The following is a 144,179-nucleotide window of genomic DNA, read 5'->3' on the forward strand; positions in this document are numbered from 1 at the left end:
CAGGAAAGAATTACACAGTTTTAGTAGATGAGGAGCTAATATTTTGCGAAATTTCTTATAATAGAGATTGGAAAAGCCATCTGGGCCTGGGGCCTTGGCTGCTTTTAATGACTTCATTACCTCTAGGAGTTCCTCGATAGTAAAGTCTGCCCTCTCCTCTCTGGTCACTTTAGGCAATTGAGCCTCTGTTAAGAACGTCTTTAGTCGTGCTTTTGTGGTTGGCGTGTGTGCCACCTTCGCCCCATCATATAGGGTTTCATAATAAGTTTTAAATTCATAAACTATTTTTTTGGGGTCAGAGGTCAGATCCCCCTGTTCTGTTCGAATTATCTGAATTTGGGAGACGTGGTTTTTGTCTCGTAATTTGTTGGCAAGTAGGGTATCTGGCCTGTTTGCTTTCTCAAAAAATTTCCGCTTAGACCATGTCAGCTCCTTTTCAGCACGGGAGGTTAATCTGGGCTCAGCCTGCCTTCCTTTTTCAAGTATCGCCTTATGGTGAGTTATGTCCTGCACTAAGCAGAGAGCACCGACCACAATGTCGTATTTGCAAAGTCTCGGCCACACTCTCACATATTAATAATATTATGGAGAGTATTGTGAGATTATTATAAAGAAAGGTCACTTAGAGTTTGTATAAGATAAGGTTTATCATTTACAGTATTGTATCACAAAAATATTCAGAAATATCACAACAAGCTTCTTATAAGCTGATGGCTAGCAGTTACAGTATGTTACCAATCCATTCCTAACTATGCAGAGATTATAACTATATATGCATTGTCAATACTCACAAACCAAAAGATATTACGATAGGTCAGCCAGTCCCAGCTCAAGTCTCATCTGTGTGACTTCACACCTAAGTTCGGTTCTGGTTTAACATTGAGTCGTGCAAACCTATTATAGTGTTCATTGTTTGCTGCGTACGTGTGACACGTGTCATGTGTCCATGCTCTGTGGTTTGTGACGTATGATGTTTACCATCAGAATTTACAGTTAGTGACGTATGATATATGTCGTAAGTTACCGTTAAACCACGGCCTGTTTACCGGTGTTAGTTCCCCTTTTATGTCTATGTAACCTGTCCCAATATCCTGCCACTTCTGAGCAAAACAAGCTATTATTTCTAAGACAAGAAAAAACAGGATTTTAATAGTATACTCTAAGCTATACTAGGCCTTATAATGATACTATGTATATATGTACCTGTGTCCTGTATTCATTATGCGTTATATGCCAGAAAATACCTGTAATCCATAACACCCTCTCCTACACATAATTATCATATGTTTGCAAATGCAGAAAAACTATCAAAGCAGAAAATATTCATTATGTGTACTTTTGGAAGACAGTGTCACCGCTCTCTGATGTTGATGAGCTTGAACTCACAGGAGTATGTGATTGATCGCCAAAACACCCACAACTGCGCATATGTGCACAAGTTATTCCACGATGGGAAGGTATCAATTTGTAAAAATCACCCAATTGTAAAGCGGGTTGATGTTGACGTTCGTACATACTTAAAAGTGTAGTATCCCAACGGGCCCCAAAACAATGTTGATGTTTATTACCTGAACATGCAAACAAAGTGGTACAATTATATGACCCGTGGCTAACAATGCTGATATGACCTTCTTCAATTGTATAAAAAGACATTTGAAATATTTGACGGTGAATGTCTCTACACTTGAAGTTGGGTTGATCACCAAGAGATAGCAAAGATTTCACTTGCCAAAAATTACATAACATTAGCAAGCTACGCGGTAGCAATGTCCCATTAGGTGTTAAAACTGAAAACGGTCCTGAGGAAGCAAGAGAGTTCTGATACATAAAGTCTATCATCGTGTTGTGAACTGCATGCACTTTGCGTGGTTTCCGATGTGGTAAAACCAGTTCATCTAAGTACATCCTCATGGAAATTTGATAGGACCGTGGTAGACGCAAGATTTGTGAAGTTTCTTTCTTTTCGTCTGTGTCCTTGCAACAAAGCATACTGCAGCAGGTTAGATTTGACCTGTGTGCTTAAAACAGTATATTAGTATCTAGGTAAAAATATAAGAATATATGCTAGAAAGCAAAATGTGATTAAGCTGAACGCCTCTTCATCTTCGGAAGAAAAGAGAAAATACGAAGCAAAATAACAAGGATTATTATCCTTAAAATAAAAAACAATAGTGGTTTCAAATAACCTAGGATTCCAAACGCATTTCCTAGTCCACTAAAAATACTTTTACCAGTAGTTTGTAGGCTAGTGCCTATTTTTGTCAAAAAATTACCTGTCATTGGCCAAAAAGTTTTCAATGATTCACCTAGTGTAGTCAACCACTGGGGAAAATCACCCGGGTGTAAATCAACACGTAGTAATTCACTGTGAACTCTCTGTAAAAGGGTATGTACTATATCATGTGTGAACCCTATAGTAACCTTCATTTTCTTTAAATGTGCCAAATAGGCTGTCATGTGAGGAAGGATCAGTGTGATAGCTGGTACCTGGAAATGTACTCCAGATGTGAGTGTCTGATGTAACAGAGGTGGAATAAGTGTAGTACCATAACACTGTATACTCCCATTAACCGTGACAAGTGATGCCTGAAAAGGAGGAATATCGCAATCCTCTTCTGTAGATAATACTATGTAACTCCCATTATCTAAGCTGTGAATTAATGTGTTGCATTATCGGACAGTTGCTACCTTGCATTTGATCATTGCAAGGCATGTGCTGTATAATGTCATCACAAATTAAATAACCTCTATCAACACATCTTCTAGTGCTGATGAAAAATTCACGATCACATTTCAGACATGTACTGAAATGGTTGAGCAACCTGTACCCTTGCGAAATAAGAACTTGTGTGTTAAGTGTCCAAAATTAAGCAGTTCCCAATCTGTTGTATAAACCTCTCCTGGAATAAATAATTCATAGTACAAAAATACTTCCCATAATGAGTCATCAGGGTTATGAACCCGTCTGTGGTTTCTTTCTCGTATGTCATAAACTATAGACCATGTCAGCTCCTTTTCAGCACGGGAGGTCAGCAAGATATTAAGTTTGGTTTTGGTGTCTAGCAACTCCTTAAGGGTCATTCCATCTTTGTTATTTTTATGTCGAGCTGAGAGGACTGCCAATTCCTTCTGTAACTAGATTGATTTTTTGTCCTTCTCCCTCTTTCGCCTGCTTGCAATCCTTATGAGCTCTCCTCTCAGAGTCGCCTTATGGGCTTCCCATAGGGTAGCCTGCGAAGTCACACTTCCCATATTCTCCTGAAAATATTCCCTGATTCTATCCCCCACATTTTGTGCAATTTCGGGGATTTTTAGTAAAACTTCATTAAGTTTCCAGTTCGCTCCTGGTCTGTCCAGAATAAAATCGGAGAACCGCAGCTCTATCGGTGCATGATCGGACCACGAAATATCGTGGATGCCTGAGTGGGAGATCTGTGAAACCATTCTACTGGATACAAAGAGGTAGTCTATCCTACTATATCTGTCATGCGGGTGGGAGTAAAATGTAAATCCTTTGTCCTGGCGGTGCTGTTCCCGCCATATATCTAAAAGATTATTAGTTCTCAGCCCTCTATTCCAGGTTTGTCTAACCTTTGAGTTAGCTTTACCGCTCGGGGTGCATCTATCCATTACTGGATCTAGTGTCTGATTAAAGTCGCCCCCTAGTATTACGCATCCCTGTGCCATCCTCTGGAGGATGGAGAAGAACCTTTCCAGGAAAGCCTCTGTGCCTTCACTTGGAGCATAAACGTTTGCCAATGTGATCGGCTGACCTCTTATTTCGCCGCTTATAATCAGAAATCGGCCGTTGTTGTCTTTTTTAATGGTCTTAATCACAAAGGGCAAACGGTTATGTAGTAGAATGGCTACTCCTCTTTTTTTTTTGTTGGATGAAGCTGAGAACCAATTCCTAAACCTATAGTCAATATATTTCGGGGAACTGGATTTCGAAAAGTGTGTTTCTTGTAATAGAATTATGTCAGGGTCTGTTTTCTTATAGTCCGCCATAGCTAGCCTGCGCTTCCCTGGACTGTTAAAGCCTTTCACATTGTGTGAAATAATAGTGATCTCTTTACTCATGAGTGTATTTCCAAACCTTTACTCGTTTGTAATCAACCGTCCGAGCCCATGGTGTCAGCGTCGAGAATCTTCTATTTCTTTCCGAGGATTCGGACAGCAGCCGGGAAGAACAAGGGAAAGTACACTGGGGGAACAGATAAACACATGTAACGAAACATAAAAACACAAAATTAGCACATCCGGCAATAGGGCGAGACCAGTCCTCCCTAAGTGCCTTCTCTGCCTCTCCTAAACGTACAGCACGAGCGTAGTCCGGGATGGACCTCCAGCCCCCTTTACCGCTCCTCGTTGCTGGTTCAAGTGAGGACTTTCATGGGCCGCCGGACGGAGTTACCCCCCGCGCCCATGTGGAGGCTCATGCCCTCGTTGAGACTGGAGGGCACTCCACCCTCCCCCCGACAACATTAGGTGATTCATCTTCATTATAGATAATATAGATAAATGAACAAACAGTTAAACTGCCAAAAGAAGGGTTCTGTTTTTCTGAGATACTGCAACTTTTTCTCCCCCCCCCCCCCCCTTCTCGGTCCCGAGTCTTTTCTTTATATATTTGTTTTTATTCCCCCCTTTTTTTTTCTCCCCCCTTTTTTTTTTGTTTTTCAAGGGGGACTGCCACTTTAATAAGCTAGTGTGGCTTTATGACCCTCCCAACACCCCCAATTTGGTATCGTGTCTTTGGGTGGGGGGATTAGCCCCTAGGGGAATGAATGGGCACACAGCTACATTTGCCTGGGGACAGTGTTTATTATCTCCGCTACTCCGCTGCTTGCATGATGGGCCTTGCTTGCTTGCAACGTGGTGGTGTGGTGGTTCGTGGGCCCTCCTTCCGGATCGCTGTAGGATGTTGTCCACGCCTTCTCTTCTTCCTCCGCCATCAGGTAGAGAGTTGTCCCTCTGCTGCATTCCTGGTACTTTATCCTCTTCCTTACCCGGTTTATGAGTCAGAGTCTCTTCTCGCGAGACTAGATGGTGTTCGGCGCTCCGAGATGACGTCAGCGGTAATCTCTCTTTAGCCTCCTACAAGATGGCGCCCAGCACACTTCCGGTGACGCTGTTCCGGGGAACGCCATTTTCTCACCTGAAGCCCGCGAGGAAGGTCGCCACTCCGCTAGCTCTCCCGCCGAAACTTGCAGCACTTCCGTGAAGCCGCCTCGTGGACTCCATCGAGCTCTTCTGCCATGATGGGCAGCTTGCGTTCCACCGCCCGCCGCCATGATGTATGCAGGTACGATTTTCCACTTTTTAGTTGGTGTTTCTTGCAGGAATGCCTTGGAGGGTTGCAGGGTCCCATAACGTGTAGCGTTGAGTCCGGCTATAGCCACGTAAGCAGCCAGCTCCTTGTTCGTCACACTCGGGGTTAATCAAGGGGGGAGACAGTTCAGGAGCAACATATAACTTTATTAACTAGCCTCTAACCATGAGGTAACTTCAAGATACGAGACTTTAAGCGAGCTCATGTGAGAGCTTCCCGGCTTTCGCCCACAGCCCCCACCACTTGCCAATCCGTTTCTCTGGGCTTTTCTCCTCTAGGGTTCGTGGGTGAGTTCTCCTTGATCCCTAGTTTTTGTAGGAACTCAGATCCCTCTTCTATCTCCTTCATGGAGATGGCCCTTCCGTTGCGGATGACCAGCAGGCCAAACGGAAAGGTCCACCTATATCTGATGGCTCTGTCCCTCAGTGTGCGGGTGATGGGCTGGAGTTTCCTTCTCCTGGCCAGGGTAAGCGGTGAGAGATCTTAGAAGAGTTGCATTGTGATCTCCTCGAATCTGCAGGCTTCTGCCACTCTGGCCTTCTGTAGGATAGCATCTCTGGTGCGATAATGGTGCAGCCGGGCTATTACATCTCTCGGCTGCTCTGTTGCTGCTGGTTTGCTTCTTAGGGCACGATGACAGCGATCCATTATTCTTTCATTGGGTGGGCAGTCAGGGAGTAACTCCGCCATCCATCTTGAGATGAAATCCTCCACATTGGTGACGGTTTCAGGGATCCCCCGTACCCTAATGTTATTCCTGCGGTCCCTGTTCTCCGCATCTTCCTGTCTGTCAGCCAATTCCGAAAGTTGTGCTTGTAAGTATGTGGATCGTTTGTCAGCTTTTTTAATCAGTTTTGTATTGGTGCTGACTTTCTCTTCCAGGGCTCCGGTGCACTCACGAGCCCCTGCACTTCCTTTTTGAAGTCCTGCATTTCCAGGTGTATAAGGGCTTTCATGTCGCTATACAACCTCTCAAAATCACAGCGGCGGACAGGTAATTGCTCCGGTCCCTCCGCTGTGTCTTCATCGCGTTCTGACTCTGATCCTGCATTTGAATCCGGCGCCATTGTTGCTGCCACGCTCAGTGAGCTCGATCGGCCCAGATATTTGCGGAGGTCTCCTTCTTTTTTGCCTGCATCGGTGCCATCTCTAATGTTTTAATGGTATTGTGAAAGTAGTTAGGGGTGATAAAGGTTCGTTTTGCTTGCTTTATGAGTGTAATGTCGGGGATGAGGGATGGAGCTCAAGGCTTAAGCTGCCATCCGTCTCACTCTGGGGGCGGGGTCTCCGTCTAAGGGCAAATTTAATCTTGTGTCTCCCGTTTCGCAACTCACTCCGCTTTTTAATAATCCCAATTTCCCCCCAGGCTGTGATTATAAACAATTCGACCAAATTAAAGCTAAACATATTAGAGTAGTTGCCGACCTAGTGCATAAAGGAAAACTTTCTAGTTTCCAAGAATTCCTAACTAGGTATGAGGCACCAGACCTTAGTATGTTTAAATATCTACAGATCAGAAATATTTTCCAAAAATGTCCCCAAAATAAGAATTTACTCACTTCACAAGTTTTGAAGCACTATGTAGGAGAGGTAGTTATCAAAAAGGTTTGATAACTAGAATAAAAGCCAGTTTTGAGGCCTTGGTCAATTCACATGATCATGACTGCATGCTCAAATGGGCAGCGGATTTGAAAATAGAAATTGACAGGGATGATTGGGAGGATATATGGGAGTTTGCTGCAAAAACTTCCATATGCACAGCAACTAAAGAAAATATATATAAAATTGTATTCATTGGTATCTCACGCCATGGCGGCTGAAGCAAATCTACCCTGTGGTGTCTGATCTGTGCTGGAGGGGTTGTGGGCAGAGAAGCGATATGGTCCACATTTGGTAGACGTGTCCGGCAATAGAAATATTGGATCGTTATCCAATCTATTAAAAAAAGAAATAACGGATGTGTCCATTTCTATGGACCCACTGACTATTTTGTTGGCTAAACCAGTTGAAGATATTGGCTGCCCGCCTTCTTGCGCCCTACCTGATCCCTCCTGAGCCTGCCTGCACCCCCACTGTGAAGAGAGGGTCTGATCAGAGCTGTGGTCTGAATAAGAGATTTCTGAGTAGGAGCTATCTTCATGTGTTTCAGCCTGCGTTCCATCTGGATCCAAGATGGCACCTCCCGTTTCAGTTAAAGACACAGCTTCCCTAAAAAAAAAAAAACCACAGCCAGATCCTAAGTTGTCTATGACAATACTGAATATTGATGATCCATTAAAAATGTGCTAAAGGGATGGGTTTCCGATGATGTCATCAGGAGTGGGGGTGTAGGAGGGGAGCTCCGCGGACCCACCGGCTAAAACTTTATAAATAACGCTCCCAAACCAGAAATTCACGGCTCAAAAACATACCCCCATTACTTGGAGAGATCGGAGCATGTCCAAACACACAAAGAAGCCTGCAGCACCGGCGGTGTCACGGTTCTTCTCCCCGACACAGAAGAGTCCAGCAAACCAAGAGGGTGGCGGACCACGAGGCTTACAAGAGCCGCAAGCAGCTCTAAATATGGGTACGAAAGCCCATGCAACTCTTGAAATGGAGATAGAGGAACCGATCACCCAATCCTACCTGGAGAGCCTATTCTCCACCATGCATGTCAAGCTCCAAACATCCCTGCAGGCAGAAATCAAAGCAGCAGTAGCGGAGATTAAACAGGAGATGTCTGGCCTAACAGAGAGGACAACGACTCTGGAAGGTGGACTGGAGGAGTCCCTGGCAAGACAAACGGCAGCCGAGGAAGAAATCATCCGGCTAGGAGAGGAGATCTCCCGTCTCAAAGACAGGCAGGAAGACCAAGAAAATAGGGACAGGCGCCAGAATCTGCGCATAAGAAATGTACCGGAGACGGTCTTACCTGGTCAGCTTCGTCCCTATCTTGCGGAACTGTTCACATCGCTCTGCGGCCCGCTAGAGGACATGGACCTAGAGATGGATAGGGCCCACCGGGCGGTAGCTCCCAGATCAGAAGATCCCAACCGGCGACGCGATGTAATCATAAGATTACACAGCTATACAGTAAAGGAGAAGATCATCACCGCCTGCAGAGGGAAAGAGTCACTACCTTTCCAAAATGAAACTCTCCAAATTTTCAACGACCTGTCACGGATATCAGTCGACCGAAGGAGAGAAATGAAGCCCTTGACCTCATTCCTCCGGGAGGAGGTGAAGTACCGCTGGGGCTTTCCGTTCAAGCTTACGGTAAGCTATGACGGCAAATTCCTAACCATCCGCCGCCCTGAGGACATGGCCCCATTCGTGAAAGCCCTGGGTCTGACCCCGCCGCTTTCCTGGACAACGGAGCAACTACAAGACCCACCGCACCGGGAGGACGCGGAACCACGCAGCACCCATCCCGCGAGGAGAACGGCGGCGCCAAGGCAGTCTAAGAACAGATGAGAAGCCCTGTAGTCCACAGCGAAGACGGGAGCACATGACGGCTCAAGAACCACACCAGACCCAGCCAGACGCATAGCTTCAGAATCCGACCCCTGACGATCGGAGGCAACCCACAGCTGAAGCTACTATAACTTTTGCCGCTGACCGAATGGCAGTTGAAGAGTGCTGAGGTCCGGCTGGGCTTTAGGGGTTGGCGGGGGGATTTGTGGGTGGGATAGGAGGGGAGCGCGATGCTCCGACAACAGCACTGCGATCTACTAACTGTAAGTAGCAAAATTTAATCTGTCTAAGGCCCGGGTACAGGTCTATGGACCCCAGGCTCGGTTCGCACGACTGTTGCTACCCTCCCCACCCCCCCCGGACTAGGAAATACTAGTTAACTGGGAAGCTGCCTAATGAGCCCTGCACAAGACAGGAAGCCCAAATGACTTCGATAATGGAAGCAGCGGCAGTGACACTATTACAGAAACTGGCAGTCTAGATTAGCTGGCCACATGGATCTAGTGCTAAGCCGTCCCTATGCCACAGTTGAGTTATGTAAAAAAAAAAAAAACCTGTTCCTCAGTTGATGAATGTTGAAGTTGAGAAAAGTTGTATGTGTTATAATATAATGTACTCCATTTTCTCTCCCCCCCTTCCCCCCCCCCCCTCACACACCAAAGCCCATACGCCTGCCCTTCCGCCGCAGAAGATATGGCCGCACGGCCCCATACTAATGATGCTGCCTGCAGTAATAAAATACGTTGTCAAACCCTCTGAGGAAGGCACACGGCGGGCCACATAGATCAAATAGAAATGTCATAAGGATCCTCGGATATTAACTTCACTAAATGTAAGAGCCCCATCCCCCCCCCCTCTTCCCCGACCAGCAAGCGTAGGAAGTATTCCGTTTATGTTCAGCATGATACCTAAAAACATTAATGCAATGTGCTGTTGTGTTACCTGTCAACCCAGGTCTCCCCCTCCCCCCTCCCTCTTATCTCCCCACCCCCCCCATATCCCCCCCTTTCCCAGGTCCAAAACCTATAAGCTTGACCGACTGACAAAAAGAGAGGTTATAATGCTTTTCATGTACTGAGCTTGTTAAGAGTTGTTCTCACGTTTATTACACTGGTTTTAAGGATTGTCAGAAAGATCTCCATGTTATGGCTATGCTAGGAGTTTTCCCTCCTCTCCCCACGTCCAAAACCTATAAGCTTGACCGTAGTCGGTGAGGGATATTATCCCAATATTCAGGGCTCTGCTGTCCTAGGAACATACATGCATATTCAGAGTACTAAAATATGTAACCAAGGCATTAGAGCATGTATAAGAGCTAAGGAGACTCATTAGGATGATATAAACATAGGAGTGTACTAGTTACGCTGGACGGCTAACACAGATCTCTATATATACCATAAAGGTCCTGTATAGACCCCCAGCAAAACAAAAGTACATACCAATCAAACGATCAATGTGAGGAACTCCCTTGAAGCACAGCTCAGTCCTTGATTAGTGGGTGCGTCACGCCAGACGTAATTGCAGAGAGTAGTCCCATAGGGTACAGTGGCGGAGCACAACCGTGCAAACAATGGGGGCTGCAAACCAGTATCGGATATAAAAAGGTTTATTAAGTGGTCAAAAGGAGTACATAGTAACTCTGACGCGTTTCGGGACCTGCGTCCCTTTGACCCCTTTCCCCCCCTCCCCCCCGCCTTCCCACTCCCCTTCCCCCCCCTCTTAAACTAAGGTAGAGCTTACACTAAGCAAGTACAAGGTACCGCACCTTCCCTGCACGCCCATGCCTGAACCATCGGATTCCCCCCCCCCATTGGGCCTTAAGCCCAAATGCCGGTAGCCAATCCCGGCCGTACTTATTGGAGGTCCTTAGCTGACCTCGTCCCACTTTGCCTCTTGCTGCTGACCCTGTCCCAGCAGCCTATTCCCCCCCCCCTCTCGACCTTCCCTGCCTCCTCCCACCCAACCCCTCATCGGGCGGGCCTGACACCCATACTCAAACAGCACCATCAAGAAGCGTTAAAAAGGTTCTCTGAACCAACGAACCAGGATCTCCCCGGTGGGAAGGGCGAGACCCCGATGGACACTAAACTCTCTCACCCAAATGGCTAGTCAGTCCGCAATTAAACTTGTATCACTAAACGTAAAGGGCCTGAATAATAATAGAAAAAGGCGACTGGCGCTCCAAGAGATGAAAAAGTCCAAGGGAGATATCATCTTCCTCCAAGAGACGCACTTTACATCCCAAGAGCTGCCCAAATTGATTAGCAATGTATTCCCTACGGGTTTCTTCTCGTCATTTAACAGTAAAAAGCGGGGAGTAGCGATCCTGCTCCGACAAGGAACCCCATTCAATATCACCAAAACCAGAGGGTAGATTTCTAATGGTATATGGCTCACTGGCTGGCTCGCCGGTCGCTCTGATCAACATCTACGCACCAAATGATAATCAAACGGAATTCCTGAAAGCAGTGTTAGAAAAGGTTGACCCTACCTACCTATCTTCGTTGATTGTGGGCGGAGACTTTAATATGGCCATAAACTCTGCGGAGGACAGAACCTTAGGCCAACAAGGCCAACACAGAGCTCCACCTCAGAGGATGGAGAAACAATTTAAAACGATCACCAAGGAATATTCCTTAATGGACATCTGGAGAATCCAACACCAGGGCCAAAAAGATTACACATTCTATTCCGCACCCCACCAGTCATACTCTTGTATAGACTATTTTTTTGCTACCAAATATATCCTGGAAGCCTGCACAAATTCGGACTTAGGCCCCATTACATGGTCAGATCACGCCCCCATCACATTAACCCTATCCACCCCATTTCATAAATTAACCGCCTACACTTGGAAGCTGAACGACTACCTACTGAACCACCCGGAGGTAGAAAAAGAAAGTAAAAAGGCTCTTAGGGAGTACTTCGCTCTCAACTGGGGCATAGTAGACTCTCCGGCGGTTCTGTGGGAAGCCCATAGGGCAGCAATTACGGGAACTTTTATTTCAATTGCATCCCACAGAAAGGCCAAGGTGAAATTAATAACAGATCTGACAACTAAAATAATTATACATATATAAGGAGACAAAAGATGCTCCTAAAAAGATCCCACTTTAATGCACAGCAAAGCCGAAAATAGTCCACATGTATAGTAACCCACTAGAGTAATGGTAAGGCTATAAGGGTACAATTAAGTAACCGCTCCCAACACTGTGGGAGGACAATTACCAATAAAATGCCCTAGGGCAAAAATAATAAATGATTTATTGATATTCAGAAGTCGACGCAGTAACACACACTCAAAATAACCATAAAAACAATTAAAACATAAATCACGGGTGAGGCAGGGTAAGGGGATATTCTTATAAGGTGAATTCCCAAATATTAGTGTATGTCCCCTTACCAGTACCAGGTGGTAGTGTGAGACACAATGGTAAATACAAATGATAGGCAATAGAGAATGCTAGAGCCTCTGGTCTCAGGGTATGGTGGAGGTTGCACTAATCATTGCATGCTGTGATTGATCTGCTCAGTATCAATAGTTGGATACCTGAACCTTGAGAAAGCGCCAGCCCCTTATGCGCGAAACGATCGTCGGCATGACGTCACCACGTTGACGTCGTGTAGGAGGAGTCACGGGTGAGACTGTTCCTGGTAGTTTGTGTGGGGTTGTTCGAGTTGTTAATTGCCTAGCAGAGTTAGTTTATGCATAAATCAGGTCCGGTTTTTGATGCACATGCCGCGGTTCATTTATATAATGTGGTATAATGTGCACTAATGATTTACTGAATCATTGATCGTGTGACCTAGTACCTATATAGGTTTTGTGGTATATGACAGTGGCACATTTATTTGCATTCACTACTCTGTATGCATCACTACCTACTGTCAGTGTGATATCCAACTATTGATACTGAGCAGATCAATCACAGCATGCAATGATTAGTGCAACCTCCACCATACCCTGAGACCAGAGGCTCTAGCATTCTCTATTGCCTATCATTTGTATTTACCATTGTGTCTCACACTACCACCTGGTATTGGTAAGGGGACATACACTAATATTTGGGAATTTACCTTATAAGAATATCCCCTTACCCTGCCTCACCCGTGATTTATGTTTTAATGGTTTTTATGGTTATTTTGAGTGTGTGTTACTGCGTCGACTTCTGAATATCAATAAATCATTTATTATTTTTGCCCTAGGGCATTTTAGTGGTAATTGTCCTCCCACAGTGTTGGGAGCGGTTACTTAATTGTACCCTTATAGCCTTACCATTACTCTAGTGGGTTACTATACCTGTGGACTATTTTCGGCTTTGCTGTGCATTAAAGTGGGATCTTTTTAGGAGCATCCTTTGTCTCCTTATATATGTATGTCTGTCATCCCTATCCCCTTTGCACCAGCTGATATCATAGAGTTGGTATTCAATATTGAGGTGAGCGGTATGTCACTAGTTGTTACAACTAAAATAATTAAGCTGGAACAACAGCACAAACCCAACCCCTCGAAAAAGATTTATAAAACCTTGACCGCAGCCAGGAATGAGCTAAAACAAGCCCAAGTGGAAGAAGTAGAAAAAACTCTTACATGGACTAGTCAGAAATACTATGACAAGGGCAATAAGGCTGACAGACTTTTGGCGAGCAAACTAAGAGGTATACAGAAGCGTTCCCAGATCACAGCGATAAAAAATGAATCGTGAGAAATAATCTATAACAAACAGAAAATAGCGGAGGAATTTACCGTATTTTATATTAAACTTTATAACCTCAAGGCTCAGGGTGGGAACACGGGGACACCAGCCACTGAACCTATTAGTAATTACCTGTCCGATTGCCTCCTACCAACACTGACAGAGGAGGAGAATCAAAGGCTTAAAGCAAAAATTACCCAAAAAGAGCTGGCGGACGCAATAAAAACATTAAAAATCTCAAAAGCCCCTGGCCCCGACGGCTTCTCCAATGTTTATTACAAAAGATTCTCCCCGATCCTAACTAAACACCTACTCAGCTTATTCAATTCATTCATGGAGGGCAGCCCAATCCCCCCATCAATGACCCAGGCCAATCTCGCCATCATCCACAAAGAGGGTAGGGACCCACTGCTATGTGGGAGCTACCGACTAATCTACCTACTAAATAACGATCTTCAGCTATACAGCAAAATCCTGGCAAATAAACTGAATCCCATCCTACCGAGATTAATTCACAACGACCAGGTGGGGTTTGTATCTGGCAGACAAGCCTCAGACAACACCCGCAAAATTATAAATATAGTTGATCATGCCCACCTCACAGCTACCAAAGCGGTTCTGTTAAGCCTGGACGCAGAGAAGACGTTCGATAGAATTGATTGGCTATTTCTTGACAAAACAATGCAGAAATTCGGCTTAAAAGATGCGTATCTAGCGGGAGTCCGAGCGCTGTACTGCTGCCCGTCTGCAGTAGTGAAACTCCCGGGGGGTACAGCAAAAAAAATTGAAATGAAAAATGGAACGAGACAGGGGTGCCCTTTGTCCCCTCTCCTCTTCGCCCTAACAATCGAACCACTAGCGTCTAAAATACGAGACAATATAAATATACAGGGGGTACCAATTGGCGGAATAAACTATAAAGTCTCATTGTTCGCAGACGATATCATATTAACATTAACGCAGCCCCAGATCTCCCTTCCCAACTTACACAAAGAATTAAAGGAATTTGGCAAAATATCAGGATACAAAATTAACAGTGAAAAGTCAGAAGCCCTCAACTTAAATCTATCAGAACCAGAGATGCGGACATTGAAATCAAACTTTAATTATAAGTCATGCCGACGATCGTTTCGCGCATAAGGGGCTGGCGCTTTCTCAAGGTTCAGGTATCCAACTATTGATACTGAGCAGATCAATCACAGCATGCAATGATTAGTGCAACCTCCACCATACCCTGAGACCAGAGGCTCTAGCATTCTCTATTGCCTATCATTTGTATTTACCATTGTGTCTCACACTACCACCTGGTACTGGTAAGGGGACATACACTAATATTTGGGAATTCACCTTATAAGAATATCCCCTTACCCTGCCTCACCCGTGATTTATGTTTTAATTGTTTTTATGGTTATTTTGAGTGTGTGTTACTGCGTCGACTTCTGAATATCAATAAATCATTTATTATTTTTGCCCTAGGGCATTTTAGTGGTAATTGTCCTCCCACGGTGTTGGGAGCGGTTACTTAATTGTACCCTTATAGCCTTACCATTACTCTAGTGGGTTACTATACCTGTGGACTATTTTCGGCTTTGCTGTGCATTAAAGTGGGATCTTTTTAGGAGCATCCTTTGTCTCCTTATATATGTATGTCTGTCATCCCTATCCCCTTTGCACCAGCTGATATCATAGAGTTGGTATTCAATATTGAGGTGAGCGGTATGTCACTAGTTGTTACAACTAAAATAATTAAGCTGGAACAACAGCACAAACCCAACCCCTCGAAAAAGATTTATAAAACCTTGACCGCAGCCAGGAATGAGCTAAAACAAGCCCAAGTGGAAGAAGTAGAAAAAGCTCTTACATGGACTAGTCAGAAATACTATGACAAGGGCAATAAGGCTGACAGACTTTTGGCGAGCAAACTAAGAGGTATACAGAAGCGTTCCCAGATCACAGCGATAAAAAATGAATCGTGAGAAATAATCTATAACAAACAGAAAATAGCGGAGGAATTTACCGCATTTTATATTAAACTTTATAACCTCAAGGCTCAGGGTGGGAACACGGGGACACCAGCCACTGAACCTATTAGTAATTACCTGTCCGATTGCCTCCTACCAACACTGACAGAGGAGGAGAATCAAATGCTTAGCGCAAAGATTACCCAAAAAGAGCTGGCGGACGCAATAAAAACATTAAAAATCTCAAAAGCCCCTGGCCCCGACGGCTTCTCCAATGTTTATTACAAAAGATTCTCCCCGATCCTAACTAAACACCTACTCAGCTTATTCAATTCATTCATGGAGGGCAGCCCAATCCCCCCATCAATGACCCAGGCCAATCTCGCCATCATCCACAAAGAGGGTAGGGACCCACTGCTATGTGGGAGCTACCGACTAATCTACCTACTAAATAACGATCTTAAGCTATACAGCAAAATCCTGGCAAATAGACTGAATCCCATCCTACCGAGATTAATTCACAACGACCAGGTGGGGTTTGTATCTGGCAGACAAGCCTCAGACAACACCCGCAAAATTATAAATATAGTTGATCATGCCCACCTCACAGCTACCAAAGCGGTTCTGTTAAGCCTGGACGCAGAGAAGACGTTCGATAGAATTGATTGGCTATTTCTTGACAAAACAATGCAGAAATTCGGCTTAAAAGATGCGTATCTAGCGGGAGTCCGAGCGCTGTACTGCTGCCCGTCTGCAGTGGTGAAACTCCCGGGGGGTACAGCAAAAAAAATTGAAATGAAAAATGGAACGAGACAGGGGTGCCCTTTGTCCCCTCTCCTCTTCGCCCTAACAATCGAACCACTAGCGTCTAAAATACGAGACAATATAAATATACAGGGGGTACCAATTGGCGGAATAAACTATAAAGTCTCATTGTTCGCAGACGATATCATATTAACATTAACGCAGCCCCAGATCTCCCTTCCCAACTTACACAAAGAATTAAAGGAATTTGGCAAAATATCAGGATACAAAATTAACAGTGAAAAGTCAGAAGCCCTCAACTTAAATCTATCAGAACCAGAGATGCGGACATTGAAATCAAACTTTAATTATAAGTCATGCCGACGATCGTTTCGCGCATAAGGGGCTGGCGCTTTCTCAAGGTTCAGGTATCCAACTATTGATACTGAGCAGATCAATCACAGCATGCAATGATTAGTGCAACCTCCACCATACCCTGAGACCAGAGGCTCTAGCATTCTCTATTGCCTATCATTTGTATTTACCATTGTGTCTCACACTACCACCTGGTACTGGTAAGGGGACATACACTAATATTTGGGAATTCCCCTTATAAGAATATCCCCTTACCCTGCCTCACCCGTGATTTATGTTTTAATTGTTTTTATGGTTATTTTGAGTGTGTGTTACTGCGTCGACTTCTGAATATCAATAAATCATTTATTATTTTTGCCCTAGGGCATTTTAGTGGTAATTGTCCTCCCACAGTGTTGGGAGCGGTTACTTAATTGTACCCTTATAGCCTTACCATTACTCTAGTGGGTTACTATACCTGTGGACTATTTTCGGCTTTGCTGTGCATTAAAGTGGGATCTTTTTAGGAGCATCCTTTGTCTCCTTATATATGTATGTCTGTCATCCCTATCCCCTTTGCACCAGCTGATATCATAGAGTTGGTATTCAATATTGAGGTGAGCGGTATGTCACTAGTTGTTACAACTAAAATAATTAAGCTGGAACAACAGCACAAACCCAACCCCTCGAAAAAGATTTATAAAACCTTGACCGCAGCCAGGAATGAGCTAAAACAAGCCCAAGTAGAAGAAGTAGAAAAAGCTCTTACATGGACTAGTCAGAAATACTATGACAAGGGCAATAAGGCTGACAGACTTTTGGCGAGCAAACTAAGAGGTATACAGAAGCGTTCCCAGATCACAGCGATAAAAAATGAATCGTGAGAAATAATCTATAACAAACAGAAAATAGCGGAGGAATTTACCGCATTTTATATTAAACTTTATAACCTCAAGGCTCAGGGTGGGAACACGGGGACACCAGCCACTGAACCTATTAGTAATTACCTGTCCGATTGCCTCCTACCAACACTGACAGAGGAGGAGAATCAAAGGCTTAACGCAAAAATTACCCAAAAAGAGCTGGCGGACGCAATAAAAACATTAAAAATCTCAAAAGCCCCTGGCCCCGACGGCTTCTCCAATGTTTATTACAAAAGATTCTCCCCGATCCTAACTAAACACCTACTCAGCTTATTCAATTCATTCATGGAGGGCAGCCCAATCCCCCCATCAATGACCCAGGCCAATCTCGCCATCATCCACAAAGAGGGTAGAGACCCACTGCTATGTGGGAGCTACCGACTAATCTACCTACTAAATAACGATCTTAAGCTATACAGCAAAATCCTGTCAAATAGACTGAATCCCATCCTACCGAGATTAATTCACAACGACCAGGTGGGGTTTGTATCTGGCAGACAAGCCTCAGACAACACCCGCAAAATTATAAATATAGTTGATCATGCCCACCTCACAGCTACCAAAGCGGTTCTGTTAAGCCTGGACGCAGAGAAGACGTTCGATAGAATTGATTGGCTATTTCTTGACAAAACAATGCAGAAATTCGGCTTAAAAGATGCGTATCTAGCGGGAGTCCGAGCACTGTACTGCTGCCCGTCTGCAGTGGTGAAACTCCCGGGGGGTACAGCAAAAAAAATTGAAATGAAAAATGGAACGAGACAGGGATGCCCTTTGTCCCCTCTCCTCTTCGCCCTAACAATCGAACCACTAGCGTCTAAAATACGAGACAATATAAATATACAGGGGGTACCAATTGGCGGAATAAACTATAAAGTCTCATTGTTCGCAGACGATATCATATTAACATTAACGCAGCCCCAGATCTCCCTTCCCAACTTACACAAAGAATTAAAGGAATTTGGCAAAATATCAGGATACAAAATTAACAGTGAAAAGTCAGAAGCCCTCAACTTAAATCTATCAGAACCAGAGATGCGGACATTGAAATCAAACTTTAATTATAAGTCATGCCGACGATCGTTTCGCGCATAAGGGGCTGGCGCTTTCTCAAGGTTCAGGTATCCAACTATTGATACTGAGCAGATCAATCACAGCATGCAATGATTAGTGCAACCTCCACCATACCCTGAGACCAGAGGCTCTAGCATTCTCTATTGCCTATCATTTGTATTTACCATTGTGTCTCACACTACCACCTGGTACTGGTAAGGGGACATACACTAATATTTGGGAATTCACCTTATAAGAATATCCCCTTACCCTGCCTCACCCGTGATTTATGTTTTAATTGTTTTTATGGTTATTTTGAGTGTGTGTTACTGCGTCGACTTCTGAATATCAATAAATCATTTATTATTTTTGCCCTAGGGCATTTTAGTGGTAATTGTCCTCCCACAGTGTTGGGAGCGGTTACTTAATTGTACCCTTATAGCCTTACCATTACTCTAGTGGGTTACTATACCTGTGGACTATTTTCGGCTTTGCTGTGCATTAAAGTGGGATCTTTTTAGGAGCATCCTTTGTCTCCTTATATATGTATGTCTGTCATCCCTATCCCCTTTGCACCAGCTGATATCATAGAGTTGGTATTCAATATTGAGGTGAGCGGTATGTCACTAGTTGTTACAACTAAAATAATTAAGCTGGAACAACAGCACAAACCCAACCCCTCGAAAAAGATTTATAAAACCTTGACCGCAGCCAGGAATGAGCTAAAACAAGCCCAAGTGGAAGAAGTAGAAAAAGCTCTTACATGGACTAGTCAGAAATACTATGACAAGGGCAATAAGGCTGACAGACTTTTGGCGAGCAAACTAAGAGGTATACAGAAGCGTTCCCAGATCACAGCGATAAAAAATGAATCGTGAGAAATAATCTATAACAAACAGAAAATAGCGGAGGAATTTACCGCATTTTATATTAAACTTTATAACCTCAAGGCTCAGGGTGGGAACACGGGGACACCAGCCACTGAACCTATTAGTAATTACCTGTCCGATTGCCTCCTACCAACACTGACAGAGGAGGAGAATCAAATGCTTAACGCAAAGATTACCCAAAAAGAGCTGGCGGACGCAATAAAAACATTAAAAATCTCAAAAGCCCCTGGCCCCGACGGCTTCTCCAATGTTTATTACAAAAGATTCTCCCCGATCCTAACTAAACACCTACTCAGCTTATTCAATTCATTCATGGAGGGCAGCCCAATCCCCCCATCAATGACCCAGGCCAATCTCGCCATCATCCACAAAGAGGGTAGGGACCCACTGCTATGTGGGAGCTACCGACTAATCTACCTACTAAATAACGATCTTAAGCTATACAGCAAAATCCTGGCAAATAGACTGAATCCCATCCTACCGAGATTAATTCACAACGACCAGGTGGGGTTTGTATCTGGCAGACAAGCCTCAGACAACACCCGCAAAATTATAAATAGAGTTGATCATGCCCACCTCACAGCTACCAAAGCGGTTCTGTTAAGCCTGGACGCAGAGAAGACGTTCGATAGAATTGATTGGCTATTTCTTGACAAAACAATGCAGAAATTCGGCTTAAAAGATGCGTATCTAGCGGGAGTCCGAGCGCTGTACTGCTGCCCGTCTGCAGTGGTGAAACTCCCGGGGGGTACAGCAAAAAAAATTGAAATGAAAAATGGAACGAGACAGGGGTGCCCTTTGTCCCCTCTCCTCTTCGCCCTAACAATCGAACCACTAGCGTCTAAAATACGAGACAATATAAATATACAGGGGGTACCAATTGGCGGAATAAACTATAAAGTCTCATTGTTCGCAGACGATATCATATTAACATTAACGCAGCCCCAGATCTCCCTTCCCAACTTACACAAAGAATTAAAGGAATTTGGCAAAATATCAGGATACAAAATTAACAGTGAAAAGTCAGAAGCCCTCAACTTAAATCTATCAGAACCAGAGATGCGGACATTGAAATCAAACTTTAATTATAAGTCATGCCGACGATCGTTTCGCGCATAAGGGGCTGGCGCTTTCTCAAGGTTCAGGTATCCAACTATTGATACTGAGCAGATCAATCACAGCATGCAATGATTAGTGCAACCTCCACCATACCCTGAGACCAGAGGCTCTAGCATTCTCTATTGCCTATCATTTGTATTTACCATTGTGTCTCACACTACCACCTGGTACTGGTAAGGGGACATACACTAATATTTGGGAATTCACCTTATAAGAATATCCCCTTACCCTGCCTCACCCGTGATTTATGTTTTAATTGTTTTTATGGTTATTTTGAGTGTGTGTTACTGCGTCGACTTCTGAATATCAATAAATCATTTATTATTTTTGCCCTAGGGCATTTTAGTGGTAATTGTCCTCCCACAGTGTTGGGAGCGGTTACTTAATTGTACCCTTATAGCCTTACCATTACTCTAGTGGGTTACTATACCTGTGGACTATTTTCGGCTTTGCTGTGCATTAAAGTGGGATCTTTTTAGGAGCATCCTTTGTCTCCTTATATATGTATGTCTGTCATCCCTATCCCCTTTGCACCAGCTGATATCATAGAGTTGGTATTCAATATTGAGGTGAGCGGTATGTCACTAGTTGTTACAACTAAAATAATTAAGCTGGAACAACAGCACAAACCCAACCCCTCGAAAAAGATTTATAAAACCTTGACCGCAGCCAGGAATGAGCTAAAACAAGCCCAAGTGGAAGAAGTAGAAAAAGCTCTTACATGGACTAGTCAGAAATACTATGACAAGGGCAATAAGGCTGACAGACTTTTGGCGAGCAAACTAAGAGGTATACAGAAGCGTTCCCAGATCACAGCGATAAAAAATGAATCGTGAGAAATAATCTATAACAAACAGAAAATAGCGGAGGAATTTACCGCATTTTATATTAAACTTTATAACCTCAAGGCTCAGGGTGGGAACACGGGGACACCAGCCACTGAACCTATTAGTAATTACCTGTCCGATTGCCTCCTACCAACACTGACAGAGGAGGAGAATCAAAGGCTTAACGCAAAAATTACCCAAAAAGAGCTGGCGGACGCAATAAAAACATTAAAAATCTCAAAAGCCCCTGGCCCCGACGGCTTCTCCAATGTTTATTACAAAAGATTCTCCCCGATCCTAACTAAACACCTACTCAGCTTATTCAATTCATTCATGGAGGGCAGCCCAATCCCCCCATCAATGACCCAGGCCAATCTCGCCATCATCCACAAAGAGGGTAGAGACCCACTGCTATGTGGGAGCTACCGACTAATCTACCTACTAAATAACGATCTTAAGCTATACAGCAAAATCCTGTCAAATAGACTGAATCCCATCCTACCGAGATTAATTCACAACGACCAGGTGGGGTTTGTATCTGGCAGACAAGCCTCAGACAACACCCGCAAAATTATAAATATAGTTGATCATGCCCACCTCACAGCTACCAAAGCGGTTCTGTTAAGCCTGGACGCAGAGAAGACGTTCGATAGAATTGATTGGCTATTTCTTGACAAAACAATGCAGAAATTCGGCTTAAAAGATGCGTATCTAGCGGGAGTCCGAGCGCTGTACTGCTGCCCGTCTGCAGTGGTGAAACTCCCGGGGGGTACAGCAAAAAAAATTGAAATGAAAAATGGAATGAGACAGGGATGCCCTTTGTCCCCTCTCCTCTTCGCCCTAACAATCGAACCACTAGCGTCTAAAATATGAGACAATATAAATATACAGGGGGTACCAATTGGCGGAATAAACTATAAAGTCTCATTGTTCGCAGACGATATCATATTAACATTAACGCAGCCCCAGATCTCCCTTCCCAACTTACACAAAGAATTAAAGGAATTTGGCAAAATATCAGGATACAAAATTAACAGTGAAAAGTCAGAAGCCCTCAACTTAAATCTATCAGAACCAGAGATGCGGACATTGAAATCAAACTTTAATTATAAGTCATGCCGACGATCGTTTCGCGCATAAGGGGCTGGCGCTTTCTCAAGGTTCAGGTATCCAACTATTGATACTGAGCAGATCAATCACAGCATGCAATGATTAGTGCAACCTCCACCATACCCTGAGACCAGAGGCTCTAGCATTCTCTATTGCCTATCATTTGTATTTACCATTGTGTCTCACACTACCACCTGGTACTGGTAAGGGGACATACACTAATATTTGGGAATTCACCTTATAAGAATATCCCCTTACCCTGCCTCACCCGTGATTTATGTTTTAATTGTTTTTATGGTTATTTTGAGTGTGTGTTACTGCGTCGACTTCTGAATATCAATAAATCATTTATTATTTTTGCCCTAGGGCATTTTAGTGGTAATTGTCCTCCCACAGTGTTGGGAGCGGTTACTTAATTGTACCCTTATAGCCTTACCATTACTCTAGTGGGTTACTATACCTGTGGACTATTTTCGGCTTTGCTGTGCATTAAAGTGGGATCTTTTTAGGAGCATCCTTTGTCTCCTTATATATGTATGTCTGTCATCCCTATCCCCTTTGCACCAGCTGATATCATAGAGTTGGTATTCAATATTGAGGTGAGCGGTATGTCACTAGTTGTTACAACTAAAATAATTAAGCTGGAACAACAGCACAAACCCAACCCCTCGAAAAAGATTTATAAAACCTTGACCGCAGCCAGGAATGAGCTAAAACAAGCCCAAGTGGAAGAAGTAGAAAAAGCTCTTACATGGACTAGTCAGAAATACTATGACAAGGGCAATAAGGCTGACAGACTTTTGGCGAGCAAACTAAGAGGTATACAGAAGCGTTCCCAGATCACAGCGATAAAAAATGAATCGTGAGAAATAATCTATAACAAACAGAAAATAGCGGAGGAATTTACCGCATTTTATATTAAACTTTATAACCTCAAGGCTCAGGGTGGGAACACGGGGACACCAGCCACTGAACCTATTAGTAATTACCTGTCCGATTGCCTCCTACCAACACTGACAGAGGAGGAGAATCAAAGGCTTAAAGCAAAAATTACCCAAAAAGAGCTGGCGGACGCAATAAAAACATTAAAAATCTCAAAAGCCCCTGGCCCCGACGGCTTCTCCAATGTTTATTACAAAAGATTCTCCCCGATCCTAACTAAACACCTACTCAGCTTATTCAATTCATTCATGGAGGGCAGCCCAATCCCCCCATCAATGACCCAGGCCAATCTCGCCATCATCCACAAAGAGGGTAGGGACCCACTGCTATGTGGGAGCTACCGACTAATCTACCTACTAAATAACGATCTTCAGCTATACAGCAAAATCCTGGCAAATAGACTGAATCCCATCCTACCGAGATTAATTCACAACGACCAGGTGGGGTTTGTATCTGGCAGACAAGCCTCAGACAACACCCGCAAAATTATAAATAGAGTTGATCATGCCCACCTCACAGCTACCAAAGCGGTTCTGTTAAGCCTGGACGCAGAGAAGACGTTCGATAGAATTGATTGGCTATTTCTTGACAAAACAATGCAGAAATTCGGCTTAAAAGATGCGTATCTAGCGGGAGTCCGAGCGCTGTACTGCTGCCCGTCTGCAGTGGTGAAACTCCCGGGGGGTACAGCAAAAAAAATTGAAATGAAAAATGGAACGAGACAGGGGTGCCCTTTGTCCCCTCTCCTCTTCGCCCTAACAATCGAACCACTAGCGTCTAAAATACGAGACAATATAAATATACAGGGGGTACCAATTGGCGGAATAAACTATAAAGTCTCATTGTTCGCAGACGATATCATATTAACATTAACGCAGCCCCAGATCTCCCTTCCCAACTTACACAAAGAATTAAAGGAATTTGGCAAAATATCAGGATACAAAATTAACAGTGAAAAGTCAGAAGCCCTCAACTTAAATCTATCAGAACCAGAGATGCGGACATTGAAATCAAACTTTAATTATAAGTCATGCCGACGATCGTTTCGCGCATAAGGGGCTGGCGCTTTCTCAAGGTTCAGGTATCCAACTATTGATACTGAGCAGATCAATCACAGCATGCAATGATTAGTGCAACCTCCACCATACCCTGAGACCAGAGGCTCTAGCATTCTCTATTGCCTATCATTTGTATTTACCATTGTGTCTCACACTACCACCTGGTACTGGTAAGGGGACATACACTAATATTTGGGAATTCCCCTTATAAGAATATCCCCTTACCCTGCCTCACCCGTGATTTATGTTTTAATTGTTTTTATGGTTATTTTGAGTGTGTGTTACTGCGTCGACTTCTGAATATCAATAAATCATTTATTATTTTTGCCCTAGGGCATTTTAGTGGTAATTGTCCTCCCACAGTGTTGGGAGCGGTTACTTAATTGTACCCTTATAGCCTTACCATTACTCTAGTGGGTTACTATACCTGTGGACTATTTTCGGCTTTGCTGTGCATTAAAGTGGGATCTTTTTAGGAGCATCCTTTGTCTCCTTATATATGTATGTCTGTCATCCCTATCCCCTTTGCACCAGCTGATATCATAGAGTTGGTATTCAATATTGAGGTGAGCGGTATGTCACTAGTTGTTACAACTAAAATAATTAAGCTGGAACAACAGCACAAACCCAACCCCTCGAAAAAGATTTATAAAACCTTGACCGCAGCCAGGAATGAGCTAAAACAAGCCCAAGTAGAAGAAGTAGAAAAAGCTCTTACATGGACTAGTCAGAAATACTATGACAAGGGCAATAAGGCTGACAGACTTTTGGCGAGCAAACTAAGAGGTATACAGAAGCGTTCCCAGATCACAGCGATAAAAAATGAATCGTGAGAAATAATCTATAACAAACAGAAAATAGCGGAGGAATTTACCGCATTTTATATTAAACTTTATAACCTCAAGGCTCAGGGTGGGAACACGGGGACACCAGCCACTGAACCTATTAGTAATTACCTGTCCGATTGCCTCCTACCAACACTGACAGAGGAGGAGAATCAAAGGCTTAACGCAAAAATTACCCAAAAAGAGCTGGCGGACGCAATAAAAACATTAAAAATCTCAAAAGCCCCTGGCCCCGACGGCTTCTCCAATGTTTATTACAAAAGATTCTCCCCGATCCTAACTAAACACCTACTCAGCTTATTCAATTCATTCATGGAGGGCAGCCCAATCCCCCCATCAATGACCCAGGCCAATCTCGCCATCATCCACAAAGAGGGTAGAGACCCACTGCTATGTGGGAGCTACCGACTAATCTACCTACTAAATAACGATCTTAAGCTATACAGCAAAATCCTGTCAAATAGACTGAATCCCATCCTACCGAGATTAATTCACAACGACCAGGTGGGGTTTGTATCTGGCAGACAAGCCTCAGACAACACCCGCAAAATTATAAATATAGTTGATCATGCCCACCTCACAGCTACCAAAGCGGTTCTGTTAAGCCTGGACGCAGAGAAGACGTTCGATAGAATTGATTGGCTATTTCTTGACAAAACAATGCAGAAATTCGGCTTAAAAGATGCGTATCTAGCGGGAGTCCGAGCACTGTACTGCTGCCCGTCTGCAGTGGTGAAACTCCCGGGGGGTACAGCAAAAAAAATTGAAATGAAAAATGGAACGAGACAGGGATGCCCTTTGTCCCCTCTCCTCTTCGCCCTAACAATCGAACCACTAGCGTCTAAAATACGAGACAATATAAATATACAGGGGGTACCAATTGGCGGAATAAACTATAAAGTCTCATTGTTCGCAGACGATATCATATTAACATTAACGCAGCCCCAGATCTCCCTTCCCAACTTACACAAAGAATTAAAGGAATTTGGCAAAATATCAGGATACAAAATTAACAGTGAAAAGTCAGAAGCCCTCAACTTAAATCTATCAGAACCAGAGATGCGGACATTGAAATCAAACTTTAATTATAAGTCATGCCGACGATCGTTTCGCGCATAAGGGGCTGGCGCTTTCTCAAGGTTCAGGTATCCAACTATTGATACTGAGCAGATCAATCACAGCATGCAATGATTAGTGCAACCTCCACCATACCCTGAGACCAGAGGCTCTAGCATTCTCTATTGCCTATCATTTGTATTTACCATTGTGTCTCACACTACCACCTGGTACTGGTAAGGGGACATACACTAATATTTGGGAATTCACCTTATAAGAATATCCCCTTACCCTGCCTCACCCGTGATTTATGTTTTAATTGTTTTTATGGTTATTTTGAGTGTGTGTTACTGCGTCGACTTCTGAATATCAATAAATCATTTATTATTTTTGCCCTAGGGCATTTTAGTGGTAATTGTCCTCCCACAGTGTTGGGAGCGGTTACTTAATTGTACCCTTATAGCCTTACCATTACTCTAGTGGGTTACTATACCTGTGGACTATTTTCGGCTTTGCTGTGCATTAAAGTGGGATCTTTTTAGGAGCATCCTTTGTCTCCTTATATATGTATGTCTGTCATCCCTATCCCCTTTGCACCAGCTGATATCATAGAGTTGGTATTCAATATTGAGGTGAGCGGTATGTCACTAGTTGTTACAACTAAAATAATTAAGCTGGAACAACAGCACAAACCCAACCCCTCGAAAAAGATTTATAAAACCTTGACCGCAGCCAGGAATGAGCTAAAACAAGCCCAAGTGGAAGAAGTAGAAAAAGCTCTTACATGGACTAGTCAGAAATACTATGACAAGGGCAGTAAGGCTGACAGACTTTTGGCGAGCAAACTAAGAGGTATACAGAAGCGTTCCCAGATCACAGCGATAAAAAATGAATCGTGAGAAATAATCTATAACAAACAGAAAATAGCGGAGGAATTTACCGCATTTTATATTAAACTTTATAACCTCAAGGCTCAGGGTGGGAACACGGGGACACCAGCCACTGAACCTATTAGTAATTACCTGTCCGATTGCCTCCTACCAACACTGACAGAGGAGGAGAATCAAATGCTTAACGCAAAGATTACCCAAAAAGAGCTGGCGGACGCAATAAAAACATTAAAAATCTCAAAAGCCCCTGGCCCCGACGGCTTCTCCAATGTTTATTACAAAAGATTCTCCCCGATCCTAACTAAACACCTACTCAGCTTATTCAATTCATTCATGGAGGGCAGCCCAATCCCCCCATCAATGACCCAGGCCAATCTCGCCATCATCCACAAAGAGGGTAGGGACCCACTGCTATGTGGGAGCTACCGACTAATCTACCTACTAAATAACGATCTTAAGCTATACAGCAAAATCCTGGCAAATAGACTGAATCCCATCCTACCGAGATTAATTCACAACGACCAGGTGGGGTTTGTATCTGGCAGACAAGCCTCAGACAACACCCGCAAAATTATAAATAGAGTTGATCATGCCCACCTCACAGCTACCAAAGCGGTTCTGTTAAGCCTGGACGCAGAGAAGACGTTCGATAGAATTGATTGGCTATTTCTTGACAAAACAATGCAGAAATTCGGCTTAAAAGATGCGTATCTAGCGGGAGTCCGAGCGCTGTACTGCTGCCCGTCTGCAGTGGTGAAACTCCCGGGGGGTACAGCAAAAAAAATTGAAATGAAAAATGGAACGAGACAGGGGTGCCCTTTGTCCCCTCTCCTCTTCGCCCTAACAATCGAACCACTAGCGTCTAAAATACGAGACAATATAAATATACAGGGGGTACCAATTGGCGGAATAAACTATAAAGTCTCATTGTTCGCAGACGATATCATATTAACATTAACGCAGCCCCAGATCTCCCTTCCCAACTTACACAAAGAATTAAAGGAATTTGGCAAAATATCAGGATACAAAATTAACAGTGAAAAGTCAGAAGCCCTCAACTTAAATCTATCAGAACCAGAGATGCGGACATTGAAATCAAACTTTAATTATAAGTCATGCCGACGATCGTTTCGCGCATAAGGGGCTGGCGCTTTCTCAAGGTTCAGGTATCCAACTATTGATACTGAGCAGATCAATCACAGCATGCAATGATTAGTGCAACCTCCACCATACCCTGAGACCAGAGGCTCTAGCATTCTCTATTGCCTATCATTTGTATTTACCATTGTGTCTCACACTACCACCTGGTACTGGTAAGGGGACATACACTAATATTTGGGAATTCACCTTATAAGAATATCCCCTTACCCTGCCTCACCCGTGATTTATGTTTTAATTGTTTTTATGGTTATTTTGAGTGTGTGTTACTGCGTCGACTTCTGAATATCAATAAATCATTTATTATTTTTGCCCTAGGGCATTTTAGTGGTAATTGTCCTCCCACAGTGTTGGGAGCGGTTACTTAATTGTACCCTTATAGCCTTACCATTACTCTAGTGGGTTACTATACCTGTGGACTATTTTCGGCTTTGCTGTGCATTAAAGTGGGATCTTTTTAGGAGCATCCTTTGTCTCCTTATATATGTATGTCTGTCATCCCTATCCCCTTTGCACCAGCTGATATCATAGAGTTGGTATTCAATATTGAGGTGAGCGGTATGTCACTAGTTGTTACAACTAAAATAATTAAGCTGGAACAACAGCACAAACCCAACCCCTCGAAAAAGATTTATAAAACCTTGACCGCAGCCAGGAATGAGCTAAAACAAGCCCAAGTGGAAGAAGTAGAAAAAGCTCTTACATGGACTAGTCAGAAATACTATGACAAGGGCAATAAGGCTGACAGACTTTTGGCGAGCAAACTAAGAGGTATACAGAAGCGTTCCCAGATCACAGCGATAAAAAATGAATCGTGAGAAATAATCTATAACAAACAGAAAATAGCGGAGGAATTTACCGCATTTTATATTAAACTTTATAACCTCAAGGCTCAGGGTGGGAACACGGGGACACCAGCCACTGAACCTATTAGTAATTACCTGTCCGATTGCCTCCTACCAACACTGACAGAGGAGGAGAATCAAAGGCTTAACGCAAAAATTACCCAAAAAGAGCTGGCGGACGCAATAAAAACATTAAAAATCTCAAAAGCCCCTGGCCCCGACGGCTTCTCCAATGTTTATTACAAAAGATTCTCCCCGATCCTAACTAAACACCTACTCAGCTTATTCAATTCATTCATGGAGGGCAGCCCAATCCCCCCATCAATGACCCAGGCCAATCTCGCCATCATCCACAAAGAGGGTAGAGACCCACTGCTATGTGGGAGCTACCGACTAATCTACCTACTAAATAACGATCTTAAGCTATACAGCAAAATCCTGTCAAATAGACTGAATCCCATCCTACCGAGATTAATTCACAACGACCAGGTGGGGTTTGTATCTGGCAGACAAGCCTCAGACAACACCCGCAAAATTATAAATATAGTTGATCATGCCCACCTCACAGCTACCAAAGCGGTTCTGTTAAGCCTGGACGCAGAGAAGACGTTCGATAGAATTGATTGGCTATTTCTTGACAAAACAATGCAGAAATTCGGCTTAAAAGATGCGTATCTAGCGGGAGTCCGAGCGCTGTACTGCTGCCCGTCTGCAGTGGTGAAACTCCCGGGGGGTACAGCAAAAAAAATTGAAATGAAAAATGGAATGAGACAGGGATGCCCTTTGTCCCCTCTCCTCTTCGCCCTAACAATCGAACCACTAGCGTCTAAAATATGAGACAATATAAATATACAGGGGGTACCAATTGGCGGAATAAACTATAAAGTCTCATTGTTCGCAGACGATATCATATTAACATTAACGCAGCCCCAGATCTCCCTTCCCAACTTACACAAAGAATTAAAGGAATTTGGCAAAATATCAGGATACAAAATTAACAGTGAAAAGTCAGAAGCCCTCAACTTAAATCTATCAGAACCAGAGATGCGGACATTGAAATCAAACTTTAATTATAAGTCATGCCGACGATCGTTTCGCGCATAAGGGGCTGGCGCTTTCTCAAGGTTCAGGTATCCAACTATTGATACTGAGCAGATCAATCACAGCATGCAATGATTAGTGCAACCTCCACCATACCCTGAGACCAGAGGCTCTAGCATTCTCTATTGCCTATCATTTGTATTTACCATTGTGTCTCACACTACCACCTGGTACTGGTAAGGGGACATACACTAATATTTGGGAATTCACCTTATAAGAATATCCCCTTACCCTGCCTCACCCGTGATTTATGTTTTAATTGTTTTTATGGTTATTTTGAGTGTGTGTTACTGCGTCGACTTCTGAATATCAATAAATCATTTATTATTTTTGCCCTAGGGCATTTTAGTGGTAATTGTCCTCCCACAGTGTTGGGAGCGGTTACTTAATTGTACCCTTATAGCCTTACCATTACTCTAGTGGGTTACTATACCTGTGGACTATTTTCGGCTTTGCTGTGCATTAAAGTGGGATCTTTTTAGGAGCATCCTTTGTCTCCTTATATATGTATGTCTGTCATCCCTATCCCCTTTGCACCAGCTGATATCATAGAGTTGGTATTCAATATTGAGGTGAGCGGTATGTCACTAGTTGTTACAACTAAAATAATTAAGCTGGAACAACAGCACAAACCCAACCCCTCGAAAAAGATTTATAAAACCTTGACCGCAGCCAGGAATGAGCTAAAACAAGCCCAAGTGGAAGAAGTAGAAAAAGCTCTTACATGGACTAGTCAGAAATACTATGACAAGGGCAATAAGGCTGACAGACTTTTGGCGAGCAAACTAAGAGGTATACAGAAGCGTTCCCAGATCACAGCGATAAAAAATGAATCGTGAGAAATAATCTATAACAAACAGAAAATAGCGGAGGAATTTACCGCATTTTATATTAAACTTTATAACCTCAAGGCTCAGGGTGGGAACACGGGGACACCAGCCACTGAACCTATTAGTAATTACCTGTCCGATTGCCTCCTACCAACACTGACAGAGGAGGAGAATCAAAGGCTTAAAGCAAAAATTACCCAAAAAGAGCTGGCGGACGCAATAAAAACATTAAAAATCTCAAAAGCCCCTGGCCCCGACGGCTTCTCCAATGTTTATTACAAAAGATTCTCCCCGATCCTAACTAAACACCTACTCAGCTTATTCAATTCATTCATGGAGGGCAGCCCAATCCCCCCATCAATGACCCAGGCCAATCTCGCCATCATCCACAAAGAGGGTAGGGACCCACTGCTATGTGGGAGCTACCGACTAATCTACCTACTAAATAACGATCTTAAGCTATACAGCAAAATCCTGGCAAATAGACTGAATCCCATCCTACCGAGATTAATTCACAACGACCAGGTGGGGTTTGTATCTGGCAGACAAGCCTCAGACAACACCCGCAAAATTATAAATAGAGTTGATCATGCCCACCTCACAGCTACCAAAGCGGTTCTGTTAAGCCTGGACGCAGAGAAGACGTTCGATAGAATTGATTGGCTATTTCTTGACAAAACAATGCAGAAATTCGGCTTAAAAGATGCGTATCTAGCGGGAGTCCGAGCGCTGTACTGCTGCCCGTCTGCAGTGGTGAAACTCCCGGGGGGTACAGCAAAAAAAATTGAAATGAAAAATGGAACGAGACAGGGATGCCCTTTGTCCCCTCTCCTCTTCGCCCTAACAATCGAACCACTAGCGTCTAAAATACGAGACAATATAAATATACAGGGGGTACCAATTGGCGGAATAAACTATAACGTCTCATTGTTCGCAGACGATATCATATTAACATTAACGCAGCCCCAGATCTCCCTTCCCAACTTACACAAAGAATTAAAGGAATTTGGCAAAATATCAGGATACAAAATTAACAGTGAAAAGTCAGAAGCCCTCAACTTAAATCTATCAGAACCAGAGATGCGGACATTGAAATCAAACTTTAATTATAAGTCATGCCGACGATCGTTTCGCGCATAAGGGGCTGGCGCTTTCTCAAGGTTCAGGTATCCAACTATTGATACTGAGCAGATCAATCACAGCATGCAATGATTAGTGCAACCTCCACCATACCCTGAGACCAGAGGCTCTAGCATTCTCTATTGCCTATCATTTGTATTTACCATTGTGTCTCACACTACCACCTGGTACTGGTAAGGGGACATACACTAATATTTGGGAATTCACCTTATAAGAATATCCCCTTACCCTGCCTCACCCGTGATTTATGTTTTAATTGTTTTTATGGTTATTTTGAGTGTGTGTTACTGCGTCGACTTCTGAATATCAATAAATCATTTATTATTTTTGCCCTAGGGCATTTTAGTGGTAATTGTCCTCCCACAGTGTTGGGAGCGGTTACTTAATTGTACCCTTATAGCCTTACCATTACTCTAGTGGGTTACTATACCTGTGGACTATTTTCGGCTTTGCTGTGCATTAAAGTGGGATCTTTTTAGGAGCATCCTTTGTCTCCTTATATATGTATGTCTGTCATCCCTATCCCCTTTGCACCAGCTGATATCATAGAGTTGGTATTCAATATTGAGGTGAGCGGTATGTCACTAGTTGTTACAACTAAAATAATTAAGCTGGAACAACAGCACAAACCCAACCCCTCGAAAAAGATTTATAAAACCTTGACCGCAGCCAGGAATGAGCTAAAACAAGCCCAAGTGGAAGAAGTAGAAAAAGCTCTTACATGGACTAGTCAGAAATACTATGACAAGGGCAATAAGGCTGACAGACTTTTGGCGAGCAAACTAAGAGGTATACAGAAGCGTTCCCAGATCACAGCGATAAAAAATGAATCGTGAGAAATAATCTATAACAAACAGAAAATAGCGGAGGAATTTACCGCATTTTATATTAAAATTTATACTGTAACCTCAAGGCTCAGGGTGGGAACACGGGGACACCAGCCACTGAACCTATTAGTAATTACCTGTCCGATTGCCTCCTACCAACACTGACAGAGGAGGAGAATCAAATGCTTAACGCAAAAATTACCCAAAAAGAGCTGGCGGACGCAATAAAAACATTAAAAATCTCAAAAGCCCCTGGCCCCGACGGCTTCTCCAATGTTTATTACAAAAGATTCTCCCCGATCCTAACTAAACACCTACTCAGCTTATTCAATTCATTCATGGAGGGCAGCCCAATCCCCCCATCAATGACCCAGGCCAATCTCGCCATCATCCACAAAGAGGGTAGGGACCCACTGCTATGTGGGAGCTACCGACTAATCTACCTACTAAATAACGATCTTAAGCTATACAGCAAAATCCTGGCAAATAGACTGAATCCCATCCTACCGAGATTAATTCACAACGACCAGGTGGGGTTTGTATCTGGCAGACAAGCCTCAGACAACACCCGCAAAATTATAAATAGAGTTGATCATGCCCACCTCACAGCTACCAAAGCGGTTCTGTTAAGCCTGGACGCAGAGAAGACGTTCGATAGAATTGATTGGCTATTTCTTGACAAAACAATGCAGAAATTCGGCTTAAAAGATGCGTATCTAGCGGGAGTCCGAGCGCTGTACTGCTGCCCGTCTGGAGTGGTGAAACTCCCGGGGGGTACAGCAAAAAAAATTGAAATGAAAAATGGAACGAGACAGGGATGCCCTTTGTCCCCTCTCCTCTTCGCCCTAACAATCGAACCACTAGCGTCTAAAATACGAGACAATATAAATATACAGGGGGTACCAATTGGCGGAATAAACTATAAAGTCTCATTGTTCGCAGACGATATCATATTAACATTAACGCAGCCCCAGATCTCCCTTCCCAACTTACACAAAGAATTAAAGGAATTTGGCAAAATATCAGGATACAAAATTAACAGTGAAAAGTCAGAAGCCCTCAACTTAAATCTATCAGAACCAGAGATGCGGACATTGAAATCAAACTTTAATTATAAGTCATGCCGACGATCGTTTCGCGCATAAGGGGCTGGCGCTTTCTCAAGGTTCAGGTATCCAACTATTGATACTGAGCAGATCAATCACAGCATGCAATGATTAGTGCAACCTCCACCATACCCTGAGACCAGAGGCTCTAGCATTCTCTATTGCCTATCATTTGTATTTACCATTGTGTCTCACACTACCACCTGGTACTGGTAAGGGGACATACACTAATATTTGGGAATTCACCTTATAAGAATATCCCCTTACCCTGCTTCACCCGTGATTTATGTTTTAATTGTTTTTATGGTTATTTTGAGTGTGTGTTACTGCGTCGACTTCTGAATATCAATAAATCATTTATTATTTTTGCCCTAGGGCATTTTAGTGGTAATTGTCCTCCCACAGTGTTGGGAGCGGTTACTTAATTGTACCCTTATAGCCTTACCATTACTCTAGTGGGTTACTATACCTGTGGACTATTTTCGGCTTTGCTGTGCATTAAAGTGGGATCTTTTTAGGAGCATCCTTTGTCTCCTTATATATGTATGTCTGTCATCCCTATCCCCTTTGCACCAGCTGATATCATAGAGTTGGTATTCAATATTGAGGTGAGCGGTATGTCACTAGTTGTTACAACTAAAATAATTAAGCTGGAACAACAGCACAAACCCAACCCCTCGAAAAAGATTTATAAAACCTTGACCGCAGCCAGGAATGAGCTAAAACAAGCCCAAGTGGAAGAAGTAGAAAAAGCTCTTACATGGACTAGTCAGAAATACTATGACAAGGGCAATAAGGCTGACAGACTTTTGGCGAGCAAACTAAGAGGTATACAGAAGCGTTCCCAGATCACAGCGATAAAAAATGAATCGTGAGAAATAATCTATAACAAACAGAAAATAGCGGAGGAATTTACCGCATTTTATATTAAACTTTATAACCTCAAGGCTCAGGGTGGGAACACGGGGACACCAGACACTGAACCTATTAGTAATTACCTGTCCGATTGCCTCCTACCAACACTGACAGAGGAGGAGAATCAAATGCTTAACGCAAAAATTACCCAAAAAGAGCTGGCGGACGCAATAAAAACATTAAAAATCTCAAAAGCCCCTGGCCCCGACGGCTTCTCCAATGTTTATTACAAAAGATTCTCCCCGATCCTAACTAAACACCTACTCAGCTTATTCAATTCATTCATGGAGGGCAGCCCAATCCCCCCATCAATGACCCAGGCCAATCTCGCCATCATCCACAAAGAGGGTAGGGACCCACTGCTATGTGGGAGCTACCGACTAATCTACCTACTAAATAACGATCTTAAGCTATACAGCAAAATCCTGGCAAATAGACTGAATCCCATCCTACCGAGATTAATTCACAACGACCAGGTGGGGTTTGTATCTGGCAGACAAGCCTCAGACAACACCCGCAAAATTATAAATATAGTTGATCATGCCCACCTCACAGCTACCAAAGCGGTTCTGTTAAGCCTGGACGCAGAGAAGACGTTCGATAGAATTGATTGGCTATTTCTTGACAAAACAATGCAGAAATTCGACTTAAAAGATGCGTATCTAGCGGGAGTCCGAGCGCTGTACTGCTGCCCGTCTGCAGTGGTGAAACTCCCGGGGGGTACAGCAAAAAAAATTGAAATGAAAAATGGAACGAGACAGGGATGCCCTTTGTCCCCTCTCCTCTTCGCCCTAACAATCGAACCACTAGCGTCTAAAATACGAGACAATATAAATATACAGGGGGTACCAATTGGCGGAATAAACTATAAAGTCTCATTGTTCGCAGACGATATCATATTAACATTAACGCAGCCCCAGATCTCCCTTCCCAACTTACACAAAGAATTAAAGGAATTTGGCAAAATATCAGGATACAAAATTAACAGTGAAAAGTCAGAAGCCCTCAACTTAAATCTATCAGAACCAGAGATGCGGACATTGAAATCAAACTTTAATTATAAGTCATGCCAACGATCGTTTCGCGCATAAGGGGCTGGCGCTTTCTCAAGGTTCAGGTATCCAACTATTGATACTGAGCAGATCAATCACAGCATGCAATGATTAGTGCAACCTCCACCATACCCTGAGACCAGAGGCTCTAGCATTCTCTATTGCCTATCATTTGTATTTACCATTGTGTCTCACACTACCACCTGGTACTGGTAAGGGGACATACACTAATATTTGGGAATTCACCTTATAAGAATATCCCCTTACCCTGCCTCACCCGTGATTTATGTTTTAATTGTTTTTATGGTTATTTTGAGTGTGTGTTACTGCGTCGACTTCTGAATATCAATAAATCATTTATTATTTTTGCCCTAGGGCATTTTAGTGGTAATTGTCCTCCCACAGTGTTGGGAGCGGTTACTTAATTGTACCCTTATAGCCTTACCATTACTCTAGTGGGTTACTATACCTGTGGACTATTTTCGGCTTTGCTGTGCATTAAAGTGGGATCTTTTTAGGAGCATCCTTTGTCTCCTTATATATGTATGTCTGTCATCCCTATCCCCTTTGCACCAGCTGATATCATAGAGTTGGTATTCAATATTGAGGTGAGCGGTATGTCACTAGTTGTTACAACTAAAATAATTAAGCTGGAACAACAGCACAAACCCAACCCCTCGAAAAAGATTTATAAAACCTTGACCGCAGCCAGGAATGAGCTAAAACAAGCCCAAGTGGAAGAAGTAGAAAAAGCTCTTACATGGACTAGTCAGAAATACTATGACAAGGGCAATAAGGCTGACAGACTTTTGGCGAGCAAACTAAGAGGTATACAGAAGCGTTCCCAGATCACAGCGATAAAAAATTAATCGTGAGAAATAATCTATAACAAACAGAAAATAGCGGAGGAATTTACCGCATTTTATATTAAACTTTATAACCTCAAGGCTCAGGGTGGGAACACGGGGACACCAGACACTGAACCTATTAGTAATTACCTGTCCGATTGCCTCCTACCAACACTGACAGAGGAGGAGAATCAAATGCTTAACGCAAAGATTACCCAAAAAGAGCTGGCGGACGCAATAAAAACATTCAAAATCTCAAAAGCCCCTGGCCCCGACGGCTTCTCCAATGTTTATTACAAAAGATTCTCCCCGATCCTAACTAAACACCTACTCAGCTTATTCAATTCATTCATGGAGGGCAGCCCAATCCCCCCATCAATGACCCAGGCCAATCTCGCCATCATCCACAAAGAGGGTAGGGACCCACTGCTATGTGGGAGCTACCGACTAATCTACCTACTAAATAACGATCTTAAGCTATACAGCAAAATCCTGGCAAATAGACTGAATCCCATCCTACCGAGATTAATTCACAACGACCAGGTGGGGTTTGTATCTGGCAGACAAGCCTCCGACAACACCCGCAAAATTATAAATATAGTTGATCATGCCCACCTCACAGCTACCAAAGCGGTTCTGTTAAGCCTGGACGCAGAGAAGACGTTCGATAGAATTGATTGGCTATTTCTTGACAAAACAATGCAGAAATTCGGCTTAAAAGATGCGTATCTAGCGGGAGTCCGAGCGCTGTACTGCTGCCCGTCTGCAGTGGTGAAACTCCCGGGGGGTACAGCAAAAAAAATTGAAATGAAAAATGGAACGAGACAGGGGTGCCCTTTGTCCCCTCTCCTCTTCGCCCTAACAATCGAACCACTAGCGTCTAAAATACGAGACAATATAAATATACAGGGGGTACCAATTGGCGGAATAAACTATAAAGTCTCATTGTTCGCAGACGATATCATATTAACATTAACGCAGCCCCAGATCTCCCTTCCCAACTTACACAAAGAATTAAAGGAATTTGGCAAAATATCAGGATACAAAATTAACAGTGAAAAGTCAGAAGCCCTCAACTTAAATCTATCAGAACCAGAGATGCGGACATTGAAATCAAACTTTAATTATAAGTCATGCCGACGATCGTTTCGCGCATAAGGGGCTGGCGCTTTCTCAAGGTTCAGGTATCCAACTATTGATACTGAGCAGATCAATCACAGCATGCAATGATTAGTGCAACCTCCACCATACCCTGAGACCAGAGGCTCTAGCATTCTCTATTGCCTATCATTTGTATTTACCATTGTGTCTCACACTACCACCTGGTACTGGTAAGGGGACATACACTAATATTTGGGAATTCACCTTATAAGAATATCCCCTTACCCTGCCTCACCCGTGATTTATGTTTTAATTGTTTTTATGGTTATTTTGAGTGTGTGTTACTGCGTCGACTTCTGAATATCAATAAATCATTTATTATTTTTGCCCTAGGGCATTTTAGTGGTAATTGTCCTCCCACAGTGTTGGGAGCGGTTACTTAATTGTACCCTTATAGCCTTACCATTACTCTAGTGGGTTACTATACCTGTGGACTATTTTCGGCTTTGCTGTGCATTAAAGTGGGATCTTTTTAGGAGCATCCTTTGTCTCCTTATATATGTATGTCTGTCATCCCTATCCCCTTTGCACCAGCTGATATCATAGAGTTGGTATTCAATATTGAGGTGAGCGGTATGTCACTAGTTGTTACAACTAAAATAATTAAGCTGGAACAACAGCACAAACCCAACCCCTCAAAAAAGATTTATAAAACCTTGACCGCAGCCAGGAATGAGCTAAAACAAGCCCAAGTGGAAGAAGTAGAAAAAGCTCTTACATGGACTAGTCAGAAATACTATGACAAGGGCAATAAGGCTGACAGACTTTTGGCGAGCAAACTAAGAGGTATACAGAAGCGTTCCCAGATCACAGCGATAAAAAATTAATCGTGAGAAATAATCTATAACAAACAGAAAATAGCGGAGGAATTTACCGCATTTTATATTAAACTTTATAACCTCAAGGCTCAGGGTGGGAACACGGGGACACCAGACACTGAACCTATTAGTAATTACCTGTCCGATTGCCTCCTACCAACACTGACAGAGGAGGAGAATCAAATGCTTAACGCAAAAATTACCCAAAAAGAGCTGGCGGACGCAATAAAAACATTAAAAATCTCAAAAGCCCCTGGCCCCGACGGCTTCTCCAATGTTTATTACAAAAGATTCTCCCCGATCCTAACTAAACACCTACTCAGCTTATTCAATTCATTCATGGAGGGCAGCCCAATCCCCCCATCAATGACCCAGGCCAATCTCGCCATCATCCACAAAGAGGGTAGGGACCCACTGCTATGTGGGAGCTACCGACTAATCTACCTACTAAATAACGATCTTCAGCTATACAGCAAAATCCTGGCAAATAGACTGAATCCCATCCTACCAAGATTAATTCACAACGACCAGGTGGGGTTTGTATCTGGCAGACAAGCCTCAGACAACACCCGCAAAATTAAAAATATAGTTGATCATGCCCACCTCACAGCTACCAAAGCGGTTCTGTTAAGCCTGGACGCAGAGAAGACGTTCGATAGAATTGATTGGCTATTTCTTGACAAAACAATGCAGAAATTCGACTTAAAAGATGCGTATCTAGCGGGAGTCCGAGCGCTGTACTGCTGCCCGTCTGCAGTGGTGAAACTCCCGGGGGGTACAGCAAAAAAAATTGAAATGAAAAATGGAACGAGACAGGGGTGCCCTTTGTCCCCTCTCCTCTTCGCCCTAACAATCGAACCACTAGCGTCTAAAATACGAGACAATATAAATATACAGGGGGTACCAATTGGCGGAATAAACTATAAAGTCTCATTGTTCGCAGACGATATCATATTAACATTAACGCAGCCCCAGGTCTCCCTTCCCAACTTACACAAAGAATTAAAGGAATTTGGCAAAATATCAGGATACAAAATTAACAGTGAAAAGTCAGAAGCCCTCAACTTAAATCTATCAGAACCAGAGATGCGGACATTGAAATCAAACTTTAATTATAAGTCATGCCGACGATCGTTTCGCGCATAAGGGGCTGGCGCTTTCTCAAGGTTCAGGTATCCAACTATTGATACTGAGCAGATCAATCACAGAATGCAATGATTAGTGCAACCTCCACCATACCCTGAGACCAGAGGCTCTAGCATTCTCTATTGCCTATCATTTGTATTTACCATTGTGTCTCACACTACCACCTGGTACTGGTAAGGGGACATACACTAATATTTGGGAATTCACCTTATAAGAATATCCCCTTACCCTGCCTCACCCGTGATTTATGTTTTAATTGTTTTTATGGTTATTTTGAGTGTGTGTTACTGCGTCGACTTCTGAATATCAATAAATCATTTATTATTTTTGCCCTAGGGCATTTTAGTGGTAATTGTCCTCCCACAGTGTTGGGAGCGGTTACTTAATTGTACCCTTATAGCCTTACCATTACTCTAGTGGGTTACTATACCTGTGGACTATTTTCGGCTTTGCTGTGCATTAAAGTGGGATCTTTTTAGGAGCATCCTTTGTCTCCTTATATATGTATGTCTGTCATCCCTATCCCCTTTGCACCAGCTGATATCATAGAGTTGGTATTCAATATTGAGGTGAGCGGTATGTCACTAGTTGTTACAACTAAAATAATTAAGCTGGAACAACAGCACAAACCCAACCCCTCGAAAAAGATTTATAAAACCTTGACCGCAGCCAGGAATGAGCTAAAACAAGCCCAAGTGGAAGAAGTAGAAAAAGCTCTTACATGGACTAGTCAGAAATACTATGACAAGGGCAATAAGGCTGACAGACTTTTGGCGAGCAAACTAAGAGGTATACAGAAGCGTTCCCAGATCACAGCGATAAAAAATGAATCGTGAGAAATAATCTATAACAAACAGAAAATAGCGGAGGAATTTACCGCATTTTATATTAAACTTTATAACCTCAAGGCTCAGGGTGGGAACACGGGGACACCAGCCACTGAACCTATTAGTAATTACCTGTCCGATTGCCTCCTACCAACACTGACAGAGGAGGAGAATCAAAGGCTTAACGCAAAAATTACCCAAAAAGAGCTGGCGGACGCAATAAAAACATTAAAAATCTCAAAAGCCCCTGGCCCCGACGGCTTCTCCAATGTTTATTACAAAAGATTCTCCCCGATCCTAACTAAACACCTACTCAGCTTATTCAATTCATTCATGGAGGGCAGCCCAATCCCCCCATCAATGACCCAGGCCAATCTCGCCATCATCCACAAAGAGGGTAGAGACCCACTGCTATGTGGGAGCTACCGACTAATCTACCTACTAAATAACGATCTTAAGCTATACAGCAAAATCCTGTCAAATAGACTGAATCCCATCCTACCGAGATTAATTCACAACGACCAGGTGGGGTTTGTATCTGGCAGACAAGCCTCAGACAACACCCGCAAAATTATAAATATAGTTGATCATGCCCACCTCACAGCTACCAAAGCGGTTCTGTTAAGCCTGGACGCAGAGAAGACGTTCGATAGAATTGATTGGCTATTTCTTGACAAAACAATGCAGAAATTCGGCTTAAAAGATGCGTATCTAGCGGGAGTCCGAGCGCTGTACTGCTGCCCGTCTGCAGTGGTGAAACTCCCGGGGGGTACAGCAAAAAAAATTGAAATGAAAAATGGAATGAGACAGGGATGCCCTTTGTCCCCTCTCCTCTTCGCCCTAACAATCGAACCACTAGCGTCTAAAATATGAGACAATATAAATATACAGGGGGTACCAATTGGCGGAATAAACTATAAAGTCTCATTGTTCGCAGACGATATCATATTAACATTAACGCAGCCCCAGATCTCCCTTCCCAACTTACACAAAGAATTAAAGGAATTTGGCAAAATATCAGGATACAAAATTAACAGTGAAAAGTCAGAAGCCCTCAACTTAAATCTATCAGAACCAGAGATGCGGACATTGAAATCAAACTTTAATTATAAGTCATGCCGACGATCGTTTCGCGCATAAGGGGCTGGCGCTTTCTCAAGGTTCAGGTATCCAACTATTGATACTGAGCAGATCAATCACAGCATGCAATGATTAGTGCAACCTCCACCATACCCTGAGACCAGAGGCTCTAGCATTCTCTATTGCCTATCATTTGTATTTACCATTGTGTCTCACACTACCACCTGGTACTGGTAAGGGGACATACACTAATATTTGGGAATTCACCTTATAAGAATATCCCCTTACCCTGCCTCACCCGTGATTTATGTTTTAATTGTTTTTATGGTTATTTTGAGTGTGTGTTACTGCGTCGACTTCTGAATATCAATAAATCATTTATTATTTTTGCCCTAGGGCATTTTAGTGGTAATTGTCCTCCCACAGTGTTGGGAGCGGTTACTTAATTGTACCCTTATAGCCTTACCATTACTCTAGTGGGTTACTATACCTGTGGACTATTTTCGGCTTTGCTGTGCATTAAAGTGGGATCTTTTTAGGAGCATCCTTTGTCTCCTTATATATGTATGTCTGTCATCCCTATCCCCTTTGCACCAGCTGATATCATAGAGTTGGTATTCAATATTGAGGTGAGCGGTATGTCACTAGTTGTTACAACTAAAATAATTAAGCTGGAACAACAGCACAAACCCAACCCCTCGAAAAAGATTTATAAAACCTTGACCGCAGCCAGGAATGAGCTAAAACAAGCCCAAGTGGAAGAAGTAGAAAAAGCTCTTACATGGACTAGTCAGAAATACTATGACAAGGGCAATAAGGCTGACAGACTTTTGGCGAGCAAACTAAGAGGTATACAGAAGCGTTCCCAGATCACAGCGATAAAAAATGAATCGTGAGAAATAATCTATAACAAACAGAAAATAGCGGAGGAATTTACCGCATTTTATATTAAAATTTATACTGTAACCTCAAGGCTCAGGGTGGGAACACGGGGACACCAGCCACTGAACCTATTAGTAATTACCTGTCCGATTGCCTCCTACCAACACTGACAGAGGAGGAGAATCAAAGGCTTAAAGCAAAAATTACCCAAAAAGAGCTGGCGGACGCAATAAAAACATTAAAAATCTCAAAAGCCCCTGGCCCCGACGGCTTCTCCAATGTTTATTACAAAAGATTCTCCCCGATCCTAACTAAACACCTACTCAGCTTATTCAATTCATTCATGGAGGGCAGCCCAATCCCCCCATCAATGACCCAGGCCAATCTCGCCATCATCCACAAAGAGGGTAGGGACCCACTGCTATGTGGGAGCTACCGACTAATCTACCTACTAAATAACGATCTTAAGCTATACAGCAAAATCCTGGCAAATAGACTGAATCCCATCCTACCGAGATTAATTCACAACGACCAGGTGGGGTTTGTATCTGGCAGACAAGCCTCAGACAACACCCGCAAAATTATAAATATAGTTGATCATGCCCACCTCACAGCTACCAAAGCGGTTCTGTTAAGCCTGGACGCAGAGAAGACGTTCGATAGAATTGATTGGCTATTTCTTGACAAAACAATGCAGAAATTCGGCTTAAAAGATGCGTATCTAGCGGGAGTCCGAGCACTGTACTGCTGCCCGTCTGCAGTGGTGAAACTCCCGGGGGGTACAGCAAAAAAAATTGAAATGAAAAATGGAACGAGACAGGGGTGCCCTTTGTCCCCTCTCCTCTTCGCCCTAACAATCGAACCACTAGCGTCTAAAATACGAGACAATATAAATATACAGGGGGTACCAATTGGCGGAATAAAATATAAAGTCTCATTGTTCGCAGACGATATCATATTAACATTAACGCAGCCCCAGATCTCCCTTCCCAACTTACACAAAGAATTAAAGGAATTTGGCAAAATATCAGGATACAAAATTAACAGTGAAAAGTCAGAAGCCCTCAACTTAAATCTATCAGAACCAGAGATGCGGACATTGAAATCAAACTTTAATTATAAGTCATGCCGACGATCGTTTCGCGCATAAGGGGCTGGCGCTTTCTCAAGGTTCAGGTATCCAACTATTGATACTGAGCAGATCAATCACAGCATGCAATGATTAGTGCAACCTCCACCATACCCTGAGACCAGAGGCTCTAGCATTCTCTATTGCCTATCATTTGTATTTACCATTGTGTCTCACACTACCACCTGGTACTGGTAAGGGGACATACACTAATATTTGGGAATTCACCTTATAAGAATATCCCCTTACCCTGCCTCACCCGTGATTTATGTTTTAATTGTTTTTATGGTTAATTTGAGTGTGTGTTACTGCGTCGACTTCTGAATATCAATAAATCATTTATTATTTTTGCCCTAGGGCATTTTAGTGGTAATTGTCCTCCCACAGTGTTGGGAGCGGTTACTTAATTGTACCCTTATAGCCTTACCATTACTCTAGTGGGTTACTATACTGCTGCGGCACAGTTTATTCGAGCATTTGCCCGTTCTGTGCCGCAGCAGTAGCCTGGCGCGCGCCCGAGAGTGACGGGCGCACGCCGAAGCAGCGGAAGAGCGCCCTCCGATCGGGGCGCTCTCCCTACCGCTGCCGGGTCCGCCGGGTCCCCCGGAACCCCCTGCCGCTGTCCCGCGATCGCGGGACACCAGGGCTCCCTCGGGGAGCCCCTGGACGCGCGTGCAGGGGGCGCACGCTCCCGATGACGCGTGACCGCGAGGGGCGGCCACTAGCAAGCCGGGAGATTTCCCGGCTTGCGGTACCGACCACACTTCAATAAAGTGTGTCGGTAGTGTACATGTGGACTATTTTTGGCTTTGCTGTGCATTAAAGTGGGATCTTTTTAGGAGCATCCTTTGTCTCCTTATATATGTATGTCTGTCATCTCTATCCCCTTTGCACCAGCTGATATCATAGAGTTGGTATTCAATATTGAGGTGAGTGGTATGTCACTAGTTGTTACAACTAAAATAATTAAGCTGGAACAACAGCACAAACCCAACCCATCGAAAAAGATTTATAAAACCTTGACCGCAGCCAGGAATGAGCTAAAACAAGCCCAAATGGAAGAAGTAGAAAAAGCTCTTACATGGACTAGTCAGAAATACTATGACAAGGGCAATAAGGCTGACAGACTTTTGGCGAGCAAACTAAGAGGTATACAGAAGCGTTCCCAGATCACAGCGATAAAAAATGAATCGTGAGAAATAATCTATAACAAACAGAAAATAGCGGAGGAATTTACCGCATTTTATATAAAACTTTATAACCTCCAGGCTCAGGGTGGGAACACGGGGACACCAGCCACTGAACCTATTAGTAATTACCTGTCCGATTGCCTCCTACCAACACTGACAGAGGAGGAGAATCAAATGCTTAACGCAAAAATTACACAAAAAGAGCTGGCGGACGCAATAAAAACATTAAAAATCTCAAAAGCCCCTGGCCCCGACGGCTTCTCCAATGTTTATTACAAAAGATTCTCCCCGATCCTAACTAAACACCTACTCAGCTTATTCAATTCATTCATGGAGGGCAGCCCAATCCCCCCATCAATGACCCAGGCCAATCTCGCCATCATCCACAAAGAGGGTAGGGACCCACTGCTATGTGGGAGCTACCGACTAATCTACCTACTAAATAACGATCTTAAGCTATACAGCAAAATCCTGGCAAATAGACTGAATCCCATCCTACCGAGATTAATTCACAACGACCAGGTGGGGTTTGTATCTGGCAGACAAGCCTCAGACAACACCCGCAAAATTATAAATATAGTTGATCATGCCCACCTCACAGCTACCAAAGCGGTTCTGTTAAGCCTGGACGCAGAGAAGACGTTCGATAGAATTGATTGGCTATTTCTTGACAAAACAATGCAGAAATTCGGCTTAAAAGATGCGTATCTAGCGGGAGTCCGAGCGCTGTACTGCTGCCCGTCTGCAGTGGTGAAACTCCCTGGGGGTACAGCAAAAAAAATTGAAATGAAAAATGGAACGAGACAGGGGTGCCCTTTGTCCCCTCTCCTCTTCGCCCTAACAATCGAACCACTAGCGTCTAAAATACGAGACAATATAAATATACAGGGGGTACCAATTGGCGGAATAAACTATAAAGTCTCATTGTTCGCAGACGATATCATATTAACATTAACGCAGCCCCAGATCTCCCTTCCCAACTTACACAAAGAATTAAAGGAATTTGGCAAAATATCAGGATACAAAATTAACAGTGAAAAGTCAGAAGCCCTCAACTTAAATCTATCAGAACCAGAGATGCGGACATTGAAATCAAACTTTAATTATAAGTCATGCCGACGATCGTTTCGCGCATAAGGGGCTGGCGCTTTCTCAAGGTTCAGGTATCCAACTATTGATACTGAGCAGATCAATCACAGCATGCAATGATTAGTGCAACCTCCACCATACCCTGAGACCAGAGGCTCTAGCATTCTCTATTGCCTATCATTTGTATTTACCATTGTGTCTCACACTACCACCTGGTACTGGTAAGGGGACATACACTAATATTTGGGAATTCACCTTATAAGAATATCCCCTTACCCTGCCTCACCCGTGATTTATGTTTTAATTGTTTTTATGGTTATTTTGAGTGTGTGTTACTGCGTCGACTTCTGAATATCAATAAATCATTTATTATTTTTGCCCTAGGGCATTTTAGTGGTAATTGTCCTCCCACAGTGTTGGGAGCGGTTACTTAATTGTACCCTTATAGCCTTACCATTACTCTAGTGGGTTACTATACCTGTGGACTATTTTCGGCTTTGCTGTGCATTAAAGTGGGATCTTTTTAGGAGCATCCTTTGTCTCCTTATATATATGTCTGTCATCTCTATCCCCTTTGCACCAGCTGATATCATAGAGTTGGTATTCAATATTGAGGTGAGCGGTATGTCACTAGTTGTTACAACTAAAATAATTAAGCTGGAACAACAGCACAAACCCAACCCATCGAAAAAGATTTATAAAACCTTGACCGCAGCCAGGAATGAGCTAAAACAAGCCCAAATGGAAGAAGTAGAAAAAGCTCTTACATGGACTAGTCAGAAATACTATGACAAGGGCAATAAGGCTGACAGACTTTTGGCGAGCAAACTAAGAGGTATACAGAAGCGTTCCCAGATCACAGCGATAAAAAATGAATCGTGAGAAATAATCTATAACAAACAGAAAATAGCGGAGGAATTTACCGCATTTTATATTAAACTTTATAACCTCAAGGCTCAGGGTGGGAACACGGGGACACCAGCCACTGAACCTATTAGTAATTACCTGTCCGATTGCCTCCTACCAACACTGACAGAGGAGGAGAATCAAATGCTTAACGCAAAAATTACACAAAAAGAGCTGGCGGACGCAATAAAAACATTAAAAATCTCAAAAGCCCCTGGCCCCGACGGCTTCTCCAATGTTTATTACAAAAGATTCTCCCCGATCCTAACTAAACACCTACTCAGCTTATTCAATTCATTCATGGAGGGCAGCCCAATCCCCCCATCAATGACCCAGGCCAATCTCGCCATCATCCACAAAGAGGGTAGGGACCCACTGCTATGTGGGAGCTACCGACTAATCTACCTACTAAATAACGATCTTAAGCTATACAGCAAAATCCTGTCAAATAGACTGAATCCCATCCTACCGAGATTAATTCACAACGACCAGGTGGGGTTTGTATCTGGCAGACAAGCCTCAGACAACACCCGCAAAATTATAAATATAGTTGATCATGCCCACCTCACAGCTACCAAAGCGGTTCTGTTAAGCCTGGACGCAGAGAAGACGTTCGATAGAATTGATTGGCTATTTCTTGACAAAACAATGCAGAAATTCGGCTTAAAAGATGCGTATCTAGCGGGAGTCCGAGCGCTGTACTGCTGCCCGTCTGCAGTGGTGAAACTCCCGGGGGGTACAGCAAAAAAAATTGAAATGAAAAATGGAACGAGACAGGGGTGCCCTTTGTCCCCTCTCCTCTTCGCCCTAACAATCGAACCACTAGCGTCTAAAATACGAGACAATATAAATATACAGGGGGTACCAATTGGCGGAATAAACTATAAAGTCTCATTGTTCGCAGACGATATCATATTAACATTAACGCAGCCCCAGATCTCCCTTCCCAACTTACACAAAGAATTAAAGGAATTTGGCAAAATATCAGGATACAAAATTAACAGTGAAAAGTCAGAAGCCCTCAACTTAAATCTATCAGAACCAGAGATGCGGACATTGAAATCAAACTTTAATTATAAGTCATGCCGACGATCGTTTCGCGCATAAGGGGCTGGCGCTTTCTCAAGGTTCAGGTATCCAACTATTGATACTGAGCAGATCAATCACAGCATGCAATGATTAGTGCAACCTCCACCATACCCTGAGACCAGAGGCTCTAGCATTCTCTATTGCCTATCATTTGTATTTACCATTGTGTCTCACACTACCACCTGGTACTGGTAAGGGGACATACACTAATATTTGGGAATTCACCTTATAAGAATATCCCCTTACCCTGCCTCACCCGTGATTTATGTTTTAATTGTTTTTATGGTTATTTTGAGTGTGTGTTACTGCGTCGACTTCTGAATATCAATAAATCATTTATTATTTTTGCCCTAGGGCATTTTAGTGGTAATTGTCCTCCCACGGTGTTGGGAGCGGTTACTTAATTGTACCCTTATAGCCTTACCATTACTCTAGTGGGTTACTATACCTGTGGACTATTTTCGGCTTTGCTGTGCATTAAAGTGGGATCTTTTTAGGAGCATCCTTTGTCTCCTTATATATGTATGTCTGTCATCCCTATCCCCTTTGCACCAGCTGATATCATAGAGTTGGTATTCAATATTGAGGTGAGCGGTATGTCACTAGTTGTTACAACTAAAATAATTAAGCTGGAACAACAGCACAAACCCAACCCCTCGAAAAAGATTTATAAAACCTTGACCGCAGCCAGGAATGAGCTAAAACAAGCCCAAGTGGAAGAAGTAGAAAAAGCTCTTACATGGACTAGTCAGAAATACTATGACAAGGGCAATAAGGCTGACAGACTTTTGGCGAGCAAACTAAGAGGTATACAGAAGCGTTCCCAGATCACAGCGATAAAAAATGAATCGTGAGAAATAATCTATAACAAACAGAAAATAGCGGAGGAATTTACCGCATTTTATATTAAACTTTATAACCTCAAGGCTCAGGGTGGGAACACGGGGACACCAGCCACTGAACCTATTAGTAATTACCTGTCCGATTGCCTCCTACCAACACTGACAGAGGAGGAGAATCAAATGCTTAACGCAAAAATTACCCAAAAAGAGCTGGCGGACGCAATAAAAACATTAAAAATCTCAAAAGCCCCTGGCCCCGACGGCTTCTCCAATGTTTATTACAAAAGATTCTCCCCGATCCTAACTAAACACCTACTCAGCTTATTCAATTCATTCATGGAGGGCAGCCCAATCCCCCCATCAATGACCCAGGCCAATCTCGCCATCATCCACAAAGAGGGTAGGGACCCACTGCTATGTGGGAGCTACCGACTAATCTACCTACTAAATAACGATCTTAAGCTATACAGCAAAATCCTGGCAAATAGACTGAATCCCATCCTACCGAGATTAATTCACAACGACCAGGTGGGGTTTGTATCTGGCAGACAAGCCTCAGACAACACCCGCAAAATTATAAATATAGTTGATCATGCCCACCTCACAGCTACCAAAGCGGTTCTGTTAAGCCTGGACGCAGAGAAGACGTTCGATAGAATTGATTGGCTATTTCTTGACAAAACAATGCAGAAATTCAGCTTAAAAGATGCGTATCTAGCGGGAGTCCGAGCGCTGTACTGCTGCCCGTCTGCAGTGGTGAAACTCCCGGGGGGTACAGCAAAAAAAATTGAAATGAAAAATGGAACGAGACAGGGGTGCCCTTTGTCCCCTCTCCTCTTCGCCCTAACAATCGAACCACTAGCGTCTAAAATACGAGACAATATAAATATACAGGGGGTACCAATTGGCGGAATAAACTATAAAGTCTCATTGTTCGCAGACGATATCATATTAACATTAACGCAGCCCCAGATCTCCCTTCCCAACTTACACAAAGAATTAAAGGAATTTGGCAAAATATCAGGATACAAAATTAACAGTGAAAAGTCAGAAGCCCTCAACTTAAATCTATCAGAACCAGAGATGCGGACATTGAAATCAAACTTTAATTATAAGTCATGCCGACGATCGTTTCGCGCATAAGGGGCTGGCGCTTTCTCAAGGTTCAGGTATCCAACTATTGATACTGAGCAGATCAATCACAGCATGCAATGATTAGTGCAACCTCCACCATACCCTGAGACCAGAGGCTCTAGCATTCTCTATTGCCTATCATTTGTATTTACCATTGTGTCTCACACTACCACCTGGTACTGGTAAGGGGACATACACTAATATTTGGGAATTCACCTTATAAGAATATCCCCTTACCCTGCCTCACCCGTGATTTATGTTTTAATTGTTTTTATGGTTATTTTGAGTGTGTGTTACTGCGTCGACTTCTGAATATCAATAAATCATTTATTATTTTTGCCCTAGGGCATTTTAGTGGTAATTGTCCTCCCACAGTGTTGGGAGCGGTTACTTAATTGTACCCTTATAGCCTTACCATTACTCTAGTGGGTTACTATACATGTGGACTATTTTCGGCTTTGCTGTGCATTAAAGTGGGATCTTTTTAGGAGCATCCTTTGTCTCCTTATATATGTATGTCTGTCATCCCTATCCCCTTTGCACCAGCTGATATCATAGAGTTGGTATTCAATATTGAGGTGAGCGGTATGTCACTAGTTGTTACAACTAAAATAATTAAGCTGGAACAACAGCACAAACCCAACCCATCGAAAAAGATTTATAAAACCTTGACCGCAGCCAGGAATGAGCTAAAACAAGCCCAAATGGAAGAAGTAGAAAAAGCTCTTACATGGACTAGTCAGAAATACTATGACAAGGGCAATAAGGCTGACAGACTTTTGGCGAGCAAACTAAGAGGTATACAGAAGCGTTCCCAGATCACAGCGATAAAAAATGAATCGTGAGAAATAATCTATAACAAACAGAAAATAGCGGAGGAATTTACCGCATTTTATATTAAACTTTATAACCTCAAGGCTCAGGGTGGGAACACGGGGACACCAGCCACTGAACCTATTAGTAATTACCTGTCCGATTGCCTCCTACCAACACTGACAGAGGAGGAGAATCAAATGCTTAACGCAAAAATTACCCAAAAAGAGCTGGCGGACGCAATAAAAACATTAAAAATCTCAAAAGCCCCTGGCCCCGACGGCTTCTCCAATGTTTATTACAAAAGATTCTCCCCGATCCTAACTAAACACCTACTCAGCTTATTCAATTCATTCATGGAGGGCAGCCCAATCCCCCCATCAATGACCCAGGCCAATCTCGCCATCATCCACAAAGAGGGTAGGGACCCACTGCTATGTGGGAGCTACCGACTAATCTACCTACTAAATAACGATCTTAAGCTATACAGCAAAATCCTGTCAAATAGACTGAATCCCATCCTACCGAGATTAATTCACAACGACCAGGTGGGGTTTGTATCTGGCAGACAAGCCTCAGACAACACCCGCAAAATTATAAATATAGTTGATCATGCCCACCTCACAGCTACCAAAGCGGTTCTGTTAAGCCTGGACGCAGAGAAGACGTTCGATAGAATTGATTGGCTATTACTTGACAAAACAATGCAGAAATTCGGCTTAAAAGATGCGTATCTAGCGGGAGTCCGAGCGCTGTACTGCTGCCCGTCTGCAGTGGTGAAACTCCCGGGGGGTACAGCAAAAAAAATTGAAATGAAAAATGGAACGAGACAGGGATGCCCTTTGTCCCCTCTCCTCTTCGCCCTAACAATCGAACCACTAGCGTCTAAAATACGAGACAATATAAATATACAGGGGGTACCAATTGGCGGAATAAACTATAAAGTCTCATTGTTCGCAGACGATATCATATTAACATTAACGCAGCCCCAGATCTCCCTTCCCAACTTACACAAAGAATTAAAGGAATTTGGCAAAATATCAGGATACAAAATTAACAGTGAAAAGTCAGAAGCCCTCAACTTAAATCTATCAGAACCAGAGATGCGGACATTGAAATCAAACTTTAATTATAAGTCATGCCGACGATCGTTTCGCGCATAAGGGGCTGGCGCTTTCTCAAGGTTCAGGTATCCAACTATTGATACTGAGCAGATCAATCACAGCATGCAATGATTAGTGCAACCTCCACCATACCCTGAGACCAGAGGCTCTAGCATTCTCTATTGCTTATCATTTGTATTTACCATTGTGTCTCACACTACCACCTGGTACTGGTAAGGGGACATACACTAATATTTGGGAATTCACCTTATAAGAATATCCCCTTACCCTGCCTCACCCGTGATTTATGTTTTAATTGTTTTTATGGTTAATTTGAGTGTGTGTTACTGCGTCGACTTCTGAATATCAATAAATCATTTATTATTTTTGCCCTAGGGCATTTTAGTGGTAATTGTCCTCCCACAGTGTTGGGAGCGGTTACTTAATTGTACCCTTATAGCCTTACCATTACTCTAGTGGGTTACTATACATGTGGACTATTTTCGGCTTTGCTGTGCATTAAAGTGGGATCTTTTTAGGAGCATCCTTTGTCTCCTTATATATGTATGTCTGTCATCTCTATCCCCTTTGCACCAGCTGATATCATAGAGTTGGTATTCAATATTGAGGTGAGCGGTATGTCACTAGTTGTTACAACTAAAATAATTAAGCTGGAACAACAGCACAAACCCAACCCATCGAAAAAGATTTATAAAACCTTGACCGCAGCCAGGAATGAGCTAAAACAAGCCCAAATGGAAGAAGTAGAAAAAGCTCTTACATGGACTAGTCAGAAATACTATGACAAGGGCAATAAGGCTGACAGACTTTTGGCGAGCAAACTAAGAGGTATACAGAAGCGTTCCCAGATCACAGCGATAAAAAATGAATCGTGAGAAATAATCTATAACAAACAGAAAATAGCGGAGGAATTTACCGCATTTTATATTAAACTTTATAACCTCAAGGCTCAGGGTGGGAACACGGGGACACCAGCCACTGAACCTATTAGTAATTACCTGTCCGATTGCCTCCTACCAACACTGACAGAGGAGGAGAATCAAATGCTTAACGCAAAAATTACCCAAAAAGAGCTGGCGGACGCAATAAAAACATTAAAAATCTCAAAAGCCCCTGGCCCCGACGGCTTCTCCAATGTTTATTACAAAAGATTCTCCCCGATCCTAACTAAACACCTACTCAGCTTATTCAATTCATTCATGGAGGGCAGCCCAATCCCCCCATCAATGACCCAGGCCAATCTCGCCATCATCCACAAAGAGGGTAGGGACCCACTGCTATGTGGGAGCTACCGACTAATCTACCTACTAAATAACGATCTTAAGCTATACAGCAAAATCCTGTCAAATAGACTGAATCCCATCCTACCGAGATTAATTCACAACGACCAGGTGGGGTTTGTATCTGGCAGACAAGCCTCAGACAACACCCGCAAAATTATAAATATAGTTGATCATGCCCACCTCACAGCTACCAAAGCGGTTCTGTTAAGCCTGGACGCAGAGAAGACGTTCGATAGAATTGATTGGCTATTACTTGACAAAACAATGCAGAAATTCGGCTTAAAAGATGCGTATCTAGCGGGAGTCCGAGCGCTGTACTGCTGCCCGTCTGCAGTGGTGAAACTCCCGGGGGGTACAGCAAAAAAAATTGAAATGAAAAATGGAACGAGACAGGGATGCCCTTTGTCCCCTCTCCTCTTCGCCCTAACAATCGAACCACTAGCGTCTAAAATACGAGACAATATAAATATACAGGGGGTACCAATTGGCGGAATAAACTATAAAGTCTCATTGTTCGCAGACGATATCATATTAACATTAACGCAGCCCCAGATCTCCCTTCCCAACTTACACAAAGAATTAAAGGAATTTGGCAAAATATCAGGATACAAAATTAACAGTGAAAAGTCAGAAGCCCTCAACTTAAATCTATCAGAACCAGAGATGCGGACATTGAAATCAAACTTTAATTATAAGTCATGCCGACGATCGTTTCGCGCATAAGGGGCTGGCGCTTTCTCAAGGTTCAGGTATCCAACTATTGATACTGAGCAGATCAATCACAGCATGCAATGATTAGTGCAACCTCCACCATACCCTGAGACCAGAGGCTCTAGCATTCTCTATTGCTTATCATTTGTATTTACCATTGTGTCTCACACTACCACCTGGTACTGGTAAGGGGACATACACTAATATTTGGGAATTCACCTTATAAGAATATCCCCTTACCCTGCCTCACCCGTGATTTATGTTTTAATTGTTTTTATGGTTAATTTGAGTGTGTGTTACTGCGTCGACTTCTGAATATCAATAAATCATTTATTATTTTTGCCCTAGGGCATTTTAGTGGTAATTGTCCTCCCACAGTGTTGGGAGCGGTTACTTAATTGTACCCTTATAGCCTTACCATTACTCTAGTGGGTTACTATACATGTGGACTATTTTCGGCTTTGCTGTGCATTAAAGTGGGATCTTTTTAGGAGCATCCTTTGTCTCCTTATATATGTATGTCTGTCATCTCTATCCCCTTTGCACCAGCTGATATCATAGAGTTGGTATTCAATATTGAGGTGAGCGGTATGTCACTAGTTGTTACAACTAAAATAATTAAGCTGGAACAACAGCACAAACCCAACCCATCGAAAAAGATTTATAAAACCTTGACCGCAGCCAGGAATGAGCTAAAACAAGCCCAAATGGAAGAAGTAGAAAAAGCTCTTACATGGACTAGTCAGAAATACTATGACAAGGGCAATAAGGCTGACAGACTTTTGGCGAGCAAACTAAGAGGTATACAGAAGCGTTCCCAGATCACAGCGATAAAAAATGAATCGTGAGAAATAATCTATAACAAACAGAAAATAGCGGAGGAATTTACCGCATTTTATATTAAACTTTATAACCTCAAGGCTCAGGGTGGGAACACGGGGAGACCAGCCACTGAACCTATTAGTAATTACCTGTCCGATTGCCTCCTACCAACACTGACAGAGGAGGAGAATCAAATGCTTAACGCAAAAATTACACAAAAAGAGCTGGCGGACGCAATAAAAACATTAAAAATCTCAAAAGCCCCTGGCCCCGACGGCTTCTCCAATGTTTATTACAAAAGATTCTCCCCGATCCTAACTAAACACCTACTCAGCTTATTCAATTCATTCATGGAGGGCAGCCCAATCCCCCCATCAATGACCCAGGCCAATCTCGCCATCATCCACAAAGAGGGTAGGGACCCACTGCTATGTGGGAGCTACCGACTAATCTACCTACTAAATAACGATCTTAAGCTATACAGCAAAATCCTGTCAAATAGACTGAATCCCATCCTACCGAGATTAATTCACAACGACCAGGTGGGGTTTGTATCTGGCAGACAAGCCTCAGACAACACCCGCAAAATTATAAATATAGTTGATCATGCCCACCTCACAGCTACCAAAGCGGTTCTGTTAAGCCTGGACGCAGAGAAGACGTTCGATAGAATTGATTGGCTATTTCTTGACAAAACAATGCAGAAATTCGGCTTAAAAGATGCGTATCTAGCGGGAGTCCGAGCACTGTACTGCTGCCCGTCTGCAGTGGTGAAACTCCCGGGGGGTACAGCAAAAAAAATTGAAATGAAAAATGGAACGAGACAGGGGTGCCCTTTGTCCCCTCTCCTCTTCGCCCTAACAATCGAACCACTAGCGTCTAAAATACGAGACAATATAAATATACAGGGGGTACCAATTGGCGGAATAAACTATAAAGTCTCATTGTTCGCAGACGATATCATATTAACATTAACGCAGCCCCAGATCTCCCTTCCCAACTTACACAAAGAATTAAAGGAATTTGGCAAAATATCAGGATACAAAATTAACAGTGAAAAGTCAGAAGCCCTCAACTTAAATCTATCAGAACCAGAGATGCGGACATTGAAATCAAACTTTAATTATAAGTCATGCCGACGATCGTTTCGCGCATAAGGGGCTGGCGCTTTCTCAAGGTTCAGGTATCCAACTATTGATACTGAGCAGATCAATCACAGCATGCAATGATTAGTGCAACCTCCACCATACCCTGAGACCAGAGGCTCTAGCATTCTCTATTGCTTATCATTTGTATTTACCATTGTGTCTCACACTACCACCTGGTACTGGTAAGGGGACATACACTAATATTTGGGAATTCACCTTATAAGAATATCCCCTTACCCTGCCTCACCCGTGATTTATGTTTTAATTGTTTTTATGGTTAATTTGAGTGTGTGTTACTGCGTCGACTTCTGAATATCAATAAATCATTTATTATTTTTGCCCTAGGGCATTTTAGTGGTAATTGTCCTCCCACAGTGTTGGGAGCGGTTACTTAATTGTACCCTTATAGCCTTACCATTACTCTAGTGGGTTACTATACCTGTGGACTATTTTCGGCTTTGCTGTGCATTAAAGTGGGATCTTTTTAGGAGCATCCTTTGTCTCCTTATATATGTATGTCTGTCATCCCTATCCCCTTTGCACCAGCTGATATCATAGAGTTGGTATTCAATATTGAGGTGAGCGGTATGTCACTAGTTGTTACAACTAAAATAATTAAGCTGGAACAACAGCACAAACCCAACCCATCGAAAAAGATTTATAAAACCTTGACCGCAGCCAGGAATGAGCTAAAACAAGCCCAAATGGAAGAAGTAGAAAAAGCTCTTACATGGACTAGTCAGAAATACTATGACAAGGGCAATAAGGCTGACAGACTTTTGGCGAGCAAACTAAGAGGTATACAGAAGCGTTCCCAGATCACAGCGATAAAAAATGAATCGTGAGAAATAATCTATAACAAACAGAAAATAGCGGAGGAATTTACCGCATTTTATATTAAACTTTATAACCTCAAGGCTCAGGGTGGGAACACGGGGACACCAGCCACTGAACCTATTAGTAATTACCTGTCCGATTGCCTCCTACCAACACTGACAGAGGAGGAGAATCAAATGCTTAACGCAAAAATTACCCAAAAAGAGCTGGCGGACGCAATAAAAACATTAAAAATCTCAAAAGCCCCTGGCCCCGACGGCTTCTCCAATGTTTATTACAAAAGATTCTCCCCGATCCTAACTAAACACCTACTCAGCTTATTCAATTCATTCATGGAGGGCAGCCCAATCCCCCCATCAATGACCCAGGCCAATCTCGCCATCATCCACAAAGAGGGTAGGGACCCACTGCTATGTGGGAGCTACCGACTAATCTACCTACTAAATAACGATCTTAAGCTATACAGCAAAATCCTGTCAAATAGACTGAATCCCATCCTACCGAGATTAATTCACAACGACCAGGTGGGGTTTGTATCTGGCAGATAAGCCTCAGACAACACCCGCAAAATTATAAATATAGTTGATCATGCCCACCTCACAGCTACCAAAGCGGTTCTGTTAAGCCTGGACGCAGAGAAGACGTTCGATAGAATTGATTGGCTATTTCTTGACAAAACAATGCAGAAATTCGGCTTAAAAGATGCGTATCTAGCGGGAGTCCGAGCACTGTACTGCTGCCCGTCTGCAGTGGTGAAACTCCCGGGGGGTACAGCAAAAAAAATTGAAATGAAAAATGGAACGAGACAGGGGTGCCCTTTGTCCCCTCTCCTCTTCGCCCTAACAATCGAACCACTAGCGTCTAAAATATACAAGACAATATAAATATACAGGGGGTACCAATTGGCGGAATAAACTATAAAGTCTCATTGTTCGCAGACGATATCATATTAACATTAACGCAGCCCCAGATCTCCCTTCCCAACTTACACAAAGAATTAAAGGAATTTGGCAAAATATCAGGATACAAAATTAACAGTGAAAAGTCAGAAGTCCTCAACTTAAATCTATCAGAACCAGTGATGCGGACATTGAAATCAAACTTTAATTATAAGTCATGCCGACGATCGTTTCGCGCATAAGGGGCTGGCGCTTTCTCAAGGTTCGGGTATCCAACTATTGATACTGAGCAGATCAATCACAGCATGCAATGATTAGTGCAACCTCCACCATACCCTGAGACCAGAGGCTCTAGCATTCTCTATTGCCTATCATTTGTATTTACCATTGTGTCTCACACTACCACCTGGTACTGGTAAGGGGACATACACTAATATTTGGGAATTCACCTTATAAGAATATCCCCTTACCCTGCCTCACCCGTGATTTATGTTTTAATTGTTTTTATGGTTAATTTGAGTGTGTGTTACTGCGTCGACTTCTGAATATCAATAAATCATTTATTATTTTTGCCCTAGGGCATTTTAGTGGTAATTGTCCTCCCACAGTGTTGGGAGCGGTTACTTAATTGTACCCTTATAGCCTTACCATTACTCTAGTGGGTTACTATACCTGTGGACTATTTTCGGCTTTGCTGTGCATTAAAGTGGGATCTTTTTAGGAGCATCCTTTGTCTCCTTATATATGTATGTCTGTCATCTCTATCCCCTTTGCACCAGCTGATATCATAGAGTTGGTATTCAATATTGAGGTGAGCGGTATGTCACTAGTTGTTACAACTAAAATAATTAAGCTGGAACAACAGCACAAACCCAACCCATCGAAAAAGATTTATAAAACCTTGACCGCAGCCAGGAATGAGCTAAAACAAGCCCAAATGGAAGAAGTAGAAAAAGCTCTTACATGGACTAGTCAGAAATACTATGACAAGGGCAATAAGGCTGACAGACTTTTGGCGAGCAAACTAAGAGGTATACAGAAGCGTTCCCAGATCACAGCGATAAAAAATGAATCGTGAGAAATAATCTATAACAAACAGAAAATAGCGGAGGAATTTACCGCATTTTATATTAAACTTTATAACCTCAAGGCTCAGGGTGGGAACACGGGGACACCAGCCACTGAACCTATTAGTAATTACCTGTCCGATTGCCTCCTACCAACACTGACAGAGGAGGAGAATCAAATGCTTAACGCAAAAATTACCCAAAAAGAGCTGGCGGACGCAATAAAAACATTAAAAATCTCAAAAGCCCCTGGCCCCGACGGCTTCTCCAATGTTTATTACAAAAGATTCTCCCCGATCCTAACTAAACACCTACTCAGCTTATTCAATTCATTCATGGAGGGCAGCCCAATCCCCCCATCAATGACCCAGGCCAATTTCGCCATCATCCACAAAGAGGGTGGGGACCCACTGCTATGTGGGAGCTACCGACTAATCTACCTACTAAATAACGATCTTAAGCTATACAGCAAAATCCTGTCAAATAGACTGAATCCCATCCTACCGAGATTAATTCACAACGACCAGGTGGGGTTTGTATCTGGCAGACAAGCCTCAGACAACACCCGCAAAATTATAAATATAGTTGATCATGCCCACCTCACAGCTACCAAAGCGGTTCTGTTAAGCCTGGACGCAGAGAAGACGTTCGATAGAATTGATTGGCTATTTCTTGACAAAACAATGCAGAAATTCGGCTTAAAAGATGCGTATCTAGCGGGAGTCCGAGCGCTGTACTGCTGCCCGTCTGCAGTGGTGAAACTCCCGGGGGGTACAGCAAAAAAAATTGAAATGAAAAATGGAACTAGACAGGGATGCCCTTTGTCCCCTCTCCTCTTCGCCCTAACAATCGAACCACTAGCGTCTAAAATACGAGACAATATAAATATACAGGGGGTACCAATTGGCGGAATAAACTATAAAGTCTCATTGTTCGCAGACGATATCATATTAACATTAACGCAGCCCCAGATCTCCCTTCCCAACTTACACAAAGAATTAAAGGAATTTGGCAAAATATCAGGATACAAAATTAACAGTGATAAGTCAGAAGCCCTCAACTTAAATCTATCAGAACCAGAGATGCGGACATTGAAATCAAACTTTAATTATAAGTCATGCCGACGATCGTTTCGCGCATAAGGGGCTGGCGCTTTCTCAAGGTTCAGGTATCCAACTATTGATACTGAGCAGATCAATCACAGCATGCAATGATTAGTGCAACCTCCACCATACCCTGAGACCAGAGGCTCTAGCATTCTCTATTGCTTATCATTTGTATTTACCATTGTGTCTCACACTACCACCTGGTACTGGTAAGGGGACATACACTAATATTTGGGAATTCACCTTATAAGAATGTCCCCTTACCCTGCCTCACCCGTGATTTATGTTTTAATTGTTTTTATGGTTATTTTGAGTGTGTGTTACTGCGTCGACTTCTGAATATCAATAAATCATTTATTATTTTTGCCCTAGGGCATTTTAGTGGTAATTGTCCTCCCACAGTGTTGGGAGCGGTTACTTAATTGTACCCTTATAGCCTTACCATTACTCTAGTGGGTTACTATACCTGTGGACTATTTTCGGCTTTGCTGTGCATTAAAGTGGGATCTTTTTAGGAGCATCCTTTGTCTCCTTATATATGTATGTCTGTCATCCCTATCCCCTTTGCACCAGCTGATATCATAGAGTTGGTATTCAATATTGAGGTGAGCGGTATGTCACTAGTTGTTACAACTAAAATAATTAAGCTGGAACAACAGCACAAACCCAACCCATCGAAAAAGATTTATAAAACCTTGACCGCAGCCAGGAATGAGCTAAAACAAGCCCAAATGGAAGAAGTAGAAAAAGCTCTTACATGGACTAGTCAGAAATACTATGACAAGGGCAATAAGGCTGACAGACTTTTGGCGAGCAAACTAAGAGGTATACAGAAGCGTTCCCAGATCACAGCGATAAAAAATGAATCGTGAGAAATAATCTATAACAAACAGAAAATAGCGGAGGAATTTACCGCATTTTATATTAAACTTTATAACCTCAAGGCTCAGGGTGGGAACACGGGGACACCAGCCACTGAACCTATTAGTAATTACCTGTCCGATTGCCTCCTACCAACACTGACAGAGGAGGAGAATCAAATGCTTAACGCAAAAATTACCCAAAAAGAGCTGGCGGACGCAATAAAAACATTAAAAATCTCAAAAGCCCCTGGCCCCGACGGCTTCTCCAATGTTTATTACAAAAGATTCTCCCCGATCCTAACTAAACACCTACTCAGCTTATTCAATTCATTCATGGAGGGCAGCCCAATCCCCCCATCAATGACCCAGGCCAATTTCGCCATCATCCACAAAGAGGGTGGGGACCCACTGCTATGTGGGAGCTACCGACTAATCTACCTACTAAATAACGATCTTCAGCTATACAGCAAAATCCTGGCAAATAGACTGAATCCCATCCTACCGAGATTAATTCACAACGACCAGGTGGGGTTTGTATCTGGCAGACAAGCCTCAGACAACACCCGCAAAATTATAAATATAGTTGATCATGCCCACCTCACAGCTACCAAAGCGGTTCTGTTAAGCCTGGACGCAGAGAAGACGTTCGATAGAATTGATTGGCTATTTCTTGACAAAACAATGCAGAAATTCGGCTTAAAAGATGCGTATCTAGCGGGAGTCCGAGCGCTGTACTGCTGCCCGTCTGCAGTGGTGAAACTCCCGGGGGGTACAGCAAAAAAAATTGAAATGAAAAATGGAACGAGACAGGGGTGCCCTTTGTCCCCTCTCCTCTTCGCCCTAACAATCGAACCACTAGCGTCTAAAATACGAGACAATATAAATATACAGGGGGTACCAATTGGCGGAATAAACTATAAAGTCTCATTGTTCGCAGACGATATCATATTAACATTAACGCAGCCCCAGATCTACCTTCCCAACTTACACAAAGAATTAAAGGAATTTGGCAAAATATCAGGATACAAAATTAACAGTGAAAAGTCAGAAGCCCTCAACTTAAATCTATCAGAACCAGAGATGCGGACATTGAAATCAAACTTTAATTATAAGTCATGCCGACGATCGTTTCGCGCATAAGGGGCTGGCGCTTTCTCAAGGTTCAGGTATCCAACTATTGATACTGAGCAGATCAATCACAGCATGCAATGATTAGTGCAACCTCCACCATACCCTGAGACCAGAGGCTCTAGCATTCTCTATTGCCTATCATTTGTATTTACCATTGTGTCTCACACTACCACCTGGTACTGGTAAGGGGACATACACTAATATTTGGGAATTCACCTTATAAGAATATCCCCTTACCCTGCCTCACCCGTGATTTATGTTTTAATTGTTTTTATGGTTAATTTGAGTGTGTGTTACTGCGTCGACTTCTGAATATCAATAAATCATTTATTATTTTTGCCCTAGGGCATTTTAGTGGTAATTGTCCTCCCACAGTGTTGGGAGCGGTTACTTAATTGTACCCTTATAGCCTTACCATTACTCTAGTGGGTTACTATACCTGTGGACTATTTTCGGCTTTGCTGTGCATTAAAGTGGGATCTTTTTAGGAGCATCCTTTGTCTCCTTATAAATGTATGTCTGTCATCTCTATCCCCTTTGCACCAGCTGATATCATAGAGTTGGTATTCAATATTGAGGTGAGCGGTATGTCACTAGTTGTTACAACTAAAATAATTAAGCTGGAACAACAGCACAAACCCAACCCCTCGAAAAAGATTTATAAAACCTTGACCGCAGCCAGGAATGAGCTAAAACAAGCCCAAATGGAAGAAGTAGAAAAAGCTCTTACATGGACTAGTCAGAAATACTATGACAAGGGCAATAAGGCTGACAGACTTTTGGCGAGCAAACTAAGAGGTATACAGAAGCGTTCCCAGATCACAGCGATAAAAAATGAATCGTGAGAAATAATCTATAACAAACAGAAAATAGCGGAGGAATTTACCGCATTTTATATTAAACTTTATAACCTCAAGGCTCAGGGTGGGAACACGGGGACACCAGCCACTGAACCTATTAGTAATTACCTGTCCGATTGCCTCCTACCAACACTGACAGAGGAGGAGAATCAAATGCTTAACGCAAAAATTACCCAAAAAGAGCTGGCGGACGCAATAAAAACATTAAAAATCTCAAAAGCCCCTGGCCCGACGGCTTCTCCAATGTTTATTACAAAAGATTCTCCCCGATCCTAACTAAACACCTACTCAGCTTATTCAATTCATTCATGGAGGGCAGCCCAATCCCCCCATCAATGACCCAGGCCAATCTCGCCATCATCCACAAAGAGGGTAGGGACCCACTGCTATGTGGGAGCTACCGACTAATCTACCTACTAAATAACGATCTTCAGCTATACAGCAAAATCCTGGCAAATAGACTGAATCCCATCCTACCGAGATTAATTCACAACGACCAGGTGGGGTTTGTATCTGGCAGACAAGCCTCAGACAACACCCGCAAAATTATAAATATAGTTGATCATGCCCACCTCACAGCTACCAAAGCGGTTCTGTTAAGCCTGGACGCAGAGAAGACGTTCGATAGAATTGATTGGCTATTTCTTGACAAAACAATGCAGAAATTCGGCTTAAAAGATGCGTATCTAGCGGGAGTCCGAGCGCTGTACTGCTGCCCGTCTGCAGTGGTGAAACTCCCGGGGGGTACAGCAAAAAAAATTGAAATGAAAAATGGAACGAGACAGGGGTGCCCTTTGTCCCCTCTCCTCTTCGCCCTAACAATCGAACCACTAGCGTCTAAAATACGAGACAATATAAATATACAGGGGGTACCAATTGGCGGAATAAACTATAAAGTCTCATTGTTCGCAGACGATATCATATTAACATTAACGCAGCCCCAGATCTACCTTCCCAACTTACACAAAGAATTAAAGGAATTTGGCAAAATATCAGGATACAAAATTAACAGTGAAAAGTCAGAAGCCCTCAACTTAAATCTATCAGAACCAGAGATGCGGACATTGAAATCAAACTTTAATTATAAGTCATGCCGACGATCGTTTCGCGCATAAGGGGCTGGCGCTTTCTCAAGGTTCAGGTATCCAACTATTGATACTGAGCAGATCAATCACAGCATGCAATGATTAGTGCAACCTCCACCATACCCTGAGACCAGAGGCTCTAGCATTCTCTATTGCCTATCATTTGTATTTACCATTGTGTCTCACACTACCACCTGGTACTGGTAAGGGGACATACACTAATATTTGGGAATTCACCTTATAAGAATATCCCCTTACCCTGCCTCACCCGTGATTTATGTTTTAATTGTTTTTATGGTTAATTTGAGTGTGTGTTACTGCGTCGACTTCTGAATATCAATAAATCATTTATTATTTTTGCCCTAGGGCATTTTAGTGGTAATTGTCCTCCCACAGTGTTGGGAGCGGTTACTTAATTGTACCCTTATAGCCTTACCATTACTCTAGTGGGTTACTATACCTGTGGACTATTTTCGGCTTTGCTGTGCATTAAAGTGGGATCTTTTTAGGAGCATCCTTTGTCTCCTTATAAATGTATGTCTGTCATCTCTATCCCCTTTGCACCAGCTGATATCATAGAGTTGGTATTCAATATTGAGGTGAGCGGTATGTCACTAGTTGTTACAACTAAAATAATTAAGCTGGAACAACAGCACAAACCCAACCCCTCGAAAAAGATTTATAAAACCTTGACCGCAGCCAGGAATGAGCTAAAACAAGCCCAAATGGAAGAAGTAGAAAAAGCTCTTACATGGACTAGTCAGAAATACTATGACAAGGGCAATAAGGCTGACAGACTTTTGGCGAGCAAACTAAGAGGTATACAGAAGCGTTCCCAGATCACAGCGATAAAAAATGAATCGTGAGAAATAATCTATAACAAACAGAAAATAGCGGAGGAATTTACCGCATTTTATATTAAACTTTATAACCTCAAGGCTCAGGGTGGGAACACGGGGACACCAGCCACTGAACCTATTAGTAATTACCTGTCCGATTGCCTCCTACCAACACTGACAGAGGAGGAGAATCAAATGCTTAACGCAAAAATTACCCAAAAAGAGCTGGCGGACGCAATAAAAACATTAAAAATCTCAAAAGCCCCTGGCCCGACGGCTTCTCCAATGTTTATTACAAAAGATTCTCCCCGATCCTAACTAAACACCTACTCAGCTTATTCAATTCATTCATGGAGGGCAGCCCAATCCCCCCATCAATGACCCAGGCCAATCTCGCCATCATCCACAAAGAGGGTAGGGACCCACTGCTATGTGGGAGCTACCGACTAATCTACCTACTAAATAACGATCTTCAGCTATACAGCAAAATCCTGGCAAATAGACTGAATCCCATCCTACCGAGATTAATTCACAACGACCAGGTGGGGTTTGTATCTGGCAGACAAGCCTCAGACAACACCCGCAAAATTATAAATATAGTTGATCATGCCCACCTCACAGCTACCAAAGCGGTTCTGTTAAGCCTGGACGCAGAGAAGACGTTCGATAGAATTGATTGGCTATTTCTTGACAAAACAATGCAGAAATTCGGCTTAAAAGATGCGTATCTAGCGGGAGTCCGAGCGCTGTACTGCTGCCCGTCTGCAGTGGTGAAACTCCCGGGGGGTACAGCAAAAAAAATTGAAATGAAAAATGGAACGAGACAGGGGTGCCCTTTGTCCCCTCTCCTCTTCGCCCTAACAATCGAACCACTAGCGTCTAAAATACGAGACAATATAAATATACAGGGGGTACCAATTGGCGGAATAAACTATAAAGTCTCATTGTTCGCAGACGATATCATATTAACATTAACGCAGCCCCAGATCTCCCTTCCCAACTTACACAAAGAATTAAAGGAATTTGGCAAAATATCAGGATACAAAATTAACAGTGAAAAGTCAGAAGCCCTCAACTTAAATCTATCAGAACCAGAGATGCGGACATTGAAATCAAACTTTAATTATAAGTCATGCCGACGATCGTTTCGCGCATAAGGGGCTGGCGCTTTCTCAAGGTTCAGGTATCCAACTATTGATACTGAGCAGATCAATCACAGCATGCAATGATTAGTGCAACCTCCACCATACCCTGAGACCAGAGGCTCTAGCATTCTCTATTGCCTATCATTTGTATTTACCATTGTGTCTCACACTACCACCTGGTACTGGTAAGGGGACATACACTAATATTTGGGAATTCACCTTATAAGAATATCCCCTTACCCTGCCTCACCCGTGATTTATGTTTTAATTGTTTTTATGGTTATTTTGAGTGTGTGTTACTGCGTCGACTTCTGAATATCAATAAATCATTTATTATTTTTGCCCTAGGGCATTTTAGTGGTAATTGTCCTCCCACAGTGTTGGGAGCGGTTACTTAATTGTACCCTTATAGCCTTACCATTACTCTAGTGGGTTACTATACCTGTGGACTATTTTCGGCTTTGCTGTGCATTAAAGTGGGATCTTTTTAGGAGCATCCTTTGTCTCCTTATATATGTATGTCTGTCATCCCTATCCCCTTTGCACCAGCTGATATCATAGAGTTGGTATTCAATATTGAGGTGAGCGGTATGTCACTAGTTGTTACAACTAAAATAATTAAGCTGGAACAACAGCACAAACCCAACCCCTCGAAAAAGATTTATAAAACCTTGACCGCAGCCAGGAATGAGCTAAAACAAGCCCAAATGGAAGAAGTAGAAAAAGCTCTTACATGGACTAGTCAGAAATACTATGACAAGGGCAATAAGGCTGACAGACTTTTGGCGAGCAAACTAAGAGGTATACAGAAGCGTTCCCAGATCACAGCGATAAAAAATGAATCGTGAGAAATAATCTATAACAAACAGAAAATAGCGGAGGAATTTACCGCATTTTATATTAAACTTTATAACCTCAAGGCTCAGGGTGGGAACACGGGGACACCAGCCACTGAACCTATTAGTAATTACCTGTCCGATTGCCTCCTACCAACACTGACAGAGGAGGAGAATCAAATGCTTAACGCAAAAATTACCCAAAAAGAGCTGGCGGACGCAATAAAAACATTAAAAATCTCAAAAGCCCCTGGCCCCGACGGCTTCTCCAATGTTTATTACAAAAGATTCTCCCCGATCCTAACTAAACACCTACTCAGCTTATTCAATTCATTCATGGAGGGCAGCCCAATCCCCCCATCAATGACCCAGGCCAATCTCGCCATCATCCACAAAGAGGGTAGGGACCCACTGCTATGTGGGAGCTACCGACTAATCTACCTACTAAATAACGATCTTCAGCTATACAGCAAAATCCTGGCAAATAGACTGAATCCCATCCTACCGAGATTAATTCACAACGACCAGGTGGGGTTTGTATCTGGCAGACAAGCCTCAGACAACACCCGCAAAATTATAAATATAGTTGATCATGCCCACCTCACAGCTACCAAAGCGGTTCTGTTAAGCCTGGACGCAGAGAAGACGTTCGATAGAATTGATTGGCTATTTCTTGACAAAACAATGCAGAAATTCGGCTTAAAAGATGCGTATCTAGCGGGAGTCCGAGCGCTGTACTGCTGCCCGTCTGCAGTGGTGAAACTCCCGGGGGGTACAGCAAAAAAAATTGAAATGAAAAATGGAACGAGACAGGGGTGCCCTTTGTCCCCTCTCCTCTTCGCCCTAACAATCGAACCACTAGCGTCTAAAATACGAGACAATACACTGGCGACACACTTTATTCGAGCTCGGCTAGTCCCACGAATTCGGGTATACCCGGGTGTATTGAGGTTTGTGACTGTTTTCTGCCCGAGTGCATTGGGTTATTTTCCAGGCAGGGATTGAAGCATTTTATTCCCGCTGGCTGCAATACTGCACAGTATATATATATATATACTGCATTACAATTCATGAATTTATGCCATCTGGTAGACACGAGAAGCATTGCAGCCTATTAAATCCTAATCATTATCATTTAACAGATCAGCCGCCCGACAGCCAGGCATGAACCCAGGCTGGGAAGGCAAACGCAACGGGGCTTGTCAGAGGTGAGGAGCGGCGCATTCCAGGTATCTGCCAGGTACATACTGGGTATTTGCTCGAATAAAGTGTGTCGGTGCAGTATAAATATACAGGGGGTACCAATTGGCGGAATAAACTATAAAGTCTCATTGTTCGCAGACGATATCATATTAACATTAACGCAGCCCCAGATCTCCCTTCCCAACTTACACAAAGAATTAAAGGAATTTGGCAAAATATCAGGATACAAAATTAACAGTGAAAAGTCAGAAGCCCTCAACTTAAATCTATCAGAACCAGAGATGCGGACATTGAAATCAAACTTTAATTATAAGTCATGCCGACGATCGTTTCGCGCATAAGGGGCTGGCGCTTTCTCAAGGTTCAGGTATCCAACTATTGATACTGAGCAGATAATCACAGCATGCAATGATTAGTGCAACCTCCACCATACCCTGAGACCAGAGGCTCTAGCATTCTCTATTGCCTATCATTTGTATTTACCATTGTGTCTCACACTACCACCTGGTACTGGTAAGGGGACATACACTAATATTTGGGAATTCACCTTATAAGAATATCCCCTTACCCTGCCTCACCCGTGATTTATGTTTTAATTGTTTTTATGGTTATTTTGAGTGTGTGTTACTGCGTCGACTTCTGAATATCAATAAATCATTTATTATTTTTGCCCTAGGGCATTTTAGTGGTAATTGTCCTCCCACAGTGTTGGGAGCGGTTACTTAATTGTACCCTTATAGCCTTACCATTACTCTAGTGGGTTACTATACCTGTGGACTATTTTCGGCTTTGCTGTGCATTAAAGTGGGATCTTTTTAGGAGCATCCTTTGTCTCCTTATATATGTATGTCTGTCATCCCTATCCCCTTTGCACCAGCTGATATCATAGAGTTGGTATTCAATATTGAGGTGAGCGGTATGTCACTAGTTGTTACAACTAAAATAATTAAGCTGGAACAACAGCACAAACCCAACCCCTCGAAAAAGATTTATAAAACCTTGACCGCAGCCAGGAATGAGCTAAAACAAGCCCAAATGGAAGAAGTAGAAAAAGCTCTTACATGGACTAGTCAGAAATACTATGACAAGGGCAATAAGGCTGACAGACTTTTGGCGAGCAAACTAAGAGGTATACAGAAGCGTTCCCAGATCACAGCGATAAAAAATGAATCGTGAGAAATAATCTATAACAAACAGAAAATAGCGGAGGAATTTACCGCATTTTATATTAAACTTTATAACCTCAAGGCTCAGGGTGGGAACACGGGGACACCAGCCACTGAACCTATTAGTAATTACCTGTCCGATTGCCTCCTACCAACACTGACAGAGGAGGAGAATCAAATGCTTAACGCAAAAATTACCCAAAAAGAGCTGGCGGACGCAATAAAAACATTAAAAATCTCAAAAGCCCCTGGCCCCGACGGCTTCTCCAATGTTTATTACAAAAGATTCTCCCCGATCCTAACTAAACACCTACTCAGCTTATTCAATTCATTCATGGAGGGCAGCCCAATCCCCCCATCAATGACCCAGGCCAATCTCGCCATCATCCACAAAGAGGGTAGGGACCCACTGCTATGTGGGAGCTACCGACTAATCTACCTACTAAATAACGATCTTCAGCTATACAGCAAAATCCTGGCAAATAGACTGAATCCCATCCTACCGAGATTAATTCACAACGACCAGGTGGGGTTTGTATCTGGCAGACAAGCCTCAGACAACACCCGCAAAATTATAAATATAGTTGATCATGCCCACCTCACAGCTACCAAAGCGGTTCTGTTAAGCCTGGACGCAGAGAAGACGTTCGATAGAATTGATTGGCTATTTCTTGACAAAACAATGCAGAAATTCGGCTTAAAAGATGCGTATCTAGCGGGAGTCCGAGCGCTGTACTGCTGCCCGTCTGCAGTGGTGAAACTCCCGGGGGGTACAGCAAAAAAAATTGAAATGAAAAATGGAACGAGACAGGGGTGCCCTTTGTCCCCTCTCCTCTTCGCCCTAACAATCGAACCACTAGCGTCTAAAATACGAGACAATATAAATATACAGGGGGTACCAATTGGCGGAATAAACTATAAAGTCTCATTGTTCGCAGACGATATCATATTAACATTAACGCAGCCCCAGATCTCCCTTCCCAACTTACACAAAGAATTAAAGGAATTTGGCAAAATATCAGGATACAAAATTAACAGTGAAAAGTCAGAAGCCCTCAACTTAAATCTATCAGAACCAGAGATGCGGACATTGAAATCAAACTTTAATTATAAGTCATGCCGACGATCGTTTCGCGCATAAGGGGCTGGCGCTTTCTCAAGGTTCAGGTATCCAACTATTGATACTGAGCAGATCAATCACAGCATGCAATGATTAGTGCAACCTCCACCATACCCTGAGACCAGAGGCTCTAGCATTCTCTATTGCCTATCATTTGTATTTACCATTGTGTCTCACACTACCACCTGGTACTGGTAAGGGGACATACACTAATATTTGGGAATTCACCTTATAAGAATATCCCCTTACCCTGCCTCACCCGTGATTTATGTTTTAATTGTTTTTATGGTTATTTTGAGTGTGTGTTACTGCGTCGACTTCTGAATATCAATAAATCATTTATTATTTTTGCCCTAGGGCATTTTAGTGGTAATTGTCCTCCCACAGTGTTGGGAGCGGTTACTTAATTGTACCCTTATAGCCTTACCATTACTCTAGTGGGTTACTATACCTGTGGACTATTTTCGGCTTTGCTGTGCATTAAAGTGGGATCTTTTTAGGAGCATCCTTTGTCTCCTTATATATGTATGTCTGTCATCTCTATCCCCTTTGCACCAGCTGATATCATAGAGTTGGTATTCAATATTGAGGTGAGCGGTATGTCACTAGTTGTTACAACTAAAATAATTAAGCTGGAACAACAGCACAAACCCAACCCATCGAAAAAGATTTATAAAACCTTGACCGCAGCCAGGAATGAGCTAAAACAAGCCCAAATGGAAGAAGTAGAAAAAGCTCTTACATGGACTAGTCAGAAATACTATGACAAGGGCAATAAGGCTGACAGACTTTTGGCGAGCAAACTAAGAGGTATACAGAAGCGTTCCCAGATCACAGCGATAAAAAATGAATCGTGAGAAATAATCTATAACAAACAGAAAATAGCGGAGGAATTAACCGCATTTTATATTAAACTTTATAACCTCAAGGCTCAGGGTGGGAACACGGGGACACCAGCCACTGAACCTATTAGTAATTACCTGTCCGATTGCCTCCTACCAACACTGACAGAGGAGGAGAATCAAATGCTTAACGCAAAAATTACACAAAAAGAGCTGGCGGACGCAATAAAAACATTAAAAATCTCAAAAGCCCCTGGCCCCGACGGCTTCTCCAATGTTTATTACAAAAGATTCTCCCCGATCCTAACTAAACACCTACTCAGCTTATTCAATTCATTCATGGAGGGCAGCCCAATCCCCCCATCAATGACCCAGGCCAATCTCGCCATCATCCACAAAGAGGGTAGGGACCCACTGCTATGTGGGAGCTACCGACTAATCTACCTACTAAATAACGATCTTAAGCTATACAGCAAAATCCTGTCAAATAGACTGAATCCCATCCTACCGAGATTAATTCACAACGACCAGGTGGGTTTTGTATCTGGCAGACAAGCCTCAGACAACACCCACAAAATTATAAATATAGTTGATAATGCCCACCTCACAGCTACCAAAGCGGTTCTGTTAAGCCTGGACGCAGAGAAGACGTTCGATAGAATTGATTGGCTATTTCTTGACAAAACAATGCAGAAATTCGGCTTAAAAGATGCGTATCTAGCGGGAGTCCGAGCACTGTACTGCTGCCCGTCTGCAGTGGTGAAACTCCCGGGGGGTACAGCAAAAAAAATTGAAATGAAAAATGGAACGAGACAGGGGTGCCCTTTGTCCCCTCTCCTCTTCGCCCTAACAATCGAACCACTAGCGTCTAAAATACGAGACAATATAAATATACAGGGGGTACCAATTGGCGGAATAAACTATAAAGTCTCATTGTTCGCAGACGATATCATATTAACATTAACGCAGCCCCAGATCTCCCTTCCCAACTTACACAAAGAATTAAAGGAATTTGGCAAAATATCAGGATACAAAATTAACAGTGAAAAGTCAGAAGCCCTCAACTTAAATCTATCAGAACCAGAGATGCGGACATTGAAATCAAACTTTAATTATAAGTCATGCCGACGATCGTTTCGCGCATAAGGGGCTGGCGCTTTCTCAAGGTTCAGGTATCCAACTATTGATACTGAGCAGATCAATCACAGCATGCAATGATTAGTGCAACCTCCACCATACCCTGAGACCAGAGGCTCTAGCATTCTCTATTGCCTATCATTTGTATTTACCATTGTGTCTCACACTACCACCTGGTACTGGTAAGGGGACATACACTAATATTTGGGAATTCACCTTATAAGAATATCCCCTTACCCTGCCTCACCCGTGATTTATGTTTTAATTGTTTTTATGGTTAATTTGAGTGTGTGTTACTGCGTCGACTTCTGAATATCAATAAATCATTTATTATTTTTGCCCTAGGGCATTTTAGTGGTAATTGTCCTCCCACAGTGTTGGGAGCGGTTACTTAATTGTACCCTTATAGCCTTACCATTACTCTAGTGGGTTACTATACCTGTGGACTATTTTCGGCTTTGCTGTGCATTAAAGTGGGATCTTTTTAGGAGCATCCTTTGTCTCCTTATATATGTATGTCTGTCATCCCTATCCCCTTTGCACCAGCTGATATCATAGAGTTGGTATTCAATATTGAGGTGAGCGGTATGTCACTAGTTGTTACAACTAAAATAATTAAGCTGGAACAACAGCACAAACCCAACCCCTCGAAAAAGATTTATAAAACCTTGACCGCAGCCAGGAATGAGCTAAAACAAGCCCAAATGGAAGAAGTAGAAAAAGCTCTTACATGGACTAGTCAGAAATACTATGACAAGGGCAATAAGGCTGACAGACTTTTGGCGAGCAAACTAAGAGGTATACAGAAGCGTTCCCAGATCACAGCGATAAAAAATGAATCGTGAGAAATAATCTATAACAAACAGAAAATAGCGGAGGAATTTACCGCATTTTATATTAAACTTTATAACCTCAAGGCTCAGGGTGGGAACACGGGGACACCAGCCACTGAACCTATTAGTAATTACCTGTCCGATTGCCTCCTACCAACACTGACAGAGGAGGAGAATCAAATGCTTAACGCAAAAATTACACAAAAAGAGCTGGCGGACGCAATAAAAACATTAAAAATCTCAAAAGCCCCTGGCCCCGACGGCTTCTCCAATGTTTATTACAAAAGATTCTCCCCGATCCTAACTAAACACCTACTCAGCTTATTCAATTCATTAATGGAGGGCAGCCCAATCCCCCCATCAATGACCCAGGCCAATCTCGCCATCATCCACAAAGAGGGTAGGGACCCACTGCTATGTGGGAGCTACCGACTAATCTACCTACTAAATAACGATCTTAAGCTATACAGCAAAATCCTGTCAAATAGACTGAATCCCATCCTACCGAGATTAATTCACAACGACCAGGTGGGGTTTGTATCTGGCAGACAAGCCTCAGACAACACCCGCAAAATTATAAATATAGTTGATCATGCCCACCTCACAGCTACCAAAGCGGTTCTGTTAAGCCTGGACGCAGAGAAGACGTTCGATAGAATTGATTGGCTATTTCTTGACAAAACAATGCAGAAATTCGGCTTAAAAGATGCGTATCTAGCGGGAGTCCGAGCACTGTACTGCTGCCCGTCTGCAGTGGTGAAACTCCCGGGGGGTACAGCAAAAAAAATTGAAATGAAAAATGGAACGAGACAGGGGTGCCCTTTGTCCCCTCTCCTCTTCGCCCTAACAATCGAACCACTAGCGTCTAAAATACGAGACAATATAAATATACAGGGGGTACCAATTGGCGGAATAAACTATAAAGTCTCATTGTTCGCAGACGATATCATATTAACATTTACGCAGCCCCAGATATCCCTTCCCAACTTACACAAAGAATTAAAGGAATTTGGCAAAATATCAGGATACAAAATTAACAGTGAAAAGTCAGAAGCCCTCAACTTAAATCTATCAGAACCAGAGATGCGGACATTGAAATCAAACTTTAATTATAAGTCATGCCGACGATCGTTTCGCGCATAAGGGGCTGGCGCTTTCTCAAGGTTCAGGTATCCAACTATTGATACTGAGCAGATCAATCACAGCATGCAATGATTAGTGCAACCTCCACCATACCCTGAGACCAGAGGCTCTAGCATTCTCTATTGCCTATCATTTGTATTTACCATTGTGTCTCACACTACCACCTGGTACTGGTAAGGGGACATACACTAATATTTGGGAATTCACCTTATAAGAATATCCCCTTACCCTGCCTCACCCGTGATTTATGTTTTAATTGTTTTTATGGTTAATTTGAGTGTGTGTTACTGCGTCGACTTCTGAATATCAATAAATCATTTATTATTTTTGCCCTAGGGCATTTTAGTGGTAATTGTCCTCCCACAGTGTTGGGAGCGGTTACTTAATTGTACCCTTATAGCCTTACCATTACTCTAGTGGGTTACTATACCTGTGGACTATTTTCGGCTTTGCTGTGCATTAAAGTGGGATCTTTTTAGGAGCATCCTTTGTCTCCTTATATATGTATGTCTGTCATCCCTATCCCCTTTGCACCAGCTGATATCATAGAGTTGGTATTCAATATTGAGGTGAGCGGTATGTCACTAGTTGTTACAACTAAAATAATTAAGCTGGAACAACAGCACAAACCCAACCCCTCGAAAAAGATTTATAAAACCTTGACCGCAGCCAGGAATGAGCTAAAACAAGCCCAAATGGAAGAAGTAGAAAAAGCTCTTACATGGACTAGTCAGAAATACAATGACAAGGGCAATAAGGCTGACAGACTTTTGGCGAGCAAACTAAGAGGTATACAGAAGCGTTCCCAGATCACAGCGATAAAAAATGTATCGTGAGAAATAATCTATAACAAACAGAAAATAGCGGAGGAATTTACCGCATTTTAAATTAAACTTTATAATCTCAAGGCTCAGGGTGGGAACACGGGGACACCAGCCACTGAACCTATTAGTAATTACCTGTCCGATTGCCTCCTACCAACACTGACAGAGGAGGAGAATCAAATGCTTAACGCAAAAATTACCCAAAAAGAGCTGGCGGACGCAATAAAAACATTAAAAATCTCAAAAGCCCCTGGCCCCGACGGCTTCTCCAATGTTTATTACAAAAGATTCTCCCCGATCCTAACTAAACACCTACTCAGCTTATTCAATTCATTCATGGAGGGCAGCCCAATCCCCCCATCAATGACCCAGGCCAATCTCGCCATCATCCACAAAGAGGGTAGGGACCCACTGCTATGTGGGAGCTACCGACTAATCTACCTACTAAATAACGATCTTCAGCTATACAGCAAAATCCTGGCAAATAGACTGAATCCCATCCTACCGAAATTAATTCACAACGACCAGGTGGGGTTTGTATCTGGCAGACAAGCCTCAGACAACACCCGCAAAATTATAAATATAGTTGATCATGCCCAGCTCACAGCTACCAAAGCGGTTCTGTTAAGCCTGGACGCAGAGAAGACGTTCGATAGAATTGATTGGCTATTTCTTGACAAAACAATGCAGAAATTCGGCTTAAAAGATGCGTATCTAGCGGGAGTCCGAGCGCTGTACTGCTGCCCGTCTGCAGTGGTGAAACTCCCGGGGGGTACAGCAAAAAAAATTGAAATGAAAAATGGAACGAGACAGGGATGCCCTTTGTCCCCTCTCCTCTTCGCCCTAACAATCGAACCACTAGCGTCTAAAATACGAGACAATATAAATATACAGGGGGTACCAATTGGCGGAATAAACTATAAAGTCTCATTGTTCGCAGACGATATCATATTAACATTAACGCAGCCCCAGATCTTCCTTCCCAACTTACACAAAGAATTAAAGGAATTTGGCAAAATATCAGGATACAAAATTAACAGTGAAAAGTCAGAAGCCCTCAACTTAAATCTATCAGAACCAGAGATACGGACATTGAAATCAAACTTTAATTATAAGTCATGCCGACGATCGTTTCGCGCATAAGGGGCTGGCGCTTTCTCAAGGTTCAGGTATCCAACTATTGATACTGAGCAGATCAATCACAGCATGCAATGATTAGTGCAACCTCCACCATACCCTGAGACCAGAGGCTCTAGCATTCTCTATTGCCTATCATTTGTATTTACCATTGTGTCTCACACTACCACCTGGTACTGGTAAGGGGACATACACTAATATTTGGGAATTCACCTTATAAGAATATCCCCTTACCCTGCCTCACCCGTGATTTATGTTTTAATTGTTTTTATGGTTATTTTGAGTGTGTGTTACTGCGTCGACTTCTGAATATCAATAAATCATTTATTATTTTTGCCCTAGGGCATTTTAGTGGTAATTGTCCTCCCACAGTGTTGGGAGCGGTTACTTAATTGTACCCTTATAGCCTTACCATTACTCTAGTGGGTTACTATACCTGTGGACTATTTTCGGCTTTGCTGTGCATTAAAGTGGGGTCTTTTTAGGAGCATCCTTTGTCTCCTTATATATGTATGTCTGTCATCCCTATCCCCTTTGCACCAGCTGATATCATAGAGTTGGTATTCAATATTGAGGTGAGCGGTATGTCACTAGTTGTTACAACTAAAATAATTAAGCTGGAACAACAGCACAAACCCAACCCATCGAAAAAGATTTATAAAACCTTGACCGCAGCCAGGAATGAGCTAAAACAAGCCCAAATGGAAGAAGTAGAAAAAGCTCTTACATGGACTAGTCAGAAATACTATGACAAGGGCAATAAGGCTGACAGACTTTTGGCGAACAAACTAAGAGGTATGCAGAAGCGTTCCCAGATCACAGCGATAAAAAATTAATCGTGAGAAATAATCTATAACAAACAGAAAATAGCGGAGGAATTTACCGCATTTTATATTAAACTTTATAACCTCAAGGCTCAGGGTGGGAACACGGGGACACCAGCCACTGAACCTATTAGTAATTACCTGTCCGATTGCCTCCTACCAACACTGACAGAGGAGGAGAATCAAATGCTTAACGCAAAAATTACCCAAAAAGACCTGGCGGACGCTATAAAAACATTAAAAATCTCAAAAGCCGGAGACTTCCGGTGACGTCTAGGGGAATGGCAGCTTGAAAGAGACGCTCCCGACCCCCTCTGAATGAATAGCACTAACGAAGCATATTAAATAATAAAATAATCAGGAGAAGCGGATGAATCCCTAAGTGAACCCCCAAAGACTTAGCTCCGGTGACTAGCTGGGCTCCGAAGTGGCTGGCTCCGGCGTCCCTGAGAGCTGTGTCGGAGACTCCCTGCCCCCGGTGCGGGACTTTCCCCTCTGCAGCCCGCAAAATTCAAATCTGACGGAGAGACTCCGGAGACGAGAGGCGACGGGACTCCGCGCGCCCCGAGGAGCCAAGAATAGAGGGGAATCAGCGGTGATCGGGGACGGAACCCCGACCCCCTGTGGGGTAAGAGAAGCGCCCGCTGTGGCCGCCTGAGGCCGTGAGGAAAGGCGCGAGCGGAGACCCCCCGTTACGGGTCCAGCTCCCCCCCCCCCAGGACGGCACACGTAAATAAAAGGTACAAACCTGACCTAGGGCCCTGCTGGGAGTGAAGAACACCGGGAGGGGACCCACTAGTGAAGGGAGCCATAGGCCTCAGTAGCGTGTTGAGGGAGGAGGCGGCCATCTTGGGGGAGCACCACCACGTGGAAGCACCACCACCACACAAAGGTGCCTCAGAGAGAATGACCTGCAGGTCAGAAACACAGCCCTAAGGCCAGAACCCCTGGGTCCAATAACCCCATATCTACCCAGACAAGCTGTACTAGACTAAACAAACAATCCTATCCTACTGCACTAAAAAGAACCCACAGTTCCTGCGGCATCTCTACATCTAAACCCCCCCAATAAATACATACAAGCGGAGGGGAAGGTAGCCAGCATGAGCGGCAAAAATAAGAAGGCAGCTCAGCAGTCAGTGACGAGCTACTTCCCACAAAGCCAGCGGACCGCGGGGAGTTGCGAGACCTCCCAAGATGGCGGCTCAGCCGACACGCGGGAGGGCCTGAGCAGGGCGCACGAGCAGGAAATTGAAAACATAGATGTGAACAAAACATATTTAGAAAACCTCTTCACCAGAATGAGGAAGGAGTTTCGGGATGATTTGGGTAAAGCCATTAACACCCTAAGGGCGGACTTGAATCTCCTAACGGCCAAAACAGATGGGCTGGCAAACACAGTGGAAACACTGGAGCAGGCTCAGTCCTTCGCGGAGGACGAGATCAACCGCCTGCACTGGGAGATCAGAGGGCTCAAGGAAAGTGCCGAGGACCAGGAAAACCGCGATCGGCGGCAGAACTTGAGACTGAGGTATGTCCCAGAAACAGTGGAGACTGAACAGCTGCACACATACCTATAAGACCTCTTTATTCATCTGGTACAGTACCTGACCTAACTCCTTAAAAGCTAGAGATGGACAGAGCCCATAGGGCCCTCGGACCTAGGTCCACGGACCCCAAGAGGACCAGAGATATACTGGTCAGGTTCCATTATTACTCCACAAAGGAGAAAATACTGACGGCGAGCAGAGAGAAAGGACACATCCAGTTTCGGAATGTACATATTGAGATATACAGTGATCTCTCAAAACGTACAGTAGACCGCAGGAGAGAGCTCAGACCCCTCACACTAAAATTAAGGGACAACAAGATTAAATATCGCTGGGGATTCCCTTTTAAAATTGTGGCCCAGGCTGGAGGCAAATTCCACACCCTTTCCTACCCGGAATAGATACCAAGATTCCTAAAGGGGCTCGGTGTCCCCCACAAGAATGGAGGTGGAACTGCCCCTGAAGATACGGACGGAGACCCAGATCACAGGCCAACAGAGAGGGGACCACGCTCCTCTCAGAGAATAGCCACCCAACGTAACCAGGCAGGTGAGGACTGAGAAATGTCACCTGGAGAGGAAAAGACTACTCCCGGCAAAATTTATATGTTTGGACGACCTACTGTATTGCCCCCCCCCCCCCTTACGAGCTTCTGAGACACATACGAGATGAGGAACGCTGGTCTGCCCCCGGCGGGGAACACATACCTACCTGTCCACAAAGAGGGCGCATGCCCCTGGAGCTACAAGGATCTACACATCCCAGCGCAGCAAAGAAGTGGAGACCCCTTTGACCCGGTGAAAGGATTTGAACGCAGAGCCTAAAGCTTATGGGAAAGAGGGGACCCGACTGTATCCGGAAAGCCCTGGAGCTGCTTGCTGGATGGCTCCGAAAATGGCTCCAAATACAACACTTAAACTAGTGTCCCTAAATGTTAGGGGACTTAACTCAGCAATCAAAAGAAAGCTCGCCTTACAAGAATTAAAAAAAACAAAAGGAGATGTGCTATTCTTACAAGAAACGCACTTTAATACAATATCGCCCCCTAACACCTTTCAGAGATACTACCCCCAGGCATATTATGCATCCTGCTCCACTAAAAAAAAAGGGGTAGCCATCTTATTTAGACAAAATGTCAAATTCACACTTCAAAAACAGACCTTAGACCCAGAAGGTAGATTCCTCATTCTGCAAGGCACACTAACAGATGTGGAGATTACCCTTGTTAATATATACGCCCCAAATGAGGGTCAAGCTGACTTTTTGAGAGATCTATGTGACAAGCTAGCCCCCCAACCTAGAACTACGCTATTGATAGCAGGAGATTTTAATATGCTTGTAGCACCTGATCAAGATAGGACAAGCCCATTGGGTACTCCCCACCCACGCATTATGACCAAAAATGCCAAAAGGTTTCAGAACATACTGAAAGAGTTTTCGCTGATAGATATTTGGCGGGCGCAGCATCAGGGCCAGAGGGACTATTCGTATTTTTCTCCCCCGCACCAGACCTATTCAAGGATTGATTATTTTCTGGGTACTAAAGATATCTTTCAGGCAACCTCCCAGTCGGACATAGGTTCTATAACATGGTCGGACCACGCTCCGGTCTCGCTGACGCTCTCCCTCCCCTTCTATAAATATAATCAATATAATTGTAAACTAAACGATTCTCTGTTAAACCAAATAGATGTAGAGATAGAGATTAAGCAAAAGCTCAGAGAATATTTTGCGCTGAACAAGGGCTCTGTAAAGTCATCAGCGATGCTATGGGAGGCCCATACGGCCACGATTCGAGGGAATATAATTTCCATAGCATCATATAAGAAAAAGCAAAAACAGAAATTGTACGACGAATTAGCAGAGAAAGTTAAACTCCTAGAACATAAACATAAAGCTAATCCCTCAAAACAACTACGCAAAGTACTGGACAAGGCTAGATCTGATTTCAGGCAGATACAAATAGATGAAGTGGAGAGGGCGCAGAGGTGGACGAAGCAGAAATATTATGACAAAGGAAATAAGGCCGACCGGTTATTAGCATCTAAATTAAGAGGTCTGAGAACCAAATCCCAAATATCCGTCATACAAACAAAGATGGGCATCAAAACATATTGCGATAAACAGATAGCGGCCACATTCTCAGACTTCTACTCCAAACTATATAATTTGAACTTCCCCCAAAACAGCTCCTCAAATGCAGAAGCTATTACTAAGTACCTAGCGTCATGTAACCTTCCAAGCCTTTCAGAAGCTGACTTACTAGAGCTAAATAAAGAAATCGCGCAGGATGATTTACTAGAAGCCATCTCACAACTAAAACCTAGTAAAACGCCAGGCCCGGATGGGTTTTCCAATCAATACTATAAAAAATTTAAATTGATCTTGGCACCACATCTCCTGGATATTTTAATGAGTTTCTGGAGGGAACGGCTATCCCCGCTTCTATGTCTAGAGCGAATTTGGCACTCATACCAAAGGAAGGGAGAGACCCACTACAGTGTGGTAATTATCGCCCCATAGCCCTCCTTAATTCGGACCTAAAACTTTATAGCAAAATCCTAGCTAACAGATTAACCCCCATTCTCCCAGGCCTGATCCACAAGGACCAAGTCGTATTTATTTCAGGCAGACAAGCCTCAGATAATACGAGAAAAATTATAAACATAATCGACCATGTACATCTCTCATCCACGAAATCCATCCTGTTACGTTTAGACGCGGAAAAGGCGACCCACTACAGTGTGGTAATTATCGCCCCATAGCCCTCCTTAATTCGGACCTAAAACTTTATAGCAAAATCCTAGCTAACAGACTAACTCCCATTCTCCCAGGCCTGATCCACAAGGACCAAGTCGTATTTATTTCAGGCAGACAAGCCTCAGATAATACGAGAAAAATTATAAACATAATCGACCATGTACATCTCTCATCCACGAAAGCCATCCTGTTACGTTTAGACGCGGAAAAGGCGTTTGACAGGATCAGATGGGAATTTTTAGACCAAACATTAATTAAATTCGGATTTAAGGGCCCATATCTTGAGGGGGTTAGAGCCCTCTATAAAACTCCCACGGCTGTAGTGAAACTCCCAGGAGGAAACTCGAACCCTATAAACATTAGGAATGGTACTAGACAGGGATGTCCCTTGTCTCCACTTCTGTTTGCCCTCTCTATAGAACCCTTGGCAACAACAATCAGAGAGGACAACAATATAAGTGGCATTACAATTGGAGATACGGATTACAAGATATCCCTTTTTGCTGACGACATTATTTTAACTCTAGCCAACCCCTTGACTTCACTCCCGAATTTACATTCACAATTAGATACATTTAGCAAAATCTCGGGGTATAAAATCAATATGGATAAGTCGGAAGCATTAAATGTATCTCTACCTAATCCCGAGGCCAAACTGCTAAAATTAAATTTTAATTATAAATGGAGTTCCACGAAAATCAAATACTTGGGAATCCAAATAACACGGGAGTACAAATCACCATATCAATATAACTATCCGCCCCTATTTGAGAGGCTAAAAAAAGACTTGCAGAGCTGGAATGAATACCAGATATCTTGGTTAGGCAGAATAGCTACGGTCAAAATGAATATCCTGCCAAGACTTCTGTATTACTTCCAGACTCTCCCAATTGATATCCCAATGTCGGAATTAAAGAATATACAAAACAGAATTTTTCAATTCATTTGGCAAAACAAAAGACCAAGAGTAGCTAGAACCATAATGTTAGCACCAAAAGAATGTGGAGGCTTGGCAGTCCCAGATATCATTAAATATTATTTGGCGGCCCAACTGAAACAAGTGATAATGTGGAACAATGACCCAACTACAAGCTGTTGGACAGGGATAGAGTTTTCCTACGCGAGACCCCTCTCACTCCCGGCCACCCTGTGGAATGTGCGGGGTAGAGAGATCCTCTCGGAAACATTAAAACTGGGAGCAATGAAATGTACATGGAGAGTATGGACCAAAAATAAAGACAAATATGGCTTGACGGCTCACCCCTCCCTATTAACACCCATATTCGATAACCCAGAATTTCCCCCCGGCGGGTTCCCACAGAGACTCAGTAAATTTAAACAGCTGAAGATGATGATAGCAGAGGATTTCTCTGGGCAAGGTAGGCTCTTGCTGACCCAAGAACTGGAAAAAAAATATCAAACGACAAACCTCCCAATATTTGGCTTTTTACAAATCAGGCACTACCTGCAAACAGTATCCAAAGATAAGGCTTTCCAGCAGCTAACAAATTTTGAACGACTGTGCAGGAAAGGGTACTATGCTAAAGGATTGATCTCGGAAATATATCTGGGCCTGGCGCGATCAACAGGCTGTTCCCAACACAGGTATATGTCCAAATGGGCGGAGGATTTAAATATAGAGATTGATAGAGAAGACTGGGAGGATATCTGGGAGGCAGCATCCAAAACATCGATTTGTACTACCATTAAAGAGAACATCTATAAAATTATATTTTACTGGTACCTAACCCCGAATAGGTTGAGCCAGATCTTCCCCGGGACCCCAGATTTTTTTTGGAGGGGTTGCGGGCAAAGAGGAGACATGGCTCATATCTGGTGGAACTGCCCCAAGATTCAGGTGTTCTGGGTCATGATTCAAACACTAATCCGAGAGTACCTGGAGGTAGAGATTGAGGTGGACCCGCTGACCATGGTGCTGGCCAAGCCAATTGACGAATTAGATACAGCAGAGAGTAAGATGGTGAGCCATGTGCTCACGGCGGCACGTTGTTCCGTTGCTGCAGCGTGGAAGAAGGTGAATGCCCCTGCTAAACAGACTATTTCTCGCATTCTGCGGAGTACGAAGACAATGGAACTTCTTAGGGAAAAACTGACCCAAAAGATGGATAAGTTCCATAAGACATGGGAAATTTGGTCAGGTACATAATAAATTCCTAAAGGAAAAGGCAGGATATATATAAAACTGGACGCCATCCCGCAGCACCTCTCCCCCCCCCCTTCTAGCCCCCCCATCTCCCTTCTTTTTTCTCTCCTCTCTCTTTCTCTGCTCTCCACCTTTTCTTTTCTCTACTATACTACTAAAAACAGGACACACGGAAGCGGCAGCTTCCTAGTTAGAACCATAACAGCAGAAACGTACGAGCATTCAGACATACAAACATTTAGATAAACACCTATCTGAATAAAGAAAACGGAATACGGGTGTTTTTATTAATATATGCAAATATCAATGTTTATCCAATCTATGTACAACAAAGTTTACTATCTGTTGTGTACCCTAATAAAACAATAAAAAAATTGAAACAAAAAAAAAATCTCAAAAGCCCCTGGCCCCGACGGCTTCTCCAATGTTTATTACAAAAGATTCTCCCCGATCCTAACTAAACACCTACTCAGCTTATTCAATTCATTCATGGAGGGCAGCCCAATCCCCCCATCAATGACCCAGGCCAATCTCGCCATCATCCACAAACTGGGTAGGGACCCATTGCTATGTGGGAGCTACCGACTAATCTCCCTACTAAATAACGATCTTAAGCTATACAGCAAAATTCTGGCAAATAGACTGAATCCCATCCTACCGAGATTAATTCACAATGACCAGGTGGGGTTTGTATCTGGCAGACAAGCCTCAGACAACACCCGCAAAATTATAAATATAGTTGATCATGCCCACCTCACAGCTACCAAAGCGGTTCTGTTAAGCCTGGACGCAGAGAAGACGTTCGATAGAATTGATTGGCTATTTCTTGACAAAACAATGCAGAAATTCGGCTTAAAAGATGCGTATCTAGCGGGAGTCCGAGCGCTGTACTGCTGCCCGTCTGCAGTGGTGAAACTCCCGGGGGGTACAGCAAAAAAAATTGAAATTAAAAATGGAACGAGACAGGGATACCCTTTGTCCCCTCTCCTCTTCGCCCTAACAATCGAACCACTAGCGTCTAAAATACGAGACAATATAAATATACAGGGGGTACCAATTGGCGGAATAAACTATAAAGTCTCATTGTTCGCAGACGATATCATATTAACATTAACGCAGCCCCAGATCTCCCTTCCCAACTTACACAAAGAATTAAAGGAATTTGGCAAAATATCAGGATACAAAATTAACAGTGATAAGTCAGAAGCCCTCAACTTAAATCTATCAGAACCAGAGATACGGACATTGAAATCAAACTTTAATTATAAGTGGAGCCCTATATACATCAAATACCTGGGAGTACATGTATCGAGGCACTATTGCTCCCTATACCAAAATAATTATCCCAACCTATTTAGGAAAATTAAAAAAGATCTGGATAAATGGGAAAAATACCAGATCTCATGGATCGGGAGAATGATTTCAGTTAAAATGAATATACTCCCCCGATTATTATATTATTACCAGACGCTCCCGATCCATGTCCCTGGTTCTGAATTAAAAACTATCCAAAATAAAATCCTCCAATTTATTTGGAACGGAAGGAGACCCCGGGTTGCTAGGTCGGTTCTTATGGCGTCTAGGACAAAAGGAGGACTGGGGGTCCCAGACATTAATAGATATTACCAAGCAGCCCAATTAAAACAGGCGGTAATGTGGAACTCGGACCCAGACAAGCTATGTTGGCTAGCAATTGAATCTCATTACTCCAGAACGCCTTCTCTACCAGCTTTTCTCTGGAGCGGTGACAGGGGAAATGACATGGCGCCCAAATTCGGGCTGGGGGCAATGAAACATACTTGGGACATATGGGCAAAAACTAAAACTAAATTCTTACTCTCGTCCCCTTGCTCTCAGCTCATTCCAATATTTGACAACCCTAAATTCCCACCAGGGTGTGAAACCCGACAATTCGACCTATTTAAAACAATGGGGATCAGAATTGGACATAGTTATTGACAGAGAGGACTGGGAGGAAATATGAGACGCGGCCTCAGGAACTTCCATCTGTACCACTGTGAAGGAAAACATCTATAAAATAATGTATCATTGGTATCTTACCCCAGTGAGGTTAAAACAAATCTACCCTCTGGCCTCAGATCTATGCTGGAGAGGCTGTGGACATAGAGGGGACATGGCCCATATCTGGTGGTCATGTCCAGAAATTCAGAAATACTGGCTTACGGTACAAGATTTGATAAAAGAGGTCACAGGCCTCACAATTCCTATAGATCCACTGACCTTCCTACTGGGCAGGCCGATAGAGGACATCGATCGCCCAGTATGGAAATTAATCTCCTTTATTCAAAAAGCAGCAAGGTGTTCAGTCGCATACTCTTGGAAGTAGATAGCGCCCCCCACCAAACAGCTAGTGAAAAAGAGTTAACGATGTTATGAGTTTGGAAAAACTCACGGCCTTCTTGAACTGCTCAACTGAAGGTTTCTATAAAATCTGGGAACCCTGGTTAACCCATTAATCCGAACCAAATCAGGATACAACCCCAGACGGATCTGAACCACAGTAGAGCCGTGAAGGATGGATGCCGGGACCCGGCCGGACGAAGGTGGAATGACTCCCTCTCTCCCCCCCCCCCTCCTCTCTTTCTTTTTCCAAACCCCAGAGACCATGACGTGGCCTTAGGGGATCTTTCCTTTCTTTCTCTCTCCCCCCACATGAACAAGGAAAATACAACTGTATTATGCCAACACTGATAATGTAAAACCACATGAACAAGGAAAATACAACTGTATTAGGCCAACACTGATAATGTAAAACCAATGTCTGTAAAGATGATTATGCCTAATAAAAATGTTTGGGGAAAAATTTTTTTTTTAAATGGTACGAGACAAGGGTACCCATTATCTCCTCCTCTCTTCGCTCTAACGATTGAGCCATTGGCTGCTAAAATAAGAGCAAATAGTAATATACATTGTATATAGTGATTGGGAAAACAAATGATAAAATCTCATTATTCGCAGACGATATTATTCTGACTTTAGCAAGCCCTCAGACTTCTTTACCAAACCTCCAAAAGGCGCTATCAGACTTTGGAAAAATCTCTGGATATAAAATGAACAGCGACAAGTCACAGTCTTTTAATCTGAATCTTTCAGATCCAGAGATAAAATTACCAAAACTGAATTTCAGCTACAGATGAAGTTCCTCACATATTAAATATCTGGGATTAAATGTGTCTAGGAACTACCACTCCCTATATCAAGGCAACTATCCACCATTGTTTGATAAGATTAAAAGGGATCTGGCAAAGTGGGAAGGATATCAGGTGTCATGGATTGGGAGAATAGTATCAGTCAAGATGAATATACTCCCTAGGTTATTATATCATTTCCAGACTCTCCCAGTCCGGATACCGGGATCCGAACTGAAAAATTTCCCAAATAGAATATTTAATTTTATTTGGCAAGGTAAAAGGCTTAGAACAGCTAGATCGGTGATGATGGCTTTAAAGACAAGAGGAGGTTTGGGTGTCCCAGATATCTCAAAATACTACCAAGCTGCCCAACTAAGGCAGGTGGTGATGTGGAACGCTGATCCAACACAATATTGTTGGTTAGCCATAGAATCCCAAAATGCTAGAACGTCTTCTCTGCCAGTGTCCCTATGGGCACTGGATAAGGAGGTGTACGCCAAAATGTTTGAGCTAGATCCGACGAGATTTACCTGGGAGATTTGGAGCAAGTCTAAGGGCAAATTTAATCTTGTGTCTCCCGTTTCGCAACTCACTCCGCTTTTTAATAATCCCAATTTCCCCCCAGGCTGTGATTATAAACAATTCGACCAAATTAAAGCTAAACATATTAGAGTAGTTGCCGACCTAGTGCATAAAGGAAAACTTTCTAGTTTCCAAGAGTTCCTAACTAGGTATGAGGCACCAGACCTTAGTATGTTTAAATATCTACAGATCAGAATTTTTTTCCAAAAATGTCCCCAAAATTAGAATTTACTCCCTTCACAAGTTTTGAAGCACTATGTAGGAGAGGTAGTTATCAAAAAGGTTTGATAACTAGAATAAAAGCCAGTTTTGAGGCCTTGGTCAATTCACATGATCATGACTGCATGCTCAAATGGGCAGCGGATTTGAAAATAGAAATTGACAGGGATGATTGGGAGGATATATGGGAATTTGCTGCAAAAACTTCCATATGCACAGCAACTAAAGAAAATATATATAAAATTGTATTCATTGATACCTCACGCCATGGCCGCTGAAGCAAATCTACCCTGTGGTGTCTGATCTGTGCTGGAGGGGTTGTGGGCAGAGAAGCGATATGGTCCACATTTGGTGGACGTGTCCGGCAATAGAAATATTGGATCGTTATCCAATCTATTAAAAAAAGAAATAACGGATGTGTCCATTTCTATGGACCCACTGACTATTTTGTTGGCTAAACCAGTTGAAGATATTGGCTGCCCGCCTTCTTGCGCCCTACCTGATCGCTCCTGAGCCTGCCTGCGCCCCCACTGTGAAGAGAGGGTCTGATCAGAGCTGTGGTCTGAATAAGAGCTTTCTGAGTAGGAGCTATCTTCATGTGTTTCAGCCTGCGTTCCATCTGGATCCAAGATAGCACCTCCCGTTTCAGTTAAAGACACAGCTTCCCTAAAAAAAAAAAACCACAGCCAGATCCTAAGTTGTCTATGACAATACTGAATATTGATGATCCATTAAAAATGTGCTAAAGGGATGGGTTTCCGATGATGTCATCAGGAGTGGGGGTGTAGGAGGGGAGCTCCGCGGACCCACCAGCTAAAACTTAATAAATAACGCTCCCAAACCAGAAATTCACGGCTCAAAAACATACCCCCATTACTTGGAGAGATCGGAGCATGTCCAAACACACAAAGAAGCCCGCAGCACCGGCGGTGTCACGGTTCTTCTCCCCGACACAGAAGAGTCCAGCAAACCAAGAGGGTGGCGGACCACGAGGCTCACAAGAGCCGCAAGCAGCTCTAAATATGGGTACGAAAGCCCATGCAACTCTTGAAATGGAGATAGAGGAACCGATCACCCGATCCTACCTGGAGAGCCTATTCTCCACCATGCATGTCAAGCTCCAAACATCCCTGCAGGCAGAAATCAAAGCAGCAGTAGCGGAGATTAAACAGGAGATGTCTGGCCTAACAGAGAGGACAACGACTCTGGAAGGTGGACTGGAGGAGTCCACCTGGCAAGACAAACAGCAGCCGAGGAAGAAATCATCCGGCTAGGAGAGGAGATATCCCGTCTCAAAGACGGGCAGGAAGACCAAGAAAATAGGGACAGGCGCCAGAATCTGCGCATAAGAAATGTACCGGAGACGGTCTTACCTGGCCAGCTTCGTCCCCATCTTGCGGAACTGTTCACATCGCTCTGCGGCCCGCTAGAGGACATGGACCTAGAGATGGATAGGGCCCACCGGGCGGTAGCTCCCAGATAAGAAGATCCCAACCGGCAACGCGATGTAATCATAAGATTACACAGCTATACAGTAAAGGAGAAGATCATCACCGCCTGCAGAGGGAAAGAGTCACTACCTTTCCAAAATGAAACTCTCCAAATTTTCAACGACCTGTCACGGATAACAGTCGACCGAAGGAGAGAAATGAAGCCCTTGACCTCATTCCTCCGGGAGGAGGTGAAGTACCGCTGGGGCTTTCCGTTCAAGCTTACTGTAAGCTATGATGGCAAATTCCTAACCATCCGCCGCCCTGAGGACATGGCCCCATTCGTGAAAGCCCTGGGTCTGACCCCGCCGCTTTCCTGGACAACGGAGCAACTACAAGACCCACCGCACTGGGAGGACGCGGAACCACGCAGCACCCGTCCCGCGAGGAGAACGGCGGCGCCAAGGCAGTCTAAGAACAGATGAGAAGCACCGTAGTCCACAGCAAAGACGGGAGCACATGACGGCTCAAGAACCACACCAGACCCAGCCAGACGCATAGCTTCAGAATCCGACCCCTGACGATCGGAGGCAACCCACAGCTGAAGCTACTATAACTTTTGCAGCTGACCGGATGCCAGTTGAAGAGTGCTGAGGTCCGGCTGGGCTTTAGGGGTTGGCGGGGGGATTTGTGGGTGGGATAGGAGGGGAGCGCGATGCTCCGACAACAGCACTGCGATCTACTAACTGTAAGTAGCAAAATTTAATCTGTCTAAGGCCCGGGTACAGGACTATGGACCCCAGGCTTGGTTCGCACGACTGTTGCTACCCTCCCCACCCCCCCGGACTAGGAAATACTAGTTAACTGGGAAGCTGCCTAATGAGCCCTGCACAAGACAGGATGCCCAAATGACTTCGATAATAGAAGCAGCGGCAGTGACACTATTACAGTAACTGGCATTCTAGATTAGCTGGCCACATGGATCTAGTGCTAAGCCGTCCCTATGCCACAGTTGAGTTATGTAAAAAAAAAAAAACCTGTTCCTCAGTTGATGAATGTTGAAGTTGAGAAAAGTTGTATGTGTTATAATATAATGTACTCCCTTTTCTCTCCCCCCCTTCCCCCTCCCCCCCTCACGCTCCAAAGCCCATAAGCCTGCCCTTCCGCCGCAGAAGATATGGCCGCACGGCCCCATACTAATGATGCTGCCTGCAGTAATAAAATACGTTGTCAAACCCTCTGAGGAAGGCACACGGCGGGCCACATAGATCAAATAGAAATGTCATAAGGATCCTCGGATATTAACTTCACTAAATGTAAGAGCCCCATCCCTCCCCCCCCTCTTCCCCGACCAGCAAGCGTAGCAAGTATTCCGTTTATGTTCAGCATGATACCTAAAAACATTAATGCAATGTGCTGTTGTGTTACCTGTCAACCCAGGTCTCCCCCTCCCCCTCCCTCTTATCTCCCCCCCCCCCCACGTCCCCCCCCTTTCCCAGGTCCAAAACCTATAAGCTTGACCGACTGACAAAAAGAGAGGTTATAATGCTTTTCATGTACTGAGCTTGTTAAGAGTTGTTCTCACGTTTATTACACTGGTTTTAAGGATTGTCAGAAAGATCTCCATGTTATGGCTATGCTAGGAGTTTTCCCTCCCCTCCCCACGCCTTCCCCATGTCCAAAACCTATAAGCTTGACCGTAGTGGGTGAGGGATATTATCCCAATATTCAGGGCTCTGCTGTCCTAGGAACATACATGCATATTCAGAGTAATAAAATATGTAACCAAGGCATTAGAGCATGTATAAGAGCTAAGGAGACTCATTAGGATGATATAAACATAGGAGTGTACTAGTTACGCTGGACGGCTAACACAGATCTCTATATATACCATAAAGGTCCTGTATAGACCCCCAGCAAAACAAAAGTACATACCAATCAAACGATCAATGTGAGGAACTCCCTTGAAGCACAGCTCAGTCCTTGATTAGTGGGTGTGTCACGCCAGACGTAATTGCAGAGAGTAGTCCCATAGGGTACAGTGGCGGAGCACAACCGTGCAAACAATGGGGGCTGCAAACTAGTATCGGATATAAAAAGGTTTATTAAGTGGTCAAAAGGAGTACATAGTAACTCTGACGCGTTTCGGGACCTGCGTCCCTTTGACCCCTTTCCCCCCTCCCATTTCCTCCCCTCCCCCCCTCCTTCCCCCCCCTCTTAAACTAAGGTAGAGCTTACACTAAGCAAGTACAAGGGTCCGCACCTTCCCTGCACGCCCATGCCTGAACCATCGGATTCCCCCCCCATTGGGCCTTAAGCCCAAATGCCGGTAGCCAATCCCGGCCGTACTTATTGGAGGTCCTTAGCTGACCTCGTCCCACTTTGCCTCTTGCTGCTGACCCTGTCCCAGCAGCCTATTCCCCCCCCCCTCTCGACCTTCCCTGCCCTCCTCCCACCCAACCCCTCGTCGGGCGGGCCTGACACCCATACTCAAACAGCACCATCAAGAAGCGTTAAAAAGGTTCTCTGAACCAACGAACCAGGATCTCCCCGGTGGGAAGGGCGAGACCCCGATGGACACTAAACTCTCTCGCCCAAATGGCTAGTCAGTCCGCAATTAAACTTGTATCACTAAACGTAAAGGGCCTGAATAATAATAGAAAAAGACGACTGGCGCTCCAAGAGATGAAAAAGTCCAAGGAAGATACTGTATCATCTTCCTCCAAGAGACGCACTTTACATCCCAAGAGCTGCCCAAATTGATTAGCAATGTATTCCCTACGGGTTTCTTCTTGTCATTTAACAGTAAAAAGCGGGGAGTAGCGATCCTGCTCCGACAAGGAACCCCATTCAATATCACCAAAACCACTTCAGACCCAGAGGGTAGATTTCTAATGGTATATGGCTCACTGGCTGGCTCGCCGGTCGCTCTGATCAACATCTACGCGCCAAATGATAATCAAACGGAATTCCTGAAAGCAGTGTTAGAAAAGGTTGACCCTACCTACCTATCTTCGTTGATTGTGGGCGGAGACTTTAATATGGCCATAAACTCTGCGGAGGACAGAACCTCAGGCCAACAAGGCCAACACAGAGCTCCACCTCAGAGGATGGAGAAACAATTTAAAACGATCACCAAGGAATATTCCTTAATGGACATCTGGAGAATCCAACACCAGGGCCAAAAAGATTACACATTCTATTCCGCACCCCACCAGTCATACTCTCTTATAGACTATTTTTTTGCTACCAAATATATCCTGGAAGCCTGCACAAATTCGGACTTAGGCCCCATTACATGGTCAGATCACGCCCCCACCACATTAACCCTATCCACCCCATTTCATAAATTCACCGCCTACACTTGGAAGCTGAACGACTCCCTACTGAACCACCCGGAGGTAGAAAAAGAAATTAAAAAGGCTCTTAGGGAGTACTTCGCTCTCAACTGGGGCATAGTAGACTCTCCGGCGGTTCTGTGGGAAGCCCATAGGGCAGCAATTAGGGGAACTTTTATTTCAATTGCATCCCACAGAAAGGCCAAGGTGAAATTAATAACAGATCTGACAACTAAAATAATTATACATATATAAGGAGACAAAGGATGCTCCTAAAAAGATCCCACTTTAATGCACAGCAAAGCCGAAAATAGTCCACAGGTATAGTAACCCACTAGAGTAATGGTAAGGCTATAAGGGTACAAATAAGTAACCGCTCCCAACACGGTGGGAGGACAATTACCACTAAAATGCCCTAGGGCAAAAATAATAAATGATTTATTGATATTCAGAAGTCGACGCAGTAACACACACTCAAAATAACCATAAAAACAATTAAAACATAAATCACGGGTGAGGCAGGGTAAGGGGATATTCTTATAAGGTGAATTCCCAAATATTAGTGTATGTCCCCTTACCAGTACCAGGTGGTAGTGTGAGACACAATGGTAAATACAAATGATAGGCAATAGAGAATGCTAGAGCCTCTGGTCTCAGGGTATGGTGGAGGTTGCACTAATCATTGCATGCTGTGATTGATCTGCTCAGTATCAATAGTTGGATACCTGAACCTTGAGAAAGCGCCAGCCCCTTATGCGCGAAACGATCGTCGGCATGACGTCCCCACGTTGACGTCGTGTAGGAGGAGTCACGGGTGAGACTGTTCCTGGTAGTTTGTGTGGGGTTGTTCGAGTTGTTAACTGCCTAGCAGAGGTAGTTTATGCATATATCAGGTCCGGTTTTTGATGCACATGCCGCGGTTCATTTATATAATGTGGTATAATGTGCACTAATGATTTACTGAATCATTGATCGTGTGACCTAGTACCTATATAGGTTTTGTGATATATGACAGTGGCACATTTATTTGCATTCACTACTCTGCATGCATCACTACCTACTGTCAGTGTGATATCCAACTATTGATACTGAGCAGATCAATCACAGCATGCAATGATTAGTGCAACCTCCACCATACCCTGAGACCAGAGGCTCTAGCATTCTCTATTGCCTATCATTTGTATTTACCATTGTGTCTCACACTACCACCTGGTACTGGTAAGGGGACATACACTAATATTTGGGAATTCACCTTATAAGAATATCCCCTTACCCTGCCTCACCCGTGATTTATGTTTTAATTGTTTTTATGGTTATTTTGAGTGTGTGTTACTGCTTCGACTTCTGAATATCAATAAATCATTTATTATTTTTGCCCTAGGGCATTTTAGTGGTAATTGTCCTCCCACAGTGTTGGGAGCGGTTACTTAATTGTACCCTTATAGCCTTACCATTACTCTAGTGGGTTACTATACCTGTGGACTATTTTCGGCTTTGCTGTGCATTAAAGTGGGGTCTTTTTAGGAGCATCCTTTGTCTCCTTATATATGTATGTCTGTCATCCCTATCCCCTTTGCACCAGCTGATATCATAGAGTTGGTATTCAATATTGAGGTGAGCGGTATGTCACTAGTTGTTACAACTAAAATAATTAAGCTGGAACAACAGCACAAACCCAACCCATCGAAAAAGATTTATAAAACCTTGATCGCAGCCAGGAATGAGCTAAAACAAGCCCAAATGGAAGAAGTAGAAAAAGCTCTTACATGGACTAGTCAGAAATACTATGACAAGGGCAATAAGGCTGACAGACTTTTGGCGAGCAAACTAAGAGGTATGCAGAAGCGTTCCCAGATCACAGCGATAAAAAATTAATCGTGAGAAATAATCTATAACAAACAGAAAATAGCGGAGGAATTTACCGCATTTTATATTAAACTTTATAACCTCAAGGCTCAGGGTGGGAACACGGGGACACCAGCCACTGAACCTATTAGTAATTACCTGTCCGATTGCCTCCTACCAACACTGACAGAGGAGGAGAATCAAATGCTTAACGCAAAAATTACCCAAAAAGACCTGGCGGACGCTATAAAAACATTAAAAATCTCAAAAGCCGGAGACTTCCGGTGACGTCTAGGGGAATGGCAGCTTGAAAGAGACGCTCCCGACCCCCTCTGAATGAATAGCACTAACGAAGCATATTAAATAATAAAATAATCAGGAGAAGCGGATGAATCCCTAAGTGAACCCCCAAAGACTTAGCTCCGGTGACTAGCTGGGCTCCGAAGTGGCTGGCTCCGGCGTCCCTGAGAGCTGTGTCGGAGACTCCCTGCCCCCGGTGCGGGACTTTCCCCTCTGCAGCCCGCAAAATTCAAATCTGACGGAGAGACTCCGGAGACGAGAGGCGACGGGACTCCGCGCGCCCCGAGGAGCCAAGAATAGAGGGGAATCAGCGGTGATCGGGGACGGAACCCCGACCCCCTGTGGGGTAAGAGAAGCGCCCGCTGTGGCCGCCTGAGGCCGTGAGGAAAGGCGCGAGCGGAGACCCCCCGTTACGGGTCCAGCTCCCCCCCCCCCAGGACGGCACACGTAAATAAAAGGTACAAACCTGACCTAGGGCCCTGCTGGGAGTGAAGAACACCGGGAGGGGACCCACTAGTGAAGGGAGCCATAGGCCTCAGTAGCGTGTTGAGGGAGGAGGCGGCCATCTTGGGGGAGCACCACCACGTGGAAGCACCACCACCACACAAAGGTGCCTCAGAGAGAATGACCTGCAGGTCAGAAACACAGCCCTAAGGCCAGAACCCCTGGGTCCAATAACCCCATATCTACCCAGACAAGCTGTACTAGACTAAACAAACAATCCTATCCTACTGCACTAAAAAGAACCCACAGTTCCTGCGGCATCTCTACATCTAAACCCCCCCAATAAATACATACAAGCGGAGGGGAAGGTAGCCAGCATGAGCGGCAAAAATAAGAAGGCAGCTCAGCAGTCAGTGACGAGCTACTTCCCACAAAGCCAGCGGACCGCGGGGAGTTGCGAGACCTCCCAAGATGGCGGCTCAGCCGACACGCGGGAGGGCCTGAGCAGGGCGCACGAGCAGGAAATTGAAAACATAGATGTGAACAAAACATATTTAGAAAACCTCTTCACCAGAATGAGGAAGGAGTTTCGGGATGATTTGGGTAAAGCCATTAACACCCTAAGGGCGGACTTGAATCTCCTAACGGCCAAAACAGATGGGCTGGCAAACACAGTGGAAACACTGGAGCAGGCTCAGTCCTTCGCGGAGGACGAGATCAACCGCCTGCACTGGGAGATCAGAGGGCTCAAGGAAAGTGCCGAGGACCAGGAAAACCGCGATCGGCGGCAGAACTTGAGACTGAGGTATGTCCCAGAAACAGTGGAGACTGAACAGCTGCACACATACCTATAAGACCTCTTTATTCATCTGGTACCTGACCTAACTCCTTAAAAGCTAGAGATGGACAGAGCCCATAGGGCCCTCGGACCTAGGTCCACGGACCCCAAGAGGACCAGAGATATACTGGTCAGGTTCCATTATTACTCCACAAAGGAGAAAATACTGACGGCGAGCAGAGAGAAAGGACACATCCAGTTTCGGAATGTACATATTGAGATATACAGTGATCTCTCAAAACGTACAGTAGACCGCAGGAGAGAGCTCAGACCCCTCACACTAAAATTAAGGGACAACAAGATTAAATATCGCTGGGGATTCCCTTTTAAAATTGTGGCCCAGGCTGGAGGCAAATTCCACACCCTTTCCTACCCGGAAGAGATACCAAGATTCCTAAAGGGGCTCGGTGTCCCCCACAAGAATGGAGGTGGAACTGCCCCTGAAGATACGGACGGAGACCCAGATCACAGGCCAACAGAGAGGGGACCACGCTCCTCTCAGAGAATAGCCACCCAACGTAACCAGGCAGGTGAGGACTGAGAAATGTCACCTGGAGAGGAAAAGACTACTCCCGGCAAAATTTATATGTTTGGACGACCTACTGTATTGCCCCCCCCCCCCCCTTACGAGCTTCTGAGACACATACGAGATGAGGAACGCTGGTCTGCCCCCGGCGGGGAACACATACCTACCTGTCCACAAAGAGGGCGCATGCCCCTGGAGCTACAAGGATCTACACATCCCAGCGCAGCAAAGAAGTGGAGACCCCTTTGACCCGGTGAAAGGATTTGAACGCAGAGCCTAAAGCTTATGGGAAAGAGGGGACCCGACTGTATCCGGAAAGCCCTGGAGCTGCTTGCTGGATGGCTCCGAAAATGGCTCCAAATACAACACTTAAACTAGTGTCCCTAAATGTTAGGGGGCTTAACTCAGCAATCAAAAGAAAGCTCGCCTTACAAGAATTAAAAAAAACAAAAGGAGATGTGCTATTCTTACAAGAAACGCACTTTAATACGATATCGCCCCCTAACACCTTTCAGAGATACTACCCCCAGGCATATTATGCATCCTGCTCCACTAAAAAAAAAGGGGTAGCCATCTTATTTAGACAAAATGTCAAATTCACACTTCAAAAACAGACCTTAGACCCAGAAGGTAGATTCCTCATTCTGCAAGGCACACTAACAGATGTGGAGATTACCCTTGTTAATATATACGCCCCAAATGAGGGTCAAGCTGACTTTTTGAGAGATCTATGTGACAAGCTAGCCCCCCAACCTAGAACTACGCTATTGATAGCAGGAGATTTTAATATGCTTGTAGCACCTGATCAAGATAGGACAAGCCCATTGGGTACTCCCCACCCACGCATTATGACCAAAAATGCCAAAAGGCTTCAGAACATACTGAAAGAGTTTTCGCTGATAGATATTTGGCGGGCGCAGCATCAGGGCCAGAGGGACTATTCGTATTTTTCTCCCCCGCACCAGACCTATTCAAGGATTGATTATTTTCTGGGTACTAAAGATATCTTTCAGGCAACCTCCCAGTCGGACATAGGTTCTATAACATGGTCGGACCACGCTCCGGTCTCGCTGACGCTCTCCCTCCCCTTCTATAAATATAATCAATATAATTGTAAACTAAACGATTCTCTGTTAAACCAAATAGATGTAGAGATAGAGATTAAGCAAAAGCTCAGAGAATATTTTGCGCTGAACAAGGGCTCTGTAAAGTCATCAGCGATGCTATGGGAGGCCCATACGGCCACGATTCGAGGGAATATAATTTCCATAGCATCATATAAGAAAAAGCAAAAACAGAAATTGTACGACGAATTAGCAGAGAAAGTTAAACTCCTAGAACATAAACATAAAGCTAATCCCTCAAAACAACTACGCAAAGTACTGGACAAGGCTAGATCTGATTTCAGGCAGATACAAATAGATGAAGTGGAGAGGGCGCAGAGGTGGACGAAGCAGAAATATTATGACAAAGGAAATAAGGCCGACCGGTTATTAGCATCTAAATTAAGAGGTCTGAGAACCAAATCCCAAATATCCGTCATACAAACAAAGATGGGCATCAAAACATATTGCGATAAACAGATAGCGGCCACATTCTCAGACTTCTACTCCAAACTATATAATTTGAACTTCCCCCAAAACAGCTCCTCAAATGCAGAAGCTATTACTAAGTACCTAGCGTCATGTAACCTTCCAAGCCTTTCAGAAGCTGACTTACTAGAGCTAAATAAAGAAATCGCGCAGGATGATTTACTAGAAGCCATCTCACAACTAAAACCTAGTAAAACGCCAGGCCCGGATGGGTTTTCCAATCAATACTATAAAAAATTTAAATTGATCTTGGCACCACATCTCCTGGATATTTTAATGAGTTTCTGGAGGGAACGGCTATCCCCGCTTCTATGTCTAGAGCGAATTTGGCACTCATACCAAAGGAAGGGAGAGACCCACTACAGTGTGGTAATTATCGCCCCATAGCCCTCCTTAATTCGGACCTAAAACTTTATAGCAAAATCCTAGCTAACAGATTAACCCCCATTCTCCCAGGCCTGATCCACAAGGACCAAGTCGTATTTATTTCAGGCAGACAAGCCTCAGATAATACGAGAAAAATTATAAACATAATCGACCATGTACATCTCTCATCCACGAAATCCATCCTGTTACGTTTAGACGCGGAAAAGGCGACCCACTACAGTGTGGTAATTATCGCCCCATAGCCCTCCTTAATTCGGACCTAAAACTTTATAGCAAAATCCTAGCTAACAGACTAACTCCCATTCTCCCAGGCCTGATCCACAAGGACCAAGTCGTATTTATTTCAGGCAGACAAGCCTCAGATAATACGAGAAAAATTATAAACATAATCGACCATGTACATCTCTCATCCACGAAAGCCATCCTGTTACGTTTAGACGCGGAAAAGGCGTTTGACAGGATCAGATGGGAATTTTTAGACCAAACATTAATTAAATTCGGATTTAAGGGCCCATATCTTGAGGGGGTTAGAGCCCTCTATAAAACTCCCACGGCTGTAGTGAAACTCCCAGGAGGAAACTCGAACCCTATAAACATTAGGAATGGTACTAGACAGGGATGTCCCTTGTCTCCACTTCTGTTTGCCCTCTCTATAGAACCCTTGGCAACAACAATCAGAGAGGACAACAATATAAGTGGCATTACAATTGGAGATACGGATTACAAGATATCCCTTTTTGCTGACGACATTATTTTAATTCTAGCCAACCCCTTGACTTCACTCCCGAATTTACATTCACAATTAGATACATTTAGCAAAATCTCGGGGTATAAAATCAATATGGATAAGTCGGAAGCATTAAATGTATCTCTACCTAATCCCGAGGCCAAACTGCTAAAATTAAATTTTAATTATAAATGGAGTTCCACGAAAATCAAATACTTGGGAATCCAAATAACACGGGAGTACAAATCACCATATCAATATAACTATCCGCCCCTATTTGAGAGGCTAAAAAAAGACTTGCAGAGCTGGAATGAATACCAGATATCTTGGTTAGGCAGAATAGCTACGGTCAAAATGAATATCCTGCCAAGACTTCTGTATTACTTCCAGACTCTCCCAATTGATATCCCAATGTCGGAATTAAAGAATATACAAAACAGAATTTTTCAATTCATTTGGCAAAACAAAAGACCAAGAGTAGCTAGAACCATAATGTTAGCACCAAAAGAATGTGGAGGCTTGGCAGTCCCAGATATCATTAAATATTATTTGGCGGCCCAACTGAAACAAGTGATAATGTGGAACAATGACCCAACTACAAGCTGTTGGACAGGGATAGAGTTTTCCTACGCGAGACCCCTCTCACTCCCGGCCACCCTGTGGAATGTGCGGGGTAGAGAGATCCTCTCGGAAACATTAAAACTGGGAGCAATGAAATGTACATGGAGAGTATGGACCAAAAATAAAGACAAATATGGCTTGACGGCTCACCCCTCCCTATTAACACCCATATTCGATAACCCAGAATTTCCCCCCGGCGGGTTCCCACAGAGACTCAGTAAATTTAAACAGCTGAAGATGATGATAGCAGAGGATTTCTCTGGGCAAGGTAGGCTCTTGCTGACCCAAGAACTGGAAAAAAAATATCAAACGACAAACCTCCCAATATTTGGCTTTTTACAAATCAGGCACTACCTGCAAACAGTATCCAAAGATAAGGCTTTCCAGCAGCTAACAAATTTTGAACGACTGTGCAGGAAAGGGTACTATGCTAAAGGATTGATCTCGGAAATATATCTGGGCCTGGCGCGATCAACAGGCTGTTCCCAACACAGGTATATGTCCAAATGGGCGGAGGATTTAAATATAGAGATTGATAGAGAAGACTGGGAGGATATCTGGGAGGCAGCATCCAAAACATCGATTTGTACTACCATTAAAGAGAACATCTATAAAATTATATTTTACTGGTACCTAACCCCGAATAGGTTGAGCCAGATCTTCCCCGGGACCCCAGATTTTTTTTGGAGGGGTTGCGGGCAAAGAGGAGACATGGCTCATATCTGGTGGAACTGCCCCAAGATTCAGGTGTTCTGGGTCATGATTCAAACACTAATCCGAGAGTACCTGGGGGTAGAGATTGAGGTGGACCCGCTGACCATGGTGCTGGCCAAGCCAATTGACGAATTAGATACAGCAGAGAGTAAGATGGTGAGCCATGTGCTCACGGCGGCACGTTGTTCCGTTGCTGCAGCGTGGAAGAAGGTGAATGCCCCTGCTAAACAGACTATTTCTCGCATTCTGCGGAGTACGAAGACAATGGAACTTCTTAGGGAAAAACTGACCCAAAAGATGGATAAGTTCCATAAGACATGGGAAATTTGGTCAGGTACATAATAAATTCCTAAAGGAAAAGGCAGGATATATATAAAACTGGACGCCATCCCGCAGCACCTCTCCCCCCCCCTTCTAGCCCCCCCATCTCCCTTCTTTTTTCTCTCCTCTCTCTTTCTCTGCTCTCCACCTTTTCTTTTCTCTACTATACTACTAAAAACAGGACACACGGAAGCGGCAGCTTCCTAGTTAGAACCATAACAGCAGAAACGTACGAGCATTCAGACATACAAACATTTAGATAAACACCTATCTGAATAAAGAAAACGGAATACGGGTGTTTTTATTAATATATGCAAATATCAATGTTTATCCAATCTATGTACAACAAAGTTTACTATCTGTTGTGTACCCTAATAAAACAATAAAAAAATTGAAACAAAAAAAAAATCTCAAAAGCCCCTGGCCCCGACGGCTTCTCCAATGTTTATTACAAAAGATTCTCCCCGATCCTAACTAAACACCTACTCAGCTTATTCAATTCATTCATGGAGGGCAGCCCAATCCCCCCATCAATGACCCAGGCCAATCTCGCCATCATCCACAAACTGGGTAGGGACCCATTGCTATGTGGGAGCTACCGACTAATCTCCCTACTAAATAACGATCTTAAGCTATACAGCAAAATTCTGGCAAATAGACTGAATCCCATCCTACCGAGATTAATTCACAATGACCAGGTGGGGTTTGTATCTGGCAGACAAGCCTCAGACAACACCCGCAAAATTATAAATATAGTTGATCATGCCCACCTCACAGCTACCAAAGCGGTTCTGTTAAGCCTGGACGCAGAGAAGACGTTCGATAGAATTGATTGGCTATTTCTTGACAAAACAATGCAGAAATTCGGCTTAAAAGATGCGTATCTAGCGGGAGTCCGAGCGCTGTACTGCTGCCCGTCTGCAGTGGTGAAACTCCCGGGGGGTACAGCAAAAAAAATTGAAATTAAAAATGGAACGAGACAGGGATACCCTTTGTCCCCTCTCCTCTTCGCCCTAACAATCGAACCACTAGCGTCTAAAATACGAGACAATATAAATATACAGGGGGTACCAATTGGCGGAATAAACTATAAAGTCTCATTGTTCGCAGACGATATCATATTAACATTAACGCAGCCCCAGATCTCCCTTCCCAACTTACACAAAGAATTAAAGGAATTTGGCAAAATATCAGGATACAAAATTAACAGTGATAAGTCAGAAGCCCTCAACTTAAATCTATCAGAACCAGAGATACGGACATTGAAATCAAACTTTAATTATAAGTGGAGCCCTATATACATCAAATACCTGGGAGTACATGTATCGAGGCACTATTGCTCCCTATACCAAAATAATTATCCCAACCTATTTAGGAAAATTAAAAAAGATCTGGATAAATGGGAAAAATACCAGATCTCATGGATCGGGAGAATGATTTCAGTTAAAATGAATATACTCCCCCGATTATTATATTATTACCAGACGCTCCCGATCCATGTCCCTGGTTCTGAATTAAAAACTATCCAAAATAAAATCCTCCAATTTATTTGGAACGGAAGGAGACCCCGGGTTGCTAGGTCGGTTCTTATGGCGTCTAGGACAAAAGGAGGACTGGGGGTCCCAGACATTAATAGATATTACCAAGCAGCCCAATTAAAACAGGCGGTAATGTGGAACTCGGACCCAGACAAGCTATGTTGGCTAGCAATTGAATCTCATTACTCCAGAACGCCTTCTCTACCAGCTTTTCTCTGGAGCGGTGACAGGGGAAATGACATGGCGCCCAAATTCGGGCTGGGGGCAATGAAACATACTTGGGACATATGGGCAAAAACTAAAACTAAATTCTTACTCTCGTCCCCTTGCTCTCAGCTCATTCCAATATTTGACAACCCTAAATTCCCACCAGGGTGTGAAACCCGACAATTCGACCTATTTAAAACAATGGGGATCAGAATTGGACATAGTTATTGACAGAGAGGACTGGGAGGAAATATGAGACGCGGCCTCAGGAACTTCCATCTGTACCACTGTGAAGGAAAACATCTATAAAATAATGTATCATTGGTATCTTACCCCAGTGAGGTTAAAACAAATCTACCCTCTGGCCTCAGATCTATGCTGGAGAGGCTGTGGACATAGAGGGGACATGGCCCATATCTGGTGGTCATGTCCAGAAATTCAGAAATACTGGCTTACGGTACAAGATTTGATAAAAGAGGTCACAGGCCTCACAATTCCTATAGATCCACTGACCTTCCTACTGGGCAGGCCGATAGAGGACATCGATCGCCCAGTATGGAAATTAATCTCCTTTATTCAAAAAGCAGCAAGGTGTTCAGTCGCATACTCTTGGAAGTAGATAGCGCCCCCCACCAAACAGCTAGTGAAAAAGAGTTAACGATGTTATGAGTTTGGAAAAACTCACGGCCTTCTTGAACTGCTCAACTGAAGGTTTCTATAAAATCTGGGAACCCTGGTTAACCCATTAATCCGAACCAAATCAGGATACAACCCCAGACGGATCTGAACCACAGTAGAGCCGTGAAGGATGGATGCCGGGACCCGGCCGGACGAAGGTGGAATGACTCCCTCTCTCCCCCCCCCCCCTCCTCTCTTTCTTTTTCCAAACCCCAGAGACCATGACGTGGCCTTAGGGGATCTTTCCTTTCTTTCTCTCTCCCCCCACATGAACAAGGAAAATACAACTGTATTATGCCAACACTGATAATGTAAAACCACATGAACAAGGAAAATACAACTGTATTAGGCCAACACTGATAATGTAAAACCAATGTCTGTAAAGATGATTATGCCTAATAAAAATGTTTGGGGAAAAAAATTTTTTTTAAATGGTACGAGACAAGGGTACCCATTATCTCCTCCTCTCTTCGCTCTAACGATTGAGCCATTGGCTGCTAAAATAAGAGCAAATAGTAATATACATTGTATATAGTGATTGGGAAAACAAATGATAAAATCTCATTATTCGCAGACGATATTATTCTGACTTTAGCAAGCCCTCAGACTTCTTTACCAAACCTCCAAAAGGCGCTATCAGACTTTGGAAAAATCTCTGGATATAAAATGAACAGCGACAAGTCACAGTCTTTTAATCTGAATCTTTCAGATCCAGAGATAAAATTACCAAAACTGAATTTCAGCTACAGATGAAGTTCCTCACATATTAAATATCTGGGATTAAATGTGTCTAGGAACTACCACTCCCTATATCAAGGCAACTATCCACCATTGTTTGATAAGATTAAAAGGGATCTGGCAAAGTGGGAAGGATATCAGGTGTCATGGATTGGGAGAATAGTATCAGTCAAGATGAATATACTCCCTAGGTTATTATATCATTTCCAGACTCTCCCAGTCCGGATACCGGGATCCGAACTGAAAAATTTCCCAAATAGAATATTTAATTTTATTTGGCAAGGTAAAAGGCTTAGAACAGCTAGATCGGTGATGATGGCTTTAAAGACAAGAGGAGGTTTGGGTGTCCCAGATATCTCAAAATACTACCAAGCTGCCCAACTAAGGCAGGTGGTGATGTGGAACGCTGATCCAACACAATATTGTTGGTTAGCCATAGAATCCCAAAATGCTAGAACGTCTTCTCTGCCAGTGTCCCTATGGGCACTGGATAAGGAGGTGTACGCCAAAATGTTTGAGCTAGATCCGACGAGATTTACCTGGGAGATTTGGAGCAAGTCTAAGGGCAAATTTAATCTTGTGTCTCCCGTTTCGCAACTCACTCCGCTTTTTAATAATCCCAATTTCCCCCCAGGCTGTGATTATAAACAATTCGACCAAATTAAAGCTAAACATATTAGAGTAGTTGCCGACCTAGTGCATAAAGGAAAACTTTCTAGTTTCCAAGAGTTCCTAACTAGGTATGAGGCACCAGACCTTAGTATGTTTAAATATCTACAGATCAGAATTTTTTTCCAAAAATGTCCCCAAAATTAGAATTTACTCCCTTCACAAGTTTTGAAGCACTATGTAGGAGAGGTAGTTATCAAAAAGGTTTGATAACTAGAATAAAAGCCAGTTTTGAGGCCTTGGTCAATTCACATGATCATGACTGCATGCTCAAATGGGCAGCGGATTTGAAAATAGAAATTGACAGGGATGATTGGGAGGATATATGGGAATTTGCTGCAAAAACTTCCATATGCACAGCAACTAAAGAAAATATATATAAAATTGTATTCATTGATACCTCACGCCATGGCCGCTGAAGCAAATCTACCCTGTGGTGTCTGATCTGTGCTGGAGGGGTTGTGGGCAGAAAAGCGATATGGTCCACATTTGGTGGACGTGTCCGGCAATAGAAATATTGGATCGTTATCCAATCTATTAAAAAAAGAAATAACGGATGTGTCCATTTCTATGGACCCACTGACTATTTTGTTGGCTAAACCAGTTGAAGATATTGGCTGCCCGCCTTCTTGCGCCCTACCTGATCGCTCCTGAGCCTGCCTGCGCCCCCACTGTGAAGAGAGGGTCTGATCAGAGCTGTGGTCTGAATAAGAGCTTTCTGAGTAGGAGCTATCTTCATGTGTTTCAGCCTGCGTTCCATCTGGATCCAAGATAGCACCTCCCGTTTCAGTTAAAGACACAGCTTCCCTAAAAAAAAAAAACCACAGCCAGATCCTAAGTTGTCTATGACAATACTGAATATTGATGATCCATTAAAAATGTGCTAAAGGGATGGGTTTCCGATGATGTCATCAGGAGTGGGGGTGTAGGAGGGGAGCTCCGCGGACCCACCAGCTAAAACTTAATAAATAACGCTCCCAAACCAGAAATTCACGGCTCAAAAACATACCCCCATTACTTGGAGAGATCGGAGCATGTCCAAACACACAAAGAAGCCCGCAGCACCGGCGGTGTCACGGTTCTTCTCCCCGACACAGAAGAGTCCAGCAAACCAAGACGGTGGCGGACCACGAGGCTCACAAGAGCCGCAAGCAGCTCTAAATATGGGTACGAAAGCCCATGCAACTCTTGAAATGGAGATAGAGGAACCGATCACCCGATCCTACCTGGAGAGCCTATTCTCCACCATGCATGTCAAGCTCCAAACATCCCTGCAGGCAGAAATCAAAGCAGCAGTAGCGGAGATTAAACAGGAGATGTCTGGCCTAACAGAGAGGACAACGACTCTGGAAGGTGGACTGGAGGAGTCCACCTGGCAAGACAAACAGCAGCCGAGGAAGAAATCATCCGGCTAGGAGAGGAGATCTCCCGTCTCAAAGACGGGCAGGAAGACCAAGAAAATAGGGACAGGCGCCAGAATCTGCGCATAAGAAATGTACCGGAGACGGTCTTACCTGGCCAGCTTCGTCCCCATCTTGCGGAACTGTTCACATCGCTCTGCGGCCCGCTAGAGGACATGGACCTAGAGATGGATAGGGCCCACCGGGCGGTAGCTCCCAGATAAGAAGATCCCAACCGGCAACGCGATGTAATCATAAGATTACACAGCTATACAGTAAAGGAGAAGATCATCACCGCCTGCAGAGGGAAAGAGTCACTACCTTTCCAAAATGAAACTCTCCAAATTTTCAACGACCTGTCACGGATAACAGTCGACCGAAGGAGAGAAATGAAGCCCTTGACCTCATTCCTCCGGGAGGAGGTGAAGTACCGCTGGGGCTTTCCGTTCAAGCTTACTGTAAGCTATGATGGCAAATTCCTAACCATCCGCCGCCCTGAGGACATGGCCCCATTCGTGAAAGCCCTGGGTCTGACCCCGCCGCTTTCCTGGACAACGGAGCAACTACAAGACCCACCGCACTGGGAGGACGCGGAACCACGCAGCACCCGTCCCGCGAGGAGAACGGCGGCGCCAAGGCAGTCTAAGAACAGATGAGAAGCACCGTAGTCCACAGCAAAGACGGGAGCACATGACGGCTCAAGAACCACACCAGACCCAGCCAGACGCATAGCTTCAGAATCCGACCCCTGACGATCGGAGGCAACCCACAGCTGAAGCTACTATAACTTTTGCAGCTGACCGGATGCCAGTTGAAGAGTGCTGAGGTCCGGCTGGGCTTTAGGGGTTGGCGGGGGGATTTGTGGGTGGGATAGGAGGGGAGCGCGATGCTCCGACAACAGCACTGCGATCTACTAACTGTAAGTAGCAAAATTTAATCTGTCTAAGGCCCGGGTACAGGACTATGGACCCCAGGCTTGGTTCGCACGACTGTTGCTACCCTCCCCACCCCCCCGGACTAGGAAATACTAGTTAACTGGGAAGCTGCCTAATGAGCCCTGCACAAGACAGGATGCCCAAATGACTTCGATAATAGAAGCAGCGGCAGTGACACTATTACAGTAACTGGCATTCTAGATTAGCTGGCCACATGGATCTAGTGCTAAGCCGTCCCTATGCCACAGTTGAGTTATGTAAAAAAAAAAAAACCTGTTCCTCAGTTGATGAATGTTGAAGTTGAGAAAAGTTGTATGTGTTATAATATAATGTACTCCCTTTTCTCTCCCCCCCTTCCCCCTCCCCCCCTCACGCTCCAAAGCCCATAAGCCTGCCCTTCCGCCGCAGAAGATATGGCCGCACGGCCCCATACTAATGATGCTGCCTGCAGTAATAAAATACGTTGTCAAACCCTCTGAGGAAGGCACACGGCGGGCCACATAGATCAAATAGAAATGTCATAAGGATCCTCGGATATTAACTTCACTAAATGTAAGAGCCCCATCCCTCCCCCCCCCTCTTCCCCGACCAGCAAGCGTAGGAAGTATTCCGTTTATGTTCAGCATGATACCTAAAAACATTAATGCAATGTGCTGTTGTGTTACCTGTCAACCCAGGTCTCCCCCTCCCCCTCCCTCTTATCTCCCCACCCCCCCCATCTCCCCCCCCTTTCCCAGGTCCAAAACCTATAAGCTTGACCGACTGACAAAAAGAGAGGTTATAATGCTTTTCATGTACTGAGCTTGTTAAGAGTTGTTCTCACGTTTATTACACTGGTTTTAAGGATTGTCAGAAAGATCTCCATGTTATGGCTATGCTAGGAGTTTTCCCTCCCCTCCCCACGCCTTCCCCATGTCCAAAACCTATAAGCTTGACCGTAGTGGGTGAGGGATATTATCCCAATATTCAGGGCTCTGCTGTCCTAGGAACATACATGCATATTCAGAGTAATAAAATATGTAACCAAGGCATTAGAGCATGTATAAGAGCTAAGGAGACTCATTAGGATGATATAAACATAGGAGTGTACTAGTTACGCTGGACGGCTAACACAGATCTCTATATATACCATAAAGGTCCTGTATAGACCCCCAGCAAAACAAAAGTACATACCAATCAAACGATCAATGTGAGGAACTCCCTTGAAGCACAGCTCAGTCCTTGATTAGTGGGTGTGTCACGCCAGACGTAATTGCAGAGAGTAGTCCCATAGGGTACAGTGGCGGAGCACAACCGTGCAAACAATGGGGGCTGCAAACTAGTATCGGATATAAAAAGGTTTATTAAGTGGTCAAAAGGAGTACATAGTAACTCTGACGCGTTTCGGGACCTGCGTCCCTTTGACCCCTTTCCCCCCTCCCATTTCCTCCCCTCCCCCCCGCCTTCCCCCCCCTCTTAAACTAAGGTAGAGCTTACACTAAGCAAGTACAAGGGTCCGCACCTTCCCTGCACGCCCATGCCTGAACCATCGGATTCCCCCCCCCATTGGGCCTTAAGCCCAAATGCCGGTAGCCAATCCCGGCCGTACTTATTGGAGGTCCTTAGCTGACCTCGTCCCACTTTGCCTCTTGCTGCTGACCCTGTCCCAGCAGCCTATTCCCCCCCCCCCCTCGACCTTCCCTGCCCTCCTCCCACCCAACCCCTCGTCGGGCGGGCCTGACACCCATACTCAAACAGCACCATCAAGAAGCGTTAAAAAGGTTCTCTGAACCAACGAACCAGGATCTCCCCGGTGGGAAGGGCGAGACCCCGATGGACACTAAACTCTCTCGCCCAAATGGCTAGTCAGTCCGCAATTAAACTTGTATCACTAAACGTAAAGGGCCTGAATAATAATAGAAAAAGACGACTGGCGCTCCAAGAGATGAAAAAGTCCAAGGAAGATACTGTATCATCTTCCTCCAAGAGACGCACTTTACATCCCAAGAGCTGCCCAAATTGATTAGCAATGTATTCCCTACGGGTTTCTTCTCGTCATTTAACAGTAAAAAGCGGGGAGTAGCGATCCTGCTCCGACAAGGAACCCCATTCAATATCACCAAAACCACTTCAGACCCAGAGGGTAGATTTCTAATGGTATATGGCTCACTGGCTGGCTCGCCGGTCGCTCTGATCAACATCTACGCGCCAAATGATAATCAAACGGAATTCCTGAAAGCAGTGTTAGAAAAGGTTGACCCTACCTACCTATCTTCGTTGATTGTGGGCGGAGACTTTAATATGGCCATAAACTCTGCGGAGGACAGAACCTCAGGCCAACAAGGCCAACACAGAGCTCCACCTCAGAGGATGGAGAAACAATTTAAAACGATCACCAAGGAATATTCCTTAATGGACATCTGGAGAATCCAACACCAGGGCCAAAAAGATTACACATTCTATTCCGCACCCCACCAGTCATACTCTCTTATAGACTATTTTTTTGCTACCAAATATATCCTGGAAGCCTGCACAAATTCGGACTTAGGCCCCATTACATGGTCAGATCACGCCCCCACCACATTAACCCTATCCACCCCATTTCATAAATTAACCGCCTACACTTGGAAGCTGAACGACTCCCTACTGAACCACCCGGAGGTAGAAAAAGAAATTAAAAAGGCTCTTAGGGAGTACTTCGCTCTCAACTGGGGCATAGTAGACTCTCCGGCGGTTCTGTGGGAAGCCCATAGGGCAGCAATTAGGGGAACTTTTATTTCAATTGCATCCCACAGAAAGGCCAAGGTGAAATTAATAACAGATCTGACAACTAAAATAATTATACATATATAAGGAGACAAAGGATGCTCCTAAAAAGATCCCACTTTAATGCACAGCAAAGCCGAAAATAGTCCACAGGTATAGTAACCCACTAGAGTAATGGTAAGGCTATAAGGGTACAAATAAGTAACCGCTCCCAACACGGTGGGAGGACAATTACCACTAAAATGCCCTAGGGCAAAAATAATAAATGATTTATTGATATTCAGAAGTCGACGCAGTAACACACACTCAAAATAACCATAAAAACAATTAAAACATAAATCACGGGTGAGGCAGGGTAAGGGGATATTCTTATAAGGTGAATTCCCAAATATTAGTGTATGTCCCCTTACCAGTACCAGGTGGTAGTGTGAGACACAATGGTAAATACAAATGATAGGCAATAGAGAATGCTAGAGCCTCTGGTCTCAGGGTATGGTGGAGGTTGCACTAATCATTGCATGCTGTGATTGATCTGCTCAGTATCAATAGTTGGATACCTGAACCTTGAGAAAGCGCCAGCCCCTTATGCGCGAAACGATCGTCGGCATGACGTCCCCACGTTGACGTCGTGTAGGAGGAGTCACGGGTGAGACTGTTCCTGGTAGTTTGTGTGGGGTTGTTCGAGTTGTTAACTGCCTAGCAGAGGTAGTTTATGCATATATCAGGTCCGGTTTTTGATGCACATGCCGCGGTTCATTTATATAATGTGGTATAATGTGCACTAATGATTTACTGAATCATTGATCGTGTGACCTAGTACCTATATAGGTTTTGTGATATATGACAGTGGCACATTTATTTGCATTCACTACTCTGCATGCATCACTACCTACTGTCAGTGTGATATCCAACTATTGATACTGAGCAGATCAATCACAGCATGCAATGATTAGTGCAACCTCCACCATACCCTGAGACCAGAGGCTCTAGCATTCTCTATTGCCTATCATTTGTATTTACCATTGTGTCTCACACTACCACCTGGTACTGGTAAGGGGACATACACTAATATTTGGGAATTCACCTTATAAGAATATCCCCTTACCCTGCCTCACCCGTGATTTATGTTTTAATTGTTTTTATGGTTATTTTGAGTGTGTGTTACTGCGTCGACTTCTGAATATCAATAAATCATTTATTATTTTTGCCCTAGGGCATTTTAGTGGTAATTGTCCTCCCACAGTGTTGGGAGCGGTTACTTAATTGTACCCTTATAGCCTTACCATTACTCTAGTGGGTTACTATACCTGTGGACTATTTTCGGCTTTGCTGTGCATTAAAGTGGGGTCTTTTTAGGAGCATCCTTTGTCTCCTTATATATGTATGTCTGTCATCCCTATCCCCTTTGCACCAGCTGATATCATAGAGTTGATATTCAATATTGAGGTGAGCGGTATGTCACTAGTTGTTACAACTAAAATAATTAAGCTGGAACAACAGCACAAACCCAACCCATCGAAAAAGATTTATAAAACCTTGACCGCAGCCAGGAATGAGCTAAAACAAGCCCAAATGGAAGAAGTAGAAAAAGCTCTTACATGGACTAGTCAGAAATACTATGACAAGGGCAATAAGGCTGACAGACTTTTGGCGAGCAAACTAAGAGGTATGCAGAAGCGTTCCCAGATCACAGCGATAAAAAATTAATCGTGAGAAATAATCTATAACAAACAGAAAATAGCGGAGGAATTTACCGCATTTTATATTAAACTTTATAACCTCAAGGCTCAGGGTGGGAACACGGGGACACCAGCCACTGAACCTATTAGTAATTACCTGTCCGATTGCCTCCTACCAACACTGACAGAGGAGGAGAATCAAATGCTTAACGCAAAAATTACCCAAAAAGACCTGGCGGACGCTATAAAAACATTAAAAATCTCAAAAGCCGGAGACTTCCGGTGACGTCTAGGGGAATGGCAGCTTGAAAGAGACGCTCCCGACCCCCTCTGAATGAATAGCACTAACGAAGCATATTAAATAATAAAATAATCAGGAGAAGCGGATGAATCCCTAAGTGAACCCCCAAAGACTTAGCTCCGGTGACTAGCTGGGCTCCGAAGTGGCCGGCTCCGGCGTCCCTGAGAGCTGTGTCGGAGACTCCCTGCCCCCGGTGCGGGACTTTCCCCTCTGCAGCCCGCAAAATTCAAATCTGACGGAGAGACTCCGGAGACGAGAGGCGACGGGACTCCGCGCGCCCCGAGGAGCCAAGAATAGAGGGGAATCAGCGGTGATCGGGGACGGAACCCCGACCCCCTGTGGGGTAAGAGAAGCGCCCGCTGTGGCCGCCTGAGGCCGTGAGGAAAGGCGCGAGCGGAGACCCCCCGTTACGGGTCCAGCTCCCCCCCCCCAGGACGGCACACGTAAATAAAAGGTACAAACCTGACCTAGGGCCCTGCTGGGAGTGAAGAACACCGGGAGGGGACCCACTAGTGAAGGGAGCCATAGGCCTCAGTAGCGTGTTGAGGGAGGAGGCGGCCATCTTGGGGGAGCACCACCACGTGGAAGCACCACCACCACACAAAGGTGCCTCAGAGAGAATGACCTGCAGGTCAGAAACACAGCCCTAAGGCCAGAACCCCTGGGTCCAATAACCCCATATCTACCCAGACAAGCTGTACTAGACTAAACAAACAATCCTATCCTACTGCACTAAAAAGAACCCACAGTTCCTGCGGCATCTCTACATCTAAACCCCCCCAATAAATACATACAAGCGGAGGGGAAGGTAGCCAGCATGAGCGGCAAAAATAAGAAGGCAGCTCAGCAGTCAGTGACGAGCTACTTCCCACAAAGCCAGCGGACCGCGGGGAGTTGCGAGACCTCCCAAGATGGCGGCTCAGCCGACACGCGGGAGGGCCTGAGCAGGGCGCACGAGCAGGAAATTGAAAACATAGATGTGAACAAAACATATTTAGAAAACCTCTTCACCAGAATGAGGAAGGAGTTTCGGGATGATTTGGGTAAAGCCATTAACACCCTAAGGGCGGACTTGAATCTCCTAACGGCCAAAACAGATGGGCTGGCAAACACAGTGGAAACACTGGAGCAGGCTCAGTCCTTCGCGGAGGACGAGATCAACCGCCTGCACTGGGAGATCAGAGGGCTCAAGGAAAGTGCCGAGGACCAGGAAAACCGCGATCGGCGGCAGAACTTGAGACTGAGGTATGTCCCAGAAACAGTGGAGACTGAACAGCTGCACACATACCTATAAGACCTCTTTATTCATCTGGTACCTGACCTAACTCCTTAAAAGCTAGAGATGGACAGAGCCCATAGGGCCCTCGGACCTAGGTCCACGGACCCCAAGAGGACCAGAGATATACTGGTCAGGTTCCATTATTACTCCACAAAGGAGAAAATACTGACGGCGAGCAGAGAGAAAGGACACATCCAGTTTCGGAATGTACATATTGAGATATACAGTGATCTCTCAAAACGTACAGTAGACCGCAGGAGAGAGCTCAGACCCCTCACACTAAAATTAAGGGACAACAAGATTAAATATCGCTGGGGATTCCCTTTTAAAATTGTGGCCCAGGCTGGAGGCAAATTCCACACCCTTTCCTACCCGGAAGAGATACCAAGATTCCTAAAGGGGCTCGGTGTCCCCCACAAGAATGGAGGTGGAACTGCCCCTGAAGATACGGACGGAGACCCAGATCACAGGCCAACAGAGAGGGGACCACGCTCCTCTCAGAGAATAGCCACCCAACGTAACCAGGCAGGTGAGGACTGAGAAATGTCACCTGGAGAGGAAAAGACTACTCCCGGCAAAATTTATATGTTTGGACGACCTACTGTATTGCCCCCCCCCCCCCCTTACGAGCTTCTGAGACACATACGAGATGAGGAACGCTGGTCTGCCCCCGGCGGGGAACACATACCTACCTGTCCACAAAGAGGGCGCATGCCCCTGGAGCTACAAGGATCTACACATCCCAGCGCAGCAAAGAAGTGGAGACCCCTTTGACCCGGTGAAAGGATTTGAACGCAGAGCCTAAAGCTTATGGGAAAGAGGGGACCCGACTGTATCCGGAAAGCCCTGGAGCTGCTTGCTGGATGGCTCCGAAAATGGCTCCAAATACAACACTTAAACTAGTGTCCCTAAATGTTAGGGGACTTAACTCAGCAATCAAAAGAAAGCTCGCCTTACAAGAATTAAAAAAAACAAAAGGAGATGTGCTATTCTTACAAGAAACGCACTTTAATACGATATCGCCCCCTAACACCTTTCAGAGATACTACCCCCAGGCATATTATGCATCCTGCTCCACTAAAAAAAAAGGGGTAGCCATCTTATTTAGACAAAATGTCAAATTCACACTTCAAAAACAGACCTTAGACCCAGAAGGTAGATTCCTCATTCTGCAAGGCACACTAACAGATATGGAGATTACCCTTGTTAATATATACGCCCCAAATGAGGGTCAAGCTGACTTTTTGAGAGATCTATGTGACAAGCTAGCCCCCCAACCTAGAACTACGCTATTGATAGCAGGAGATTTTAATATGCTTGTAGCACCTGATCAAGATAGGACAAGCCCATTGGGTACTCCCCACCCACGCATTATGACTAAAAATGCCAAAAGGTTTCAGAACATACTGAAAGAGTTTTCGCTGATAGATATTTGGCGGGCGCAGCATCAGGGCCAGAGGGACTATTCGTATTTTTCTCCCCCGCACCAGACCTATTCAAGGATTGATTATTTTCTGGGTACTAAAGATATCTTTCAGGCAACCTCCCAGTCGGACATAGGTTCTATAACATGGTCGGACCACGCTCCGGTCTCGCTGACGCTCTCCCTCCCCTTCTATAAATATAATCAATATAATTGTAAACTAAACGATTCTCTGTTAAACCAAATAGATGTAGAGATAGAGATTAAGCAAAAGCTCAGAGAATATTTTGCGCTGAACAAGGGCTCTGTAAAGTCATCAGCGATGCTATGGGAGGCCCATACGGCCACGATTCGAGGGAATATAATTTCCATAGCATCATATAAGAAAAAGCAAAAACAGAAATTGTACGACGAATTAGCAGAGAAAGTTAAACTCCTAGAACATAAACATAAAGCTAATCCCTCAAAACAACTACGCAAAGTACTGGACAAGGCTAGATCTGATTTCAGGCAGATACAAATAGATGAAGTGGAGAGGGCGCAGAGGTGGACGAAGCAGAAATATTATGACAAAGGAAATAAGGCCGACCGGTTATTAGCATCTAAATTAAGAGGTCTGAGAACCAAATCCCAAATATCCGTCATACAAACAAAGATGGGCATCAAAACATATTGCGAAAAACAGATAGCGGCCACATTCTCAGACTTCTACTCCAAACTATATAATTTGAACTTCCCCCAAAACAGCTCCTCAAATGCAGAAGCTATTACTAAGTACCTAGCGTCATGTAACCTTCCAAGCCTTTCAGAAGCTGACTTACTAGAGCTAAATAAAGAAATCGCGCAGGATGATTTACTAGAAGCCATCTCACAACTAAAACCTAGTAAAACGCCAGGCCCGGATGGGTTTTCCAATCAATACTATAAAAAATTTAAATTGATCTTGGCACCACATCTCCTGGATATTTTAATGAGTTTCTGGAGGGAACGGCTATCCCCGCTTCTATGTCTAGAGCGAATTTGGCACTCATACCAAAGGAAGGGAGAGACCCACTACAGTGTGGTAATTATCGCCCCATAGCCCTCCTTAATTCGGACCTAAAACTTTATAGCAAAATCCTAGCTAACAGATTAACCCCCATTCTCCCAGGCCTGATCCACAAGGACCAAGTCGTATTTATTTCAGGCAGACAAGCCTCAGATAATACGAGAAAAATTATAAACATAATCGACCATGTACATCTCTCATCCACGAAATCCATCCTGTTACGTTTAGACGCGGAAAAGGCGACCCACTACAGTGTGGTAATTATCGCCCCATAGCCCTCCTTAATTCGGACCTAAAACTTTATAGCAAAATCCTAGCTAACAGACTAACTCCCATTCTCCCAGGCCTGATCCACAAGGACCAAGTCGTATTTATTTCAGGCAGACAAGCCTCAGATAATACGAGAAAAATTATAAACATAATCGACCATGTACTGTACATCTCTCATCCACGAAAGCCATCCTGTTACGTTTAGACGCGGAAAAGGCGTTTGACAGGATCAGATGGGAATTTTTAGACCAAACATTAATTAAATTCGGATTTAAGGGCCCATATCTTGAGGGGGTTAGAGCCCTCTATAAAACTCCCACGGCTGTAGTGAAACTCCCAGGAGGAAACTCGAACCCTATAAACATTAGGAATGGTACTAGACAGGGATGTCCCTTGTCTCCACTTCTGTTTGCCCTCTCTATAGAACCCTTGGCAACAACAATCAGAGAGGACAACAATATAAGTGGCATTACAATTGGAGATACGGATTACAAGATATCCCTTTTTGCTGACGACATTATTTTAACTCTAGCCAACCCCTTGACTTCACTCCCGAATTTACATTCACAATTAGATACATTTAGCAAAATCTCGGGGTATAAAATCAATATGGATAAGTCGGAAGCATTAAATGTATCTCTACCTAATCCCGAGGCCAAACTGCTAAAATTAAATTTTAATTATAAATGGAGTTCCACGAAAATCAAATACTTGGGAATCCAAATAACACGGGAGTACAAATCACCATATCAATATAACTATCCGCCCCTATTTGAGAGGCTAAAAAAGACTTGCAGAGCTGGAATGAATACCAGATATCTTGGTTAGGCAGAATAGCTACGGTCAAAATGAATATCCTGCCAAGACTTCTGTATTACTTCCAGACTCTCCCAATTGATATCCCAATGTCGGAATTAAAGAATATACAAAACAGAATTTTTCAATTCATTTGGCAAAACAAAAGACCAAGAGTAGCTAGAACCATAATGTTAGCACCAAAAGAACGTGGAGGCTTGGCAGTCCCAGATATCATTAAATATTATTTGGCGGCCCAACTGAAACAAGTGATAATGTGGAACAATGACCCAACTACAAGCTGTTGGACAGGGATAGAGTTTTCCTACGCGAGACCCCTCTCACTCCCGGCCACCCTGTGGAATGTGCGGGGTAGAGAGATCCTCTCGGAAACATTAAAACTGGGAGCAATGAAATGTACATGGAGAGTATGGACCAAAAATAAAGACAAATATGGCTTGACGGCTCACCCCTCCCTATTAACACCCATATTCGATAACCCAGAATTTCCCCCCGGCGGGTTCCCACAGAGACTCAGTAAATTTAAACAGCTGAAGATGATGATAGCAGAGGATTTCTCTGGGCAAGGTAGGCTCTTGCTGACCCAAGAACTGGAAAAAAAATATCAAACGACAAACCTCCCAATATTTGGCTTTTTACAAATCAGGCACTACCTGCAAACAGTATCCAAAGATAAGGCTTTCCAGCAGCTAACAAATTTTGAACGACTGTGCAGGAAAGGGTACTATGCTAAAGGATTGATCTCGGAAATATATCTGGGCCTGGCGCGATCAACAGGCTGTTCCCAACACAGGTATATGTCCAAATGGGCGGAGGATTTAAATATAGAGATTGATAGAGAAGACTGGGAGGATATCTGGGAGGCAGCATCCAAAACATCGATTTGTACTACCATTAAAGAGAACATCTATAAAATTATATTTTACTGGTACCTAACCCCGAATAGGTTGAGCCAGATCTTCCCCGGGACCCCAGATTTTTTTTGGAGGGGTTGCGGGCAAAGAGGAGACATGGTTCATATCTGGTGGAACTGCCCCAAGATTCAGGTGTTCTGGGTCATGATTCAAACACTAATCCGAGAGTACCTGGGGGTAGAGATTGAGGTGGACCCGCTGACCATGGTGCTGGCCAAGCCAATTGACGAATTAGATACAGCAGAGAGTAAGATGGTGAGCCATGTGCTCACGGCGGCACGTTGTTCCGTTGCTGCAGCGTGGAAGAAGGTGAATGCCCCTGCTAAACAGACTATTTCTCGCATTCTGCGGAGTACGAAGACAATGGAACTTCTTAGGGAAAAACTGACCCAAAAGATGGATAAGTTCCATAAGACATGGGAAATTTGGTCAGGTACATAATAAATTCCTAAAGGAAAAGGCAGGATATATATAAAACTGGACGCCATCCCGCAGCACCTCTCCCCCCCCCTTCTAGCCCCCCCATCTCCCTTCTTTTTTCTCTCCTCTCTCTTTCTCTGCTCTCCACCTTTTCTTTTCTCTACTATACTACTAAAAACAGGACACACGGAAGCGGCAGCTTCCTAGTTAGAACCATAACAGCAGAAACGTACGAGCATTCAGACATACAAACATTTAGATAAACACCTATCTGAATAAAGAAAACGGAATACGGGTGTTTTTATTAATATATGCAAATATCAATGTTTATCCAATCTATGTACAACAAAGTTTACTATCTGTTGTGTACCCTAATAAAACAATAAAAAAATTGAAACAAAAAAAAAATCTCAAAAGCCCCTGGCCCCGACGGCTTCTCCAATGTTTATTACAAAAGATTCTCCCCGATCCTAACTAAACACCTACTCAGCTTATTCAATTCATTCATGGAGGGCAGCCCAATCCCCCCATCAATGACCCAGGCCAATCTCGCCATCATCCACAAACTGGGTAGGGACCCATTGCTATGTGGGAGCTACCGACTAATCTCCCTACTAAATAACGATCTTAAGCTATACAGCAAAATTCTGGCAAATAGACTGAATCCCATCCTACCGAGATTAATTCACAATGACCAGGTGGGGTTTGTATCTGGCAGACAAGCCTCAGACAACACCCGCAAAATTATAAATATAGTTGATCATGCCCACCTCACAGCTACCAAAGCGGTTCTGTTAAGCCTGGACGCAGAGAAGACGTTCGATAGAATTGATTGGCTATTTCTTGACAAAACAATGCAGAAATTCGGCTTAAAAGATGCGTATCTAGCGGGAGTCCGAGCGCTGTACTGCTGCCCGTCTGCAGTGGTGAAACTCCCGGGGGGTACAGCAAAAAAATTTGAAATTAAAAATGGAACGAGACAGGGATACCCTTTGTCCCCTCTCCTCTTCGCCCTAACAATCGAACCACTAGCGTCTAAAATACGAGACAATATAAATATACAGGGGGTACCAATTGGCGGAATAAACTATAAAGTCTCATTGTACGCAGACGATATCATATTAACATTAACGCAGCCCCAGATCTCCCTTCCCAACTTACACAAAGAATTAAAGGAATTTGGCAAAATATCAGGATACAAAATTAACAGTGATAAGTCAGAAGCCCTCAACTTAAATCTATCAGAACCAGAGATACGGACATTGAAATCAAACTTTAATTATAAGTGGAGCCCTATATACATCAAATACCTGGGAGTACATGTATCGAGGCACTATTGCTCCCTATACCAAAATAATTATCCCAACCTATTTAGGAAAATTAAAAAAGATCTGGATAAATGGGAAAAATACCAGATCTCATGGATCGGGAGAATGATTTCAGTTAAAATGAATATACTCCCCCGATTATTATATTATTACCAGACGCTCCCGATCCATGTCCCTGGTTCTGAATTAAAAACTATCCAAAATAAAATCCTCCAATTTATTTGGAACGGAAGGAGACCCCGGGTTGCTAGGTCGGTTCTTATGGCGTCTAGGACAAAAGGAGGACTGGGGGTCCCAGACATTAATAGATATTACCAAGCAGCCCAATTAAAACAGGCGGTAATGTGGAACTCGGACCCAGACAAGCTATGTTGGCTAGCAATTGAATCTCATTACTCCAGAACGCCTTCTCTACCAGCTTTTCTCTGGAGCGGTGACAGGGGAAATGACATGGCGCCCAAATTCGGGCTGGGGGCAATGAAACATACTTGGGACATATGGGCAAAAACTAAAACTAAATTCTTACTCTCGTCCCCTTGCTCTCAGCTCATTCCAATATTTGACAACCCTAAATTCCCACCAGGGTGTGAAACCCGACAATTCGACCTATTTAAAACAATGGGGATCAGAATTGGACATAGTTATTGACAGAGAGGACTGGGAGGAAATATGAGACGCGGCCTCAGGAACTTCCATCTGTACCACTGTGAAGGAAAACATCTATAAAATAATGTATCATTGGTATCTTACCCCAGTGAGGTTAAAACAAATCTACCCTCTGGCCTCAGATCTATGCTGGAGAGGCTGTGGACATAGAGGGGACATGGCCCATATCTGGTGGTCATGTCCAGAAATTCAGAAATACTGGCTTACGGTACAAGATTTGATAAAAGAGGTCACAGGCCTCACAATTCCTATAGATCCACTGACCTTCCTACTGGGCAGGCCGATAGAGGACATCGATCGCCCAGTATGGAAATTAATCTCCTTTATTCAAAAAGCAGCAAGGTGTTCAGTCGCATACTCTTGGAAGTAGATAGCGCCCCCCACCAAACAGCTAGTGAAAAAGAGTTAACGATGTTATGAGTTTGGAAAAACTCACGGCCTTCTTGAACTGCTCAACTGAAGGTTTCTATAAAATCTGGGAACCCTGGTTAACCCATTAATCCGAACCAAATCAGGATACAACCCCAGACGGATCTGAACCACAGTAGAGCCGTGAAGGATGGATGCCGGGACCCGGCCGGACGAAGGTGGAATGACTCCCTCTCTCCCCCCCCCCCCCCTCCTCTCTTTCTTTTTCCAAACCCCAGAGACCATGACGTGGCCTTAGGGGATCTTTCCTTTCTTTCTCTCTCCCCCCACATGAACAAGGAAAATACAACTGTATTATGCCAACACTGATAATGTAAAACCACATGAACAAGGAAAATACAACTGTATTAGGCCAACACTGATAATGTAAAACCAATGTCTGTAAAGATGATTATGCCTAATAAAAATGTTTGGGGGAAATTTTTTTTTTTAAATGGTACGAGACAAGGGTACCCATTATCTCCTCCTCTCTTCGCTCTAACGATTGAGCCATTGGCTGCTAAAATAAGAGCAAATAGTAATATACATTGTATATAGTGATTGGGAAAACAAATGATAAAATCTCATTATTCGCAGACGATATTATTCTGACTTTAGCAAGCCCTCAGACTTCTTTACCAAACCTCCAAAAGGCGCTATCAGACTTTGGAAAAATCTCTGGATATAAAATGAACAGCGACAAGTCACAGTCTTTTAATCTGAATCTTTCAGATCCAGAGATAAAATTACCAAAACTGAATTTCAGCTACAGATGAAGTTCCTCACATATTAAATATCTGGGATTAAATGTGTCTAGGAACTACCACTCCCTATATCAAGGCAACTATCCACCATTGTTTGATAAGATTAAAAGGGATCTGGCAAAGTGGGAAGGATATCAGGTGTCATGGATTGGGAGAATAGTATCAGTCAAGATGAATATACTCCCTAGGTTATTATATCATTTCCAGACTCTCCCAGTCCGGATACCGGGATCCGAACTGAAAAATTTCCCAAATAGAATATTTAATTTTATTTGGCAAGGTAAAAGGCTTAGAACAGCTAGATCGGTGATGATGGCTTTAAAGACAAGAGGAGGTTTGGGTGTCCCAGATATCTCCAAATACTACCAAGCTGCCCAACTAAGGCAGGTGGTGATGTGGAACGCTGATCCAACACAATATTGTTGGTTAGCCATAGAATCCCAAAATGCTAGAACGTCTTCTCTGCCAGTGTCCCTATGGGCACTGGATAAGGAGGTGTACGCCAAAATGTTTGAGCTAGATCCGACGAGATTTACCTGGGAGATTTGGAGCAAGTCTAAGGGCAAATTTAATCTTGTGTCTCCCGTTTCGCAACTCACTCCGCTTTTTAATAATCCCAATTTCCCCCCAGGCTGTGATTATAAACAATTCGACCAAATTAAAGCTAAACATATTAGAGTAGTTGCCGACCTAGTGCATAAAGGAAAACTTTCTAGTTTCCAAGAGTTCCTAACTAGGTATGAGGCACCAGACCTTAGTATGTTTAAATATCTACAGATCAGAATTTTTTTCCAAAAATGTCCCCAAAATTAGAATTTACTCCCTTCACAAGTTTTGAAGCACTATGTAGGAGAGGTAGTTATCAAAAAGGTTTGATAACTAGAATAAAAGCCAGTTTTGAGGCCTTGGTCAATTCACATGATCATGACTGCATGCTCAAATGGGCAGCGGATTTGAAAATAGAAATTGACAGGGATGATTGGGAGGATATATGGGAATTTGCTGCAAAAACTTCCATATGCACAGCAACTAAAGAAAATATATATAAAATTGTATTCATTGATACCTCACGCCATGGCCGCTGAAGCAAATCTACCCTGTGGTGTCTGATCTGTGCTGGAGGGGTTGTGGGCAGAGAAGCGATATGGTCCACATTTGGTGGACGTGTCCGGCAATAGAAATATTGGATCGTTATCCAATCTATTAAAAAAAGAAATAACGGATGTGTCCATTTCTATGGACCCACTGACTATTTTGTTGGCTAAACCAGTTGAAGATATTGGCTGCCCGCCTTCTTGCGCCCTACCTGATCGCTCCTGAGCCTGCCTGCGCCCCCACTGTGAAGAGAGGGTCTGATCAGAGCTGTGGTCTGAATAAGAGCTTTCTGAGTAGGAGCTATCTTCATGTGTTTCAGCCTGCGTTCCATCTGGATCCAAGATAGCACCTCCCGTTTCAGTTAAAGACACAGCTTCCCTAAAAAAAAAAAACCACAGCCAGATCCTAAGTTGTCTATGACAATACTGAATATTGATGATCCATTAAAAATGTGCTAAAGGGATGGGTTTCCGATGATGTCATCAGGAGTGGGGGTGTAGGAGGGGAGCTCCGCGGACCCACCAGCTAAAACTTAATAAATAACGCTCCCAAACCAGAAATTCACGGCTCAAAAACATACCCCCATTACTTGGAGAGATCGGAGCATGTCCAAACACACAAAGAAGCCCGCAGCACCGGCGGTGTCACGGTTCTTCTCCCCGACACAGAAGAGTCCAGCAAACCAAGACGGTGGCGGACCACGAGGCTCACAAGAGCCGCAAGCAGCTCTAAATATGGGTACGAAAGCCCATGCAACTCTTGAAATGGAGATAGAGGAACCGATCACCCGATCCTACCTGGAGAGCCTATTCTCCACCATGCATGTCAAGCTCCAAACATCCCTGCAGGCAGAAATCAAAGCAGCAGTAGCGGAGATTAAACAGGAGATGTCTGGCCTAACAGAGAGGACAACGACTCTGGAAGGTGGACTGGAGGAGTCCACCTGGCAAGACAAACAGCAGCCGAGGAAGAAATCATCCGGCTAGGAGAGGAGATCTCCCATCTCAAAGACGGGCAGGAAGACCAAGAAAATAGGGACAGGCGCCAGAATCTGCGCATAAGAAATGTACCGGAGACGGTCTTACCTGGCCAGCTTCGTCCCCATCTTGCGGAACTGTTCACATCGCTCTGCGGCCCGCTAGAGGACATGGACCTAGAGATGGATAGGGCCCACCGGGCGGTAGCTCCCAGATAAGAAGATCCCAACCGGCAACGCGATGTAATCATAAGATTACACAGCTATACAGTAAAGGAGAAGATCATCACCGCCTGCAGAGGGAAAGAGTCACTACCTTTCCAAAATGAAACTCTCCAAATTTTCAACGACCTGTCACGGATAACAGTCGACCGAAGGAGAGAAATGAAGCCCTTGACCTCATTCCTCCGGGAGGAGGTGAAGTACCGCTGGGGCTTTCCGTTCAAGCTTACTGTAAGCTATGATGGCAAATTCCTAACCATCCGCCGCCCTGAGGACATGGCCCCATTCGTGAAAGCCCTGGGTCTGACCCCGCCGCTTTCCTGGACAACGGAGCAACTACAAGACCCACCGCACTGGGAGGACGCGGAACCACGCAGCACCCGTCCCGCGAGGAGAACGGCGGCGCCAAGGCAGTCTAAGAACAGATGAGAAGCACCGTAGTCCACAGCAAAGACGGGAGCACATGACGGCTCAAGAACCACACCAGACCCAGCCAGACGCATAGCTTCAGAATCCGACCCCTGACGATCGGAGGCAACCCACAGCTGAAGCTACTATAACTTTTGCAGCTGACCGGATGCCAGTTGAAGAGTGCTGAGGTCCGGCTGGGCTTTAGGGGTTGGCGGGGGGATTTGTGGGTGGGATAGGAGGGGAGCGCGATGCTCCGACAACAGCACTGCGATCTACTAACTGTAAGTAGCAAAATTTAATCTGTCTAAGGCCCGGGTACAGGACTATGGACCCCAGGCTTGGTTCGCACGACTGTTGCTACCCTCCCCACCCCCCCGGACTAGGAAATACTAGTTAACTGGGAAGCTGCCTAATGAGCCCTGCACAAGACAGGAAGCCCAAATGACTTCGATAATAGAAGCAGCGGCAGTGACACTATTACAGTAACTGGCAGTCTAGATTAGCTGGCCACATGGATCTAGTGCTAAGCCGTCCCTATGCCACAGTTGAGTTATGTAAAAAAAAAAAAACCTGTTCCTCAGTTGATGAATGTTGAAGTTGAGAAAAGTTGTATGTGTTATAATATAATGTACTCCCTTTTCTCTCCCCCCCTTCCCCCTCCCCCCCTCACGCACCAAAGCCCATAAGCCTGCCCTTCCGCCGCAGAAGATATGGCCGCACGGCCCCATACTAATGATGCTGCCTGCAGTAATAAAATACGTTGTCAAACCCTCTGAGGAAGGCACACGGCGGGCCACATAGATCAAATAGAAATGTCATAAGGATCCTCGGATATTAACTTCACTAAATGTAAGAGCCCCATCTCTCCCCCCCCCTCTTCCCCGACCAGCAAGCGTAGGAAGTATTCCGTTTATGTTCAGCATGATACCTAAAAACATTAATGCAATGTGCTGTTGTGTTACCTGTCAACCCAGGTCTCCCCCTCCCCCTCCCTCTTATCTCCCCACCCCCCCCATGTCCCCCCCCTTTCCCAGGTCCAAAACCTATAAGCTTGACCGACTGACAAAAAGAGAGGTTATAATGCTTTTCATGTACTGAGCTTGTTAAGAGTTGTTCTCACGTTTATTACACTGGTTTTAAGGATTGTCAGAAAGATCTCCATGTTATGGCTATGCTAGGAGTTTTCCCTCCCCTCCCCACGCCTTCCCCATGTCCAAAACCTATAAGCTTGACCGTAGTGGGTGAGGGATATTATCCCAATATTCAGGGCTCTGCTGTCCTAGGAACATACATGCATATTCAGAGTAATAAAATATGTAACCAAGGCATTAGAGCATGTATAAGAGCTAAGGAGACTCATTAGGATGATATAAACATAGGAGTGTACTAGTTACGCTGGACGGCTAACACAGATCTCTATATATACCATAAAGGTCCTGTATAGACCCCCAGCAAAACAAAAGTACATACCAATCAAACGATCAATGTGAGGAACTCCCTTGAAGCACAGCTCAGTCCTTGATTAGTGGGTGTGTCACGCCAGACGTAATTGCAGAGAGTAGTCCCATAGGGTACAGTGGCGGAGCACAACCGTGCAAACAATGGGGGCTGCAAACTAGTATCGGATATAAAAAGGTTTATTAAGTGGTCAAAAGGAGTACATAGTAACTCTGACGCGTTTCGGGACCTGCGTCCCTTTGACCCCTTTCCCCCCTCCCATTTCCTCCCCTCCCCCCCGCCTTCCCCCCCCTCTTAAACTAAGGTAGAGCTTACACTAAGCAAGTACAAGGGTCCGCACCTTCCCTGCACGCCCATGCCTGAACCATCGGATTCCCCCCCCATTGGGCCTTAAGCCCAAATGCCGGTAGCCAATCCCGGCCGTACTTATTGGAGGTCCTTAGCTGACCTCGTCCCACTTTGCCTCTTGCTGCTGACCCTGTCCCAGCAGCCTATTCCCCCCCCCTCTCGACCTTCCCTGCCCTCCTCCCACCCAACCCCTCGTCGGGCGGGCCTGACACCCATACTCAAACAGCACCATCAAGAAGCGTTAAAAAGGTTCTCTGAACCAACGAACCAGGATCTCCCCGGTGGGAAGGGCGAGACCCCGATGGACACTAAACTCTCTCGCCCAAATGGCTAGTCAGTCCGCAATTAAACTTGTATCACTAAACGTAAAGGGCCTGAATAATAATAGAAAAAGACGACTGGCGCTCCAAGAGATGAAAAAGTCCAAGGAAGATACTGTATCATCTTCCTCCAAGAGACGCACTTTACATCCCAAGAGCTGCCCAAATTGATTAGCAATGTATTCCCTACGGGTTTCTTCTCGTCATTTAACAGTAAAAAGCGGGGAGTAGCGATCCTGCTCCGACAAGGAACCCCATTCAATATCACCAAAACCACTTCAGACCCAGAGGGTAGATTTCTAATGGTATATGGCTCACTGGCTGGCTCGCCGGTCGCTCTGATCAACATCTACGCGCCAAATGATAATCAAACGGAATTCCTGAAAGCAGTGTTAGAAAAGGTTGACCCTACCTACCTATCTTCGTTGATTGTGGGCGGAGACTTTAATATGGCCATAAACTCTGCGGAGGACAGAACCTCAGGCCAACAAGGCCAACACAGAGCTCCACCTCAGAGGATGGAGAAACAATTTAAAACGATCACCAAGGAATATTCCTTAATGGACATCTGGAGAATCCAACACCAGGGCCAAAAAGATTACACATTCTATTCCGCACCCCACCAGTCATACTCTCTTATAGACTATTTTTTTGCTACCAAATATATCCTGGAAGCCTGCACAAATTCGGACTTAGGCCCCATTACATGGTCAGATCACGCCCCCACCACATTAACCCTATCCACCCCATTTCATAAATTCACCGCCTACACTTGGAAGCTGAACGACTCCCTACTGAACCACCCGGAGGTAGAAAAAGAAATTAAAAAGGCTCTTAGGGAGTACTTCGCTCTCAACTGGGGCATAGTAGACTCTCCGGCGGTTCTGTGGGAAGCCCATAGGGCAGCAATTAGGGGAACTTTTATTTCAATTGCATCCCACAGAAAGGCCAAGGTGAAATTAATAACAGATCTGACAACTAAAATAATTATACATATATAAGGAGACAAAGGATGCTCCTAAAAAGATCCCACTTTAATGCACAGCAAAGCCGAAAATAGTCCACAGGTATAGTAACCCACTAGAGTAATGGTAAGGCTATAAGGGTACAAATAAGTAACCGCTCCCAACACGGTGGGAGGACAATTACCACTAAAATGCCCTAGGGCAAAAATAATAAATGATTTATTGATATTCAGAAGTCGACGCAGTAACACACACTCAAAATAACCATAAAAACAATTAAAACATAAATCACGGGTGAGGCAGGGTAAGGGGATATTCTTATAAGGTGAATTCCCAAATATTAGTGTATGTCCCCTTACCAGTACCAGGTGGTAGTGTGAGACACAATGGTAAATACAAATGATAGGCAATAGAGAATGCTAGAGCCTCTGGTCTCAGGGTATGGTGGAGGTTGCACTAATCATTGCATGCTGTGATTGATCTGCTCAGTATCAATAGTTGGATACCTGAACCTTGAGAAAGCGCCAGCCCCTTATGCGCGAAACGATCGTCGGCATGACGTCCCCACGTTGACGTCGTGTAGGAGGAGTCACGGGTGAGACTGTTCCTGGTAGTTTGTGTGGGGTTGTTCGAGTTGTTAACTGCCTAGCAGAGGTAGTTTATGCATATATCAGGTCCGGTTTTTGATGCACATGCCGCGGTTCATTTATATAATGTGGTATAATGTGCACTAATGATTTACTGAATCATTGATCGTGTGACCTAGTACCTATATAGGTTTTGTGATATATGACAGTGGCACATTTATTTGCATTCACTACTCTGCATGCATCACTACCTACTGTCAGTGTGATATCCAACTATTGATACTGAGCAGATCAATCACAGCATGCAATGATTAGTGCAACCTCCACCATACCCTGAGACCAGAGGCTCTAGCATTCTCTATTGCCTATCATTTGTATTTACCATTGTGTCTCACACTACCACCTGGTACTGGTAAGGGGACATACACTAATATTTGGGAATTCACCTTATAAGAATATCCCCTTACCCTGCCTCACCCGTGATTTATGTTTTAATTGTTTTTATGGTTATTTTGAGTGTGTGTTACTGCGTCGACTTCTGAATATCAATAAATCATTTATTATTTTTGCCCTAGGGCATTTTAGTGGTAATTGTCCTCCCACAGTGTTGGGAGCGGTTACTTAATTGTACCCTTATAGCCTTACCATTACTCTAGTGGGTTACTATACCTGTGGACTATTTTCGGCTTTGCTGTGCATTAAAGTGGGGTCTTTTTAGGAGCATCCTTTGTCTCCTTATATATGTATGTCTGTCATCCCTATCCCCTTTGCACCAGCTGATATCATAGAGTTGGTATTCAATATTGAGGTGAGCGGTATGTCACTAGTTGTTACAACTAAAATAATTAAGCTGGAACAACAGCACAAACCCAACCCATCGAAAAAGATTTATAAAACCTTGACCGCAGCCAGGAATGAGCTAAAACAAGCCCAAATGGAAGAAGTAGAAAAAGCTCTTACATGGACTAGTCAGAAATACTATGACAAGGGCAATAAGGCTGACAGACTTTTGGCGAGCAAACTAAGAGGTATGCAGAAGCGTTCCCAGATCACAGCGATAAAAAATTAATCGTGAGAAATAATCTATAACAAACAGAAAATAGCGGAGGAATTTACCGCATTTTATATTAAACTTTATAACCTCAAGGCTCAGGGTGGGAACACGGGGACACCAGCCACTGAACCTATTAGTAATTACCTGTCCGATTGCCTCCTACCAACACTGACAGAGGAGGAGAATCAAATGCTTAACGCAAAAATTACCCAAAAAGACCTGGCGGACGCTATAAAAACATTAAAAATCTCAAAAGCCGGAGACTTCCGGTGACGTCTAGGGGAATGGCAGCTTGAAAGAGACGCTCCCGACCCCCTCTGAATGAATAGCACTAACGAAGCATATTAAATAATAAAATAATCAGGAGAAGCGGATGAATCCCTAAGTGAACCCCCAAAGACTTAGCTCCGGTGACTAGCTGGGCTCCGAAGTGGCTGGCTCCGGCGTCCCTGAGAGCTGTGTCGGAGACTCCCTGCCCCCGGTGCGGGACTTTCCCCTCTGCAGCCCGCAAAATTCAAATCTGACGGAGAGACTCCGGAGACGAGAGGCGACGGGACTCCGCGCGCCCCGAGGAGCCAAGAATAGAGGGGAATCAGCGGTGATCGGGGACGGAACCCCGACCCACTGTGGGGTAAGAGAAGCGCCCGCTGTGGCCGCCTGAGGCCGTGAGGAAAGGCGCGAGCGGAGACCCCCCGTTACGGGTCCAGCTCCCCCCCCCCAGGACGGCACACGTAAATAAAAGGTACAAACCTGACCTAGGGCCCTGCTGGGAGTGAAGAACACCGGGAGGGGACCCACTAGTGAAGGGAGCCATAGGCCTCAGTAGCGTGTTGAGGGAGGAGGCGGCCATCTTGGGGGAGCACCACCACGTGGAAGCACCACCACCACACAAAGGTGCCTCAAAGAGAATGACCTGCAGGTCAGAAACACAGCCCTAAGGCCAGAACCCCTGGGTCCAATAACCCCATATCTACCCAGACAAGCTGTACTAGACTAAACAAACAATCCTATCCTACTGCACTAAAAAGAACCCACAGTTCCTGCGGCATCTCTACATCTAAACCCCCCCAATAAATACATACAAGCGGAGGGGAAGGTAGCCAGCATGAGCGGCAAAAATAAGAAGGCAGCTCAGCAGTCAGTGACGAGCTACTTCCCACAAAGCCAGCGGACCGCGGGGAGTTGCGAGACCTCCCAAGATGGCGGCTCAGCCGACACGCGGGAGGGCCTGAGCAGGGCGCACGAGCAGGAAATTGAAAACATAGATGTGAACAAAACATATTTAGAAAACCTCTTCACCAGAATGAGGAAGGAGTTTCGGGATGATTTGGGTAAAGCCATTAACACCCTAAGGGCGGACTTGAATCTCCTAACGGCCAAAACAGATGGGCTGGCAAACACAGTGGAAACACTGGAGCAGGCTCAGTCCTTCGCGGAGGACGAGATCAACCGCCTGCACTGGGAGATCAGAGGGCTCAAGGAAAGTGCCGAGGACCAGGAAAACCGCGATCGGCGGCAGAACTTGAGACTGAGGTATGTCCCAGAAACAGTGGAGACTGAACAGCTGCACACATACCTATAAGACCTCTTTATTCATCTGGTACCTGACCTAACTCCTTAAAAGCTAGAGATGGACAGAGCCCATAGGGCCCTCGGACCTAGGTCCACGGACCCCAAGAGGACCAGAGATATACTGGTCAGGTTCCATTATTACTCCACAAAGGAGAAAATACTGACGGCGAGCAGAGAGAAAGGACACATCCAGTTTCGGAATGTACATATTGAGATATACAGTGATCTCTCAAAACGTACAGTAGACCGCAGGAGAGAGCTCAGACCCCTCACACTAAAATTAAGGGACAACAAGATTAAATATCGCTGGGGATTCCCTTTTAAAATTGTGGCCCAGGCTGGAGGCAAATTCCACACCCTTTCCTACCCGGAAGAGATACCAAGATTCCTAAAGGGGCTCGGTGTCCCCCACAAGAATGGAGGTGGAACTGCCCCTGAAGATACGGACGGAGACCCAGATCACAGGCCAACAGAGAGGGGACCACGCTCCTCTCAGAGAATAGCCACCCAACGTAACCAGGCAGGTGAGGACTGAGAAATGTCACCTGGAGAGGAAAAGACTACTCCCGGCAAAATTTATATGTTTGGACGACCTACTGTATTGCCCCCCCCCCCTTACGAGCTTCTGAGACACATACGAGATGAGGAACGCTGGTCTGCCCCCGGCGGGGAACACATACCTACCTGTCCACAAAGAGGGCGCATGCCCCTGGAGCTACAAGGATCTACACATCCCAGCGCAGCAAAGAAGTGGAGACCCCTTTGACCCGGTGAAAGGATTTGAACGCAGAGCCTAAAGCTTATGGGAAAGAGGGGACCCGACTGTATCCGGAAAGCCCTGGAGCTGCTTGCTGGATGGCTCCGAAAATGGCTCCAAATACAACACTTAAACTAGTGTCCCTAAATGTTAGGGGACTTAACTCAGCAATCAAAAGAAAGCTCGCCTTACAAGAATTAAAAAAAACAAAAGGAGATGTGCTATTCTTACAAGAAACGCACTTTAATACGATATCGCCCCCTAACACCTTTCAGAGATACTACCCCCAGGCATATTATGCATCCTGCTCCACTAAAAAAAAAGGGGTAGCCATCTTATTTAGACAAAATGTCAAATTCACACTTCAAAAACAGACCTTAGACCCAGAAGGTAGATTCCTCATTCTGCAAGGCACACTAACAGATGTGGAGATTACCCTTGTTAATATATACGCCCCAAATGAGGGTCAAGCTGACTTTTTGAGAGATCTATGTGACAAGCTAGCCCCCCAACCTAGAACTACGCTATTGATAGCAGGAGATTTTAATATGCTTGTAGCACCTGATCAAGATAGGACAAGCCCATTGGGTACTCCCCACCCACGCATTATGACCAAAAATGCCAAAAGGTTTCAGAACATACTGAAAGAGTTTTCGCTGATAGATATTTGGCGGGCGCAGCATCAGGGCCAGAGGGACTATTCGTATTTTTCTCCCCCGCACCAGACCTATTCAAGGATTGATTATTTTCTGGGTACTAAAGATATCTTTCAGGCAACCTCCCAGTCGGACATAGGTTCTATAACATGGTCGGACCACGCTCCGGTCTCGCTGACGCTCTCCCTCCCCTTCTATAAATATAATCAATATAATTGTAAACTAAACGATTCTCTGTTAAACCAAATAGATGTAGAGATAGAGATTAAGCAAAAGCTCAGAGAATATTTTGCGCTGAACAAGGGCTCTGTAAAGTCATCAGCGATGCTATGGGAGGCCCATACGGCCATGATTCGAGGGAATATAATTTCCATAGCATCATATAAGAAAAAGCAAAAACAGAAATTGTACGACGAATTAGCAGAGAAAGTTAAACTCCTAGAACATAAACATAAAGCTAATCCCTCAAAACAACTACGCAAAGTACTGGACAAGGCTAGATCTGATTTCAGGCAGATACAAATAGATGAAGTGGAGAGGGCGCAGAGGTGGACGAAGCAGAAATATTATGACAAAGGAAATAAGGCCGACCGGTTATTAGCATCTAAATTAAGAGGTCTGAGAACCAAATCCCAAATATCCGTCATACAAACAAAGATGGGCATCAAAACATATTGCGAAAAACAGATAGCGGCCACATTCTCAGACTTCTACTCCAAACTATATAATTTGAACTTCCCCCAAAACAGCTCCTCAAATGCAGAAGCTATTACTAAGTACCTAGCGTCATGTAACCTTCCAAGCCTTTCAGAAGCTGACTTACTAGAGCTAAATAAAGAAATCGCGCAGGATGATTTACTAGAAGCCATCTCACAACTAAAACCTAGTAAAACGCCAGGCCCGGATGGGTTTTCCAATCAATACTATAAAAAATTTAAATTGATCTTGGCACCACATCTCCTGGATATTTTAATGAGTTTCTGGAGGGAACGGCTATCCCCGCTTCTATGTCTAGAGCGAATTTGGCACTCATACCAAAGGAAGGGAGAGACCCACTACAGTGTGGTAATTATCGCCCCATAGCCCTCCTTAATTCGGACCTAAAACTTTATAGCAAAATCCTAGCTAACAGATTAACCCCCATTCTCCCAGGCCTGATCCACAAGGACCAAGTCGTATTTATTTCAGGCAGACAAGCCTCAGATAATACGAGAAAAATTATAAACATAATCGACCATGTACATCTCTCATCCACGAAATCCATCCTGTTACGTTTAGACGCGGAAAAGGCGACCCACTACAGTGTGGTAATTATCGCCCCATAGCCCTCCTTAATTCGGACCTAAAACTTTATAGCAAAATCCTAGCTAACAGACTAACTCCCATTCTCCCAGGCCTGATCCACAAGGACCAAGTCGTATTTATTTCAGGCAGACAAGCCTCAGATAATACGAGAAAAATTATAAACATAATCGACCATGTACATCTCTCATCCACGAAAGCCATCCTGTTACGTTTAGACGCGGAAAAGGCGTTTGACAGAATCAGATGGGAATTTTTAGACCAAACATTAATTAAATTCGGATTTAAGGGCCCATATCTTGAGGGGGTTAGAGCCCTCTATAAAACTCCCACGGCTGTAGTGAAACTCCCAGGAGGAAACTCGAACCCTATAAACATTAGGAATGGTACTAGACAGGGATGTCCCTTGTCTCCACTTCTGTTTGCCCTCTCTATAGAACCCTTGGCAACAACAATCAGAGAGGACAACAATATAAGTGGCATTACAATTGGAGATACGGATTACAAGATATCCCTTTTTGCTGACGACATTATTTTAACTCTAGCCAACCCCTTGACTTCACTCCCGAATTTACATTCACAATTAGATACATTTAGCAAAATCTCGGGGTATAAAATCAATATGGATAAGTCGGAAGCATTAAATGTATCTCTACCTAATCCCGAGGCCAAACTGCTAAAATTAAATTTTAATTATAAATGGAGTTCCACGAAAATCAAATACTTGGGAATCCAAATAACATGGGAGTACAAATCACCATATCAATATAACTATCCGCCCCTATTTGAGAGGCTAAAAAAGACTTGCAGAGCTGGAATGAATACCAGATATCTTGGTTAGGCAGAATAGCTACGGTCAAAATGAATATCCTGCCAAGACTTCTGTATTACTTCCAGACTCTCCCAATTGATATCCCAATGTCGGAATTAAAGAATATACAAAACAGAATTTTTCAATTCATTTGGCAAAACAAAAGACCAAGAGTAGCTAGAACCATAATGTTAGCACCAAAAGAATGTGGAGGCTTGGCAGTCCCAGATATCATTAAATATTATTTGGCGGCCCAACTGAAACAAGTGATAATGTGGAACAATGACCCAACTACAAGCTGTTGGACAGGGATAGAGTTTTCCTACGCGAGACCCCTCTCACTCCCGGCCACCCTGTGGAATGTGCGGGGTAGAGAGATCCTCTCGGAAACATTAAAACTGGGAGCAATGAAATGTACATGGAGAGTATGGACCAAAAATAAAGACAAATATGGCTTGACGGCTCACCCCTCCCTATTAACACCCATATTCGATAACCCAGAATTTCCCCCCGGCGGGTTCCCACAGAGACTCAGTAAATTTAAACAGCTGAAGATGATGATAGCAGAGGATTTCTCTGGGCAAGGTAGCTCTTGCTGACCCAAGAACTGGAAAAAAAATATCAAACGACAAACCTCCCAATATTTGGCTTTTTACAAATCAGGCACTACCTGCAAACAGTATCCAAAGATAAGGCTTTCCAGCAGCTAACAAATTTTGAACGACTGTGCAGGAAAGGGTACTATGCTAAAGGATTGATCTCGGAAATATATCTGGGCCTGGCGCGATCAACAGGCTGTTCCCAACACAGGTATATGTCCAAATGGGCGGAGGATTTAAATATAGAGATTGATAGAGAAGACTGGGAGGATATCTGGGAGGCAGCATCCAAAACATCGATTTGTACTACCATTAAAGAGAACATCTATAAAATTATATTTTACTGGTACCTAACCCCGAATAGGTTGAGCCAGATCTTCCCCGGGACCCCAGATTTTTTTTGGAGGGGTTGCGGGCAAAGAGGAGACATGGCTCATATCTGGTGGAACTGCCCCAAGATTCAGGTGTTCTGGGTCATGATTCAAACACTAATCCGAGAGTACCTGGGGGTAGAGATTGAGGTGGACCCGCTGACCATGGTGCTGGCCAAGCCAATTGACGAATTAGATACAGCAGAGAGTAAGATGGTGAGCCATGTGCTCACGGCGGCACGTTGTTCCGTTGCTGCAGCGTGGAAGAAGGTGAATGCCCCTGCTAAACAGACTATTTCTCGCATTCTGCGGAGTACGAAGACAATGGAACTTCTTAGGGAAAAACTGACCCAAAAGATGGATAAGTTCCATAAGACATGGGAAATTTGGTCAGGTACATAATAAATTCCTAAAGGAAAAGGCAGGATATATATAAAACTGGACGCCATCCCGCAGCACCTCTCCCCCCCCCTTCTAGCCCCCCCATCTCCCTTCTTTTTTCTCTCCTCTCTCTTTCTCTGCTCTCCACCTTTTCTTTTCTCTACTATACTACTAAAAACAGGACACACGGAAGCGGCAGCTTCCTAGTTAGAACCATAACAGCAGAAACGTACGAGCATTCAGACATACAAACATTTAGATAAACACCTATCTGAATAAAGAAAATGGAATACGGGTGTTTTTATTAATATATGCAAATATCAATGTTTATCCAATCTATGTACAACAAAGTTTACTATCTGTTGTGTACCCTAATAAAACAATAAAAAAATTGAAACAAAAAAAAAATCTCAAAAGCCCCTGGCCCCGACGGCTTCTCCAATGTTTATTACAAAAGATTCTCCCCGATCCTAACTAAACACCTACTCAGCTTATTCAATTCATTCATGGAGGGCAGCCCAATCCCCCCATCAATGACCCAGGCCAATCTCGCCATCATCCACAAACTGGGTAGGGACCCATTGCTATGTGGGAGCTACCGACTAATCTCCCTACTAAATAACGATCTTAAGCTATACAGCAAAATTCTGGCAAATAGACTGAATCCCATCCTACCGAGATTAATTCACAATGACCAGGTGGGGTTTGTATCTGGCAGACAAGCCTCAGACAACACCCGCAAAATTATAAATATAGTTGATCATGCCCACCTCACAGCTACCAAAGCGGTTCTGTTAAGCCTGGACGCAGAGAAGACGTTCGATAGAATTGATTGGCTATTTCTTGACAAAACAATGCAGAAATTCGGCTTAAAAGATGCGTATCTAGCGGGAGTCCGAGCGCTGTACTGCTGCCCGTCTGCAGTGGTGAAACTCCCGGGGGGTACAGCAAAAAAATTTGAAATTAAAAATGGAACGAGACAGGGATACCCTTTGTCCCCTCTCCTCTTCGCCCTAACAATCGAACCACTAGCGTCTAAAATACGAGACAATATAAATATACAGGGGGTACCAATTGGCGGAATAAACTATAAAGTCTCATTGTTCGCAGACGATATCATATTAACATTAACGCAGCCCCAGATCTCCCTTCCCAACTTACACAAAGAATTAAAGGAATTTGGCAAAATATCAGGATACAAAATTAACAGTGATAAGTCAGAAGCCCTCAACTTAAATCTATCAGAACCAGAGATACGGACATTGAAATCAAACTTTAATTATAAGTGGAGCCCTATATACATCAAATACCTGGGAGTACATGTATCGAGGCACTATTGCTCCCTATACCAAAATAATTATCCCAACCTATTTAGGAAAATTAAAAAAGATCTGGATAAATGGGAAAAATACCAGATCTCATGGATCGGGAGAATGATTTCAGTTAAAATGAATATACTCCCCCGATTATTATATTATTACCAGACGCTCCCGATCCATGTCCCTGGTTCTGAATTAAAAACTATCCAAAATAAAATCCTCCAATTTATTTGGAACGGAAGGAGACCCCGGGTTGCTAGGTCGGTTCTTATGGCGTCTAGGACAAAAGGAGGACTGGGGGTCCCAGACATTAATAGATATTACCAAGCAGCCCAATTAAAACAGGCGGTAATGTGGAACTCGGACCCAGACAAGCTATGTTGGCTAGCAATTGAATCTCATTACTCCAGAACGCCTTCTCTACCAGCTTTTCTCTGGAGCGGTGTCAGGGGAAATGACATGGCGCCCAAATTCGGGCTGGGGGCAATGAAACATACTTGGGACATATGGGCAAAAACTAAAACTAAATTCTTACTCTCGTCCCCTTGCTCTCAGCTCATTCCAATATTTGACAACCCTAAATTCCCACCAGGGTGTGAAACCCGACAATTCGACCTATTTAAAACAATGGGGATCAGAATTGGACATAGTTATTGACAGAGAGGACTGGGAGGAAATATGAGACGCGGCCTCAGGAACTTCCATCTGTACCACTGTGAAGGAAAACATCTATAAAATAATGTATCATTGGTATCTTACCCCAGTGAGGTTAAAACAAATCTACCCTCTGGCCTCAGATCTATGCTGGAGAGGCTGTGGACATAGAGGGGACATGGCCCATATCTGGTGGTCATGTCCAGAAATTCAGAAATACTGGCTTACGGTACAAGATTTGATAAAAGAGGTCACAGGCCTCACAATTCCTATAGATCCACTGACCTTCCTACTGGGCAGGCCGATAGAGGACATCGATCGCCCAGTATGGAAATTAATCTCCTTTATTCAAAAAGCAGCAAGGTGTTCAGTCGCATACTCTTGGAAGAAGATAGCGCCCCCCACCAAACAGCTAGTGAAAAAGAGTTAACGATGTTATGAGTTTGGAAAAACTCACGGCCTTCTTGAACTGCTCAACTGAAGGTTTCTATAAAATCTGGGAACCCTGGTTAACCCATTAATCCGAACCAAATCAGGATACAACCCCAGACAGATCTGAACCACAGTAGAGCCGTGAAGGATGAATGCCGGGACCCGGCCGGACGAAGGTGGAATGACTCCCTCTCTCCCCCCCCCCCCCCCCTCCTCTCTTTCTTTTTCCAAACCCCAGAGACCATGACGTGGCCTTAGGGGATCTTTCCTTTCTTTCTCTCTCCCCCCACATGAACAAGGAAAATACAACTGTATTAGGCCAACACTGATAATGTAAAACCACATGAACAAGGAAAATACAACTGTATTAGGCCAACACTGATAATGTAAAACCAATGTCTGTAAAGATGATTATGCCTAATAAAAATGTTTGGGGAAAATTTTTTTTTTTAAATGGTACGAGACAAGGGTACCCATTATCTCCTCCTCTCTTCGCTCTAACGATTGAGCCATTGGCTGCTAAAATAAGAGCAAATAGTAATATACATTGTATATAGTGATTGGGAAAACAAATGATAAAATCTCATTATTCGCAGACGATATTATTCTGACTTTAGCAAGCCCTCAGACTTCTTTACCAAACCTCCAAAAGGCGCTATCAGACTTTGGAAAAATCTCTGGATATAAAATGAACAGCGACAAGTCACAGTCTTTTAATCTGAATCTTTCAGAACAAGAGATAAAATTACCAAAACTGAATTTCAGCTACAGATGAAGTTCCTCACATATTAAATATCTGGGAGTAAATGTGTCTAGGAACTACCACTCCCTATATCAAGGCAACTATCCACCATTGTTTGATAAGATTAAAAGGGATCTGGCAAAGTGGGAAGGATATCAGGTGTCATGGATTGGGAGAATAGTATCAGTCAAGATGAATATACTCCCTAGGTTATTATATCATTTCCAGACTCTCCCAGTCCGGATACCGGGATCCGAACTGAAAAATTTCACAAATAGAATATTTAATTTTATTTGGCAAGGTAAAAGGCCTAGAACAGCTAGATCGGTGATGATGGCTTTAAAGACAAGAGGAGGTTTGGGTGTCCCAGATATCTCGAAATACTACCAAGCTGCCCAACTAAGGCAGGTGGTGATGTGGAACGCTGATCCAACACAATATTGTTGGTTAGCCATAGAATCCCAAAATGCTAGAACGTCTTCTCTGCCAGTGTCCCTATGGGCACTGGATAAGGAGGTGTACGCCAAAATGTTTGAGCTAGATCCGACGAGATTTACCTGGGAGATTTGGAGCAAGTCTAAGGGCAAATTTAATCTTGTGTCTCCCGTTTCGCAACTCACTCCGCTTTTTAATAATCCCAATTTCCCCCCAGGCTGTGATTATAAACAATTCGACCAAATTAAAGCTAAACATATTAGAGTAGTTGCCGACCTAGTGCATAAAGGAAAACTTTCTAGTTTCCAAGAGTTCCTAACTAGGTATGAGGCACCAGACCTTAGTATGTTTAAATATCTACAGATCAGAATTTTTTTCCAAAAATGTCCCCAAAATTAGAATTTACTCCCTTCACAAGTTTTGAAGCACTATGTAGGAGAGGTAGTTATCAAAAAGGTTTGATAACTAGAATAAAAGCCAGTTTTGAGGCCTTGGTCAATTCACATGATCATGACTGCATGCTCAAATGGGCAGCGGATTTGAAAATAGAAATTGACAGGGATGATTGGGAGGATATATGGGAGTTTGCTGCAAAAACTTCCATATGCACAGCAACTAAAGAAAATATATATAAAATTGTATTCATTGGTATCTCACGCCATGGCGGCTGAAGCAAATCTACCCTGTGGTGTCTGATCTGTGCTGGAGGGGTTGTGGGCAGAGAAGCGATATGGTCCACATTTGGTAGACGTGTCCGGCAATAGAAATATTGGATCGTTATCCAATCTATTAAAAAAAGAAATAACGGATGTGTCCATTTCTATGGACCCACTGACTATTTTGTTGGCTAAACCAGTTGAAGATATTGGCTGCCCGCCTTCTTGCGCCCTACCTGATCCCCCACTGTGAAGAGAGGGTCTGATCAGAGCTGTGGTCTGAATAAGAGATTTCTGAGTAGGAGCTATCTTCATGTGTTTCAGCCTGCGTTCCATCTGGATCCAAGATGGCACCTCCCGTTTCAGTTAAAGACACAGCTTCCCTAAAAAAAAAAAAACCACAGCCAGATCCTAAGTTGTCTATGACAATACTGAATATTGATGATCCATTAAAAATGTGCTAACGGGATGGGTTTCCGATGATGTCATCAGGAGTGGGGGTGTAGGAGGGGAGCTCCGCGGACCCACCGGCTAAAACTTAATAAATAACGCTCCCAAACCAGAAATTCACGGCTCAAAAACATACCCCCATTACTTGGAGAGATCGGAGCATGTCCAAACACACAAAGAAGCCCGCAGCACCGGCGGTGTCACGGTTCTTCTCCCCGACACAGAAGAGTCCAGCAAACCAAGAGGGTGGCGGACCACGAGGCTCACAAGAGCCGCAAGCAGCTCTAAATATGGGTACGAAAGCCCATGCAACTCTTGAAATGGAGATAGAGGAATCGATCACCCGATCCTACCTGGAGAGCCTATTCTCCACCATGCATGTCAAGCTCCAAACATCCCTGCAGGCAGAAATCAAAGCAGCAGTAGCGGAGATTAAACAGGAGATGTCTGGCCTAACAGAGAGGACAACGACTCTGGAAGGTGGACTGGAGGAGTCCCTGGCAAGACAAACAGCAGCCGAGGAAGAAATCATCCGGCTAGGAGAGGAGATCTCCCGTCTCAAAGACGGGCAGGAAGACCAAGAAAATAGGGACAGGCGCCAGAATCTGCGCATAAGAAATGTACCGGAGACGGTCTTACCTGGCCAGCTTCGTCCCTATCTTGCGGAACTGTTCACATCGCTCTGCGGCCCGCTAGAGGACATGGACCTAGAGATGGATAGGGCCCACCGGGCGGTAGCTCCCAGATCAGAAGATCCCAACCGGCGACGCGATGTAATCATAAGATTACACAGCTATACAGTAAAGGAGAAGATCATCACCGCCTGCAGAGGGAAAGAGTCACTACCTTTCCAAAATGAAACTCTCCAAATTTTCAACGACCTGTCACGGATAACAGTCGACCGAAGGAGAGAAATGAAGCCCTTGACCTCATTCCTCCGGGAGGAGGTGAAGTACTGCTGGGGCTTTCCGTTCAAGCTTATGGTAAGCTATGACGGCAAATTCCTAACCATCCACCGCCCTGAGGACATGGCCCCATTCGTTCGCTTTCCTGGACAACGGAGCAACTACAAGACCCACCGCACCGGGAGGACGCGGAACCACGCAGCACCCATCCCGCGAGGAGAACGGCGGCGCCAAGGCAGTCTAAGAACAGATGAGAAGCCCTGTAGTACACAGCGAAGACGGGAGCACATGACGGCTCAAGAACCACACCAGACCCAGCCAGACGCATAGCTTCAGAATCCGACCCCTGACGATCGGAGGCAACCCACAGCTGAAGCTACTATAACTTTCGCCGCTGACCGAATGGCAGTTGAAGAGTGCTGAGGTCCGGCTGGGCTATAGGGGTTGGCGGGGGGATTTGTGGGTGGGATAGGAGGGGAGCGCGATGCTCCGACAACAGCACTGCGATCTACTAACTGTAAGTAGAAAAATTTAATCTGTCTAAGGCCCGGGTACAGGACTATGGACCCCAGGCTCGGTTCGCACGACTGTTGCTACCCTCCCCACCCCCCCCCCCGGACTAGGAAATACTAGTTAACTGGGAAGCTGCCTAATGAGCCCTGCACAAGACAGGAAGTCCAAATGACTTCGATAATGGAAGCAGCGGCAGTGACACTATTACAGTAACTGGCAGTCTAGATTAGCTGGCCACATGGATCTAGTGCTAAGCCGTCCCTATGCCACAGTTGAGTTATGTAAAAAAAAAAAAACCTGTTCCTCAGTTGATGAATGTTGAAGTTGAGAAAAGTTGTATGTGTTATAATATAATGTACTCCCTTTTCTCTCCCCCCCTTCCCCCTCCCCCCCTCACGCTCCAAAGCCCATAAGCCTGCCCTTCCGCCGCAGAAGATATGGCCGCACGGCCCCATACTAATGATGCTGCCTGCAGTAATAAAATACGTTGTCAAACCCTCTGAGGAAGGCACACGGCGGGCCACATAGATCAAATAGAAATGTCATAAGGATCCTCGGATATTAACTTCACTAAATGTAAGAGCCCCATCTCTCCCCCCCCCTCTTCCCCGACCAGCAAGCGTAGGAAGTATTCCGTTTATGTTCAGCATGATACCTAAAAACATTAATGCAATGTGCTGTTGTGTTACCTGTCAACCCAGGTCTCCCCCTCCCCCTCCCTCTTATCTCCCCACCCCTCCCCCATGTCCCCCCCCTTTCCCAGGTCCAAAACCTATAAGCTTGACCGACTGACAAAAAGAGAGGTTATAATGCTTTTCATGTACTGAGCTTGTTAAGAGTTGTTCTCACGTTTATTACACTGGTTTTAAGGATTGTCAGAAAGATCTCCATGTTATGGCTATGCTAGGAGTTTTCCCTCCCCTCCCCACGCCTTCCCCATGTCCAAAACCTATAAGCTTGACCGTAGTGGGTGAGGGATATTATCCCAATATTCAGGGCTCTGCTGTCCTAGGAACATACATGCATATTCAGAGTAATAAAATATGTAACCAAGGCATTAGAGCATGTATAAGAGCTAAGGAGACTCATTAGGATGATATAAACATAGGAGTGTACTAGTTACGCTGGACGGCTAACACAGATCTCTATATATACCATAAAGGTCCTGTATAGACCCCCAGCAAAACAAAAGTACATACCAATCAAACGATCAATGTGAGGAACTCCCTTGAAGCACAGCTCAGTCCTTGATTAGTGGGTGTGTCACGCCAGACGTAATTGCAGAGAGTAGTCCCATAGGGTACAGTGGCGGAGCACAACCGTGCAAACAATGGGGGCTGCAAACTAGTATCGGATATAAAAAGGTTTATTAAGTGGTCAAAAGGAGTACATAGTAACTCTGACGCGTTTCGGGACCTGCGTCCCTTTGACCCCTTTCCCCCCTCCCATTTCCTCCCCTCCCCCCCGCCTTCCCCCCCCTCTTAAACTAAGGTAGAGCTTACACTAAGCAAGTACAAGGGTCCGCACCTTCCCTGCACGCCCATGCCTGAACCATCGGATTCCCCCCCCATTGGGCCTTAAGCCCAAATGCCGGTAGCCAATCCCGGCCGTACTTATTGGAGGTCCTTAGCTGACCTCGTCCCACTTTGCCTCTTGCTGCTGACCCTGTCCCAGCAGCCTATTCCCCCCCCCCCTCTCGACCTTCCCTGCCCTCCTCCCACCCAACCCCTCGTCGGGCGGGCCTGACACCCATACTCAAACAGCACCATCAAGAAGCGTTAAAAAGGTTCTCTGAACCAACGAACCAGGATCTCCCCGGTGGGAAGGGCGAGACCCCGATGGACACTAAACTCTCTCGCCCAAATGGCTAGTCAGTCCGCAATTAAACTTGTATCACTAAACGTAAAGGGCCTGAATAATAATAGAAAAAGACGACTGGCGCTCCAAGAGATGAAAAAGTCCAAGGAAGATACTGTATCATCTTCCTCCAAGAGACGCACTTTACATCCCAAGAGCTGCCCAAATTGATTAGCAATGTATTCCCTACGGGTTTCTTCTCGTCATTTAACAGTAAAAAGCGGGGAGTAGCGATCCTGCTCCGACAAGGAACCCCATTCAATATCACCAAAACCACTTCAGACCCAGAGGGTAGATTTCTAATGGTATATGGCTCACTGGCTGGCTCGCCGGTCGCTCTGATCAACATCTACGCGCCAAATGATAATCAAACGGAATTCCTGAAAGCAGTGTTAGAAAAGGTTGACCCTACCTACCTATCTTCGTTGATTGTGGGCGGAGACTTTAATATGGCCATAAACTCTGCGGAGGACAGAACCTCAGGCCAACAAGGCCAACACAGAGCTCCACCTCAGAGGATGGAGAAACAATTTAAAACGATCACCAAGGAATATTCCTTAATGGACATCTGGAGAATCCAACACCAGGGCCAAAAAGATTACACATTCTATTCCGCACCCCACCAGTCATACTCTCTTATAGACTATTTTTTTGCTACCAAATATATCCTGGAAGCCTGCACAAATTCGGACTTAGGCCCCATTACATGGTCAGATCACGCCCCCACCACATTAACCCTATCCACCCCATTTCATAAATTAACCGCCTACACTTGGAAGCTGAACGACTCCCTACTGAACCACCCGGAGGTAGAAAAAGAAATTAAAAAGGCTCTTAGGGAGTACTTCGCTCTCAACTGGGGCATAGTAGACTCTCCGGCGGTTCTGTGGGAAGCCCATAGGGCAGCAATTAGGGGAACTTTTATTTCAATTGCATCCCACAGAAAGGCCAAGGTGAAATTAATAACAGATCTGACAACTAAAATAATTATACATATATAAGGAGACAAAGGATGCTCCTAAAAAGATCCCACTTTAATGCACAGCAAAGCCGAAAATAGTCCACAGGTATAGTAACCCACTAGAGTAATGGTAAGGCTATAAGGGTACAAATAAGTAACCGCTCCCAACACGGTGGGAGGACAATTACCACTAAAATGCCCTAGGGCAAAAATAATAAATGATTTATTGATATTCAGAAGTCGACGCAGTAACACACACTCAAAATAACCATAAAAACAATTAAAACATAAATCACGGGTGAGGCAGGGTAAGGGGATATTCTTATAAGGTGAATTCCCAAATATTAGTGTATGTCCCCTTACCAGTACCAGGTGGTAGTGTGAGACACAATGGTAAATACAAATGATAGGCAATAGAGAATGCTAGAGCCTCTGGTCTCAGGGTATGGTGGAGGTTGCACTAATCA

The sequence above is a fragment of the Ascaphus truei genome, chromosome 5 (assembly GCF_040206685.1).
Source record: "Ascaphus truei isolate aAscTru1 chromosome 5, aAscTru1.hap1, whole genome shotgun sequence".
NCBI lineage: Eukaryota > Metazoa > Chordata > Amphibia > Anura > Ascaphidae > Ascaphus > Ascaphus truei.